This window comes from Nerophis lumbriciformis, linkage group LG35 (assembly GCF_033978685.3).
Source record: "Nerophis lumbriciformis linkage group LG35, RoL_Nlum_v2.1, whole genome shotgun sequence".
NCBI lineage: Eukaryota > Metazoa > Chordata > Actinopteri > Syngnathiformes > Syngnathidae > Nerophis > Nerophis lumbriciformis.
In genome coordinates this window covers 11533022-11677200 of record NC_084582.2, presented here as the reverse complement: position 1 = coordinate 11677200, position 144179 = coordinate 11533022, and the positions used below count along the sequence as shown (strand labels likewise).

General features: G+C 39.4%; 4 protein-coding genes and 1 long non-coding RNA gene across 10 annotated transcripts; all 5 read left to right on the top strand.

The window, feature by feature from the left end:
- Positions 1 to 33293: 33293 nt before the first annotated feature.
- Positions 33294 to 38422, top strand: LOC140677562 (uncharacterized). The gene is made up of 8 exons (XR_012049336.1): positions 33294 to 33843; positions 34329 to 34414; positions 34511 to 34729; positions 35196 to 35371; positions 35756 to 35830; positions 36225 to 36339; positions 37089 to 37279; positions 38163 to 38422. It is a non-coding gene; the product is annotated as an uncharacterized lncRNA (long non-coding RNA).
- Positions 38423 to 52698: 14276 nt separating this feature from the next.
- Positions 52699 to 57509, top strand: stc2a (stanniocalcin 2a). The gene is made up of 4 exons (XM_061927801.2): positions 52699 to 52999; positions 54229 to 54371; positions 54906 to 55117; positions 55244 to 57509. The coding sequence occupies exons 1-4, from the start codon at positions 52861 to 52863 to the stop codon at positions 55596 to 55598; spliced, it is 849 nt and encodes a 282-aa protein (XP_061783785.1). The 5' UTR covers positions 52699 to 52860; the 3' UTR covers positions 55599 to 57509.
- A 21356-nt stretch (positions 57510 to 78865) lies between these two features.
- LOC133575424 (cytoplasmic polyadenylation element-binding protein 4-like) lies at positions 78866 to 107416 on the top strand. 3 transcript variants are annotated; one of them, XM_072912261.1, is made up of 12 exons: positions 78866 to 78995; positions 79753 to 80866; positions 80937 to 81035; positions 81541 to 81631; positions 86120 to 86170; positions 86342 to 86365; positions 86551 to 86727; positions 87692 to 87781; positions 87873 to 87991; positions 90610 to 90724; positions 90810 to 90991; positions 104479 to 107416. In XM_072912261.1, exons 2-12 carry the CDS (start codon positions 79808 to 79810, stop codon positions 104704 to 104706), a joined length of 2235 nt encoding a protein of 744 aa, XP_072768362.1. In that variant the 5' UTR covers positions 78866 to 78995; positions 79753 to 79807; the 3' UTR covers positions 104707 to 107416. The 3 variants fall into 3 exon arrangements, with proteins under 3 accessions (XP_072768362.1, XP_061784134.2, XP_072768363.1); XM_072912262.1 differs by lacking the exon at positions 78866 to 78995 and adding an exon at positions 79051 to 79428; XM_061928150.2 differs by lacking the exon at positions 86342 to 86365.
- A 6377-nt stretch (positions 107417 to 113793) lies between these two features.
- On the top strand, positions 113794 to 134378 carry LOC133575230 (B-cell receptor CD22-like). 3 transcript variants are annotated; one of them, XM_061927812.2, is made up of 10 exons: positions 113795 to 114719; positions 114801 to 114849; positions 114932 to 115267; positions 117408 to 117629; positions 124794 to 125072; positions 125171 to 125422; positions 130167 to 130251; positions 130574 to 130604; positions 133822 to 134015; positions 134096 to 134378. In XM_061927812.2, exons 2-10 carry the CDS (start codon positions 114813 to 114815, stop codon positions 134154 to 134156), a joined length of 1497 nt encoding a protein of 498 aa, XP_061783796.2. In that variant the 5' UTR covers positions 113795 to 114719; positions 114801 to 114812; the 3' UTR covers positions 134157 to 134378. The 3 variants fall into 3 exon arrangements, with proteins under 3 accessions (XP_072768353.1, XP_061783796.2, XP_061783795.2); XM_061927811.2 differs by having other exon boundaries at positions 114791 to 114849; XM_072912252.1 differs by lacking the exon at positions 134096 to 134378 and having other exon boundaries at positions 113794 to 114719; positions 114791 to 114849; positions 130574 to 130603; positions 133820 to 134003.
- Positions 134379 to 135974: 1596 nt separating this feature from the next.
- Positions 135975 to 141979, top strand: LOC140677561 (uncharacterized). Of its 2 annotated transcripts, none has more exons than XM_072912322.1 (3): positions 135975 to 136401; positions 141348 to 141448; positions 141731 to 141979. In XM_072912322.1, the coding sequence occupies exons 1-3, from the start codon at positions 136158 to 136160 to the stop codon at positions 141821 to 141823; spliced, it is 438 nt and encodes a 145-aa protein (XP_072768423.1). In that variant the 5' UTR covers positions 135975 to 136157; the 3' UTR covers positions 141824 to 141979. The 2 variants fall into 2 exon arrangements, with proteins under 2 accessions (XP_072768423.1, XP_072768424.1); XM_072912323.1 differs by having other exon boundaries at positions 135988 to 136401; positions 141363 to 141448.
- Positions 141980 to 144179: the final 2200 nt, after the last annotated feature.

The window sequence follows — 144179 nt, the reverse complement described above, 5'->3', positions numbered from 1 at the left end:
CAGTGCATAAACTCACAACAAATTACACACCTGCAAATCAGTCTGACTTCTGCTGTTGCCGTATCCGGGAGAAGTTTTTATTTTCACAATGAGTCGGGTGTGTCTTGACCTCCGCCGAACCCCTGAGCCCGACTCACCGAACCCCTAGAGTTAGATCGAACCCAGGTTAAGAACCGCTGATCTATAGCCTGCATTATTTATCACACAATATACAATATTTCTGGCAGATTTGTACGCCTTCATATATTGTCTATTGATGTCTATTCACTTATTTCTTTCATTACACCTATTTATTTTTATTTTCATGTTCTTTTCATTTATCCACTTATTTACTGATTTGAGCATACGCTATCTATCTATCGCCATACATTCTCTACTCTAAATGGTAACATTTAAACACAAGAAGTGCACAAATTCTTGACCATGCAAACAACATATTGTAAGGTGAACATGTTGAACATGATGATATATGGCAGTGGTTCTTAACCTGGGTTCGATCGAACCCTAGGGGTTCGATGAGTCGGCCTCAGGGGTTCGGCGGAGCCTCCGCCACGGAGGTAAAGAGACATCCGACTTATCGTGTAAATAAAAACTTCTCCCTATCAGGGTATTATGGATACCCCCAAACAATGTTCCCTCTAATTTTCCATCTGATTTGCAGGTTTTTTGATTGATTGATTGAAATTTTTACTAGCAGATTGCAAAGGAAGAGAATACACAGTACAGTTTACACAGTACAGTACATATTCCGTACAATTGACCACTAAATGGTAACACCCGAATACGTTTTTCAACTTGTTTAAATTGGGGTCCACGTTAATCAATTCATGGTAATGTGTGTAAGGTGTGTAATTTGTTGTGAGTTCATGCACTGTGTTGGTTTTGTTCTTTGAACAAGGTGATGTTCATGCACGGTTCATTTTGTGCACCAGTAAAAAAACATACGACTTTTTCTTGAATTTGAAAAAAATATATATTTTTTTTTTTCACTAAAGAAGGGTTCGGTGAATGCGCATATGAAACTGGTGGGGTTTGGTACCTCCAACAAGGTTAAGAACCACTGATATATGGAGAAGGTGTGGTCTTGGATCAAACACACTCGGCTTCTGTCTACTCCTTTTAGGACATGTTGAATGCTTATGGTTATGGTGTTAGTTTATTTTGAACATGCATACAATTACAATATGATACATCACATAATTACAGTTTGTCCTTATAGTGGAACTATGGTGTTCCTGAATGCAGTTTTTTAAGTATGTTCCAAGCAAATAAACCATGGTAGTAGAAGCTATTGACCATATTGGTTTACATTAACCCAAATCATGTGATACTCACTAGATAAACTCAGGCTACAACCCACCGTGAGAGGCTCCACAATGGCGCTTGGAGCCCCGAGGGCCACGTCTTCTTCCCATAAGCGCTCCACTTCACTTCACCCAATGTCAGCTCCCATCCAACCCACAGGTATGACGATGAATGCTGGAAAAGGCCAAGACGGTGTAATCATCAGATTGGAAGCTGGAATCTGCAACCATGAAAATGAGTGGCGCCCACCGTCATGAAAACTAATCTGCATCTCCCTGTAATGATCTTCTTAAAAAATGTCTCTCTCAGCTATGTGGTTTTGCCATTCTAAAAATTGGGAGCCAAACTCGATGTCCATGCTAAGCCAAGGGGCCGATGTTTCTGATAGTGCGGGGGGAAAAGGTGTACACGTCTCAAACAGCCAAACCAATGCATTTGAAGAGCTACTCCTTGAACAAAGTAGCATGCAGCGGTCTTGCTGATGCTTAGTTTCCTACCTTCCACGTCTCCTGAGGGACTGGCCTGTCTCCTGCTTTTTCATCCACGCTCTAAACCAGGGATGTCAAACTCGTTTTCATTAAGGGCCACATGGCAGTTATGGTTATTCTCCCGGTTGTTCCATAAGAAAAGAACCGTTCGATAAAAAAAGAACCGATTCCATGGACTTTAATCCCTTTTTGAGAACCGGTTCCCGTTATCGAGGCCACTATAGTAAAGAAAAAGAGTTATAATAATGATAAATGGGTTATATTTGTATAGCGCTTTTCTACCTTCAAGGTACTCAAAGCGTTTTGACAGTATTTCCACATTCACCCATTCACACACTGATGGCGGGAGCTGCCATGCAAGGCGCTAACCAGCACCCATCAGGAGCAAGGGTGAAGTGTCTTGCCCAAGGACACAACGAACGTGACGAGGATGATAGAAGGTGGGGATTGAACCCCAGTAACCAGCAACCCTCCGATTGCTGGCACGACCACTCTACCAACTTCGCCACGCCGAGTTGGTTCTTTATTCGAATCCCTGGGAACGAATGCCGTCCCACAAAAAATGCCCCGTGGGACATCACAGGAAATGACGTAGCTCAGTCTAATGACTGAGCTACGTCATTTCCTGTGATGTCACACAAGCAGCAAAAATAATGGACCGGAAAAAACGCCTCAAGGCACCTATAGTGATCACAGAGACAGGTTGTTTTTGTGTTACTGTATATATTTGTTTTTCTGAAAAATCCCACTTAATATACTTTGGGTAACAGCAGTCAATATTTATTTATTTTACTTTTTTGGGGGGGTAACAGTCAATATTTGTTTATTTTATTTTTTTCTTATAAAATAAAAGTGAGCTTTTGTTAAACCAAATATTGTGTTTTTTTCCATATACAACAACCTATCTGGGTTCGATAAGAGAATCGATAAGGAATCGGTTGGATAAGAGGATTCGATAATGGGCTCGAACTCGATAATTTCTTATCAAACATCATCCCTAGCCGCTTGTAACAGCGAATAATGTATGAATTTGCCTCTGGATTTGATTATTTTTATAAATTGTTTTAAGTAGACTGTCGATTTTACAGTAAAAACTTTACATTTACAAAATTGTACTGTAAAATATAGTGTTGTTGTTTTTTTTTTTTCAACATTTTAAAGGTAAATGGAAAGACAGTACCACTGTTTTTTTTTTTTGTGGGGGGGGTTTACGGAAAAAGCTAGCACCTTAGTTGCCAGAATTTTCGTGTTAAATTTACATTGGTTTTTACAACATTATATTGTTAATGGAAAATTCAGTACAAGGTATTTTTTTTATTTTGGCAAGTTAGCTGCCAGTTTTTCTAACGTAAACACAATGTACCGTCTTTCCATTTACAGTAATACACCGTTAAAAACAACAACCGTAGATTTTACAGTCAAAAACTGGCACCTGAGTCAACAGAATTTTAACGCAGAAAACAGTAGGTTTCTTTTCAATTTACAGTACTATGCTGTAAAGAACAACGTAAAATGTATTGTCATTTTTATGAACTTGATGGGTAGTTTGATATAAAGTTAAGTATTTTTATTTATTTTCATATAGACAAAAACATGTTTGGAAAGTATGATAATATACTGTAATATTTGTTGCAATATTGGATACTATTAAAGTTTAAAAGGTATGCAATTTCAAGCAGTACATATATTTTTTCTGTCAAAATGAAAAAAATCAATTACATTTAGTGAGAAAATATTAAGTACTTTATTGACACATCATTTCCAGGTGTTTGCAGGCCAGATAAAATGATGTCGCTGGCCAGACCTGGCCCCCCGGCCTTGAGTTTGACACCTGTACTTTAAACACTGGTAACACTCCGGTAATGATGTGCCGTGGCGTTCATAACTGATGAGCAGATATGGGTAGCCAAAAATTTTACTCAATTAAAAATAACGTTATGTTCGAGTTAAAGTACCACTGTTTTTTGTTTTTTTTTGTGGGGGGGGGGGGGTTACGGAAAAAGCTAGCAGCTTAGTTGCCAGAATTTCCGTGTTAAATTGGTTTTTACAACATTGTACCGAGGATGTCGTTGTGGCTTGTGCAGCCCTTTGAGACACTTGTGATTTAGGGCTATATAAATAAACATTGATTGATTGATTGATTGAAAGTAACAAACAGTCATTCATATAATTAGTTGAGTAAGAATAAGTTTTTTATTAAAAAAATACTCAAGTATTGAGGAACTTGTAACTTCAGGTATGTTTAGTAGCTATTTTTCAAATATACTTGAACTACATTGTTGGTGTGAGCACAGCATGTACTGTGCCAAACAAAATGCACATTTTACAGACATTATAACAAGGTGAATGTTAATATATGCGCAGCTTAAACAGAAAAATCAATCAATCCACCAAAGTTTATTTATATAGCCCTTAATCACAAGTGTCTCAAAGGGCTGCACAAGCCACAACGACATCCTCGGCTCAGATCCCACATCAGGGTAAGAAAAAACTCAACCCAATAAGATACAATGAGAAACCTTGGAGGGGACCGGGCGACCGGTGCAATGGATGTCGAGTGGATCTAGTTAATAGTGTGAGAGTCCAGTCCATAGTGGGGCCAGCAGGGGACCTTCTTGAGTGGAGCGCAAAGACGTCCCCAACCAATGCACAGATGAGTGGTCCACCCCGGGTCCCCACTTTGAACAGCTAGCACAACATCTGTGGTCACCTAATAACCTAGCCACGCAGGAGAGGGGGGCAGAGCAAAAAAGAGACGGCAGATCAACTGGTCTAAAAGGGGGGTCTATTTAAAGGCTAGCGTATACAAATGAGTTTTAAAGGCCTACTGAAATGCGATTTTCTTATTTAAACGGGGATAGCAGGTCCATTCTATGTGTCATACTTGATCATTTCGCGATATTGTCATATTTTTGCTGAAAGGATTTAGTAGACGATAAAGTTCGCTACTTTTGGCCGCTGATAAAAAAAGCCTTGCTTGTACCGGAAGTAGCAGATAAGTAGCGTGACGTCAAAGGTTGTGGAGCTCCTTACATCTGCACATTGTTTACAATCATGGCCACCAGCAGCGAGAGCGATTCGGACCGAGAAAGCGACGATTCCCCCATTAATTTGAGCGAGGATGAAATATTTGTGGATGAGGAAAGTGAGAGTGAAGGACTAGAGGGCAGTGGGAGCGATTCAGATAGGGAAGATGCTGTGAGAGGCGGGTGGGACCTGATATTCAGCTGGGAATGACTAAAACAGTAAATAAACACAAGACATATATATACTCTATTAGCCACAACACAACCAGGCTTATATTTAATATGCCACAAATTAATCCCGCATAACAAACACCTTCTCCCTCCCGTCCATATAACCCGCCAATACAACTCAAACACCTGCACAACACACTCAATCCCACAGCCCAAAGTACCGTTCACCTCCCCAAAGTTCATACAGCACATATATTTCCCCAAAGTCCCCAAAGTTACGTATGTGACATGCACATAGCGGCACGCACGTACGGGCAAGCGATCAAATGTTTGGAAGCCGCAGCTGCATGCGTACTCACGGTACCGTGTCTGCGTATCCAACTCAAAGTCCTCCTTGTAAGAGTCTCTGTTGTCCCAGTTCTCCACAGGCCAATGGTAAAGCTTGACTGTCATCTTCCGGGAATGTAAACAATGAAACACCGGCTGTGTTTGTGTTGCTCCATGCCGCCCGCAATACACCGCTTCCCACCTACAGCTTTCTTCTTTGCTGTCTCCATTGTTCATTGAACAAATTGCAAAAGATTCACCAACACAGATGTCCAGAATACTGTGGAATTTTGCAATGAAAACAGACGACTTAATAGCTGGCCACAATGCTGTCCCAAAATGTCCTCCACAATCCGTGACATCACACGCTGACGTCATCATACCGAGACGTTTTCAGCAGGATATTTTGCGCGAAATTTAAAATTGCACTTTAGTAAGCTAACCCGGCCGTATTGGCATGTGTTGCAATGTTAAAATTTCATCATTGATATATAAACTATCAGACTGCGTGGTTGGTAGTAGTGGGTTTCAGTAGGCCTTTAAGATGGGACTTAAATGCTTCTGCTGAGGTAGCATCTCTAACTATTACCGGGAGGGCATTCCAGAGTACTGGAGCCAGAATAGAAAACGCTCTATAGCTCTATGACCAAAATACAATAAATATTGTACTTATTACACATTGTACTGAACGTGTTTGTCACCACATTATGTATAAAGACTTTCAGCATGTACATAAAACATTGATGGAGGGGTTTGAAGTTGTTTTAGATCGCTTTGAAGGCTACAATTAGGACTCCCATAGCTGCATCTTGCAAGTGTTTGATTTTTTTTGTCTTCAAAATCCGAAAGAAAAAAAAATACATATGTGTTCTTGTCTTACATAAGGATTGTGAATGACAGGCAACATACAAAAACAAGTGCAGCTGTGTACAAAGTATTTTCATGGCCTAGTACCAAAGTACTTCTCTGACATGTTAGAACCATAAGAATTATCTGGGGCTCTGAGAACCTCAGGCAGTGGTCTACTGCTGGTGCCCATAGAGTCAGGACTAAACATTGTGAGGCTGCGTTTTATTTGAATGTTGCTAAAATATGCAATAGTCTTACAGAAGACGTGAGACAATGTTCAAATGTGGGCTGAAAACAAACCATTTGAGAGTGTGACTCTCAGATGATTTGTTGAATGTTATGAACCTCTCATGCTGACATTTTAAAGAAGTATGTACAGTATTCTCAGGGCACTGATTTTATCGCAACCCGACGGCCTTGTTGTCCTCGTTGACCTGGATAAATGTGAATATTTAAAAGCATGAGACCTGTACTGTATTAAAGAGTCTTTTTCACCCCAAGGGCTCTTCAGAGTGGTCTGGTGACGCATTGGTACAAACAATACGATTTTGTATTTATATTTTAGGAGTCGTCATTCTTAGTATACCACGAGCATTTACTGATGCTACACCAAGACTGTTTAATTATGAATATAAAATAGTCAATATTAGGCAGCACAGGGAGACAGGGGTTAGTGCGTGTGCCTCACAATAAGAAGATCCTGGGTTCGATACCCGGGCTCGGGATCTTTCTGTGTGGAGTTTGCATGTTCTCCCCGTGAATGCGTGGGTTCCCTCCGGGTACTCCGGCTTCCTCCCACCTCCAAAAGACATGCACCTGGGGATAGGTTGATTGGCAACACTAAATTGGCCCTAGTGTGTGAATGTGAGTGTGAATGTTGTCTGTCTATCTGTGTTGGCCCTGCGTTGAGGTGGCGACTTGTCCAGGGTATACCTCGCATTCCGCCCGAATGCAGCTGAGATAGGCTTCAGCACCCCCCGCGACCCCGAAAGGGACAAGCGGTAGAAAATGGATTTACTGATGCTACGCCAAAAATATACAATAGTCCAGGGGTCGGCAACCCAAAATGTTGAAAGAGCCATATTGGACCAAAAATACAAAAACAAATCTGTCTGGAGCCGCACAAAAAATTAAAAGCCATATTACATACAGATCATGTGTCATGAGATATAAATTGAATTAAGAGGACTTAAAGGAAACTAAATGACCTCAAATATACCTACAAACGAGGCATTATGATGCAATATGTACTAGAGATGCGCGGTTTGCGGGCACAACCGCGGAGTCCGCAGATTATCCGTGGATCGGGCAGTTGAAATAAAAAAAAATTAGATTTTATCCGCGGGTCGGGTCGGGTGGTTGAAATAAAAAAAATGTTTAAATAGATTCAGGCGGGTGGCAGTTATACCAATTCGGAAATATATATACATAGTTAAATGTTGTTACCCACATACGAAAAACGAGCAGGCACCTGCAGCATATGCCACAACAGAAGAAAAAAAAAAGAAAGAGATGGACACTTTTACGGAGCGGAGAAGGGACGCCTCGCCGGGGTCCGGGACCGAGGCCCCTTCCCCCGAGAGGGCCCCACCGGGAGCCGTAGCTGAGGCGATCCGCGAGAAGGGCCCGACGCACGTCCAGGGTCACCACCGCGCCCACCGCACCGACACCCCGCCTCGTCCGCCTTCGCCGCGGCCGGCGTCACGCGCAGCAGGTAAGCAGCTTACCTGCCCGCCACCCCTGTTGCCGGGGGCTCGTAACAGGGGTCACTCCGCGCGCTCCGCCCGCGCAGCTTACCTGCCCGCCACCCCTGTTGCCGGGGGCGCGTAACAGGGGTCACTCCGCGCGCAGTGCGCTCACGAAAGGGGTGGGGCTCACCCTGGTTGATATAGACAGCAGCTAGGACGGTGGCCATGGAAGTTGGAACCCGCTAAGGAGTGTGTAACAACCCACCTGCCGAATCAACTAGCCCTGAAAATGGATGGCGCTGGAGCGTCGGGCCCATATACCCGGCCGTCGCCGGCAGCGAGACGCGCTTGGAGGTGCGCTCAGCGCGGCTCCCATATGATTGCGCACTGGTGTGCGTCTGGGTCGTGACAGCGTGGCACGCGAATGTCTGTCCTGCATTGGATCAGTCTCCTTTCTTTAACAGGCAAAAGCTTTCTAACCTCACTAATGCCTTGCATCGTCTATATTAGATATATAACAACGGGCGGGTGCGGGCGGATGCGGTTCTGATCAAATGTTAGATCGGGTGGATTGCGGATGGTTGACGACTTTCTGATGCGGTTGCGGATGAAATAATTGCCTATCCGCGCATCTCTAATATGTACATATAGCTAGCCTAAATAGCATGTTAGCATCGATTAGCTTGCAGTCATGCAGTGACCAAATATGTCTGATTAGCACTCCACACAAGTCAATAACATCAACAAAACTCACCTTTGTGCATTCATGCACAACGTTAAAAGTTTGGTGGCCAAAATGAGACAGAAAAAGAAGTGGCATAAAACCATACTTGCCAACCTTGAGACCTCCAATTTCGGGAGGTGGGGGGTGGGGGCGTGGTCGGGGGTGGGGCGGGGCGTGGTTGGGGGCGTGGTTAAGAGGGGAGGAGTATATTGACAGCTAGAATTCACCAAGTCAAGTATTTCATACATATATATATATATCTACATCCTGAAAATATGCAAACAAACTGTGTTTAGATAATTGATACTTCAAACTTGCATAAATAAATATTAAGGAATATAACATAACTTGGCTTTTGAGAGTTTCAAAATGCAATGAATAAAATGCTAAAGTTGTTGATAAACAAGCAATTATTTTAATAATTAAATATGGTCATTTTAAATGAATTATTATGATAACTTAAAATCCATTATTTCAAATATGTTTATTTTAATGTATAATTCTATGGCTGGATGTAATAAGGAGTCACGAAAAAATACAAATAAAAATACAATTAATTTTGATGTTTTTAGCAAAATATGGTAAAAATGTATTTAGTTGGGTTTTTTTTAAATTAATAAATATATTTATTTTTAGGTAAGATAAACATAATAATACAATTTATCTCTAGTCTGGATGATTTAGTTCTTGTCACCCTGCTGTCCTCCCATCATAAAAAAAGGCTGTCCTCACTCAGGTCCGCTTGGAGCTGGAGGGGGCGTGACTTCCAGCTCCGGCTGAAAATAGGGAGATTTTCGGGAGAATATTTGTCCCGGGGGGTTTTCGGGAGAGGCGCTGAATTTCGGGAGTCTCCCGGAAAATTCGGGAGGGTTGGCAAGTATGCATAAAACACGTCCTAGAAAGTCGGAGAAAGTTATACATGTAAACAAACTAGGGTGAGTTCAAGGACCGGCAAAATTAGTAGGACAAAACAGCGCTCGCCAAATACTCGAATCAGTGAAGCATGTTTAATATTAACAATGGGATTTCTAACAATTAGGGAGGTTTGTGTCATGTTTGTCCTCCTACAGAAACCATATTAAAACAAAAAATATATTTTTTTCCCCTCATCTTTTTCCATTTTTCATACATCTTTGAAAAAGGTCCAGGGAGCCACTAGGGCGGCGCTAAAGAGCCGCATGCGGCTCTAGAGCCGCGGGTTGCCGACCACTGCAATAGTCAATATTAGGCAGCAGGCAGCACAGGGGAACTGGGGTTAGTGTGTGTGCCTCACAATAAGAAGATCCTGGGTTCGATCCCTGGGTTCGGGGTCTTTCTGTGTGGAGTTGGCATGCGTGGGTTCCCTGCAGGTACTTCCTCCCACCTCCGAAGACATCCACCTGCGGATAGGTTGATTGGCAACACTAACTTGGCCCTAGTGTGTGAATGTGAGTGTGAATCTGTGTTGGTCCCTGCGATGAGGGACAAGCGGTAGAAAACGGATGGCTGGATGGAATATTGGGCAGCAGTTTCAAAATAATAAAGAAATGATTAAAACACACATTTTCCAGACAGCTGTGTGAGGATGTTAGGAACATGTTGGTCACCAGTCCTGTTGACAAAACGTTCGTACTCATAAATTATGTTTTACTGTGTCAGCTGATATATTGGCAAAATGGTACGTTTAATCAGCAAGTTTTCCCTCAGGGACAAAGTGTTCTTAGTTTGTATCCTCAGGTTTACAATGAATGGCTTGTGTCCCCACCTCCTCCTTCCGCGAGGAATCCGTCAAAACATTTAACCATCCTTGCATTTTTAAGGAAATGGATATATTTTCCTCTTTAACACAGCCATGATTAATTGCGGAGTTATAGCTTGTGGTCACATGATTACTTGTGAACGAAGATGATGGTATGGGTGATTCCACAGTTAAGTAACAGGTATTTAAAGTGTAATGCTATGAAAATCTTACCAGCACATGATGCCAGACACCAAAAACACAGAAAGATTAAATCAGCAAATTGTGTTGAATGATGGACTGAAACCTCAATTCATTAAACTGGTTTTAGTCAATCAGAAGGACAAAAACCACAAGTGAATCAAGTGTTCAAATTTCATAGTCTAGCCCAGTAAGGAGCAACTACATAGTCTGAGTGAGCCTTTACCAAAGTTTTGGCAGCAAGTGTCCTCGTGATCTCACGGCCCATTTTAACCGCGATGTGAAAGGAAAGAACTATGGGCATTTTTTAATATCACCCAAAAAGAGTATAAATTAACAAATGCAAAAGTTGCATCATTGTAATGGAGCATTATGAAAAAACAAATCAACAATAATTCAGTGACTTTGGTTTTGGGTTGGTTCCTTCAGTGACTGTTAGCAATCTGCACACATTTACAGGATGTCAAGCCCACGCCCGAGCAACAGGTGGCACTACAAGTCCCAATCAGAAGGTCTTCACAACCAGCATTCATGAAATTGAAAAAATTGAGAAAGGGGCGATAAAGTGGAGTCAGTCCCAGATATGGATAGCAATGTCCGAATGCTCCCAACACAGAAATGACCAGAAACCAAAAACTGCAAAAAAAAAAAAAAAAAAAAAGAAATGCTGCAATCAAATAAACATAGTTAAAATTAATTAATTAAAGTACCAATGATTGTCACACACACACTAGGTGTGGCGAAATTATTCTCTGCATTTGACCCATCACCCTTGATCACCCCCTGGGAGGTGAGGGGAGCAGTGGGCAGCAGCGGTGGCCGCGCCCTGGAATCATTTTTGGTGATTTAACCCCCAATTCCAACCCTTGATGCTGAGAAAGTTACAAGTTCAAATACAAAAGAAGTGAAGTGAAGTGAATTGTATTTTATATAGCGCTTTTCTCTAGTGACTCAAAGCGCTTTTACATAGTGAAACCCAATAACTAAGTTACATTTAAACCAGTGTGGGTAGCACTGGGAGCAGGTGGGTAAAGTGTCTTGCCCAAGGACACAACGGCGAACCTGGAACCCTCAAGTTGCTGGCACGGCCGCTCTACCAACCGAGCTATAAGAAAAATGTGGCAAATGCCTGGGACAGAAAGTAAGAAAGCTTGGCTGCAAATATAGACATAGACAAACTTAAATGATCCACAAGGAAAATTGTTCCACACAGTAGCTCAGTTACAATGATGGAAAGGGTAAGGATAGAAAGGACAATGCAGGTATAAATAGACTAAATATAGCGATATAAAATATAACATACATGCAATATTTGGGACGGCGTGGCGAAGTTGGTAGAGTGGCCGTGCCAGCAATCGGAGGGTTGCTGGTTACTGGGGTTCAATCCCCACCTTCTACTGTCCTAGTCACGTCCGTTGTGTCCTTGAGCAAGACACTTCACCCTTGCTCCTGATGGCTGCTGGTTAGCGCCTTGCATGGCAGCTCCCGCCATCAGGGTGTGAATGTGTGTGTGAATGGGTGAATGTGAAGATACTGTCAAAGCGCTTTGAGTACCTTGAAGGTAGAAAAGCGCTATACAAGTATAACCCATTTATCATTTATTATTTAAATGCTAAGAACACACACAAACTCTTGCAACATTTTTAATTCACAGCATTTCTCCATTGCATTTGAGTATATTTTGTTTTGGATATTTATTTTTTTTGGTTTGGTGCATTTGGACGTTGTGTCACGTTTGTTTGTTGTAACCCTTTAAAATATACTTTAATTTATATATTTTTTCAACTCTGATTTTGATTTGATTTGTATGGTTTATTTCAGTCAAGTTCGAAAAATACAATACATAATACATTTTTATAAACGTAATATCCCAACATATCTGAAAAAGAGTAGGAAGAAGCATAAACTAATTCAATCCTACCCCTTGTTCATCTCTCAGCAAAACTGATTTCTGAATATTTGCTCACTTTCTGTTTCTTACCTTATATATAACACTATATACTGTATATATACAGAACAAAAATATAAATGCAACACTTTTGTTTTTGCTCCCATTTTTCATGAGTTGAACTCAAAGATATACATTTTTTACACAAAAGACCTATTCTTCTTAAATAATGTTCACAAATCTGTCCAATATGTGTTAGTGAGCATTTCTTCTTTGCCATATCCATCATGGAGCTGCAGTATGCAGACGATAATGCCCTCGTAGCCCTCTCAGAAGAGGACCTACAGTGCACTCTGTCTGCTTTTGCGGAGGCATACAAACAGCTTGGTCTTGCCATCAATATAAAGAAAACCCAAATCCTTCACCAATCACCACCAAACAGTAGTGCGCCTGTCCTGCCCCCAAACCTCTCAATTGACAAAATCCGACTGGAAAATGTGGACCACTTCCCATATCTCGGGAGCCTCCTGTCATCTAAAGCTGTCATTGACGATGACATTCACCACCGCCTCAGCTGTGCCAGTGGGGCCTTCTCAAGGCTGAGGAAGCGAGTCTTCGAGAACCGTGACCTCCAAGCAAAGACCAAAATCCTGGTCTACAAAGCAGTCGTGCTCCCCACCCTTCTGTATGGATCAGAAGCCTGGACCACCTACAGCAGGCACTTAAAGGCACTCGAGACCTACCATCATAGATGTCTCAGAAAAATCCTCAGGATCAGCTAGGAGGACCGACGCACCAACACCAGCGTCCTGGAGGAGGCTGGCTTGCCCACCATCACTGCCACGATAGCCCAAAACCAACTCAGATGGACTGGCCATGTAGTCCGCATGCCTGACTCTCGCCTCCCAAAACAAGTCCTTTATTCGCAGCTTGTTGTAGGGAAACGGGCCCCGGGAGGTCAAAAGAAGAGATTTAAGGATAACATCAAGGCAAACCTGACAAAGTGTCGCATAGACCTTAAGTCTTGGGAAGTCAAGGCAACAAACAGGACGATGTGGAGAAACCTTGTCCGTGAGGGTGCCGCGCAATATAATGACGACCTTCGCCATGCTGCACAAGACAAGCGCAGACTAAGAAAGGAGAGAGCATCCACCAAACAGGCCCAACCCAAACCCACCATCACTACATTCCCTTGTCCACATTGCCCCAGAATAATCGGGTCCAGAATCGGCCTCCACGCCCACCTGAAGACCCACAAGGACCAGGAAGGAGGACAGTCATACTCGACCACGAGTGACCGCCGATGGATGATGATGAGTGAGCATTTCTTCTTTGCCAAGATAATCCATCCCACCTCACAGGTATGGTATATCAAGATGCTGATTTTTGCACAGTTGTGCCTTAGGCTGCGCACAATAAAAGGCCAGACGAAAATGTGCAGTTGTGCTTTGTTAGGGATTTGGGGGAGTCAGAAGAGCAGTCAGTATCTGGTGTGACCACCATTCGCCTCACATAGTGCAACACATCTCCTTTGCATAGAGTTGATCAGGTTGTTGATTGTGGCCTGTGGAATGTTGGTCCACTCCTCTTCAATGGCTGTGCCAAGTTGCTGGATATTGGCAGGAACTGAAACCCGCTGTTGTATACACCAATCTACAGCATCTCAAACATGCTCTATGGGTGACATGTCCGGTGAGTATCCTGGCCATGCAGGAACTGGGATGTTTTCAGCTTCCAGGAATTGTGTACAGATCCTTGCAACATTGGGCCGAGCATTGTCATGTTGCAACATGAAGTGATGGTCTCATGTGAATGGCACAACAATGGGCTTTAGGATCTCCTCACGGTATCTCTGTGCATTCGAAAATCCATCAATAAAATCCACATTCGTTCGTTGGCCATAACATACGCCTGCCCATACCACAACCCTACCCCCACCATGCTGATGTCAACTCGACTCACAACGTTGACATCAGCAGACCACTCTCCCACACGACGCCACACACGCTGTCTGCCCACTGCCCTGAACAGTGAAAACCGGGATTCATCCATGAAAAGAACACCTCTCCAACGTGCCAGACGTCATCGAATGTGAGAATTTGCCCACTCAAGTCGGTTACGACAACAAACTGCAGTCAGGTCGACACCCCGATGAGGACGACGAGCATGCAGAAGAGATTCCCTGAGACGGTTTCTCACAGTTTGTGCAGAAATTCTTTGGTTATGCAAACCCATTGTTGCAGCAGCTGTCCGGGTGGCTAGTCTCAGACATACAAGGAGGAGCACCTGCTGGGTGTGGAGGTCCTGGGCTGGTGTGGTTACAAATGGTCTGCGGTTATGAGGCCGGTTTCATGTACTGCCAAATTCTCTGAAACGCCTTTGGAGACGGCTTACGGTAGAGAAGTTAACATTCAATTTACGGACAACAGTTCTGGTGGACATTCCTGCAGTCAGCAGGCTAACTACGCGCTGCCTCTAAATTGCGATATCTGTGGCATTGTGATGTGTGATAAAACTGCACATTTCAGAGTGGCCTTTTATTGTGGGCAGCCTGAGGCACACCTGTGCAATAATCAGTTCAGTTCAGTTTATTTATTTATATAGCACATTTAAAAACAACCCCAGTTGGCCAAAGTGCTGTACAGACATAAGAAAAGGGGCACATAGTGTCCCATTTACATCGTAACATCATGCTGTTTAATCAGCATCTTGATATGCCACATCTGTGAGGTGGGATGGATTATTTAGGCAAATAAGAAATGCTCAATAACACAGATTTGGACAGATTTGTGAACAATATTTGAGAGGAATAGGTCTTTTGTGTATATAATAAAAGTTTTAGATCTTTGAGTTCAACTCATGAAACATGGGAGTAAAAACCAAACTGTTGCATTTATATTTTTGTTCAGTATTTGTTTATGTATTTACATGTTTAAACATAATCAGAAATACCAACATTATACATTATAATCTGAATCGGATGTTATCAAATTACTCAAAATGTGTATTTGCCAATCACAGGCAGTTTTACAAAAAAAAAATGTGGACAAGGTTCCGAAGCCGACAATGAATAATTTGAGTAACAGGACTGAAATAAACAAGAGCAAGTTCTTGCTTAGAATTGGAAAATACATGAAAATAACCACATTACATTGATACTAATAGCATGTTGATACAAAGCACATTATAGTATTTTAATGTAAAAAAAATAAATAAAAATAATATCAAAAAAGTAACATGTACATTTTTAACCACAAGAGACTGATCAGAGGTACTTCTACAATATACAACAATGACTAACTAGGAATAATATGGAAAAAGACAGGAGGGTCATGACACAGAACACCAATCAAACTGATACAACACTTCATTCAACACAGACGTCATAACATCATCAAAACTGACCTTTAAAAATTCACACATAGCACCAACATTTTGGAACAAGGAAGAAGAAAGGTTAAATAAAATATAATACATCTATTTTGCATTTTATAGCATTTAACTCTAATGCATTCAAGGACCCTCAATTAAAGTTGGAAACAAAGGTGTCAAAAGGTTTTAAAGACAGGGGGAGGCTTAACCGCCAAGAAATTCACTAATAATATTAATGATGATGGTGTATTACTATATGATTCATGTTATCCATTGATGATAGTCCTACTTGAATCAGTCAACCTCTACTTTACACATTCTGAAGTAAAGGGTAATTTGACTAATTCACCTTTTTTGTAAAAATAAATAAAAATAAATTGTGTATATATATATATATATATATATATATATATATATATATATATATATAATTATATATATATATATATATATTTTATTTTTTTTTGTGTGTGTGTTTTTTTGTTTGTTTGTTTGTTTGTTTGTTTGTTTTGTTTGTTTGTTTGTTTGTTTTTTGGGTAGTTTATCTAGATCTGTCCCATCCTTATAAAGCCGAAAACCTAATTAAGGTTTTAAAAAGCTGTTTTAAACAAAATTAATGCATAATATTTATTTTTTTGTGCGTGTAAATATACCAAGTATGTGTGTAAGGGGCAGACACGTTGGGTTTAGGGTGGGATGGGGAGCCCTTCAGGAGTCTTGTCTATGGGTGCCCAGAATTTGATTATACGCCTGTGGTCATGGTTGAAATATTATCGAATACATCATAGTGAACTTACTTTTGGCTTTTATATTGTCTGCAGAAGATCCGGAAGGATTTTAGGTAATATTTCATGACACGGGCGGTTTTAAGATTGAAGAAGATCCAGGGCTTAGCCTAGATGAGTGATGGATTTTTTTAGCATGTGCAAAAATCTGTTACTCAGTCATCCAGAGAGCTTCAATCTCTCCGTTATTTACCTAACTTTTTTTGTATTCTTCCCATGTAAGCACATACCTAATATTTACTTGCACACGTGTGCTGAACTGTGCTTTTATTTGGTCCGGTCTGCTGCCTTTACATCCTATTTGCACTACAGTATCACAATGTATTCTATTCTCTATTTTTCTATTTAGTCTATTGTATTCATAATATATTCACATTTTGTTCTTCTGGTTTTCCTGGGCTAAATTTGGTACCTTAGATGTTAAATTTTATACCATCTCATGTGTTCTGGAGTGACTAAAATCCTTGAAATATTTTGCTATCATTCACTTTCTGTGTACCATCAATTTGCTGATAGTAAGCTAACATTTACTGTAGCAAACCAGCAAACTTTTCAAATAAGATTCACAAACTTGAATCGTCACCTGTTTCATCACAGCTGGCATTGTCAATCTGTCGCCGTACTTCCTAAAAAACATCCTAATATTCTATGTGTACAGTTTTCCCATGCGTATTTAAAGAACAATTCTGATCAGGGGCTTTTCAGAAAACATTGAACCATAGCCGCCCCCTAATGCCGCTCCTTTTTCATGGTAATGCTAGTTTTAAGAAGCCGAGACGGAAAACAGATGCTTTTTTTCCAGTGTTCAAGGTAGGGTTGTACGATATACCGGTATTAGAATAGTACCGCGGTACTAATGAATCATATTCGGTGCAATACTGTCTCTGAAAAGTACCGGTTCGTTTTAAAAAAAATTATATAATGTTTATAAACTCAGGAAATATGTCCCTGGACACATGAGAACTTTGAATATGACCAATGCGTGATCCTGTAATGACTTGGTATCAGATTGATACCTAAATTTGTGGTATCATCCAAAACTAATGTAAAGTAGCCAAACAACAGAAGAATAAGATACTATTGAATTTTAACAGAAGTGTAGATAGAACATGTTGAAACAGAAAATAACCAGATATTAACAGTAAATGAACAAGTAGATTAATAATTCGGTTTCTACCACTTGTCCTTAATAAATTTGACAAAATAATAGAATGGAAAATTACAACAATATGTTACTGCATATGTCAGCAGACTAAATTAGGAGCCTTTGTTTGCTTACTTACTACTAAAAGACAAGTTGTCTTGTCTGCAGAGGTGGGTAGTAACGCGCTACATTTACTCCGTTACATCTACTTGAGTAACTTTTGGGATAAATTGTACTTCTAAGAGTAGTTTTAATGCAACATACTTTTACTTTTACTTAAGTATATTTATAGAGAAGGAACGCTACTTTTACTCCGCTACTTTTACTCCGCTACTTTTATCTACATTCAGCTCGCTACTCGCTACTAATTTTTATCGATCTGTTAATGCACGCTTTGTTTGTTTTGGTCTGTCAGACAGACCTTCAAAGTGCCTGCCTTACTGGTGACGTTTCACTTCGTTCCACCAATCAGATGCAGTCACTGGTGACGTTGGACCAATCAAACAGAGCCAGGTGGTCACATGACCTGACTTAAACAAATTGAAAAACTTATCGGGGTGTTACCATTTAGTGGTCAATTGTACGGAATGTGTACTGTACTGTGCAATCTAATAATAAAAGTTCCAATCAATCAATCAAAAGTGTGAAGGAAAAAAGATACTTTTTTATTTCAACCGTACATCCTGTCAAAAGCCTAAAGACAGACTGCACAGTTCCTGTCTTCACAATAAAAGTGCCGCTCCATCGCGCCTGTGCTTTCAAAACAAGAGTCTCCGAAAGCCAGCGCAAACAAGCTAGCAAGCTAAGGAGTTTGACGCCAATATATTTCTTGTAAAGTGAATAAAAACGAATATGGAAGCTGTACAAATAAGATGCCAAAAACCCACCACTTTTATGTGGTATTAGACAGAAAGGAGGAACTTTTCTTCTCCTCCATTTGAAAACGTGGATGTTATCATCACTACTGTCTGATTACAATCAACGCAAGTCATCAGAATCAGGTAATACACCAACTTACATTCAAGTCTTCATGAAAGAAAGGAATCTATATGTGTTAAACATGCATGTATATTCATTAAAACATCTTTAACATGTAAACAAAAATAGCAAAATAAATACATATAAATTATATACTGTATATATCAATGTATATGTATGTATATATATATATATATATATATATATATATATATATATATATATATATATATATATATATATATATATATATATATATATATCCATCCATCCATTTTCTACCGCTTATTCCCTTTTGGGGTCGCGGGGGGCGCTGGAGCCTATCTCAGCTACAATATATATATATATATATATATATATATATATATATATATATATATATATATATATATATATATGTGTGTGTGTGTGTGTGTGTGTATGTTACTCATCAGTTACTCAGTACTTGAGTAGTTTTTTCACAACATACTTTTTACTTTTACTCAAGTAAATATTTGGGTGACTACTCCTTACTTTTACTTGAGTAATAAATCTCTAAAGTAACAGTACTCTTACTTGAGTACAATTTCTGGCTACTCTACCCACCTCTGCTTGTCTGTTCACTATTAAAAGACAAACTTGCAATAAGAAACATATGTTTAATGTACCGTAAGATTTTTTGTTAAAATAAAGCAAAAAAATGCAATTTTTTGTGGTCCCCTTTATTTAAAAAAATACCTAAAAGTATCGAAATAATTTTGGTACCGGTACCGGTACCAAAATATTAGTATCGGGACAACACTAGTTCAAGGTAGGTACATTTTTTGAACTGTATTTATGTATTTATTTATTGCAATCAGATTAATGAGCAAGAAACTATGCTAGGTAAAATAACATTTTATTTCCTGGGAACGCAAACGGCACCGATTTGTTGGAATGACATGACATCATGCACTGTGACATTATATAAATGAGGTAAGTAAAACAAAAAATAAACATTGACATTTTTGAAACTTTGGAAGTTGAAGAAATCACAGCCTGACAAAAGACAGCAACTGTCATCAGCCCCGCCTTTTTCACGTGGTTCCAACCAATCATTGCCATCATCACGCCTGCAAGTCACTGGGATGATTGGTTCTGAGGGGTATTTACTGTCAGCTCAGTTCACCTTAAAATTAGTCATTGGCTGCTTGCCAGTTAGTTCAACGCGTTGGTTGGAAAGATGGACAAAACAATTATGAAGTATGCAACTATTTTGTATGTTGTGTGTTTATGTGTCAAGTAACTCAAGCTCTCCAAATGTATGATAGGCCAGTCAAAGCTGCCTTTTCCCACTCAGCAAACAGCCAATGAATGCACCATGAAAACCTGGACAGTGGTGAAACTCAAAAGCTAAATCGAAGCATTAAATGACAACGATTGAAACACCAAGTGAGTAAATCTGACTGTTAATATCAGTCTTTGACATCATGTTTTAGACACAAAGTGAAGTATATAATAGTTAAACTAATAGACTTCTTAGTTGAGGAAATGTTTCCAAAGAAGGCAAATTAGCTTGTTAGCTGTAGTTGCTAATCTATGGTCTCCAGGCTCACAGGCTGAGATCGCCACTGGAAGCAATTCCACTTGTGGCTGATTATCACAGTTGTGGCTTGTTGTCATTCGTCTGAACATTAAATTGTGGATCGTTCCCTGCTCCGGAGGAGATAGGAGCCAAGGAAACTCAGTAAGTACTCATTTTAATCACAGCTTTGATTCTGAGGGTTGGATTGTGTATGAGTGCAAAAAATTGGAAAAAGGAAACCCATTTAAAAGTGGACACTATAACAAAATATCATAGGCAAATAGATTCATGAATTGGTATTACACTAATTTAAGATGAGAGCTAATCTTAGGAGTACAGTATTACCTCGGTTTAGGAGTGTAATTGAATCTCAAATCAACCGTTCCCTTAGAAAATGACAAAAAATGTAAAGATCCCCTCAAAAACAAAACCTTTTTATTAGAGATGTCCGATAATGCCTTTTTTTGCCTATATTGTCCAACTCTTAATTACCGATACCCATATCAACCGATACCGATATATACAGTCGTGGAATTACCACATTATTATGCCTAATTTTGTTGTGATGCCCCGCTGAATGCATTAAACAATGTAACAAGGTTTTCCAAAATAAATCAACTCAAGTTATGGAAAAAAATGCCAACGTGGCACTGTCATATTTATTATTGAAGTCACAAAGTGCATCATTTTTTTTAGCATGCCTCAAAACAGCAGCTTGGAATTTGGGATATGCTCTCCCGAAGAGAGCATGTTGAGGTGGGGGTTTGGGGGTAGTGGGGGGTGTATATTGTAGCGTCCCGGAAGAGTTAGTGCTGCAAGGGGTTCTGGGTGTTTGTTTTGTTGTGTTACGGTGTGGATGTTCTCCCGAAATATGTTTGTCATTCTTGTTTGGTGTGGGTTCACAGTGTGGCGTGTATTTGTAACAGTGTTAAAGTTGTTTATACGGCCACCCTCAGTGTGACCTGTATGGTTGTTGATCAAGTATGCCTTGCATTCACTTGTGAGTGTGTCAAAAGCCGTAGATATTATGTGTCTGGGCCGGCATGTAAAGGCAGTGCCTTCAAGGTTTATTGGCGCTCTGTAATTCTTCCTACGTGTGTGTGTACACAGCGACGTTTTAAAAAGTCATAAATTTTACTTTTTGAAATCGATACCGATATTTGAAACCGATACCGATAATTTCCGATATTATATTATAAAGCATTTATTGGCCGATAATATCGGCAGTCCGATATCATCGGACATCCCTAACCCTTGCTGGCATTATTATAGCCTTTATCCACTCACTCGGCTTAAATATGGTGCCGATTATTGTGGCACCACACACACGCACGCACGCACGCACGCACGCACGCACACAATGATGTTCTCAGCATTGTCCTTCACACTTGCACTGCAAATAATTTCCCACTTGCCAAGATTTAAAATGTTATTTCTAGAAATTTCCTTATAGTTTTGAAAGGTATTTACTTATTTTCAACTATTGACTTTACATCATAATCTTAAATTTAGCATGAATATTTATATTTTGTCTATTCTCGTTAAGAAATCCTAGAATTGAGAGAGTAACTATTCAAATAAAATAGTTTTGTTTTCACCACCTAGAAAATCTTGCTTAAAGATTCTGCAACATCCCAAGGATGCTTTATTTAAGAATTGCAAGTTGAATAATGCTTGTTTTCAGAAAAAAATACCTATTTCTTTTTGGTATTTTTTTCCTAAAAATCGGAACATTTTATCTTATATTTTGTCAGCTCTTTTTGCAGTGCACTTTCTTCGTTCAAAAGCAAAGTTACATCTTTCTAGCTATTTCATCTACTAGAAAGTACTGTAATGTGATGCTAGTGAGTGAGACACTAAATAAGCATCATATAACACAGGGGTGGGCAAACTTTTTGGCGTAGGGGCCACATTGGCTTTTGAAATTTGGACAGTGGGGAGCACATGATGCATTTCAAAGCATATCATATCTGTTGGAACTAAGAGTGGCCTTCTTTGAACGTGGGCTATTTTAGTCGTAATACATCTATTTTCAACAATATCATATAATCAAAGACACATACCAAATTGTATTAAAGGGGTAACACTTCCATTCTCTTTTGGTGAGAGAAGTGTTGTTCATCGCCCATTTTTGCCAGTGAGTCGAAGTTTAGTATCAGTTTTGTTGTGGCAGTTTTCAAAACAGATTTTTGCTCAATTCTGTTTTAATGTTTGGCGGGCCGGATTAAAGAGAGCAACGGGCCGGATGTGGCCCACGGGCCGTAGTTTGCCCATCCCTGATACAACCCATGGAAAAAACTTAATCAGATCTTGCTTGGTTTTTGAAAAATCAGACTAACAGACCTGGATTATGCAATTGAAAACCAGATCTCTCGAGTGGTGTGTGCCACCGGAGGGGTCCCTTCGTATTGAGCATGCACCAGTCTGAACCCGCGAGATATTACCCAGAACAATAACCCATAGCAAGAATTGTAATGAAGAGGAGACTGTTTATTTGCTTCACAAATTAAAAGAACGGAACATTTTGAAGTGCATCGGTGAAAGAGAAAAAAAAGATTTATTTACTCTTTTTGTAGCGCAGTAACACATCAGCATGCTTCAGTATTGACTGTGAAAGCTAGCTCCGGGAAGAGATAAGCTAGCATGAAACGCGTTTGAGTTTGTAATGCACAACACAATGCGATAGGACACCATTCTATACTGACTGAAAAACATGAACAATCATATTACAGTATCTGTAAAGAAGTAGCCCACATTTCATGTTTTGTTTGTACACAGCTAGCCAGACAGCGTTGGTACAGTAGTTGTAATAACATGCATGACGTGCTAATTGTATCAGGATTAATATTAAAGTGTGACTCACCTGATGGACAGTTGTCTGATTTGTCCAGCTGGCCAGGGACGTTTTTTCCCGTTTATTTGGGTAAGCACTCCATTTATGTTGAAATAACTTGGCTCCAAGTTCCACATTCATAGCGTCGTCACTTTCACCTCCAACATCTCATCCTTCTGTAAGCAGTAGTTTATCCTCAGTATATTTAGTATATTACATATTGTTATGAACGTGTCTGTTACTACATTTTATATAGACTTGCAGTGTGTATATAAAACATTGATGGAGGGTTTTGAAGTTGTTGTAGAGGGCTTTGAAGGCTACAACGGTGACTTTCATTAGCCGGATCTTTTTCATCTTTAAAATCCTTAAAAAAAAAGAGAGAAACGTGTTCTTATCTATCATAATGATTGTGAACGATAGGCAAAATTCCCCCCAAAAAGTGTGATTCCCCTTTAAAAGTTATTTTAAGAACCCTTTATTGGTCAACCGGAAAAGCAATACATTAATGCACGCTAAAAGAAAATAAATGCCCCCCAGTGTACGGGAGGCGTAAGCCCAATAGTCGCATTAGAGAGTGTGGATGGACACTGGGACTTCACATGTAGGTGTGAAAATACAAAAAATTGAACTATTTGACAAATCAGACTAATTTAGTGCATGGAAACTTAGTGACTGTGATGTTTGCTATACGCCAACAAGCTGTGAGGAGTCTTGTAACTCACATTTGTGCTCGTAGCCTGAAGCATAAAAACACCTTATGAGCTGGGGCACTCATAAGCCTAAACAATAGACAATAAGTAACAGATAAGAGTTGTGCACTGTGTGATTTGGGGTACAATCATACCTTTTGTTTTGGTACAAGATAGCAAAAGATCAAATCTGGGGCGCACAATATTAAATATAAATGTATGGAATATGAAAAATAAATGAGGTACATATACACTGTAAAAGTTATATCCATCACACAGTCCTAGTTTGGCCTGTCAGTTGAATGATGGGGGTGATGGGGGTTACAGCCTGTGGATAGAATCTGTTTTTAGTCTGCTTGTTTTGCTAAATAATGAGCCTCCACGGGACCAAATAATGTTGCGAGTGTCAGCCCTTTGATTTAAAAAAGGTGAGAAGCATTATTGAATGCAATAAATAACTCCATGCCTCATCGTCTTTGCCAACAAGTTATTTATAGTACCAATGATTGTCACAGTCTTCAATTTAAAAAGTAAAGTGATCTTAGCTGTTCATTTATCCATTTTACTCATCATTTAGATGTATTTCGCATTGTTTTCTTCTTCTGAAACTATAATTAATCCATATAAAATGTGCTTTCTAGTAATGTTTTTGCGTGTCTGGAACAGATTAATTGGGGTTATTTTTTATAGGAAGACTGTTTTTTTAACCTTTTGGAACAGATTACCAACCAAAACAGAGGTATTACCAGAGGTGGGTAGAGTAGCCACAAATTGTACTCCAGTAAGAGCGTGGTTACTTTATAGCCTATGTGTCAAAGTCAAGGCCCGTGGGCTGGATCTGCCTTGAATTATTTTTCAATAGCCCCCGGGATGATATTTGATTAGTATTAGAACCGGCCCGCAGGCCACAGCCACCTGCTGCTGTTTTGCACGCACCAATACTACATCAGTGTTGGCGCTAGGAATTTTCCGATGGTGTCCCAGGGACCCCATCAAGTCGTAGTAATGGGGTCCCGCAGTAAATTTTTGGGGTCCCACTTTTTTGTAACCGTTTTGAAAATAAATGTTAAACGTATGCATTATCCTCTTATATCTCACATTATATATTGTGTTTTGGAAAAAGGTTGTCATAAACATTACTTAATTCATTTAAAACAATTATACAAAAGAAAACACATTTTTATGCATATGTAAATGTATTCAGTTATAAACATTTATTCACTTTCTTCTTTCCTTCATGGATCTAAACTTTACTGCTGCCGGTATTTTTTTCTATATTTTTATTGTAATAATTTCAAAATGTGTTTGTTCTATTTTTGGCCAAAGTAAGACACAGAAAACAATCTGAAGTTGTCTTTATTTTTTTGTTTTAATGCCATGTTTTAATAGTCCGCCCCGCGTGTGCACAGATATTTCTCCATGCAGCCCCTGAGCTAAAATGAGTTTGACACCCCTGCTTTATAGTAATATAACTCAAATACAAGTAAAATGTAGTCATCCAAATAGTTACTAGAGTAAGTAAGTATTTAGTGAAAAAAAATACTCAAGTACTCCGTTACTGGTGAGTATTTAGTAGCTATTTTTAAATAGTACCTTCACTACAACAGTAGTTAGTGTGTGTGTGTGTGTGTGTGTGTGTGTGTGTGTGTGTGTGTGTGTGTGTGTGTGTGTGTGTGTGTGTGTGTGTGTAAACTGTAAAAAAAAAAAAAAGATATATATATGTATATATATATATATATATATATATATGTGTGTAAACTTTGAAAATCTGCTGTACAGTATAGGTGCTTGGGTCCTATTTTTAGGAACACTAATACAAAACCTCACAATAATGTCTGATTGAAAGCTAAACACATTATGACAGACTGCCTTAAAAAACGGAATGGAATTTTTAATTTGTTTACTGAATGAGACACCCACAATGTACATGAAAATAAAAAATGTGGGATTTACAATATTAACTATGAACGATAAAACACTGAATATTGACAACATATAAATGTCACACCCCCTCTCGATCAACATAACATATTTTACAATCAAGCAAAATGCAACAAACAGCGTAATATGAACGCGAAGGGTAAAAAAAAAACCCACCTACAATCTGATACATCTGCTATATCACCAAGCTTTAGAACTTTGTTGTAAAAATCTCCTTCCGCGACTGTCCCTGACACCCGCATTTCAGGCTGGCCGCTCTGGAAACACTGTGGAAACGCTCCCCACCCAGGCGCACCGGATTATAGGGCGCATTAAAAGAGTCATATTATAATTTTTTTTTTCCAAATTGAAAACACTTCCTTGTGGTCTACATAACATGTAATGGTGGTTCTTTAGTCAAAATTTTGCATAGATTATGTTTTACAGATCATCTTCAAGCCGCTTTCTGACAGTCTCTTCAGGATGCCCCGTTTTGTGAGCGGTCTTATTTACGTGGCTCACCTTCGGCAGCGTCTTTTCTCCGTCATCTTTGTTGTAGCAGTGTAGCGTGCAAGGACGGGGGTGGAAGAAGTGTCAAAAGATGGAGCTAACTGTTTTAATGACATTCAGACTTTACTTAAATCAATAAAGGAGCAGCATCTCCTCATCCGCCGGAAATGTGTCCCGTGAAAAACTGTCCGACCAGAACTCTCTAATAACTAAAATTCCTTGGGTGAATAATGTAAACTCACTACACCGGTATGTTTTAGCGCTTTAATGGCAGATATATTTAAGAACTTTACACTACTTTATAATAGAAATGGCAACAACGGAGGATGAATGTCCCATAACAAGAAGATAGAGAAAAAGAAAGAAGCTTATCGACTATTGCGTCGGCACGGACTACAAAGGTGGATGGGTGCAATTTTTCAGGACTTATGCAGATCCCAACTACACATCAGCAGGTACCAGTAAGTAATTGGCATAATATTGCGAAACAAAACACCAGATAATATGTCTTACCTTATACACACACAACATAATAATACTCGTATTTTGAAGCACAGTACAATCCATCAAGCGGTGCGGCTTCATAACTTACCAAAGTCGTACTAAAACATATTGACAGATTTTTGAGCGCCGTGTGTAATGTTCTATATTTTTAATGGAACATAACATGTTGGTGTTGTTTACTTGAGTCATATTGCAGTCTACACGTATCTCATGTGTGACTGCTATCTACTGGTCACACTTACCATTACACCATGTACCAAACAAAATAGCTTCGAGGTTGGTAAGCAAATCCAGAATTATTCCGTACATTAGGTGCACCGGGTTATAAGGCGCACTGTCGAGTTTTGAGAAAAGAAAGGATTTTAAGTGCGCCTTACAGTCCAGAAAATACGGCAAGTGAATGTTGCCCATGTACACGTGGCTACTGACAAAACTGTCCACTTCAAGTAAGTGTTGCAAAAAGTCTCTTATTTTGGACTTCCTCCACCTCCTCAAAAGCTCTATCTAGCTCTATCTGGCCTCCATTTTTCTGTCACTTTCCATCTGTGCTGATGTTGCTAGATGAGTAATTGGAATGTGCACATGTGGTTGTACGTGCATGCACATGTTCACGCAATGAATGGGTGCTGGAGCTGAATGGTCCGAGGAGGCTTTTCATCTGCTGCAGCGTCTCAGCCCCCGCTCCTCTCTACTGGCCTTACGGAAAAATCCAACATGTTCCAACACGCACATCACAGCGATCAATTACCCCTAACTTTGTAAAACACATCGTAAACAACAAATATGCCAAAGCACCCCACAATTGAAACATCATGGCATTGTGGTCCACAAGCATCTGTGAGATGTTGGTTTGTTCGGGATCCAACCACTAATTCACGAGTTGACTAATTAACCACAGCTATTCTAAATACAGTATATAATGTACTTTATTTATATCATGACCAAAAGATGCTTGTCAAGCATATGCTCTTCTTAAAATAGCAATAGAAAGGGCAATTATTTGCAAACATAATTACAAGCCATTATTCTACTGCTATAAAAGAGGAACATGCACTTACTGTGCTACCTGTGCTATTATTTTTCGAGAAAATGCACAAGAAGGTGCCATTATTAAACTCAAAGTTGGATCCCACAAGTCAGAATGACTTGAAATCTTAAGAATCACCACTTTTTAGGTGACTGACAAGCAGTGTTGGGACTAACGCGTTACTGTAACGCGTTACTGTAACGCCGTTAGTTTCGGCGGTAACTAGTAATCTAACGCGTTATTTTTTATATTCAGGAACTCAGTTACCGTTACTACATAATGCGTTACTGCATTATTTTACGTTATTTTTTATATAGTATCGGCTAGAAACAGAAGATCTGAGTGTGTTTTATTGGAGCGCTGCGGTGGAAAAGAAAAGGCGTGCTTTCTGTGGGTGGGTGCGGGGACTCCCATACCGTAGTTGAGGAGCGCACGGAGACGTTCCTCCAGGGCCTATGTACTTCGGGGCTAACAACCTTCACTTTACCCGGAAGTGGGTCTTTACAGCTGAGGGCGAATGACGAGGCCGGCGGTTTGTTGCAACTTTGTGACTTTATTGGACGCAGCCATCCACCAAGCTAGAGCACCTGCACGCACTCATTGTCGCCGCTCGTTCATCTCTCTCGCCCACTCACTCACTGACGTCACTCACCTCACATGCTGTCATATCTTAAAGGGCCACACACACACATACGCTACTCTCATAACAACTAACAAGACATCATGGAGAAGCCAGTTTTTTAACATGGAGACATTCTCAATACTTTTCTTTTGTCGAGCACAAAGAAAATAACATTTTAGTTAAATGTAAGTTGTCTTGGATCAAAGATCCTATCTACTTAAAGTTAAAGTTAAAGTGCCATTATGTTGCAGCTATTTAAAATAGTTGTGTCAATTTATTCTGGCCTGAAATAAATTGGCCCTTTGAAACATATCTTTGTCTTTGCTTGTTGTATGTAGACCACATTGCTTTCTGAGTTCAGTGATGCAAATGCATGTCAAATTGATCAACAGATTGTATTATTCTCCAGTGCAATAACAGTACTGAAATGAAGGCTAAAAGGGCATTAATGGGAGCCTTAAAAAAAGGGAAAAAAAGAAGAAAAAAAAGAAGTAACTAAATAGTTACTTTTCACAGTAACGCATTACTTTTTGGTGTAAGTAACTGAGTTAGTAACTGAGTTACTTTTGAAATAAAGTAACTAGTAACTAACTAGTTACTGGTTTTCAGTAACTAACCCAACACTGCTGACAAGCCCGTGTGTGCAAAATTTGAGCAAGTAGTAGGAAGGCAACTCACTATTTTATTTTACTGTGCATTGTGTAGTTAGTTAAATTATCCACCACTTGTTTCTAATTGATATAGTAGCTACAATATACATTAGTTCAGGTTTGAATCTCTGAATTTAGTGTTATTTTATTGCCAATAAGTCAGTACATAAATAAAACTCCCATCAATTGGTGAGTACCGATGCACACAATTGGGTCTAACAGTGTACAGAGGTATTGTTTGGCTGCAAGATTACTGTGAGCCAGCTTGTCTTCCAACACAGTCTAATGATGCAGGAACAAATGTCTATCCACTAACACTCTTTCTCTATGTGCACATCACTAAATATTGTCATTATTATTCCCCTTGTATTGGCTGAGCTGACTCTGAATGTGGGTCACAGGCCGCACAATCACCTGGTAATTACCAAAGCCAAGCCAATGGAGAAGTTTTAATGATTGTCAGGCTGCCACAAAGGGCCCTTTAACTCTAATGAGGAGTACAGTAAGTGTGTTATATTGTATTGCACAATTGTTGGACCTGACCATCATGACAAATATAGTATCCCTGGCTGCAATGTTATGGGATCAGGGAAAATCTGAGGGCTCAAGTGTGATTAAAATGGAGTGTAAACCAGGCCCCTTTGCCTCAATGGTGTTATCTGAAATGACCTTACATAATAAACCCTTTGCCCATTTCTTGAATCACATGATTCATTGCGTTCAGTAGCTATGACACTATGTGCCACCCATGGAGTAAGTTTTGGCCTCGTGTCTCAATCTCATTAAATGGGGCCTTTGTCTACCAGCTACTCTCATTTATCCCAGCATGCCCACCTATCAGAGAGTTTGACCCCTGTGTCTCTAGTCACGATGACATCACATCCTCATCCGAGCAAAGGTGAGGTCCCTCTATGGTCCTTCTCTGTCACTCAATCACTCCTTTGTGCTAGCGGGGGCCTGTGGACTTATATGGACAGTAATGAGACTGAACACTTTGCAATTTGTCAGCGCAATATAACCCACACAAAGCAAAGGCTATAATAGCACATTGTTTTAGACGAGTTAAGTGAAGTTCTGGGATCTGGTGCTTTCACACTTCGCAGAGCTGGGTCAGTAAAAGCTATTCACTCGCTGGTTGGAGAAACAAAAATTGTGACAAAAAGCACGTGCATTGTAGATCGTTGCTGCACTGACGTTATTATTGGTGACATTGTCTAATTTGCATTGACATGTGCGTTACATTACACCTTTTTGCTCTATTTTTTATGTTGTCTTTATTGAGTCCATAAATAGCTCACTTAGACTTAGAATTAGATCAACTTTATTGATCCAAAAGGAGCTTTGGTAATATCTGGTTTACAATGCAACCGGAAAGTATTCACAGCGCTTCAATTTTGCCACATTGTGTTATGTTACAGCCTTATTCCAAAATGGAATAAATACATTTTGTCTCCTAAATTCTATACACAATACCCAATAATGACAATGTAGAAAAAAATTTAAAATGTAGAGCTTTTTGAAATGTATTAAAAAAAAGTAACTAAGAAATCACATGTACATAAGTATTCACAGCCTTTGCTCAATACTTTGTTTATGCACCTTTGGCAGAAATTACAGCCTTAAGTCTTTTTGAATAGGATGCCACAAGATATTGACACACCTATTTTTGGGCAGTTTCGCCCATTCCTGTGTACAGCAACTCTCAAGCTCCATCAAGTTGGCTGGGAGGCGTGCTTGGGCAGCCAATTTTCAGATCTCTCCAGAGATGTTCAGTGGGAGTCAAGTCTGTGCTCTAACTGGGCCACTCAAGGACTTTTACGGAGTTGTCCTGAAGCCATTCCTTTGATATTTTCCCTTTATGCTTAGAGTTGTTGTCCTGCTGAAAGATGAACCGTTGCCCCAATCTGAGTTCAAGAGCACTCTGGAGCAGGTTTTCATCCGGATGTCTCTGTACATTGCTGCATTAATCTTTCCCTCTATCCTGACAAGATTGCCATTGACCTGGTGATGAGCAGTGCCTGGTTTCCTCCAAACATGACGCTTGGCATTCACGTCAAGGAGTTCAATCTTTATCTCATCACACCAGAGAATATTGTTTCTCATGGTCTGAGAGTCTTTCAGGTGCATTTTAGCAAACATGTACGAATGAATGCTTTCCATCTGGCCACTATATCATATAGGCCTGATTGGTGGATTGCTGCAGAGATGGTTGTCTTTCTGCAAGTTTCTCCTTTCTCCACAGAGGAATGCTGTTGCTCTAACTGAGTGACCATCGGATTCTTGGTCACTTCCCTGAGAAGGGCCCTTCTTTCCCGATCGCTCAGTTTAGACGGTTGGCAAGCTCTAGGAAGAGTCCTGGTGGATCCAAACTTCTTTCATTTATAGTTGATGGAGGCCGATGTGCTCATTGGGACCATCATGCGAGGAGATATTTTCTGTACCCGGTACACTTCCCCAGATTTGTGTCTCGAGACAATCCTGTCTTGGAAGTCTACAAACAATTGCTTCGACTTCGTTCTCGGATTGTGCTCTGCCATGCACTGTCAAGTGTGGGACCTTGATACATAGACAGGTGCGTGCCTTTCCAAATCATGTCCAACCAACTGAATTTACAACAGGTGGACTCCAATTAAGCTGTAGGAACATCTCAAGGATGATGAGTTGAAAGAGGATGCACCTGTTTCTCCCTTTGGGCTTGATGGCAAAGGCTGTGAATACTTATGTACCGTATTTTTCGGAGTATAAGTCGCACCTGCTGGAAATGCATAATAAAGAAGGAAAAAAACATATGTAAACCGCACTGGAGTATAAGTCGCATTTTTTGGGGAAATGTGTTTGATAAAACCCAACACCAAGAATAGACATTTGAAAGGCAATTTAAAATAAATAAAGAATAGTGAACAACAGGATGAATAAGTGTACGTTATATGACTCCTAAATAACCAATTGAGAACGTGCCTGGTCTGTTAACGTAACATATTATGGTAAGAGTCATTCAAATAACTATAACATATAGAACATGCTATACGTTTACCAAACAATCTGTCACTCCTAATCGCTAAATCCCATGAACTCTTTTTACGTCTAGTCTCTTACGTGAATGAGCTAAATAGTATTATTTGATATTGTACGGTAATGTGTTAATAATTTCACACATAAGTCGCTCCTGAGTATAAGTCGCACCCCCGGCCAAACTATGAAAAAAAACTGCGACTTATAGTCCGAAAAATACAATGTGTTATTTCTTAGATTTTTTTATTTGTATTAAACTTGAAAACATTTCTAAAAAAATGTCAAATTGTTATTATAGGGTATTGTATGTATAATTTTGAAGACAAAAATGAATGTATTCCATTTTGGAACAAGGCTATAACATAACAAAATGTGGAAAAAGTGATATTTTCCGGATGTACTGTACGTATTTCACCGGAAAGGTGCAGTATTTTTACACGACAGAAGTATCTCCAGGCTCTTTCTTCTTAGCACTATCGCGAGTCATAACTGCCGCTAGTTAAACTGGGCTGCATGCTTGTTTGGTGCTCTGCACGCTTCCACATCTCACTCATCCGGGGTGGTTAAGGTGCCCTACATTTCTGGATCTGTGCTCCCCTGACAAATACTTTACCTTTGATTATTGACTAATTAATTGCAAGACACAAAAACATTTCCTGTGCTTCACTTGTAATGTGTTCTGTGACTGCTATGTACGGAAAAATCTGATACATTCACTCTTACATCCGTAGTATCTAGAGGGTTTTGATACCCACTTTGACTTTGTCGCTATATTTAATGAGTAACACTAATCAGTGCTGCTACCTATTCGTATTCTCTTTTAAACCAGGTGCAAATAACCTTATTATTATTGTGAATGTATCTTTGGAGATGAATAAAGTAAAGAGCCTTCGAATCTGTAAAGTTTACCTACTTGTGGGATGCTGTGATTGATTACTTAAGCGATACTGCTTGGCACTCAGCATCAACCCTGCAAAAAATGTTCTATAGAATCTCTATAGAAATATATAGAACGCTATAGAATTTCGTCGGAATTTCTTTAGAACTGAAGATTCTATAGAATATGTATTCAAAATTCTATAGAAATTCTATAGACATCAGCTTCATGTGCTGGAAGGTCTTTTCACTGTTCTATAGAGCTGGGAATTCTATAGAATATCCTATAGAAATTCTATAGACATTACATTATCTGATGAAAAGTCCATAGATTGTTCTATAGAACTGGGCATTCTATAGAATGTCTAACAGAAATTCTATAGACATTACTTTATCTGCTGAAAGGTCTATAGATTGTTCTATAGAACTGGGCATTCTATAGAATGTCTAACAGAAATTCTATAGACATTATCCTTTATCTGCTGAAAGTTCTATAGATTGTTCCATGGAATAAAATTCTATAAAATGGCAGCAGCGCTATCACCATAGCATTGATTAATCTCATTAAGTTGATTCACCAGACTTGAGCTTGTTTTTTGAACAATGCAGGATGTCTCCCTCAATTATGAAAATGTTAATTTTGTATCATTTAAAATTGTGAGGTGTCATTTCAAGGCGGACACCCAGAACTTCGGCAGACTTTATTTTTAAAAGTATATTTATTCCAATAAATCAATTTATTTTTATTTTTAGAGTTTTTGAGTTATCTATAAGTAAAAAGTGTGAATATTTTCGTAACTTACTTTTTTATGTGATAAAATTAATTTTATTGGACTTCCAACATAAATTGATTTAGCAAAACTCAGTTCAAAGGTTTAAATCAGACCTAAAACGTCAGGACCCGCCCACGTACCTGCATGCAGCTGTGGAAGAACAAGCCCAGACACGTTTCTTCACGGAGCCCAATAGGAAAACACTTTACCGAACTCATGTAAGTAACAATTTATATTGTTAAAAGTCAGTATTTGCCAGGATTTAAATGTATACATTTTCAAAAGCATGGTTCAATGTTATATTTAGTTTACTACTTTTCCCGCCGTAACATTACAAACCCCCCCCCCCCCCCCCCCCCCAAACACGATAGATAGAACTGCTCTCGTTTTGTTATAAAATAACAAAACTGTTTTAAGGCTGCAATCACAACCAAATTCATGTATAGTTGGTAATAATCGCGTTGTATCAATGTTTCTCATATCCGACACTAATAAGTGCGAATATGTTTCAAATCAACTTTTTTTTAAATTATTTATTTTTCCCCTTCGCGCTTGCCGTAGTTGCAAAGCAGATTTCGCGGGCAGTTTGAGTTGGTGATGGCGGCCACAACGTCCATGTTGACTTCACTCGCTCTTTCTAAGCTGCCCAAGTCACGTCGGAGTTCATTGACGGTAACTTTGTTGGCTTAAACATCACATTTAGGTTTAGGGTCTTCTAGGCGCGATGCGAGACGTCACAAGCGGGCTAACGTTGAGCCAAACAGCAGCTTCGAGGCACGGGCGGAAATGGTGAGCTAGCAAAACTAGCCTCATTTATTATTATTATTATTATTATTATTATCATCCCTCCATTGTTTGTAACGTCAGGCTTGTGTGATCACACAGAGAAGGAGTTTGGCCCCCAGTCAGGTCGCCAAACGGAAGCAAGGGGAGGATGATCATCGAGACGAAATATAGTATATTAACCACGCGGTTCTCGAGAGAAGATGAATGGAGAAAATTGGGACAGTGATGAAGAAGTCCAAGTTCCATGGCCACTCAACAAAGCAGGAGGAAGGAAGCAGTCACAAACCAAATACGTGGCAAGAATTCTGAGATTTGGTGGTAATTAATAAACAGTTGAAAACTTTTCAATTCAATTCAGTAAAAAGTATACGTTTTACCAGAAGTACATATAAATATAGATATATTTAATGTACTTCTGATTTTACACCTTGAACTTTCGACTTTGTTTATGTAAAGTTAAATTTAATTAATATAATTTTTTTTCTTCCATGATTGATAGTAATTTCTCATCAGTGCAGCCCTGGTATACTGAATGTTTCAATCTGCAATGCTGAGGTGATTGTCATGATAGTACAGACTTAACCTTGACAATTTTTTAATATGGCTGTAAGCCTGTAAATAAGGGAAAGTAAGGTGAAATTTGTTTCTCGCTGAGGTGAATTTCTGAATCATCAGAACTGTAGGTATACCAAAGTAATTTAGTGATAACAATCTGCTGCTGAAATGTATGACTAACTGTACAGTTTAATTTAGCTTAATGTGGCACATATTTGTTTTTACACAGAAGACACACGTGAACTGACGCCATATTTGAAAGCCGCTCAGGATGGCAAGGATGTACCCCTTACTGGTGATTTGGAATATGGCAGAGGCTAGAGAAACAAACAGCCAAAGTCTTGGTCATCAGACAGTGAGAGCAAGGATGAAAGTGTTGAGGAGACTCTATCTGACAGACAGCAGGTACTTTTATTTCAGTGGTGTTGTCGCGATATGACCGAAATAGTGTTGAAAGCGACGTTAAACGTTAATTCACTCACTCACTATTTCAGTGGTGTTTCAACTGTGTGAGGTTTTGTAGGATTCAATCCCATACTTTTGAAGTACCTTGTCAGTTTTTCTTTATCATAAAAGTTAATCAAATCATGTTTCATTGTAGGCTTTAAAGTTATTGAATATTTTGATTCAATTCGACCAACTCAGACAGAATAATATTCAAGACAAATTGAGGTGTTGACAGACTTTCTGCATGTACTCGAAAATCTATCATTTCTGCAAACATATTTCTTCACTTCAATGGCATATAAAAGAACTGAACACGTTTTCTTGTTAATCTTGATTTTTCAGAAGAAAAAGAGGAAAGTAAGCCGTACAGCTGTGGGATATGATGCTCGGGCACAATTGAAGGCCCAACTTGCTGCTGTGAGTACATGAATAGAATAGAATAGGATTTTATTGGTTAATCAAAGCACCCTCTCGAGGCAAACAATCACAAGTGCCTAGCATTCATTTGAAATCGAGGACGTAAAAATTGCATCCCTGGCAACTGGTTTAAAACACAAGTTTATACTTTTACTTATATGAAAATAACACTACAAATACCTGATGAACAGTGCCTACTGTGTGAATGGCTTACTGCTACATGTACATGTAGCATATTCAAATTAATGTGCCTACAAGGTTGCTTATACATGTAAAACTTATATGGTGCTGTCAGGGCCGTATCCAGGACAAATTGCTTCCGGAAAACATATGAGCGCCCAAATTAATCATAATACAAATTATTTCATTTGATTTACTATTTTGACATTTTCAGCTGGGAAGAACTTCACCGAAAGATACATGTACAGAAATGGAATCCCTGAAGAAGGAAGTCCTCCAGTTGAGAGAGGAAAACAAATCCCTTCGAGATGCATTGAGGGTTGTTGAAGGTAGGTTTTCTTATTCTAGAAGTATGTTATTGTAATTATCATAGGTTGATGGAAAATATGCTTACATGTCGATGTATGAAATAACTTTCTTATTACTGTATTTTCATCTAACTTTGGCCTACGGGTATTGTCGTCATGTACGGCTGTCCATCCGTCACCGCAATATTTACAGAATCGTTTCATGTACGGAAACCAAACTTGTTACATCTATTTATCTTAGTGTAACAAGAAGCCTATCGAAAATGAGTCGTCTCGGACAATATTTTCCAGAGTTATGCCCCTTTTTTCCAATAAAAATCCATTTATGATTTGGGATAATTTCAGAACTGTTGCATATACAACATCCTAAGTTGTGATGTCCTCCCCTCTAAATAAGGGGAGGACATATGGTACTTGTTTGTTTGTCTGTCTGTCCGTCCGTTTTTGTGTGTTTCTCTTATGTTAGCAAGAGTTACGTCCCTTCCTTCTTGATATTTTGTCTCAGCTGGATATCTGATTAATACTTGACCGACAAATATTAAATCTTCGCGTGGTCAGGATGAATTAATATATATGGTTATATATATTTTTCATCTTTGATTGCTTCCTTACCATGTTTCCCTTGACTTGAACAAGATTCCTATCAAAATACCCTTACATTATGATAGCTGGGGTTAGAGCCGAGCGGTTTGGATATCGCCAGCTTCATGTTATTAATGTATTTTTTTTTTTATTGTGTCTGCATCACAATGTACTTTTTTCTATTAAAGGACTTCCTGGCCTGCTAATGAAGATGGACGACTTATCACGTCAGGCAACAATACTATCAGCTCGACGTCCTGCTGTCGCTCTGCCAGAGAGGAGCTGGCCAACAGCAGCTTGACAGGAAAAAAATCCAATGCTTTTAAGGATAAGCATGAGAAACCAAAACTGGATGACAAGAAAGTGTCTGCTATTATTGGTGAGTATAAGTTAAATCAATCTGATTAAAACCATATCCACATCAGGGAAGTGGATCTGACCCTTTTCCTATCTCCAAGTCGTTCCGTGATCGTTTGGCATGAAGTATAGATATCCATAGCTTCCAGTCTGCTTGGTCCATGAATTGACTGCGAGATGTTCGTTTTGACAGATTTATAGGCATGGGTGGTCACATTAGCTTTGATCTCGTCGGAAACCAACATCAAGTGACAAAGCAAAAACCGCAGCGCACGGATATCTACACCTTTTTCTCGTTTGATATCTTATATCGGCATTCTCCGCCTTACTATTTAACAACTAGCGTCGGGAATTTCCGTGAGTTCTGCTGCAAGTTGAGAAGTGAACGACTTTTAGATAGGGAATGTGTCAGATCCCCTTCCCGATGTGGATATGGTTTCAATCAGATTGAAGTTAAATATTTTTATTAGAATTCTATTAATGCACTTTCGTGATTGTTCGAACGCCATTGGGGACACCCATCAAGTACACAACAAGATTCACAAGAAAGTGAAATCCTGAAAATAATTTGAAAAATATTTCACACACTGAATGGATTTTCTATATAGCTAATGAATAGTGTACATGCACTGTCAGAATTTGATACAGATTTGTTGCAGTTCGTAAAGCCTGGCATGATTGCACCACATATGATTTTGTGTGCGTCAAGCAGTGCAAGTGCCTTACAGCATAGAAACGCGTGATATGCAATGTATGCAGTGTGTTGACTATCCATTGCATTGATTAAATGATAGACATCACTCTCTTTATCGAGCTGAAAAATGCCATAGTGTAACTCATTGCATGACAGCTAGTGTCTTGGTGTCTGCAGACACTAATTCTGGTATATTTTATTGATCTTTCAGATTTTGTGAAGAAGCTCCATCCCTCAAGTGAAGCAAATGTGATAAAGAAAATCATTGGAGTGAAACTGAACATTGCGCAGAAAATGGGAAAAAAAGAAGGCCTCAGAAACAAATTCTGCTGGACGTCTAGCCGTCTCTAACAGTCGGGGAAGCGCGGTGATCATGTTGATTTATGCTGCTGACATTTATTTATTACGTCAAGATTTGAGTTACATGTATATAATAAATACAAGTCAACATTCATTCAACTGCAATATTTGTCTTTCTCCATTGCCAGTGTTAGACCACAGATTTTGTAGAATGCCTGCCCAATCATTTCTACATCATTCTGAACCGTATTCCACAGAAAGCCATTCCATAGGAGCCTGTTCTATAGAACTACTCTTTAGAACTTTCTTCTATAGCACTATTCTTTAGAGGAGATCTATAGAACCATTCTTTAGAACCCTGTTCTATAGAACCATTCTTTAGAACCATGTTCTATAGAATCATTCTTTAGAACCCTGTTCTATAGAACCATTCTTTAGAACCCTGTTCTTTAGAACCATTCTTTAGAACCATGTTCTATAGAACCATTCTTTAGAACCATGTTCTATAGAACCATTCTTTAGAATCCTGTTCTATAGAACTTCGGTCCTAAAGTTCATTAGAAATTCTATAGAGATATTCTTTAGAAATTCTATAGAACTTCGGTCCTAAAGTTCATTAGAAATTCTATAGAGATATTCTTTAGAAATTCTATAGAACATTTTTTGCAGGGAAGGGTTGGAATTGGGGGTTAAATCTCCAAAAATGATTCCCGGGCGTGGCCACTGCTGCTGCTCACTGCTCCCTTCACCTCCCAGGGGGTGATCAAGGGTGATGGGTCAAATGCAGAGAATAATTTCACCACACCTAGTGTGTGTGTGTGACAATCATTGGTATAGTGTATCTGAACTACAGATTATGTAAAATGTGTCATTAGATAAAAAATCATCAAGACAGAATGTGCAAAGAACCTTTCAAAGGGTACCTATGATGATTTCCGTCTTTTCTGATTTATAAATGTTGTTGCAATGTTGGATACTCATGTTCAACAGTACTAAAACGTAAAATCCTAAGTTTATGCATTTGGGCGTGAGTACCGAGGAGGTCTACATCAAGTTTAAGTTAAAGGATGGACTCTCCACTGCCTAGATGTTGCAAGATCCGAAACCGTGGATCCAAAGAATTGCTCTACTCCAATAACAGTTTACCCTCTCCTTAGAATCTGTCAAAAAGATCCTTCAGTATGGCTGCCTTCATCTGAGCAATGGCATTTGGGTAGTGGTTATCTGTGGCCATGCTGTCTTGAATCATTTGTTTTAGTGGTGAAATGAGACAATCTCAACCTTGTTTTCATCTTTACTAGTCTCCATGTGTGCCAAAATTGGTTATTCGCTCTCGGCCATGCATGCTGACTTATTGCGTGAGCTTATGTGGACAGCGTGCACATGTATGGCCGGTATTCCGGCATGTGATTTCTTTCCGGAAGCGAAAACCAGTGGCGGTCGATCAAGCTAAGATGGCAGTGAGCAAACTATCTGAGTACAAAAGAGGCTTAAATCTTCCTGCAAAAAGCAGATTCGAGCAAAAAAATTAAACTATGCAAAGGAATACATCCCTATACTTTATCAAAAAAAGATTTGTCGAGTGATATCCCAGACATATGGAACGATTGTCCTCCAGATGCCATTCTAAACAACAAAACAGATGGAAATTTGGAAAAGCATGGAGGTCTACAACTTCTTTGTGTGTGACTGAATGAACAATATTCGTATCAAGACTCTGCCGGATAAATATGCATAATTTTTGCTCGGGTAAGGATGCATTTCATGGTTTAACTTTGCATCTAAGATGCTATGTTCACTGCTGTTGCACGTGCCGTTTATGAGTAGCGTGCTTTTCCTCGTCTTTATCAAAATATAACTATAGATGTCAACATTGTGTATGCGCTGAAAGTTTGATGCATAATTTCTGCCTTTAGTAAAAGCTTAACTCTTTCAGGTTTTGCTGACATTTGCTTTCTTTTACTTGAACTCACCGAGTTGGTGCCCTTTGAAACACTGGTAGCAAACATGTGTTTAAGAAATACAAATAATATCAAGATAATACTTAAATGGGAAATGATAACCGTTATAAATCAAAGTATATCAAACAAACCTTTAACAAAGTGATCAATGCAAACGCATGGATTCTTGGATTCTACTCCCTTGGACTGGAGTGTGTGCTGCATGCTTTTCTTGTTGTTTCCAGAACCTTGCACTTTTCTGCCCTTTTTGATAACCTATCAAGGAACTCTGAAGAAACGTTTATCCTTTCCATGATTTGAACGGTTCGTACAGCCTAAAATAACACAAGCATAGGGCATTTCTTTTTCAAGAAAGGCTAAATGGCGCTTAGTACCCAATGAAGAGCTAACTTGACCACCACCAGTATTCATTGGGCGGGACGTGAGCCAGACGTGACGTCAGTAACATCCCAGCAATGCCTAATAGCGGTTGATGTCACAACGCAGCGCAAAAGTCATGGTCTGTATAGTTAACAATAATTTGTTCCGCGAGAGCGTCTGCTTATTCCCCTTGCTTTTTAGCCGACACCTGCCCTTTTAATATTGTAACCCAACCACAACAATATCCAGACACGTTTACCAACTGGATAGTGCGATATTGTCAATACTGTTACAGCCCTTCCATATATGGAGATATCCGCTGACATTACAAATGGGAAAAAGGTTACAATTAGGGCAACTTCCAAGCGGCTTGTTTGGAGTATGAAGGAAGACAAGATTGTTTTCAAAATATCTCCGCCATGCCTCCATAGTTAGACTTCATATTTTTGAGACAGATCCCAAATACACAAAAACCAGTACCAATAGTTAAAAATAGTTGGTTTTGCATTATAGGTCCCCTTTAAACAAAGACACCGGCTTCAAAATGTCATTGACACTGAATTTTGCGATTTACAGTATGTAAGTATTATAGTTGTTTTTAAACGATTTATGTATATTACTTGCACAATCTGATATTTTTTAAACAGATCAAACCATGCATATATAGTTACCTATAGTTGTGAATGTGAGTTGGAATGTATGTTTGTCTGAAAATGTCTTGTGATGAACTGATGAACGAGCCAACAAAAGAGAACCTTGTATGCAAAGTTAAAACAGGGTCAATTTGGAGCTGTTAATGAGCCAAATTATTAGAACTTTTCAATTTGATCTAATTACACAGGTAAATACCACAAAATCAAGTAGTTCAAAATCATCGTATGCAAGAAGCTAAACCATGGAGAGAATTAACTGCACTAAAAAGACTTCGAAAGGTAAAACTGAATAGTTCTAAATCTAAACTGAAAAGTTTTCATACTTCTAGTGCTTATCGCACGTGCTCATTCTGACATGGTGTCAAAACATCTGTTTCAAGTAGAAAGTGTCATTTGCTGAAGATGCACCTTCAATCATGGAACATTGCTGTAATTGAAACGCACAGCTGACCTTTCTGTTTCACCCTCACACATCAATTAGCACATTGGAGGTAACAGGACTCCTGCACTACTCTTGGGGCAATGAAGACTGGTGCTCATCTCTAACTTTGCAAGGCAGTAATGTTCTCATGAGCTGGGTTAGTGTATGGGGTGGAGAAGGTGGTGACTGGCAGCTCAGAGAGAACCATTATAAATGTGACAGCATACAAGTGATTGGCTGATAGGCTAACATGCCACTGAATTAGGTTCAAAGTGATTTGATGGAGCCCAGATTTTCTTCTGTCCTATTTCCACGTTTTTGGACTAAGCTTCAGAGAATTGACAAATGTGCTGTGACAGCAATAATGTTCATTCGGTAAGAGAAGGGTGTGGCATCTCGTTATCAACCGGTTCCAATGTCCACATTGAGGTCTGGTCGGTCTGTTCCACATTAAAACCTAAAACCCTAATAGTTAGCCAAGACCGTATTAACTGAGATAATATTGATCATATAAAGCAGTGTTTCTTAACACATTGTTGGGCCGTGAGCGCCCCCTAGATGGCTGCCAAAAATATTAGTCTCTCAGCTGTAGTCCGTTTGGGTTGCGGCGAGACTCAGTTACAATACACTTTTCCACCACTTGTGGCAGTAATGACAATTTCAAACACACAGAAAAATCCTGGAGCTAAAAGTTAAAGTTAAAGTTAAAGTACCAATGATTGTCACACACACACTAGGTGTGGCGAAATTATTCTCTGCATTTGACCAAGTCTTTGTGCATAATTTTACAAATTCACTATATTGTGAATTTTCAATATTTTCATTTCAATAAATAAAGGGTTTGTATGTTCTCTATATCCAACAATATTATTCTAATTGATCTTTTTTGTAATACCGTTAGTGAATGAAGCATACTTTTGTAGTTATTTCCCCATATTTCTGCACAATAACTCAGATATGGTAACACTCGCAAGCAGTAAAGAATATGAAGTGATTTTTGGTCCAATACATATTCAGCTTTATTCATTATTGATGTGTTTCTTGCCACCTTATGTTGTAATTTTTTGTATGACATTTCCAGTTAATTTCATCATCAATCATTACACCTAGAAATTTAGTTTCCTTTACTCTTTCAATTTATATTCCGTCTGTTTGTATTTGTGGTTGACTTTCGCTTACACTGTTACCGATTAGCATTATTTTAGTTTTCCTGAGGTTTAAGTATGGTCTGTTTTTGTCAAATGATCTCTTTAATGTATTAATTTATCCTGTTTTTATTTGTATTAACGTCTGTGTGTTCTTTTGTAACTTTAACAATGTAATTTATTTTAAAAAAAGAACAATTTTGGTCCCAGTATTGATCCCTGTGGTACGCCACAGGATAGTTTCAGACGTTTTAGACGTGTGTTCACCTAGTTTCACGTATTGCTTTCTATTGCTTTAGTAGCTTTTAATCCATTTATAAATGGTTGATTTATATAGGCTAGTAAGGTAAAGATTTGTACCTGACAAGTTTCGGCTACCTTGCCTCTGCAGCCTTCATCAGAGGGGGGCACGTGACACCTCTGATGAAGGCTGCAGAAGCAAGGTAGCCGAAACTTGTCAGGTACAAATCTTTACCTTACTAGCCTATATAAATCAACCATTTATAAATACACATCAGTAGGCTAAATGAACCTCTTCAACATATATTTTAATCCAGTTTAAGACCAACCCTCTGATGCCATCCCGTTTTAGTTTTCTGATTAAAATATTGTAATTATTTGTGTCAAATGCTTTAGTTAGATCCGTAACACTGCTGCTGCACGCTGTTTATCATCTATTGCATTAGAAATGTCCTCTGTTATTTCGATTAAAGCCATCAATGTTGAAATATTAGCTCTGTATCCATATTGGTTCACAGCGAGTATTTATGTTTGTTTATGAAACGGTCCAATCTGTTATTAAACAGTTTTTCAATGATTTTAGAAAAATGTGTTAGTAAAGAAACAGGTCTATAATTTGTAAATTAGTGTTTGTCTCCAGTCTTATAAATCAGTACAACTTTAGCTATTTTCATTTAGTTCGGGAATTTTCCTTTTTCAAATGATTGGTTACGGATATACATTATCGGTTCTGCCCATAGCAAAAATGTGTCCGCTCATCTGTCACTCAATCTCGTATCTTGAGATCAATTGGAGCTTCTCATATTTGTTTAATTTTGTAATCATTTGTTTCTTATATCTTGCTCCTATAAGGGACCTTTAGGAACAAGCGATAAGCTACAATGAGACGACATCACTGAGACCAAAGAGGTAAAGTTGAAATAACCATTTCAGCAATACTTGAGAAGTGGGATACACAGAGGAGCTCTCATATAAAGAGAACGAAATGAGATGTCTGGGACAAATATGATAATTAAAAGCAGGGCACACACCAGACAAGTCACTACCTCATCACAAGGCAACAGAGATAGACAGACAACCATTCACACACTCAAGACAATTTAGTGTTGCCAATCAGCCTACATCAGAGAGAGAACCCACACAGTCAGGGGGAGAACATGCAAACTCCACACAGAAAGACCCCGAGCCCGGTAAACAAACCCACAGCCTTCTCAGTGGAAGGCACAAGCACTAACTACTGCACCATCAGTTAACCTCTAGAAACTTAATGCATGTTAAAATGTCTCAAAACTGTCCTTTGAGCACATCATGGCTGTTTGGGTTAAGTTTTGAATCTCCGGATATACTGTACATGGTGTGTAAGAATTCAGCAAATAGGTATTTGGTGTAAATAAACCATATACTGCACCTGGGGATAAGTTGATTGGCAACACTAAATTGGCCCTAGTGTGTGGATGTGAGTGTGAATGTTGTCTGTCTATCTGTGTTGGCCCTGCGATGAGGTGGCGACTTGTCCAGGGTGTACCCCGCCTTCCGCCCGATTGTAGCTGAGATAGGCTCCAGCGCCCCCCGCGACCCCAAAGGGAATAAGCGGTAGAAAATGGATGGATGGATGGATGGAGATAGAAACTACACCCATATTAGAACTCAAATAATAAGCAGTGAGGGACAAAACCAAGTTTAACTCTCACAAAGACATAATTGAGACATATTGGAAACCAGCTCATTCATCTCTCATTGTTGTCTGAGTTGAGATCATGAAAAGAGAGAAATGTTAGATGTTGAATTCTCACACACCGCTCACTGTGAGAATTATTTCCTTAGGAGAACCATTTGAGAAGAATGAAAACCATGTTGGTCTCAATTCGTGTTTTTTTATGCCTAAGAGAATACAGTGAGACATAAATGAGATCTCATCTTCAATTTTGCTTTACCACGGGTGATATCTCTCCAATAACCTTTTTTATCATGTCCATATCAATTCCATTACAATCGATTGAAGTCTTGGATTTGCATTTTTCACGATTTTAACTATTTCCTCTTGTGTCACTTTTGTGGGGAATATTGAGTTGGGATTTGTATCTATAGTGTCATTGAAGTCCTCAGTTGAAACTGGGTCTGGAAATCTTTCCTCCAATTTTGGTCAAATATTTACAAAGTAATTATTGAAGCTTTCAACTACTTCCTTCCTGTTGTCATTATTTACGTTTCCGTCTAAGTATTGGGGGTAATCCCTCTTAGTGCCATTTTTAATAATGCTATTGAGGATGCCCATGTTGCTCTCATATTGTTTTTGTTCCTGTCTAATAATTGACTTTAATATTATTTTCTACATGTTCTTAGTATGCTAGTTAGCCTGTTTTTATACTTGCTGTACTTGTTTTCTGCCTCTGTAGTTATTTGTGTTATAAATGTTCTATATAATGTATTCTACTTATTAAAGTTAAAGTTAAAGTACCAATGATTGTCACACACACATTAGGTGTGGCGAGATTATTCTCTGCATTTGACCCATCACCCTTGATCACCCCCTGGGAGGTGAGGGGAGCAGTGGGCAGCAGCGGTGGCCGCGCCCGGGAATCATTTTGGTGATTTAACCCCCAATTCCAACCCTTGATGCTGAGTGCCAAGCAGGGAGGTAATGGGTCCCATTTTTATAGTCTTTGGTATGACTCGGCCGGGGTTTGAACTCACAACCTACCGATCTCAGGGCGGACACTCTAACCACTAGGCCACTGAGCCTTGTTTAATCCTTTTGTCATCTATGGTTGATTGTTCTTTCTCTGCTTTCTACTGAGTTGTTTCCATGGACAATGTTTGTCATAAAGTATTATGAACGTGTTTAAAAATGTATCGTATGCTTCAGCAACATCATTTTAATTTCACACATTGTCCCAATTTTGCTTTTCTAGGTCATTTTTGAAAGCAATCATAGTATTCTCTGTGCACAGTCTTGGAAATGTCTCTTTGTCATCCATAATCCTCTTTTTGTAGTTTCCATTATATATTGTGAAAACTGGCAGATGATTACTAATAAGTAGACCACTTGTAGTGTTAACAAAATCATTGGTAAAAATATTATCAATAAACATGGCGCGGTGTCATGTGATTCTGCTTGGCTTTGGGATTTTTGGATATAAACTGAAGCTATACATTGTATCAATGAAGTCATCGATGGACTTTTGCTTATTAGTATACCATAGCTACACTCCACATCCATTCTCAAACATTCTGATGAGATTTTTTTATAGAATGGATGATTTTTTGAATGTTCAATATAACTGAAAGTAAAAATCTAACTTTACTGGGGATTTTTAAAGGATGCCTTTAAATGACTAGAGTTCTTAAGTATATCCATCACATTAGCTCTGGTTGGACCACATTTTTTCCCATGGATTGTGAATGCATCATCCCACAGAGCTGACTCACATTATTAGTGGCCTGTGGTCCATTGCAGCGCCCTGATTGGGTCAAATTGAGGGTGTGTTCACAGTAAGGCTGGCTTTTAACTGACATCAGTTGAGCAGGAGATTCCAGTTTGTGGTCGAAGGTCTCGTGGAAACATACAAACCCTCCAGAGACATTGTATCGTGGTGCGTTACACCCTCCGATGCAAGTTACTTTAATCCCGCATTTAAAGAATTGCTGCATTGCAATTTCCACTCTGTTCCCATCAACCTTAAGTCAATTTTTGGCGCGCAAACTGGAACATTATTTCAACTGAAGAAGATTAAGTGGCGTTGTTAAAACACCCCGCAATGTGGCTATCGCATCAAAACAGACTAAATAAATGAAATACGAGAAAGAAAACGAATACCTGGATTGTTTTAAATTGACATACTTGTAAAGATGGATAAATATGTATATATGGTAGTCCTGGAATAATAATGATTTATATTTCAAGCTATAAGTGACACACATTCACCTTCCAACTATAAGATAGCTCCTGTTAATTTGTAAAAGTATTTTCTAGAACGCATGGCTCCCCTTTAGACTTAGATTTAGACAAACTTTAAGGGAAATTGTTCCACACAGTAGCTCAGTTACAAAGGATGGAAAGGGTAAGGATGGAAAGGATAATGCAGGTATAAAGTAGACTAAAAATATACCATAGTAGCAATATAAAATATAACATATATGTAATATTTACATATTATATATACAGTATATAACAAACATTTTGATTGTTTGTGTGAAAGCAATATACGCATTCTCTTTTCTGCATTTTATTTTATGTACGTATATTCCACATACGCACAAAATAACCCCAATTCCATCCTCTCTATTTTCCAATAAGCGTTTAAAAGTAGTGGATAGACAATAAACTATTGATACAGTAAGGTTGCATTTCTTCTCCCCTTGCCTTTGCTCAGAGTTTTCCAGTATCCCTTCTGCATTCACATGAAAATATGATAAATAAACTATTGTATATACATATATAGGGTTTAAATTGATTCAACTGAGAAACTATTTGTATCTGTGGGGCCCCCTGGAGGATTGGAAACCAAGTGCACTTGTCCAGAATTTACTTTTGTTGACATGTATTTTCCACTTGGTATATAGCATGTTGGACAGCACAGAGACATCATGCATCGCCTATAAGTGGAAATGCCGTTTCCATGGCCACTGGAAACATTTCAAAGACTTATGCAGTCTCAGTGCACTGACAGATTTTTCCGCCTGTCATCCTCAAAACAACCTCCATCTAACCACGTCTCCCCTTTTTAAAGCATCGTCTTTACATTAACATTTCATCTGCAAAACTCTAGTGGAAACGTTGCTGCCTCGTTTGAGTAAATCCTAACATAGAAATACTGTTTACATTTCTTATGTAGAAACATTGAAGGATATATTTTCTGCAAGATGCTCAAACCAATCCAGAGTGGGTCAATATATGCTAAACCAGGGGTTGGCAACCCAAAATGTTGAAAGAGCCATATTGGACCAAAAATAAAAAATCTTTCTGTAGCTGCAACAAATTAAAAGCCTTATATAAGTCTCATAAGGAAGGCAACACATGGTGTAAGTGTTTATATTAGCCATTAACTATCAAAATGACTATGTTTCGCAGGCTGACGCAAATCTTCGTTGACAGAAATGTTGAAATGTAATATTTATTCTACACATTTTTGTAACACTGGAAAACATTAGTAAAACGGATGCTTCTCAGAGGGTGCGATAACTCCTGGAAATTACTGGCTTTTAATGGCCAAAGTTATAGATCTGTGTGTCCATGTTAAAGGAAACGGCGGGCTGGCTTCTTCTAATGGATTTATTTCAATCTTTACAAGCTAGGTTTTGATTGATTGATTGATTGAAACTTTTATTAGTAGATTGCACAGTACAGTACATATTCCTTACAATTGACCACTAAATGGTAACACCCGAATAAGTTTTTCAACTTGTTTAAGTTGGGGTCCACGTTAATCAATTCATGGTAGCGTTTGCTGTAGTCTACTATAATGACATGTCACACAAACAACTATCAGAAATGCAGCCAATATTACATATAGATAATTCAATACACAGAGGACATAAGAAAATTAAATGAGCTCAAATATACCTACAAACGAAGCATAATGATGCAATACGTACATACAGCTAGCCTAAATAGCATGTTAGCATTGATTAGCTTGCAGTCGTGCAGTGACCAAATATGCCTGATTAGCACTCCTCACAAGTCATTAACATCAACAAAGCTCACCTTTGTGCATTCACGCACAGCATGAAACATTTGGTGGACAAAATGAGACAAAGACAGAGTGGCATAAAACACGTTGAGGACATAAAGAAATTACATGAGCTCAAATATACCTACAAACAAGGCATAATGATGCAATACGTACACACAGCTAGCGTAAATAGCATGTTAGCATTGATATGCCTGATTAGGACTCCACACAAGTCAATAACATCAACAAAGCTCACCTTTGTGCATTCACGCACAGCATAAAATATTTGGTGGACAAAATGTGACAAAGACAGAGTGGCATGAAACACGTCGTGGACATAAAAAAATTAAATGAGCTAAAATATACCTACAAACGAGGCATAATGATGCAATATGTACATACAGCTAGCCTAAATCAGAATCAGAATCAGAATACCTTTATTGTCATTGTATGGAACAACGAAATTGGACAGCAATCCAGCTCAGTGCTTTTAAAACAAACCTACATAAAATAGTCTTAAGACAACAACAATAATAAAACAATTTAAAATTTAAAAACATAATAAAATGTTAACATATTGCACAGCAGATCTCTATCAGAGGTAAGCAAGTAATAAAGTGGTGAGGGTTCAGGTAAGTGCAGAGTTTAGGGCAATAACAGCTCTAGGATAGAATTGTCCTTGCTTTGATGGTCTTATAGCGCCTCCCTGAGGGCAAGAGTTCAAGCCAGTGGTGACCTGGGTGGGATGAGTCCCTGAGGATGCTGTTTGCTCTCCTGTTGCAGTGTCTCTTATACAGGTCCTCTAGAGATGTAAGAGGACATAACAAATAGCATGTTAGCATCGATATGCCTGATTAGCACTCCACACAAGTCAATAACATCAACAAAGCTCATCTTTGTCCATTCACGCACAGCATGAAACGTTTGGTGGACAAAATGAGACAAACAAGGAGAGGCATAAAACACGTCTTACTCTAGCAGCGTCGGAGAAAGTTGTATATATAAACAAACTACGGTGTTTTTAAGGACCGCCGAAATTAGTAGGACAAAACGGCGCTCGCCAAATCCTCATCAGTGAAGCATGTTTATAAAACCAGTGGGATTTCTAACAATCAGGAAGGTTTGTGTCATGTTCGCTCTCTTACAGAAACAATATTAAAACAAAACATTTATTTTTTCCACCATATTTTCCATTTTCATACTTTTTTTTTTTTTAAACGCTCCAGGGAGCAACTAGGGCAGTGGTTCTTAACCTGGGTTCGATCGAACCCTAGGAGTTCTGTGAGTCGGGCTCAGGGGTTCGGCGGAGTTCAAGACACACCCAACTCATCGTGTAAATAAAAACTTCTCCCTATTGGCGTATTACGGACACACTGATTTGCAGGTGTGTAATGTGTTGTGAGTTTATGTACTGTGTTGGTTTTGTTGTTTGAACAAGGTGATGTTCATGCACGGTTCATTTTGTGCACCAGTAAAAAAACATGGTAACACTTTAGTATGGGGAACATATTCACCATTAATTAGTTGCTTATTAACATGCAAATTAGTAACATATTGGCTCTTAACTAGTCATTATTAAGTACTTATTAATGCCTTATTCGGCTTGGCCTTATTATAACCCTAACCCTCTAACCCTAACCAAATAACTCTAAATTAAGTTTTTGTTACTTAGAATATGTTCCCCATACTAAAGTGTTACCAAAAACATGTAACTTTGTCTTGAATTTGAAAAAAAAAAAAACATTTTATTTTTCCCTAAAGAAGGGTTCGGTGAATGCGCATATGAAACTGGTGGGGTTTGGTACCTCCAACAAGGTTAAGAACCAGTGTTGGGACTAACACGTTACAAAGTAACGCGTTACTGTAACGTTAGTTTCGGCGGTAACTAGTAATCTAACGCGTTATTTTTTTTATTCAGTAATTTAGTTACCGTTACTACATGATGCGTTACTGCGTTATTTTACGTTACTTTTGATGTAGTATCGGCTAGAAACAGAAGCGCTGCGGTGTCTTTCTTCTGAATCTTCCTCTGTCACAAGCCGGAGAGAAGAAAAGAGGCGCGGTCTATGTGTGTGTGTGTGTGTGTGTGTGTGTGTGGGGGGGGGGGGGGGGGTTTGATCCGCGGTTTGATATATGAAACAAAAAAAAAAGTTGGCACGTTCAGTCCACACACAGCGTGGTCATGGCGAGCGCAATAACGGAGGAGCTTGAACGCCCAGCGCCATTGAATCGGTGTGTTTATAAGTGCAGACTCGGTTGTGCAAAACGAGGGTTTTAAACACATGCTGAACGTGCTTGAACCACGTTACGACATCTCGTCGCGCACCCACTTCAGCAATAAGATTGTGCCAGATCTTTATGAGCAGGAGAAGAAAAAAGTTGTGGATGAACTATCCCGAGCATCATCTGTTGCGCTCATGACAGACGGCTGGACGTCCAGCGGAACTATAAGCGCTCACTTCATCACAGCAGACTGGGAGATGAGAAGACACGCCCCCTCTACGAGAGTCACCTTGCGCAGGTGCTGACACAAGCAGTGGAGGAATGGAAGATAAAGATATCCCAGTCACACGTAATAATGCCAAAAATCAAATAATTACAGAGAATGAGGCAGGACTGGGACCACAGATAGGTGCTTTGCACATGTAGTGAATTTGGCATCACAGAAGGGAATCTCAGTCAATAGGATGGAGCGCCTCTTTGGGAGGATCAGGAAGGTTTCTTACTTCCACCCAAGCACAACAGCTGCTCATGTGCTTAAGACAAAGCAAGAAATGCTAAAGCTGCCTGCTCATACATGATGTCCCAACGAGGTGGAACTCCACTTATGGTATGTTGGAGCAGCAGGCAGCTATATACTCTGCATTGACCCACAACACCCTGAAGACAAATGTCACCCTGTCTGATGATGATGTGAGAGTGGCAGATGAGGTCCTCCAGGTGCTTAAACCCCTCAAAAGTGTTACATCTCTACTGAGCACTGAAACTTCACCATCTGTGTCAATGATCCTGCCACTGAAAACAAGGATTCTACAATCCATGGCTCCAAGTGTGGAAGACAGCAGCATCACTCCAGATGTCAGGCTTTATTTCACTACCTATGTTTCAAGGAAGATGATGTTTCTTCTTATGTTGCACTTAAACTTGTTTTTTATTAATGGTCATTGGTCCAAGTTTAAAGAAAGGAGGAATGCCTTTTTATGTTGCACTGATTTTCATTAATTATGTTAAAAGGAAAATAAAAATGTATGTCAAGTTGATCAACAGATTGTATTATTCTCCAGTGCAATAACAGTACTGAAATGAAGGCAAAAAGGGCATTAATGGGAGCTTTAAAAAAAAAAGAAAAAAAGAAGTAACTAAATAGTTACTTTTCACAGTAACGCATTACTTTTTGGTGTAAGTAACTGAGTTAGTAACTGAGTTACTTTTGAAATAAAGTAACTAGTAACTGTAACTAGTTACTGGTTTTCAGTAACTAACCCAACACTGTTAAGAACCACTGCACTAGGGCGCCGCTAAAAGAGCCGCATGCGGCTCGAGAGCCGCGGGTTGCAGACCACCGTGCTAAACCATCTGAACAAAACATGTTAGCTGTGCTTTTTATGGGTGAAAAAGAACATTAGTGTAATATCGAATTATATATCTGAATTTAGTTTTTAATTATTAAAAAAAAACATTCAATCTTATACTGTTGAAGAATTATTAGGCAAAAAAAACACTGTATTTGACACAACAGCATTCTCACCAAGTCATATAAGGTTTTATTTATTTTTGCACTGACAGTGTTCCAAACCCCACTCGGTCGTCCAAAAGCCCCCACGTGCCCAGTTCCTCGTGAATATTTATTTTACACCACGCCACAGTTTTTATGGCAAAATGGGTAACTTTCCCTAGCCACGCCCCCCAAAGCCTTGGACATGGATGCCTCCGTCTCTGATTGGCGGAGAGACGCCGAGCGACAACACCTGCTTAACTCCTTCATCCAAATTGACACCCGGGACTCAGAGCAATATAGGCAGCATCCACGGCGCCGCATGCAGTTAGTTCTACACCGGGCCGCATCCGCGCGGTTCCCCGCTCCAAGGTGAACCTCCACGCTGCATCCGCACGTTACACGCACACCCACTGGCGGGTCTTTTGCCGGCGCAGACGCGATGTTGTTTAAAGTGGCCGTGGCGCTGCTGGTTCTATCCGTACTGGAGCAAGTCATGGGCTCGGATAATATCGACATTTACGACACTCCGCCGGAGAAGCCCGTCATCCATAAAGGACGTCTCTCCCTGCAGAACACAGGTAAGCAACATATGATCGTCGGTGCTCATGCATGGATCTGCGTGGGGATCTGCAAAGTGTGTACTGTGGGGAGGGGGGGATTACTAGTGCATGCGTGTAAAAGTCACGTCAGTCTGCTTGGCTCAACCTGTATAGAAAGGCAATATCGTGTAACTAATATTGGACAGAAATACAATATGTTAGTAAACTAATAATAGTATGACCTAAGGCAGGGGGTGACAAAAGTGTGGCCCGGGGGCCATTTGCGGCTGCAGTTTTTTTGTTTTAATTACTGCATCCCCCGGCACATTGTAGAAATCAAACAAACAAAAGGCACAAATTAGCCTTTTGCATATCCATTTGTCGGTCGCATCCTTAGGATTCTTCAGTTAATAAAGTTTGAACACCATTAATCTAAGGAATAAGTTACATCCAAAATAAGTTGGAATATGCAACATTGTCATGTAATGTTAGCGCTAGGGAGTTTTTTTTTCCAGTCAGTCAAATCTTTGCTTGGTTGCTGAAACGTGCTCGTCCGCTTCAAATCCGATTTTTAGAGGCTAAACGGTCTCGCGTACAATTGGCCAACTCCGAGGCAGGTTTAATATCAGCGGCGTGTAACTCGATGCACGCCGCGGCCAAGCTCGTACCATCCGAGCACATTCTTGCAATGCCAAAACAAGCAGTGCTGACGGCGCGCTTAAGTCCGGGGGGCCGACAAACCGGACGAGTGCTCGAGCTGCGCTTTGCACCTGAAGAGGTTTAAAAATACAGAAGTCGCGACATTCATTTATCAGCTTCGACTCCCCCCCCCCTCCCCAGTGTGACATTTTACTCGGGTCCAACAGGTGTGATTTGCTAACTGCGAATCCTATCACGCAAGCTGTCAAAATGTGAAATTGTCGACTCGTGGCAATTTCACATCCAACAGCAATGTCTGTGGTTTGCGCCTGCCATTCATTCATAACTGCAGTAGACAGTAATGTGGCAGCCAGTGCTAGATTTTCTTACTGCGTCGTACTTGTTTACAACCAGGCAATAGTAACAAGAGCACTCTAGATTCCTAACTTAATAGACAATGCTGTATCTGCAATGCACCATCCCAGTCTTCAATGATGTAGTAAAAGCTATCCCCGATTGTTTATTTGGTTGAAAGTCAGTGCAAAAGTACCAAGCAATGCGGTCTGCGTTGTATTTTGCAGTAATGCGTCGCCGCCTCCTCGCTTTAACCATGTTCTCCCTTTCCACAGCCGAGATCCAGCACTGCCTGGTGAGCGCAGGAGACGTCGGCTGCGGCGTGTTCGAGTGCTTTGAGAACAATTCCTGCGAGATACGAGGGCTACAGGAGATCTGCATGACGTTCCTGCATAATGCTGGCAAATTTGACTCGCAGGTATTACGAGACGGTTTGCAAAAATGTTATAACCAGGGGGCAACATTCCTTTTCACTGACTCTCTGCCGCAGACTCCTCCGTGAACAGATTTGTTTATTTCCGTTACTGCATATTAGCTTTTGTACATGTGCACTTGGGTTGATGCACTGTACAGCTGGAGCCTCCAACCGGCTTGCCAAAATCAAACATGCAAATGTAACTGCATTTTCCACATGCAAACTTGCCAAACGTAACAAAAAATGTAACAAAAGGGTCTTTTCTGGAAATGACTTTCATCTTCCTTTTGACAGGCTATACTGGCTCTATAATGTAGGGTTGTAGCGCCATCTGTTGCTATGGCAATCATTTGAAAGCCTGCACACACATTTGTATATACTTTTGAATGTCCCCAAAGTGCGAAGATAGGTTAAAAGTGTAACGTGGACATAAAGATGGTGCAATCAGCAGCCCGTGTCTTAAAAATCTGCAATATACTGACGCTAAAATACTGTTTGTCTGCTGTTATGTTCACCTAATTATACGTCTGTGCACAGGGGAAATCCTTCATCAAAGATGCTCTGAAATGTATGGCCCATGGGCTTCGGCATAAGTTCAGCTGCATCAGTAGGAAGTGTGTGTCCATTAAGGAGATGGTGTTCCAGCTGCAGAGAGAGTGTTATGTTAAACACAACCTTTGCTCAGCTGCAAAGGAGAATGTGGGTGTCATGGTGGAGATGATCCATTTCCAAGATCTTTTCCCTAAAGGGTAAGTGAAAAATAGCCTCCACTTTTATCTGTTTGCTTACCCTTTACCATTCTTCCTTGTTTAGTCAAAGTATTCCACCCTTATTTGTGCAAACATCATTTAATTTATTGGCTTCTGTCTGCCCAGTCCTTATGTGGAGCTAGTGAATATTCTGCTGGGCTGCGGAGAGGAAGTGAAGGAGGCATTAACCCGCAGTGTCCGGCTCCAGTGCGAGCAGAACTGGGGAGCTTTGTGCGACAGCCTTAGCCTCTGCTCCTCACTGACGCCGCCCCCGCCCAGTGCAGCCGCCGAACAGCGCCGCTCTTTGCTCCCGCACCCACCTCAGCCGGAGCACGCACGCCCCCCGCGGCACGGGGACAAGGGCGGCAAGGTGGCTTTCCACGCCCACCAGCGCGGTCGCAACCCCGGGTTGCGGCGCCAGGGTCCAGATGCAGTGGCGGCTGAGCAGGAAGACCGCCAGGTCACCGACATCCGGAGGTGAAAATGCAGGAGATTACAACACTGATAACCCCGACACCGGTTGAAAAGCACACTTGCAGACTAATGGACATTTTCACATGATCACACACACAGCAGAAGGCACCAAACCTCTTTCCTGGGCTCTTTTCACCCTTTCCAGTCATTCCAGCAGTCCTACATGGTGAACTTGCAGGGTAATTGTGGCATAGCATGTACAGTATTGTCACGCCTGACCGTAGGCCTCTTTTTACATGAATAGTGATTGTTATCATTATTAAGACTATTTTGACTCTAATATTTCTCTAATCATACTTACTGTAAGATTTGACTATATTTGTATTATTTATTACATTCTTTATATCTGAAATATCAAAATGTACATAGAAAAAAAACTATCTATATTTATATGAACATGTATAAATATAGTTTAAAAAAAACACAATAGCGATGGTGATATGTTTGTAATAGTATATGCCGTGCTGTTGTTGTCCTCACAGTATTGCACCGATCACTCGTTATGTAGATATGTAACATACACCATTTGTTGTGTCGAAGTGCGAGTGTGTATTGTAATGTGTAGATACTTGATAGTGAAATACAAATTGTACAGGTCCGAAGTCCAGTTCTGGCACATAATAATAACAATAGTGTATAATAGCCATGATGCCACAACAGATGTTAAAGTGGAAAAATGGCCCCCTAAAGGAATGAAAATGGCATACCATGAATTCACTCAAACTGCTAACTGATGGAGGATAATTTTGAAGAGTAAGCTAAACAGAAATAGTTACTGTATGTCTTTCTCTGAACCGAACATAGAAGTTTCTATGTGTACACACAATGGGGTCTAAACTTATTCTTTACAAAGAATCAATGAATGTTCTGTTTTTATGAGCCACAAACAATCTTTGCTAATGCACTTTGTCAGCTTTTTATTTGGGACTGCTGAAAGTAAAGAGATGAAATCATCCCCGACACATATGTTTTGTACATTTGAGCAACCCCTCTCCTCTTAATCAACTACCAAATTCTGTGTGTGTGTGTGTGTGTGTGTGTGTGTGTGTGTGCGTGTGCGTGTGCTCATTGCTCTAAGGGTTAGGTTGAGCCATGTGGCCCTTTTATGCCTTGACATAGATCCTCCATTGCACATTTTTAAACTAGCCCCTCACCAAGGTTAGGGGAAGGCCTGTTCTTGTGTGTTTGAACTGCAGGCAATGCAGCAAGGACCCAGGAACTAGGTTAAGCCCACACATGGGGTACTGTTATTCTAAATGTTATATTTACAGAGGCCACCAGAGAATTCCTCTGGGCTACAGCCAAGAGTCTGCAACACCAGGCCTGTGTAGGAAGAAGTAGAGAGACAGGCCTTTTTTATGGGATTCTTCCTTCAGGTCAACATTTTAAGGCCAGTTAAATGCTTGCGTGGTGGAAGTGAAGCACTAATAAGTGAGCAAAACACAATCGTCACACATTTCAATGTCATAGAATATCTAACTTGTCCCTGCAAGTGATTTAGAAGCTGTTTTTTGTTTGTTTGTTTTTGTTTTTGGTGGCGGTTGGGATTCCAGTGGCATCCCATCATAAGACATAAGCTATATTTTATTGAAAATGTACTGTATATGTGTAATGTGACTTTCTTTGTAATACTTTAGTGGCCTTTCTTTTTGGACAATAAACTGTGTTCCTTGTAATATCAGTGCTATACATAACCCATCAAATGTTCTCACATTCAAGCTTATGATCCAATGAGTGTTTGTGGACTTGCACCAGATGTATCTCTTAATCATTAAAATATTTGTATCTTTATTTTGTACAGTAAATCATGAGTCTTTGTGTAAATGTATGCAGTGGGGGGGATAAGTGGAAATATTGTGCCCCAAGCACAGGGCGACCCTGGGGCTTTTGAAAAGTTGGAAGATGTTTCTGTCATTTGAAAGATGTGATACATGTTATAATAAAGTAAATTTAGCTGGGAAAGTTAAATAATAAGGTTGCTTGAATCTAATGAAGAATGTATAAGACTAATTACACTCTTTCTTAATAATGCAAAATGATTTGTTCCACTTGGATAGGCAAACTTTGCTTGGAACACTTCCGTCAACAGACATAACGTCATCAACGTTCGCCTTTATGTATTCAAACAAAGCACCAACATTTTGGAACATAGTGTGAGGTGATAGAAGAAAGATGAAAAAAAAAATATCTATACATATATGTATATACAATATTATATTATATACTGTGTGTGTGTACAGGTAAAAGCCAGTAAATTAGAATATTTTGGAAAAACTTGATTTATTTCAGTAATTGCATTCAAAAGGTGTAACTTGTACATTATATTTATTCATTGCACACAGACTGATGCATTCAAATGTTTATTTCATTTCATTTTGATGATTTGAAGCGGCAACAAATGAAAATCCAAAATTCCGTGTGTCACAAAATTAGAATATTACTTAAGGCTAATACAAAAAAGGGATTTTTAGAAATGTTGGCCAACTGAAAAGTATGAAAATGAAAAATATGAGCATGTACAATACTCAATACTTGGTTGGAGCTCCTTTTGCCTCAATTACTGCGTTAATGCGGCGTGGCATGGAGTCGATGAGTTTCTGGCACTGCTCAGGTGTTATGAGAGCCCAGGTTGCTCTGATAGTGGCCTTCAACTCTTCTGCGTTTTTGGGTCTGGCATTCTGCATCTTCCTTTTCACAATACCCCACAGATTTTCTATGGGGCTAAGGTCAGGGGAGTTGGCGGGCCAATTTAGAACAGAAATACCATGGTCCGTAAACCAGGCACGGGTAGATTTTGCGCTTTGTGCAGGCGCCAAGTCCTGTTGGAACTTGAAATCTCCATCTCCATAGAGCAGGTCAGCAGCAGGAAGCATGAAGTGCTCTAAAACTTGCTGGTAGACGGCTGCGTTGACCCTGGATCTCAGGAAACAGAGTGGACCGACACCAGCAGATGACATGGCACCCCAAACCATCACTGATGGTTTGGGTTGGTTTGGTTTGCATTTCCTTTGGAAATCGAGGTCCCAGAGTCTGGAGGAAGACAGGAGAGGCACAGGATCCACGTTGCCTGAAGTCTAGTGTAAAGTTTCCACCATCAGTGATGGTTTGGGGTGCCATGTCATCTGCTGGTGTCGGTCCACTCTGTTTCCTGAGATCCTGAGAATTTTGTGACACACGGAATTTTGGATTTTCATTTGTTGCCACTTCAAATCATCAAAATTAAATGAAATAAACATTTGAATGCATCAGTCTGTGTGCAATGAATAAATATAATGTACAAGTTACACCTTTTGAATGCAATTACTGAAATAAATCAAGTTTTTCAAAATATTCTAATTTACTGGCTTTTACCTGTATATGTGTATATATATGTATATGTATATATATATATATATATATATATATATATATATATATATACGTGTATATATATATATATATATATATATATATATATATACGTGTATATATATGTATATATATGTATATATAAAGTTAGAAACAGAGACTTCGCTAAGTTTCAAAAGCAGGGGGAGGCTTAACTCTGAGAAGATTCATTAATAATAACATAATAATTATAATAATAATAATACTATTATTATTCGTATTACCACTGATGATAATCTTATATGTGTGTCAGCTAATCTCTACTTTACACTGTGAAGTATAGTAAAACTTGACAGATTTGTAATTATCTTTAGGTGAATAGTGACGGGGTACATGCTTATTTAAATTCACATACTAGCCACTTTATATCTAATTTGTTGACACTGGTTTGTAAGAAAGAAAGAAAGAAAGAAAACAACTAATTATTAAGGGGAGTTTATCTAGATACATTTATCCCATCATAAAAAAAGTCAAAAACCTAATCAAGGTGTTTACATGTATTTAAAAAAGCTGGTCTCAACCAAATCTATGAAATAGTATTTAGTGCATATAAACAAACCAAGTGTGTGTGTATGAGGCAGCTACGTTGGCTTTTCCTTCAGGGGTCTTATGTATATGGTTCCCAGAATTTGGTGCTACACCCCTGAATGTATATGTATATGTGTGATTTGTTGGCACATTTAAGTGGAACATAATGCTGCAAATGTGTCAGTGCTGAGTCTGAAGCAGGTCAGTAGAAAGAGTCTCAGGTGTGCACACAGGTTAAAAGACACCCCCTTCTCATCTGACCAGTGTGTTTAAAGTTTCAGGCACTGGAAATATCCTGCCTATTTATAGGTCCAAACATTGACATCATCAGCTCCGGGTTGAGCTCGCAGTGTCACTTTTTAGAAGTTTTAGAAGTTTTTAGAATTATGTCACATTGTATAGTGAGACGTGTGACAAAGTTTGAGTTCATTCTAGAACAAATGTAGGTCAGCTAAGCCCACGTTCACAATGGCTCTAAATGGGAATCTGGCCTACAAAACCTGTTTGTTTTTGTCTCTAAACGGTGTGACAGAGAAGAGACAAGGCACCACATTACTAGTCATAATATACTATACATATTCTGCTGTACCACTTAGACTCTTCCATGTCAATGCTTCATGTAATGGCTGAGGGTGTAGTGATACAAAACGACCACTAAGTGGTGACATTTCTCTGATATTTCTGTCAAAAAAGTATTTGAACAGTGACAGTTTAGTGACGTCCCCAACTCCCAACACAATGGATATGGATTGAAAATAAAACAACCATCTTGTTTTATTTCAAATATGTTGGCTACCTATAAATGTGTGTCTCATTTATATTACAGAACACAAAGTGTAAGAATAAAAGATAGTGTGATTAGGGAATCTTTTAAAGTTAAAGTTAAAAGTTAAAGTACCAATGATTGTCACACACACACTAGGTGTGGCGAGATTATTCTCTGCATTTGACCCATCACCCTTGATCACCCCCTGGGAGGTGAGGGGAGCAGTGGGCAGCAGCGGTGGCCGCGCCCGGGAATCATTTTGGTGATTTAACCCCCAATTCCAACCCTTGATGCTGAGTGCCAAGCAGGGAGGTAATGGGTCCCATTTTTATAGTCTTTGGTATGACTCGGCCGGGTTTTGAACTCACAACCTACCGATCTCAGGGCGGACACTCTAACCACTAGGCCACTGAGTAGGTATATAGAACATTTACAACACAAAGATCTACAAAGGCAGAAAACAAGTACAAAACATATAAGAACAAGCTAACTGGCATCCTACGGACACGTTGGAAAGAATATTACAGTTAATTATTAGACCTGAACAAAAACAATATGAGAGCAACATAGGGCATCCTAAATAACATTTTAAAAAATGGTGCTAAAAGGAGTATCCTGAACACTTCTCAGACGCAAATGTAAAAAATGACAAAAATGAACAAAGTAGTGAAAAGCTTCAATTAGTTTTTTGTGAACATTGGACCAAATCTGGATGAAAAGATACCAGATCCCGAGTCAGTTGAGGACTTGAATGACACTACAGATAGAAACCTTAACTTGATGTTCCTCGAAGGTGTGACAAAAGAGAAAATTATCAATATTGTGAAAAAATGTCAATCCAATACCTCAACTGAGGTGGCGACTTGTCCAGGGTGTACCCCGCCTTCCGCCCGATTGTAGCTTAGATAGGCTCCAGCACCCCCCGCGACCCCAAAGGGAATAAGCGGTAGGAAATGGATGGATGGATGGATATGGAAACGATAAGAAAAAGGTTATAAGGTTATAATAATAGAGCTGACGATGCCATGGAAGGACCGCTTAGGGGAGGCCCATGAACGTAAAAAGAGCAAATATGAACAACTGGTCATCAGCTGTCGTGAACAAGGCTAAAAGGCAAGATGTATGCCCATCGAGGATGGCAGCAGAGGATTTATGGGGCACTCACTTCACAAAGCCCTAAGTGCCCTGGGCATCACAGGATCAGCAAGGAGCAGAGACATCAAGAACATCACAGAAGCAGCTGAGAAAGCCTCGAGGTGGCTCTGGATCCGAAGAGAAGAACCATGGAGAGGACAAGCAAGTGCCACCTGAACACAGTTGGGTCACCTGGGAGAGGGTGTATGATGTTTGAAAGACCCGAAACACCTTATGGAACATCACTGAGGATGTGTTCAGGCGCATCTGAAGATGTATCAAATAACTTGAAGAGACTTCAGAACCTTTAACATATAATATTAACCTATAATTTCAAACAGGCAAATTCCCAGACAAAATTAAAACTGGAGACAAACAACAGTTTACAAACTACAGAACTGTTGCTCTGCTTCCACAATTTTCTAAAATTCTTGAAAAACTGTTTAACAACAGATTGGACAAATGCATAAATACAAATGAAACACTCACAGACAACCAATACGGATACAGAGCCAACATTTCAACATCAATGCCATTAATCGAAATAACGGAAGAGATTTACAATACAACAGATAGCAAAAAATGTGCTGCTGCAGTGTTTATGGACTTAACAAAAGCATTTGACACAATCAATCATAATATCTTAATAAACAAATTAGAACAGTGTGGCATCAAAGGTTTGGTCTTGAACTGGGTAAGGAGCTACTTAACCAGTAGTGTAGATAGGAGAACAAATGTCTACAGAACTGAAAGTATATTGTGGCGTACCTCAGGGATCAATACTGGGACCAATATTGTTCAATCTTTATATAAACATTTGTCAAGTTACAAAGGACTATTTGCAGATGACACGACTGTGTTTTGTTCAGGAGAGAACACACAGAAGCTAATATAAACATTAACAGAATAAATAAACAAATCAAAAAGATGGTTTGACAAAAACAGACTACGGTATCTTTGAATCTCAACAAAACTAAAATAATGCTATTTGGTACCAGTAGAAGGGAAAGTCAGACACAAATACAAATAGACGAAGTAGATAATGAAAGGGTAAAAGAAAACACATTTTTGGGTGTAATAATAAATGGTGAAATGAACTGGAAACCTCATTTAAAAAATATACAAGATAAAGTAGCAAGAAACACGTCAATAATGAATAAAGCAAAATATGTTCTAGACCAAAAATCATTTCATATTCTCTACTGCTCGCTAGTGTTACCATATCTGAGTTATTGTACAGAAATATGGGGAAACAACTACAAATGTGCGCTTCATTCACTAACGGTGTTACAAAAAAGATAATTTTGAATACTACATAATGTTGGATCTAGAGCAGTGGTCCCCAACCACCGGTCCGGCGACCGGTACCAGTCCGTGACGCATCTGCAATTGGGCCGCAAAGAAACAATAATTAATTTATAAACTACAGTCTTAGAATGGCCAAAGGTATAGATGTGTGTGTCCAAGTTTAAGGAAACGGCAGGCTGTCTTCTTCTAATGGATTTATTACAATCTTTGCAAGCTGGGTAAGATTTGCTGTGGTCTGGAACAACATGGTACACAAACAACTATCAGAAATGCAGCCAATATTACATACAGATAATGTGTCATGAGACTTGCAAATATAAATTAAACACACAGAGGACATAAGTGAAGAAAATTAAATGAGCTCAAATATACCTACAAATGGGGCATAATGATGCAATATGTACATGCAGTTAGCCTAAATAGCATGTTAGCATCGATTGGCTTGTAGCCATGGATTGACCAAATATGCCTGATAAGCACTCCAGCAAATCAATAAAATCAACAAAGCTCACTTTTGTGCATTCACGCACAGCATAAAATGTTTGGTGGACAAAATGAGACAAAGAAGGAGTGGCATAAAACACGTCTTTCTGTGGCAGCATCGGAGAAAGTTGTACATGTAAACAAACCAAGATGAGTTCAAGGACCGCTGAAATTAGTAGGACAAAACAGTGCTTTCCAAATACTGCATGTTTAATATAAACAGTGGGATTTCTAACAATTAGGAAGGTTTGTGTCATGTTTGTTCTCCTACAGAAAAATGTATTAAAACAAAAATATATTTTTTTCTTTATCTTTTTCCATTTTTACACATCTCTGAAAGAGGTCCAGGAAGCCACTAGGGCAGCGCTATTATATACCTACTTGTAAATAATTGGGTTATGTAGAAAAAAAAGGAAGAAGAAGCCAAGGGATGGTTTGCCGAGGGCGTAAATTTAGCCTCTGGTTTACGTCAAGGAAGTTGAATGTAACATCATTGAAGTTGGGGTCCTACGTAGGCATTTCAAAGCCACCCGTCAGGGCACTTGATGGTACTTTGACTTGCCCCTCCCACTCTTCCTCTGCTACCAAACAGCCGCCAATGCTTTGATTAATTGACAATGTGCCTTATTTTTCCCGCAATAGGAACATGGCGTCATATTTCAAAGCCTGCTTACTTTTGCTTTCTTCCTGCGCTTGGAGCACATGCAACTGAGAAATAACGTGAAATCATTGGCACATACTATGGATCATCATCAGTCTGGTTATGACTAATTTACTTGGCTGTGCCGGCTTTTTCCGCCTATAAAACGTTGTGGATCCCTGAGAACGCCTATAAAACGTTGTGGATCCCTGAGAACGCCTATAAAACGTTGTGGATCCCTGAGAATCAAAAATACTTTTTAGTGAAATGTACACAAATAGAATGACTGACAGTCGTACCTAAATTTACAAGCTGAATTGGTTCTTTGGCTTAGCTCATGATTTAAAACACTGTATTTGAGTGATACTAGTTTACATGGTAGTTTGTCTTGATGCTAGCAAGAATTTAAATTGAGCGATGCGTCGTCACATTCTCTTTAGGTTTGGTTGTCACCAGTGTTGGGACTAACGCGTTACAAAGTAAGTTACTGTAACGCCGTTAGTTTCGGCGGTAACTAGCAATCTAACCCGTTATTTTTTATATTCAGTAACTCAGTTACCGTTACATGATGCGTTACTGCGTTATTTTACGTAATTTTTTATGTAGTATCGGCTAGAAACAGAAGATCTGAGTGTGTTTTATTGGAGCGTCCGTCTGAATCTTCTTGTGTCACAAGCCGGAGGCGCGCTCTGTGTGGGTCTGGGTGTGGGTGTGGGTGTGGGTGTGGAGAGGGGGGGGCGTGTCGGTGTTTACTAACAACGGAGCCGCAGCTCTCGACACTCGACTCGAGTGTCTTAACATGGAGATATTCTCACTTCTTTTTTTTTGTCGAGCACAAAGAAAAGAACATTATAGTTAAATGTAAGTTGTGTCTTGGATCAAAGATCCCGTCTACTGCCCAAAACAACAATTCAAATCTGCCTGGTTAGGCTTTGTGTATGTCACGTGTGCCTTCCTTAGGTGAAGCCAGGTTTACAGCTATGTTGTCATTATGCTGTTTGTTACTTATGTATGTTATGTTCAGCTATTTAAAATAGTTTTGTCAATTTGTTCTGGCCTGAAATAAATTGGCCCTTTGAAACATATCTTTGTCTTTGTGTGTTGTATGTAGACCACATTGCTTAGCAGAGTTCAGTGATGCAAATGCATGCCACGTTGATCAACACATTGTATTATTCTCCAGTGCAATAACAGTACTGAAATGAAGGCTAAAAGGGCATTAATGGGAGCTTTAAAAAAAAAAAAAAAAGTAACTAAATAGTTACTTTTCACAGTAACGCATTACTTTTTGGTGTAAGTAACTGAGTTAGTAAGTGAGTTAATTTTGAAATAAAGTAACTAGTAACTGTAACTAGTTACTGGTTTTCAGTAATTAACCCAACACTGGTTGTCACACATACTCATACTGTTGTGCCTAAACTTACAAGCTTAATAAACTTAAAGGGGAACATTATCACCAGACCTATGTAAGCGTCAATATATACCTTGATGTTGCAGAAAAAACGTCACATCGGGAAGCAATCCGCCATTTTCTCAAACACCGAGTCAAATCAGCTCTGTTATTTTCCGTTTTTTCGACTGTTTTCCGTACCTTGGAGACATCATGCCTCGTCGGTGTGTTGTCGGAGGGTGTAACAACACGAACAGGGACGGATTCAAGTTGCACCAGTGGCCCAAAGATGAGAAAGTGGCAAGAAATTGGACGTTTGTTCCGCACACTTTACCGACGAAAGCTATGCTACGACAGAGATGGCAAGAATGTGTGGATATCCTGCGACACTCAAAGCAGATGCATTTCCAACGATAAAGTCAAAGAAATCTGCCGCCAGACCCCCCATTGAATCTGCCGGAGTGTGTGAGCAATTCAGGGACAAAGGACCTCGGTAGCACGGCAAGCAATGGCGGCAGTTTGTTCCTGCAGACGAGCGAGCTAAACCCCCTGGATGTCTTGGCTCACACCGTCCCTTAAACTGGACAGATCAGCTTTCAGGAAAAGAGCGCGGATGAGGGTATGTCTACAGAATATATTAATTGATGAAAATTGGGCTGTCTGCACTCTCAAAGTGCATGTTGTTGCCAAATGTATTTCATATGCTGTAAACCTAGTTCATAGTTGTTAGTTTCCTTTAATGCCAAACAAACACATACCAATCGTTGGTTAGAAGGCGATCGCCGAATTCGTCCTCGCTTTCTCCCTTGTCGCTGGCTGTCGTGTCATTTTCGTCGGTTTCGCTAGCATACGGTTCAAACCGATATGGCTCAATAGCTTCAGTTTCTTATTCAATTTCGTTTTCGCTACCTGCCTCCACACTACAACCATCCATTTCAATACATGCGTAATCTGTTGAATCGCTTAAGCCGCTGAAATCCGAGTCTGAATCCGTCTGAGTCTGAATATAGCTTGCTGTTCTTTCCGCCATGTTTGTTTGTGTTGGCTTCACTATGTGACGTCACAGGAAAATGGACGGGTGTATATAACAATGGTTAAAATCAGGCACTTTGAAGCTTTTTTTAGGGATATTGCGTGATAGGTAAAATTTTGAAAAAAACTTCGAAAAATATAATAAGCAGCATAATTTTAACATGTACTACTAACAATTACAGTAGTTGCATGAAGTATTGTCACAATAATGTACAGCATTTACCTTAAAAAGTGGACTTTGTCAAACACACCATAATCAGCTTACCCACATTTTCATGGATACATGTTCACCTTTTAGATATTATTTTAACATTCTTGGCTGCTGTTAGACTCATTCTGTTTCAGTATGATGCAGACTAGCAGTGATATGCTTGCCAAGTTGGTGAAGCGCTCAATCATATTTTTTATTTTTTTATTTAATAAATATCCTCCACTTCTTCTCAGCACTACATCCTTCCCACTCAAGTTCTTCCTTCCCATGGTTGGAAAACAATGTTATGTCCATCTCTAGCGCTAAGCTAATGCCAGCGAGTAAGACCAGATGTTTTGGGCAGATCTTACGGGGTTCACTATGGCATTTGCTACGCCAACTAATGGGGGGATACTTGTAACTCAAATTATAGCTTGCAACTTAACCCTTGTATGGTGTTCGGGTCTGTGGGACCCGTTTTCATTTTTTATTAAAAGAAAAATGATACAATTAATTAAATTTTCAAACTGAGACTCACTGCCTTTGGCTCATTTTCTGTGAAGAACATATATCAGAATTAATATTTAATGACCACACACCATACACCCCCCCTACACATTTCTATTACATATAAGATGTCCGGGTCCACTGGACCCGGGGCTAATAGAAGTGTGGAAACACACACTCATACACACACTGCAGGCCTACACAGGAGGAGGACAGAGTGTAGGTACACAGAACATCAGAGGGTCAAATGTGCGAGAAAATGAGAGCAGACAGTGTTGACAAACAATGTTGCAACCTTGTGTGGGAACCGTAGGTGCAGAAACACAAAACAAGAATCCCTGTGGGATGCAGTAACTGGCAGAGAAATGTTCCGTGGAACGTTCATATTGTTGTTACTCAGCCAGCGTTTGTGGGTCTGATGGACCCGTTGCATTTTGTGGCTTTTAATGCCTCACAATCAAACACTTTTATGTTAAAATACTGAACAGATGCTTACCTTTTCCCAATAAACATATGTTCAGTATTTTAACATAAAAGTGTTTGATTGTGAGGCATTAAAAGCCACAAAATGCAACGGGTCCATCAGACCCACAAACGCTGGCTGAGTAACAACAATATGAACATTACACAAGGGTTAAAGCATAACAATGAGCTGAGAGACAGCTCTTATCTCAAAACACTCTTAAGTTGAGGCGCCACTGTATTTGAAATTACATTTAGGCAGTGGCGGGCCGTGCGTTTCCCACCTAGGCCTTCAGTGATGTCCGACTTCATAGATTAGCTCTCAAAATACCATAATTGATGTCACCACATGACCATTGCTGGAGAAATACTATACAGAAACACATTTACGCCCTACTGGGCCTTAATCAACAGTATACAAAATGGGTTATTTTCTGGCGCATTTAAAAATCAAAACGCATCAGCAATTAAAACTTAGTGTTAAAATTAAAATTGCAAAAAACATATTAGAAGTGAAAAAATTAAATATTTGAACTCACTATTGGTAAGACCTATTCAATGAAATGGCGAGCATTTCCCCATTTCATCGGCAGAACAGCTGAGCGAGCTTCCGGGGTTGGCCGACATGGTCTCACAATCAAGGGTGATGGGTCAAATGCAGAGAATAATTTTGCCACACCTTGTGTGTGTGTGACAATCATTGGTACTTTAACTTTTTAACTTTAACAAGATGTAGTTTCTCTTTAAATAACCTTCTTGAAAATGACTTTGAAAATATACATCTGCCACCTAATCAACGTTTTGTTCTACTTCTCTGCAATCCCAGTCTGGCTACAGCGCACATACTTGCCAATCCTCCCGAATTTTCCGGGAGACTCCCGAAATTCAGCGCCTCTCCCGAAAACCTCCCGGGACAAATATTCTCCCGAAAATCTCCCAATTTTCAGCCGTAGCTGGAGGCCACGCCACCTCCAGCTCCATGCGGACCTGAGTGAGGACAGCCTTTTTTCACGTCCGCTTTCCCACGACATAAAGAGTGTGCCTGCAGAATCACGTTATTCCATATGAGGCGTCCGGCATACCGCCAATGAGCATGGTGCAGATGGAGAAGATCTTCTCCAAAGCCGACGCTGGTCAGGCTGCTGAGGGTGAAGTAGAGGGCGGCGATGTACGAGCTGCGCACCGACGGGCCGTCGACCGTGTTGTTGACGTAGGGAATCTCCAGGCGTTTGCCCAGCTCATGGAGCCATCCTTGGGGAAGAGACGGGAGAACAGGGTGACAAGAACTAAATCATCCAGACTAGAGATAAAGTGTATTATTATGTTTATCTTACCTAAAAATAAATATATTTTTTAATTAAAAAAACAACAACTAAATACATTGTTACTATATTTTGCTAAAAACATCAAAATGTATTGTATTTTTATTTGTATTTTTTCTGACTCATTACATCCAGCCATAGAATTATACATTAAAATAAACATATTTGAAATAATTAATTTTAAATGATCATAATAATTCATTTAAAATGACCATATTTAATTATTAAAATAATTGCTTGTTTATCAACAACTTTAGCATTTTATTCATTACATTTTGAAGCTCTCAGAAGCCAAGTTATGTTATATTCCTTAAGATTTATTTATGCAAGTTTGAAGTATCAATTATCTAAACACAGTTTTGTTTGCATATTTTCAGGATATATATATATATATATATATATATATATATATATATATATATATATATATATATATATATATATATATATATATATATATATATATATATATTAGAGATGCGCGGATAGGCAATTATTTCATCCGCAACCGCATCAGAAAGTCGTCAACCATCCGCCATCCACCCGATGTAACATTTGATCAGAACCGCATCCGCCCGCACCCGCCCGTTGTTATATATCTAATATAGACGATGCAAGGCATTAGTGAGGTTATAAAGCTTTTGCCTGTTAAAGAAAGGAGACTGATCCAATGCAGCACAGACATTCGCGTGCCACGCTGTCACGACCCAGACGCACACCAGTGCGTAATCATATGGGAGCCGCGCTGAGCGCACCTCCAAGCGCGTCTCGCTGCCGGCGATGGCCACGTATGAGCCCGACGCTCCAGCGCCATCCATTTTCAGGGCTAGTTGATTCGGCAGGTGGGTTGTTACACACTCCTTAGCGGGTTCCGACTTCCATGACCACCGTCTAGCTGCTGTCTACATCAACCAGGGTGAGCCCCACCCCTTTCGTGAGCGCACTGCGCGCGGAGTGACCCCTGTTACGCGCCCCCGGCAATGGGGGTGGCGGGCAGGTAAGCTGCGCGGGCGGAGCGCGCGGAGTGACCCCTGTTACGAGCCCCCGGCCACGGGGGTGGCGGGCAGGTAAGCTGCTTACCTGCTGCGCGTGACGCCGGCCGCGGCGAAGGCGGACGAGGCGGGGTGTTGGTGCGGTGGGCGCGGTGGTGACCCTGGACGTGCGCCGGGCCCTTCTCGCGGATCGCCTCAGCTACGGCTCCCGGTGGGGCCCTCTCGGGGGAAGGGGCCTCGGTCCCGGACCCCGGCGAGGCGTCCCTTCTCCGCTACGTAAAAGTGTCCATCTCTTTTTCTTTTTTTTCTTCTGTTGTGGCATATGCAGCAGGTGCCTGCTCGTTTTTCGTATGTGGGTAACAACATTTAACTATGTATATATATTTCCGAATTGGTTTAACTGCCACCCGCCTGAATCTATTTAAAATCTTTTTTTTTTTTATTTCAACCACCCGACCCGACCCGACCCGCGGATAAAATCAAATTTTTTTAAATTTCATCCGCCCGATCCGCGGATAATCCGCGGACTCCGCGGTTGTGCCCGCAAACCGCGCATCTCTAATATATATATATATATGAAATACTTGACTTGGTGAATTATAGCTGTAAATATACTCCTCCCCTCTTAACCACGCCCCCAACCACGCCCCCCCCACCACCTCCCGAAATCGGAGGTCTCAAGGTTGGAAAGTATGACAGCGCAACACTTCCCGCTTCCTGCTAAATTGAAACTTGTGAATGGATACTCACTTTGGAATGACAAGTGAGTATCCAATCACAGTCTTCTTAACATCAGGCTACTTAGAGAGGCTACTGTCAACAACTTGTGATCTGATTGGCTATCGCAGCTGTCTCTCAACTCTATGTGTTCTCAAATTCATCCGCTAACGGTCCCGATGAGTATCCAATCACAGGACGCGTAAACGTCCCGTTCAACCTTAGGCTAGCTAGAAGGCCTTACTGACAACAACTCGTAATCTGATTGGCTATCGCAATTATCCATCATTGTATGTCCCCGTTCACTTACAGTGCACAGACGCCCACATTGTTGATTCTGAAGGCCTTCGGCAGATTTCGTGCAGCATGGCAACATAAGCTAGCTGAATTCTGATTGGATACAAACTCAAACTAAAAACAACAGCACTGGAAGGAGCATAATATGACATGAAGAGAATATGAATACTTTTAGATATTTAGGGAAAGTAAATAAAAAAATAATTTATATTTTGCTTTAAGCGTCTAGAATCGTTGTATTGGTAAAGATGACACAACATGTTTTGGGACTTGAATATGCCACAATCTCACGGTTGGTATGGCAACTGAGCTCTAGCCATATTAAGATGGCTAAAGTGGAGGCAGTGCAGCAGAAAAAAAAACTCTCCTGTTGACCGAGAAACCTGAGTTAATTCCGCTGCTCAGTGACCATCTCTGTGGAAACTACAGTAATAAATAGATTAATGACTTGATACCCAGGTTACATTGATGAATCTTTAAAGAACAATCTGTGATGAATGATTGTACTCGGTCTTGAATTTACCATCTCTGTCGGTGCAAAGTTTATTTATCTATTGAATTGTATTCATCATTCTGGTTATACAATACTGTATTGTATTTGAATGTTTTAATGGCACTCTTCAGTTTCACCAAAGCAACAGGAAAGTCAAAGCTCTGTCCTTACACTGACATGACATCCACAAGCACATCTTGTTTATTGAGTTACACGACAGATTCAAATGGAAACAACAAGTCTTTGTTTGCACAGAGAAAATCAAACCAGGAACACCAGGACCATCAGCCTGTTAGCTGTTAAAGGAAACCAGAAGCTCAAGGCCGACTGTTGTTAAACCAACCCAACAGGCCATGCAGCACGCGGGTATGGGTTGGGTGCTGAGTGTTTCTATACTACAGGACACAGATGAGGGGTGGGTGTGGGAATGCGACACAGACAAGCGATTTTCCTATTTGGATCATAACATATAATACCACAAATCATTGTTTCTATGTTTTATGCCAGAACAACATTCAAAGCACTGGTCCTGAATTGCAAAATTATTTGGTAGTGTTGCAGATTTGTTTAGAATACACTACAATTAGTCGAAGAAGCTTGTTTTAGTTGACTGTGACTCCGGTAATCCTACTCCACTTGAATAATGTATAGAGCAGGACCTCTGCTGACGATGTTCCTCTTCCCTCTGCTACAAAAGAGAGACTCAAGGGTCGAAAGTACCAGTATAATAGAAATAAATGCTATTTATATGCTGAATTGTGTTTCATTGTATCTGTTAAACCATACCCAATTATAGTTCCAACCCGCAAAATATGTGAAAATATTGTCTAAACATCCACACAACTTCAAACAGCCATTTTTAGAATGTTCCGTTTCAAAAGACTTCCGTAGATTGTGGATCTGATGACGTCACGGGGGGGGAACTCCTCTGCACTCTGACCATAGTCAACAGATTAGCAATACTGTAAATTCTCCAAAAATGGGAAAGAGATTTGCTTTTTATATTTAACAATCTTTATGTAAGAGAAGAATACATATGTGTTTCCTTTTTTTTATGCATTCTAAATCGTAAAGACAATTTTAAAAAGTCAGTTAACAATGGAGTTAACGTAGGCTCCTTTATTCTGTCCATACACCCCTCATCAACGTAACACCCATCAGACATCTGACTGTTCCCACCCCCATGTCCCTCTTATCGCGATCTTCCTGACAATGCTAAAATGTAAACTATTGTCAACCTGCACATCAATGCAGTTTCTATGCCGCTGGACAAAGCTCAAACAAAATCTCGTTGACATGTATGACTTAAGTGTTATTATGACAATGACAATAAAGGAATTGATTGATTGATTGATTGAAATAACCATCCAAAAACTTCCAACAATACTCCATTTATATTTCTTGAATTGAATATAGGCTAAGGGTTAGCGATATTGTTATTGTATCGCAGACAAACTATTTTCAGCGGTGCATTGATCACAGAGAGCAAACTAGCTTATGCTGTTATTGTCAGAGTTTGTAGGACACGAACCCCAAGATGCAGAGAAGGCGGAAGGCATTGTACGAGAAAACATGATTTGATTAAACACTAAGGCAAAACAACAAACGAAAGGGTAACAACAAAAGGCGCGCACAAGGCGGAGAACAAACTTGGTTATGAACTAAAATAGCACAGAGGCTAACTTTGGACAAGAAACAAAAACACTTACTGTGACACGAAGGAACTAGGACATGAGCAGAGTGAAACAAAAGTAGACAGAGCTACAACGACAAGTGTTAAGACAGGTAGTAATGACAATGATCCAGCACTGACTGGAGGGGAAGGCAGGTTTAAATAGCAGCTGGCTGATTGACACCAGGTGTGGCGAGGTGCCAATCAGCCACAGCTGAGGGGAAGGAGCACTCAGGGAGACAATCAGGAATAGAAGACAAAATAAAAAGCGCTGACAGAAAACTAAGACAAACGCAGAGGAAAAACTAAAACACAGTCAAACTGTCAGGGACAAGCCTGACAGTTATATTGACAAACTCACTACATTTCCATGCACTAAATTAGTCTGATTTCTCAAATATTATGTTTTTTTTTGTATTTTCACACCTTCATGTGAAGTCCGAGTGTCCATGTACTCCCTAAAATGCAACAATTGTTCATACGCTGTGTGCCTCCCGTACACTGGGGGGCGCTTATTTCATTGTAGCGTGGATAAATGTATTTATTTTCCAGTGGACCTATGACGTTACATTATGTGGCTCTTAACAACTTAACAGCCTAGCTCTGTTGTGATGTCTGCTGTAATATTGACACATATTTTAAATATTACGTTTCTATCGCTATGCTGATGTTAAATAGCAGACAGCATCAAAAATGTATCTTTGATTGCGCTACGAACATGAATGTATCGGAGCGGATGCAGGTTCGGAGCAAAGAAGGATCAGATTTTTCGAAGGAATTTTCGGACAGAGAATAATGGAAATAAAACATTTTAATGTCTCCGAGTTCATGATATAGCTCTGTGGATCGATGGAAGGAGTTTTAAATCCGAAGGAAAAAAAAGTTTTTGTCGCGGCCGATACTGTTCCAGATGAAGGTTGCTATTGGTCTGGAGTATCTAGCCAGTTGTATAGAATACAGAGTTATGGTTAATCCGTTTGAGGCGCACTAATGCAGTGTGAAGAGGTCCTTGTACGCTTTAAGATTTGCCTTTAATATACCTGCGTCGTTCTCTTTCATCTCATTCGTATTTCTTTCGGTAGTCCGAATTAAGCCGACATTCTAGATTTCCTTCGCTACCTTCTTAAATAAATCTCTTTCTCTTTTCTCTAATCGATGCATTTTAAATTGTTGTGTTCTTGTACTTTGTAAAGCAAATCAGTGGCCTAGTGGTTAGAGTGTCCGCCCTGAGATCGGGAGGTCGTGAGTTCAAACCGAGTCATACCAATGACTATAAAAATGGGACCCATTACCTCCCTGCTTGGCACTCAGCATCAAGGGTTGGAATTGGGGGTTAAATCACCAAAATGATTCCCGGGCGCGGCCACCGCTGCTGCTCACTGCTCACCTCCCAGGGGGTGGTACAAGGGGATGGGTCAAACGCAGAGCGTAATTTCACCACACCTAGTGTGTGTGACTGACTATCGAACCTGCTCAATGGCCTAGTGGTTAAAGTGTCCGCCCTGAGACTGGAAGGTTGTGAGTTCAAACCCCGGCCGAGTCATACCAAAGACTACAAAAATGGGACCCATTGCATCCACTCAGCATCAAGGGTTGGAATTGGGGGTTAAATCACCAAATGATTCCCGAGCATGGCCAGCGCTGCTGCTCACTGCTCCCCTCACCTCCCAGGGGGTGAACATGGGTCAAATGCAGAGGATAATTTCACCACACCTAGTGTGTGTGTCACAATCATTGGTACTTTAACTTTAACTTTAATAATCGCTTCAATGTAGAGGCAACTGGTACGTTGAACTGCAAAATGCACACTTGAGTGTGTGTTAAAAACTATTCTGGCGTTAATTCCCAACAATTGTGAAATTGTCACATGAGATGCTGGCTTTATTTAATCCAATAATTTAATCTGCTTTGGACTAAATGCTGTTGTTTCCAAAGCAGCGCTTCATTAAATACTGATTTAATAGATTATTATTGTAGTTCACCACCAACTCCTCCCATTAATTTCAATGCATCCTTATTTGGGAGGAAAACATGTGCCATTTAGAGCCGAACTATTTGAGAAATCGGATTAATTCAGTGCATGGACACAGACTTCTTTAAATTAAAAATCATGTTTCTCACTGCATAGTAGAAGGTTGTGGCCATGAACCGACAATTAGGTCAACTTTGACATGCAACTTAGACCCAGATATGGCGAAAAAGACACAAAAGGGTCGATCGTTGCGACACTTTTTTTTTTTAACCCTTTGTGAAGATTATGATATATTCTTAATCTAAACGGAAAGATTATAACATCCCATCAGTCGGCATCCCAGTGAGAGCAGATATTGTACAGTAAGTGTTTGTTTTATTATGTTCGTAGTCTGTATTTCTTTTTCAGCACTTAGCAACACTGATGCATGGTGCGTAATCTGTTTAGCAAACAGCTTCTAAAAAATGTAGCTCATCCTCTTTATTCTTTTTTTTATATTTGTTCTGCGTCATAAATAGTCCCAAAGTAATTGTTGTTGTCTCTCACAAAGTATGCCGTGACTGTGAGTAGTAGGTTTGTTGTTGTTGAAAGGAACTGATCATGTGACTGATCTTGCTCATTATCCCATAAAATGACTCAGCAGATTTATATTATTTTGATCATATTTATTTACTTGCAAACTTTGTAAGTATTTTGGTGTTATAAATCAGAAATACATGATAACCGTTTCAATGTAGCGGCAACATGATTTCCCATCGTACTGGTACATCGAACTGCAAAATGCACACTTGAGTGTGTGTTAAAAACTATCCATCCATCCATCCCATCCATTTTTGTATTTTTTTTATTTAGCCTTTATTTAACCAGGTAAAATACCATTGAGATCAAAGATCTCTTTTCCAAGGGAGACCTGGCCAAGAGAGCAGCCACAAGGTTACACTAAAAACAGTAAACAACACATAAAACATCAAATTTACAACATTAAAACTTGCTCACATGACACACAGTAGACTGCAATCCTTTCACAGAAGCTTTAAACTCATTTAATGTAACAAGGGTTTGAAGTTGAAGATTCGATGGTTATTCCAAGCCTATTTTCTACCTCTTATCCCTTTCGGGGAGGCGGGGGGTGCTGGAGCCTATCTCAGCTGCACACGGGCGGAAGGCGGGGTACACCCTGGACAAGTCGCCACTTCATCACAGGGCCAACACAGACAGACAACATTCACACTCACATTAACACACTAGGGCCAATTTAGTGTTGCCAATCAACCTATCCCCAGGTGCATGTTTTTGGAGATGGGAGGAAGCCGGAGTACCCGAAGGCAACCCACGCAGTCACGGGGAGAACATGCAAACTCCACACAGAAAGATCCCGAGCCCGGGATTGAACTCAGGACCTGCACTAACCCCTGTTCCACCGTGCTGCCCGTGTTAAAAACTATTTTGGCGTTAATTCCCAACAATTGTGAAATTGTCACATGAGATGCAGGCTTTGTTTAATCCAATAATTTAATCTGCTTTGGACTAAATGCTGATGCTTCCAAAGCAGCGCTTTATTAAATACAATCCCTTGTATTGTCACATCTTGACTACCGCCCAGCAATCTGGTCTAATGCATCTAAACAAGAACTAAATAAAATCCAGTTTACCCAAAACCGAGCTGCCAGACTAGCTCTCCATTGCCCATTTAGGACCGGCGTTGAGATCATGCATATTGAATTGTCATGGATGAGAGTTGGTGAAAGACTAGCGTGTAGTTTGATTTTATTTTTAAGAAAAATCTATACTTACCATAAACCTTCATATCTGTATTCTCAGCTGTTGCTTGCTAATGACAGTGACAACTATGGTACCAGGCTAGCCCTAAGAGGTGCTCTCACCCGTCTTAAACCCAAAACTAATGTTTTGAAAAAGACTGTAATGTATAGGGCAATCACTTACTGGAATCGACTTCTACAATATCTGGTATCAATCACCAGCATAGTGGGTTTTAAGAATAGACTAAGAGGAGAAGTATTGCGGAAAGAGATTATTCTAGATTGTACCTAATGTCATGACCCATATTATTGACTATTGACTATCTTAATGATTGTGGGACAAGCAGTAGAAAATGGATGGATGGTACTTTTTCATCACTTATTGTTTGTCTTTGGTACACTAATGTGTATATTTTAGGCCTATGGTTCTTTGTTTTATTTTTGCAAAAATATATATATCTATTTTTATATTGCTCTTTTTATCTTTGGTATGAACATTATTATGTATACTCGAAGTTATTATTACTTTTTTTGGTTCTTTGTTGTTGCTATTTTTGTATCTGCAGCCCGGATAATCACCAGAACCCCTTCAATCCAGCACATCACCCCTGTTCTGCAGCAACTCCACTGGCTACCCATCAAACATCGTATCCACTTTAAAATAATTCTCCTCACTTTCAAAGCCATCCATAACCTCTCTCCGTCATATCTCTCTGACCTGATCCATGTCGCCACGCCCTCACGTACGCCCTAAGATCCTCTTCATTCATCCATCTCACTGTCCCTATTTTAAACTGGCCACCATGGGTGCCCGAGCTTTCAGCCGCTCTGCCCCACATCTTTGGAACTCTTTACCACCAGACCTTCGTAACTTAGATTCAATATCCCTCTTCAAATCAAGACTCAAAACACACCTATTCCTGACTGCTTATTCATTGTAATCATATTTTCTTCTCTATCTTTGTTGTTGTTGTTGTTGTTGTTGTTGTTTTATCCAATTTGATTTTATTGTTTTGATTTTGTACGGTGTCCTTGAGTGCCCAGAAAGGCGCCTTATAAATAAAACGTATTATTATTATTATTATTATTATTATTACAACATTTTATTATTTGATCATGTTGTACTGCATTGTAATCTTTTGTTTTGTGATTGTGTGATGTTTTTTGCCTGGACCCCAGGAAGAATAGTCTCCACTGCGGTGTAGACTAATGGGGATCCTTAATAAACTAAACTAAACTAAACTAAACTAAATACTAGAGATAAATGCTTTAAAATGTAATATCGGAAATTATCGGTATCGGGTTTTTTTATTATCGGTATCGTTGGGTTTTTTGTTGTTGTTGTTTTTTTTTATTAAATCAACATAAAAAACACAAGATACACTCACAATTAGTGCACCAACCCAAAAAACCTCCCTCCCCACTCATTCACACAAAAGGGTTGTCTCTTTCTGTTATTCATATTCTGGTTCCTACATTATATATCAATACAGTCTGCAAGAGATACAGTCCGTAAGCACACATGATTGTGTGTGCTGCTGGTCCACTAATAGTACTAACCTTTAACAGTTAATTTTACAAATTTTCATTCATTACTAGTTTCTATGTAACTGTTTTTATATTGTTTTACTTTCTTTTTTATTCAAGAAAATGTTTTTAATTAATTTATCTTATTTTATTTTATTTTATTTAAAAAAAATGACCTTATCTTCACCATACCTGGTTGTCCAAATTAGGCATAATAATGTGTTAATTACACGACTGTATATATCGGTAGCGGTTGATATTGGTATCGGTAATTAAGAGTTGGACAATATCGGATATCGGCAAAAAAAAGCCATTATCGGACATCCCTAATTGTAATCTTTTGTTTTGTGATTGTGTGATGTTTTTTGCCTGGACCCCAGGAAGAATAGTCTCCACTGCGGTATAGACTAATGGGGATCCTTAATAAACTAAACTAAACTAAACTAAATACTGATTTAATAGATTGTTATCGTAGTTCACCACCAACTCCTCCCATTCATTTCAATGCATCCTTATTTGGGAGGAGAACATGTGCCATTCATTGAATAAAGGCGTATTATGGGCGCGGCTACACATTTATTATCCAATCAAACGGAAGATGGAAGCACGGCTGGGCGGGACTTAAGTGGAAATCCTACCACACATTGGCAGGTTGCTGCTACTGGGGGCGGGGCTTATAGTCGGAAGTGTCCGCCGACTGGCTCAGCTGTCATCTAGATGAAAGAGGAGAAACCATTTACACCGGCCGTCTGGGAAATGCAGAAAAGGGAAAAACGCTGAAATATGGCGACATCAAAACGATAAGGTCATGACGCTGAACTGAAGGTAGCTGGGCCAAACATGCTCGCCGACGAACTGTGGTTGTCAGCGCGTCGGGGTTGGGTTGCGTTTCGAGGGGAACATTTGATGGCTCGGCGGTGTGACATTGAACATACGAGGTCGTTTAAAGAGCCAAGCTCCATTTCCAACTTGTCATCCCCCCCCCCACCCTCCCACCCACTGTAAATTTCCAGCAGGCTGCCGTTCATAATGTTGTGCTGAATATTGCTTTCCTCTCGTCGGACGCTGTTCTCCGCCGAAGACCGTTTAATATATGTGCGAAAATATGCTAACGTTCCCAACGTATGCTAGCTTAGCGGCTCCGGGGAAGGGAAGTACTCTTTAACGTTCGGAACAGACCAGAGACGTCATCAGCATGTTTGCTGTGTTTAAACGGTTACGCCCGGGGAGGTGATTGCTTAGGAAGGAAGAATACTCGGTAGGAGTCCATAGGCCGTCTCCCCCCACCTCGGGCAAGTGCGGCTTTTTTTCTAAAATAGACTGGGCTTGTCTCCATGATGAAAGGGACACACGAATGGTGGTTAGCTTGCTGCTAGCTGCGCCACGACCTTTGCAGACGTCAAAGCAGGCTGTTAGCTTCTGCTGCTTCACAAGGGTGTTTTCCCCTGCTTGCGTACTGCGCCTCCATTAAGCTTGGCGAGAGAATTATTTTGCATTTTGTTCCTGACATGGTGCAACGCTGGCACGGTTTGAACTAACTCCATTTAGACGTGTCAACCTATTTCTCTTCTCTTTATTTCAGCATAAAGAAGTCGGTGCAGGCCAAAAGTCAAGCAAAGATATACTGGGTGTCCTAAATGGGGGACTACGGGTTTGGAGTTCTGGTGAAGAGCAGCAGTGGTAACAAGTCTGCGTTCCCTGTAAGGATCCCTCCTCACCTCCAACCCCAGCACCCCCACCACCCCGCCAACCCCCCCAGCCCCCCCTCCTTCGTCAACAACACCTGCTCCACCAATGGGGGCAGTGCTTGGCTGTTCCCCGCCGTAGCCCAACACGGTAACATGCAAGATGAGATCCTGGAGTCGGACAAGTCCAAGGTTCTAGACCTCCAGGAGATGCAGGAGAAGTCTCAGGTCCAGGTCCAGCCTCAGGCCCTCTCTCCGGGCCAGCAGGAGGCCGGCGCAACCTTGGGGGAGCTTGAGGGAGCTCTGCCTGATGACGGCTTGATGGAGAAAGGTTCTTTGGAAAGCAGTGGCGGGAAGGAGAAGCTAAGGATGGAGTCTCCAGTGCTTAGTGGCTTCGACTACCAGGACACCCTGGGGATGGGTACAGGCTGCACACAATCCACCTCCTCCTCGCTGACCAGCTTCAACAACTGGTCACCTGCTGTTCCATCCACCCATTCCCCAGTAGTCGGTGATGACGTTGGGGGATTCTTTGGCCCTGCCGGCACCAACGGCAACGCACCGCCTTTGCTGTTCCAGAGCTTCTCCCACCACACCGGGCCTGGCTTCAGCGCGGGAGGGAATTTCTCCCCACAGATCGGACCGGTCGCCCAGCACCACCCTCCCACGCCCCACCCCCAGCCCTATCACCCCCACGGCCAGGGAGTGCCACCGCAGCACCGGCGCTCCCCAGCTAGCCCTCACCCGCCTCAGCCCTCCTTCCCTCCGCACGCTCATCGCACAGGAGCCTTCCCCCAGCTGCCCCACCTCACACCTGCCCAGAGCAAGCACCCTTCACCGTGGGGAAGCTACCAGAGCCCCTCCACACCCACATCCACCACCTGGAGCCCTGGGGGATATGGAGGCTGGGGAGGCACACATGGAGTTAGGGAGTACCGACGTGGGGTGGGGGGAGGAATGACTGGCCTTAACTCCATCTCCCCGCTGAAAAAGTCATTCCCCAACAATCAGGTACAAGTGTGATAATTTACTTGAACACACATTTTCATGTATGTTAAATTTCTTCTCAACTGGTCCCAAGGTTCCTTCCCAGAAGTTTCCCCGAAATAGCTCTGGCTTCAATCACAAGGGCTGGGTGGAGGATGCAGTGAGCCGCAGTGATAGTGTCTACCCTTTCCAGGTGAGGGCAATAGTGGAGTTTCATTCATTTGCAGTATGTTCAACGTTTTGTGCACTGTGGTCCCTGCAGATAATGTATGATCTGTATGTCCTATAAGGCTAATCTTTTTGGTGTGTCAAATGCAACAAATGAGCCATTGATCAAAACAGGATACGTGCCGCGGTCATATGTAATTCCTTAGGTTGCAGGATCTTGTCTCTTCCCAGCCTTGCTACTGCCCTCATTTTAGAGGTCTTGTGCTCTAGTATACTGATGGTCTGTGTGCTTTTAAGCTTTCTGGATGGGGCTCCATTTCAAAATCCTACATTTTGTTTTCTGTGTTGGGGTATTTATTCATGATGATGGTGTCCGGACATCTTGTTTCTTATCATTATGTATGTATGAGGTCAAAGACACTGTTTTCTATCTGCATGGTGCTTAACTGTCAGAGCTGCTGTCGGTGCCTCAGATGGCGATGTAAAGCTGCAAGGAGGCTAATTGTTTTTTTCCCCATTTTTTCGAGCAGGAGAGAACCCGCTCCTTTGATGGTTTCAACATGCACTCTCTGGAGAACTCCCTGATTGACATTATGAGGGCTGAACAGGATTCATTGAAAGGTTAGTTTCCACACAAACATAATTGTGGAGGAGATCTCGTCGTTTGCTGTAAATATATAGCCTTATTTGACCATCAGGAGGAAAGTTTAACATTTTCCTTACATCACACTGTAGTTTTGATGTAACATTAGCACTTTGTCGCATTTTAACACGTGTCTCTGTACTGTTCTTCATGTCGTGTCTTAAAGTTATACAAAAGATTAGATTTTACATCGCTGGCAGCGAATCGTTGGCATGTTATGTAAATTACAAATGTTTGGTAGGTTTAATTTTTTATTCCAAAAAAATGAGTTCTTTGTCCCTCTTTTTGGCACTAATTATTCGAGTTTTGTTGGTTTTCCTTCCATTGTGCTTTCAGTAGTAGCAGACTGCCACATTGTTGACATCTATACTATGCTGGCTCTTGCCGTAAAGTTATTTCAAGCGACGTAAAAATCCACCCACATTAGCTGCAGCCCAGACGTTAAAATTACAATATAAATAATAGAGAATTGCATTGTACGATAGATGTTTTTATGTCTTAATTTATTACTATATATTGCACAGCACTACCTGGGTGGTTAATGCAGATGCATAAAAATTGCTATTGTGCACATTTAGTAAGTCATATTTTCTCATATGGTAACTGTTTTTTTAAAGAGGCAACTTTTACAGGGTTGCGTAGAGCGCTACTTTTACAAAGTGTTAAGCATTATATCCCGCCCATTTACGGCTTTTAGGACGTAGTGACGTACAATACGTATGTATGTAACACGTGCATGCGCTCTAGCTTTGTTTGTTGTTGGCTAATGGTAACGATTTGAATAGCTAACGTTAGGCTATACTTTCAATGATAGGTATAACAACATCATGATTGCAAATTGTTAGTTGCTTCTCTTGGACTGCTTTTGTTTGTGTACAAGTGCTCCTTGCGTGTACGTGTTGAAGAGACAGGATGAGTGACAAGCCTGCAAGCCAAACAAATTCCTTGGGCCGACAAGCAATTTGTGAAAAATATAAACATTTAAAAACGATATGTTCTGCTAAACCACTAATCGTAACATAAGCTAGTGTTTTGTTATATTTTTGGTTTGAAAAATGTACCTGTGAGCAAGTTGCAAAGAGCCCCTTTTAAAAGGGAACTGCAGTTTTTGGAGGGGAATTTTGCCTATCGTTCACAATCACAGTATTTTTTTTTAATGCATTCGAAATAGTAAATAAATGCGATCAAATGTTTGTTTAAAGTGGAGCCTCAGGGAGCTGCTCTTTTTTGGCTTATAAAGCACGTAAAAAACATTTAAACACCCCCATTAAGGTTTATATACATGATGTAAGTATATATCTAATGTAGTAACAGGCACATTTATAATAACATTTAATATTTACATATTTTGCTCATTTTAAGCCTGCGCGGCGCATTAATTTCAAAATGATCACAACGTCATCTTCTTTTCACCATCACTAATTACTGACTGTTGGGATGTTCATATATTCCCATTTAAATGAAGAATGAGTCATAGTCCTCATGAAGAAAAGAGGGGTGAACGCAAGCATCTTTTTGTGTCGTTCTCGCCCTATCCGGGTCTAAATTGGCTGTCGAAGTGTACCAGCTTTTCGAAATACGTCCTCGTCCTTCTAATTATCTAGGTGAGAGGAATTATTTATGATCTACAATAACGCTTGACGATTAAGGAAACAAAAAAGCAGCTGATCAGTCGATGATGTCAACATTGGCACAAAAGTTGGTGATCAAGGTGCCGCTATAAATAGTTTGTCTGCGGTAGCCCTTATAATAACAATATCACTAATACTTGGTTAATATTCAAGTCACAAAATGTAAATGGAGTATTGTTTGCACTTTTTGGATGGTTTTTACTGGGTTTATGGACGGAATACAGGACCTCCCATTGGCTCCACTGTAAGCAGACTTTTATTTACGTTTATTTACAAGTTAGACTGCATTAAAAAAAATTACATCCGTCATCATGTCTTTTCGTAATGATTGTGCATAAGGTTGAGCTTCACAGGAAATTTCTTCACAACGTTCAAATAGCAGCTGTTACCACACTTATGTTAATCTGTGATCCAGCAGGTGGAGTTTTGGTTAACAACTATAATTTTCAATTAATGGGGTCACAGTTCTTCCAGGGAAAGGTGCTTTTATGTTTCAAAATGAAGACACTGCTAGGGATACCTAACTGGGCCGATAACTATTTGAACAAGTAATTGTAGATGCTTCCTTTAACACCACTGAATGCCATATTTGGGATCATGTGATGAAGTTTATTAGCATCGGCAAACTAATCTTAACCCATCTCAGCAGCTTGTGAGACATTTTGTGCTTTTGGCAGACGGTAAAGTCCACATCCATAACCTCCAATGAGGAGATAGCTTTTAAAAAAAATGTTTGTTCAGACTTAAGACGAAACTTTGCCATAGCACATGTAATAGTTATTTTTGAAGATGACTTAAAACCCTACTAAACATGTTACCTTGTTTGTTTGTTTTTCCAATTGTCACCCTTTCTAACACAGTCATTCACAATTGCATCATTTATGCAAAAGCTACATAACCATTTTCCTTGAAGACTTAGTTGCTTATGTGAATGACAAGAACACCATTTTTTATATATATTTAAAGGGGACCTATGATGATTTTAATCTACATTTAAAAACACTTTCTTGTGGTCTAGAGATAATACCTATCAGATATGCTTTGGTGTGATGTATATTTTGCTCCACGGTTACTTTTATAACCCACTCTCTGTATATGTCTGCAAAATGTTGGTTTTTGGAGGTGTTCCCAGATTGCAAATGAAACCACACCCCACCATATCCAAAAGTATCATAATTTGTCCTTTGAAAATGTACACTTTATTCAATATATATCTTGAAGTCGTCATTGCTATTTTTCTCCTGACACGGTTGAAAATAAACCTCATAAACATTAGAGTCACCCAGTCACAACATTAGGTACACCTGCGCAGTCTCCAATCGATAGACCTGCATAAAAGAGCTGCTTTTAATAGCATTTATGTCAGTGCGTGGTGCACGTCGGTGTTATTATGCGCATGCCAAGATTAGATGAAAATTAAACTTTATCTTACCTTCTCTTGTTTCCTCAGACCAAGTTGTAATGCCACCGCATTTTTCTGTCGATGTTCAGCGGACAATCCAATGCCGTAGTGGCCCAAATGTTGTGAACAAATAAAGACAGAAGTATTTAGTAGTATTTATTTTATAGACATAAAGCAGGCGGGAGTGCATGAAACGAAATGGAATATATGGACGTTCCGGCGGCAGCAGTCTGCAGTGATGTTGGCTAAGCAGAGGGGGAAGAGGAGGAGGCTTTTCGACCCAATATGTCCAAGCATGACCACATAAGTACGTCTGTCAATAACTGACGGCACTAATTCCCCACTAAAAAAAAAAAAACACAGTCAAAGGCATCCAAAACTGTGTGCAAGCTCACGCCCAAATGCATAGACATTATGATTTGACGTTTTGGCATTGTCTAACACAAGTATCCAACACTGTAACAACATTTATAAGTCAGAAAAGACGAAATTCATCATAGGTCCCCTTTGTCATAATGGACCTCTTGCTCTGCTGAGAATGCAAATGATAGAATCCTCAACATTTTATTCAAAAGTTATTCAGAAACCAGTTAGTTTCCTGCGAACAGACAAAACTAAAATATGATGTTCTGCAATTTATTCACTTTTTTATATTTTATTAAAACATGGAATGGAAACCTTCATATCCTGTGTGTACAGGTGTAACTCAAACAATTAGAATGTTGTGCAAAACTCCCTTCATATCAGCAATTCAACTTCAAATGTGAAACTAATATGTGATTATAAACTCATTACATGCAATATTGATGATCATGTTTTTTTTTTTTGAAACTCCAAGTTTTCTGAGATTTTTAATTTTAGTTTTTTTTTAATCAACACGATTCTGTCAAAAGAAGGCTTGAAATATCTGAGTTGCATGTTATGAGCCTAGGTCAAATATTAGTTTTGCAAGAATAGACAAACCTTTGCATAATATTTAAATTTTTAGAGTTTCACCTGTATCTCATATTGCACCAGGGCTGCACAAGAACTTTTGTCCATGTGTATTTTCACAATAATGTAAGCCTTGTTCTTATCAGAGCAGACACTGCTGATTGCAGAAGCTAATGTTCATCCCAATACAGTTCGAAGAACTAATTTAAATGTAGCATTTTTTAATTTTTGTCAAACAAGAACCGTTTAACCTTGTTTACGAATGACTAAGTTGACTGCTTAGTTCTTTATACTTTGGCATAATGGTTAGATCATTAAAATGACTAATACATATGTGCATATTTTGCACATATGTATGTGTCCTGATGTGAAAAAAAATTTTTAAGTGCTATTTTAATTATTACCAAATTAAAAGTTTATTCATCTTTGACAGAAATGAGGTAATTTTAGTTCATGAATTTGTGGTCTGAAGTCTTTTCCTGTTTTTTCATTTACTGTAGGACGCTTCAATTTCTCTCACCAGGGTGGAGACGGGCCTCTGCCGATGAATGGTATGTCAATTACATGTGCTGAAACCCAATTGAAATTGAGTCCTGACACAGGGGTGGAAGAAGTTCCTTGTTGGATGTTAGTTGCAGCCTCCATTTATGCATTTCTGTGTAAAAGTGACCGTTTGCCTTGGAGGCAATTTTAAGGTTTTTATTGTGTTGTTTTACATGCAGCGAGAAGTTATGGCAGAAGACGAGGTAAAGCTTGTCGTTACATTTTTTAAATAGTTCAGTCTTATTTAATTTTGTACAAGAAAAAAGACCAATGTAACAATCACTTATTAGATGATTTAATGTCTTTCTTCAATGTTTTTCAAGGATTTAGGTCTGTGAGAATATACAGTATCTGATACATCTGAGTGTTTTTTTTTTTTCCTGGTCAGGTCATTCCTCTCTGTTCCCAATGGAGGATGAGCGCTCTTTTGGAGAGGATGAGACTGTAGACCAGACCCTTGGTGGCCTTGGCTCAGCGCACTGTTTCCCTCACCTCAACGGAGAACGCATAGAGCGTTATTCTCGCAAAGTGTTTGTCGGAGGACTGCCCCCAGACATAGACGAAGGTACACACAATGACGTGGAATTTGCGGAATTGGCCATGAGGCATTCGCAATAAGTGAGTAAAACATTAAAAGTAAAGCAAATATGTTTTAGAATTGCAAACGAGCTTTGCTTGCTGTTTTCTGTCATTTTCATAAGTCACAAGACGAGTTTGAGAGGGAGAGAGGCACACAGCAGCTGGTTGTGAAGCGCGATACATGCTTTTATTTTAGTCTCCAAAATTCTCCACTCGATTTGTCGCTACTCACTTTTTCAATAGATATCCGGAAGTCTTTGAATGCTCGCTAAAGGTTGCATCAAAGTCGGCAGCACAAATGAGCTCTCCTGCTGCATTGTTTTATTCCCCGGCAGATCAAGTGTATTATAATGTGTTTATGAACGAGGACAAGCATGGCATACCAAATGTATTTGTGGCGGCCGTGAATGTTGCTAAACACTCTTTGCAGTGAACGTGAAAACTAAACGCAACAAATGACCTAAAATACAAGCTGTTGAGGAGTACTCCACAGTCATGACAAAGCAATCGAGCAGAAAGAGTTTTGGGGGATTAGTGTGCTATTGTTGCCAGTAAACTGCTGCTGTATGGTCTCTTTGAAAGCAAGCAATAAGATAGTATTCCTTAAAAAGTTAAACTTGTTGCAATGCGATTGTCTCACTTCCTGACGAATAATCCCATATCACTGTTGCATCAATGGATGGCATCTTGTAACAGGCTTAATTGCGGACTTTGAGATTAAATTAACAGTGCTGATAGCAGCCAGACAGTATACTTTGTTTTACCTGCCAACAGAGCTTTGTTAATAAATGACAAAACTCTAATGAATTACAGTTAACAAACTCATTTATTTTTATTGCCATCCCTAGTTGAGAGCAATTCAATGGATTTGCTTGTGTCCCTTAATGAACACCAAGTGAGAAATTGAACACCATTTAGGAATTGACGATATCCTTACTTTTCTGTTACAGATGAAATCACTGCCAGTTTCCGTCGTTTTGGCCACTTGTTTGTCGACTGGCCTCATAAGGCTGAGAGCAAATCTTACTTCCCTCCAAAAGGTGAGGACTAACAGAAACTTAAGTGTTTAGATTTTGGACCCAACAGAACAGAACTGTGATGCTCATTGCTCTTTTAATCCTAACTTTCAAGGATACGCCTTCCTGCTCTTTCAAGATGAGAGCTCTGTTCAGGCTCTGATCGATGCCTGCATTCAAGAAGATGGCAAGCTGTACCTCTGTGTATCCAGCCCTACCATCAAAGACAAGCCAGTAAGTGTGTTTAACCTCTTTTCCACCTCACAATAGCCCGCTACTGATGTATTTCCATTGTGAAAACCAGTACTCAAATTTATGATTTGTATACGGAATATACTGTAACAAGGCTATTCAACTACATAATGAAAAGGGCTGTAGTTTCAAGAACCCAAGGGCTTAGGGACTGGACATCAGAATTTGGATGTTTCGTCAGAAAGTGCCTATTCAGGTTATATTCCTTTGAGACTGTGTTTACTTAATTACAAAGTAAACACACAGGCTTTCTCATTGCACTGTCAACAAATTCATTATTCTGCCCTCACTACTCATTACCAGCGTGTGCAGCTAGACAGATAGTTAACATGAAGGAACAGAAGCTCCATAACTTATGGATCCTTTGATGTTCCGTTATTTGAATTATTTTACTTCATCAGTTTTGTTTCTTTACACTTCTTCCCTCATTTAGCTTTGTAAGACTATAGATATAAAGATAAAATAAACATTACAAATGTATAATGTTGATGGTGTATTTTATATATATATACAATAGGTTTACTGTTAATACATTCACACAATAAACTACAGATGTTAACGCATATAGAAATTAAACATTCACATCAAACATGAATGTGGCTCAACACAAATAAACCTAAGGTCTAGCGTCTAGTGGTCAAATTTAGTACCGGTATGTATTAAACGAGCTTAGCTCGCCAAAAAGTTACTCAGACAAAAAACAACACGACCAAAATTTCTAAAGACATCACAAAGTCAGCAATTTCAATATAAAACAAACTCAATATCTTTATGCACAATATCTACTTACAAAGATCTGACCAAGTCTTGTGATGAATTTTACACGTGTGGATTTCTACCGTTGCTGCTGGTCTGGAACAGTGTGTCCGCCGCTTTAAATGTCCGACAGAAAACAATGACTCAAGCAGCTGCTTGGGGAAGAGCATTCATACTTTGCTGTCCAGTTGCTGTTAAAAGTCAGATTTTCGCAATTTATTTTGATTTTTTTTTAGGGTCAATAATGTCATTTATTGAGTAGTCTTCTACTCACCACACTGGCCCCGCTGCTTCATTGTGACAAATTTGCCTTACTGTTTCCCCCTACATGGTGGTGATAGTACTACACACATGAGCCACCCTAGTTTGGATGGTTGCATCATAAGCAATTTGGTGACTTTCGGTGGGTCAAATGAAAAGCTTTGGCCCGCCGCCAGTTGAATAGGCCTGTACTGTATTATGTATATTATAATATATACTAAATGACTTTTGTTAAATAAGGTCATCGTGTATTGCATGTAACAAAATCAATAATAAACTAAGATTATTATCATTTAGTGATGGGGCAGGACATTATAAGCTTGTGCTTCTTCTTGCTTCTTTTTCGGACACACGTTTATTTTCTGTTTTTTATTTACCGTATTTTTCGGAGTATAAGTCGCTCCGGAGTATAAGTCGCACCGGCCGAAAATGCATAATAAAGAAGGAAAAAAACATATATAAGTCGCACTGGAGTATAAGTCGCATTTTTGGGGGAAATGTATTTGATAAAACCCAACACCAAGAATAGACATTTGAATCCAATCCAATCCAATCCACTTTATTTATATAGCACATTTAAACAACAAAATGTTTCCAAAGTGCTGCACAACAATATTAAACACAATTAAAAACAATATAAAATAAATATGACTAAAAACGATTTTAAAGGGTTAAAGTACAATTAAAGGCAATTTAAAATAAATAAAGAATAGTGAACAACAGGCTGAATAAGTGTACATTATATGAGGCATAAATAACCAACTGAGAACGTGCCTGGTAGTTAACGTAACATATTATGGTAAGAGTCATTCAAATAACTATAACATATAGAACATACTATACGTTTACCAAACAATCTGTCACTCCTAATCGCTAAATCCGATTTAAATCTTATATGTCTAGTCTCTTACGTGAATGAGCTAAATAATATTATTTGATATTTTACGGTAATGTGTTAATAATTTCACACATAAGTCGCTCCTGAGTATAAGTCGCACCCCAAGCCAAACTATGAAAAAAGCTGCGACTTATAGTCCGAAAAATACGGTACCTTGTTTAAATTGTATAAATGGAGAGTATTTTTGGTTGTTGCGATCGAAATAAAGGATAAAGTGTAGTAGCCGGTAACATGTGGTACCAAGCATTAGACATAAGTTAAACAGAGGTCTATGTACCTACAATTATTTGAGAAAAAGAGTTGTACTTAAGCATCCCATCTTGCTCAATCAGCTGAGCACATAACTAGCAGCAGGTTGATTTGTAAATAAAACTACTGTTGCTTTCTCACACGCAGATAGTCCTGTAATTGTTGTATTTTAATGTTAGTCACAGTTAAGTAAAATGTGGTGTCCATGAGAGTTATGGGCTGCTGGCTGTAATGACTCACTGGTCTGTTTATAAACTAGTAGTCAAATACCTGCGTCACACAGCAGACATCATGTGACTGCTAAACTGCTGTGGTTGCATGCTTGTAGTGTAAATACTGATTAACAAACCATTTTGAAAAAAGTTGCTTTATTTTTGCTTTTAAGTTGCTCTGTCATGTTCGTAAGTCTATAATATGTCATGTTTTTCTGTACCAGGTTCAAATTCGACCCTGGAACCTAAATGACAGTGATTTTGTCATGGACGGCTCCCAGCCTTTGGATCCGAGAAAGACCATCTTTGTAGGAGGTGTCCCTCGTCCCCTACGTGCAGGTACATTTTTGAAATGACCACCAAGTACATTCTATAATCATCATCATCGCACCAACTTAACCTCTATGTACATTGTCGTTTCCAGCGGAACTGGCCATGATAATGGACCGTCTCTATGGCGGAGTGTGCTACGCTGGTATCGACACAGACCCTGAACTGAAATATCCAAAGGGGGCGGGGCGAGTGGCTTTCTCTAATCAGCAAAGCTATATTGCAGCCATTAGTGCCCGATTTGTTCAACTGCAGCATGGGGAGATTGATAAACGGGTGAGTTACTCTGTTTGCATTATCTTTAACAGTCACACGTAGCAGTCCAATTTCTCAATGGATCATTTATTCATTTTAACACTAGCGGTGTAATGGTACATGTTTGGATTTTTTCCCACAATGTTCGTATTTCAAGTGAGGGACAGGAAGTGTACATTTGGCGACGCAATGCACTTCCGCAAGCTTGAGCCCTGTCCCCAAAAGCGAATTGAAAAGGCAAGGCATTTGGCGTGGAAGCGGAGAGCTAGGCGGACAAAACCTAACAGCCCAGCTTTAGGTCTTGCGGGAGTCATGCTGAGTGTCATTGCCGAGAAAGAAGTTTGAGTTTAGAAACCCTCTTCAATTGTCAATCCTCCTGCTTATAAACGTAAACGTAAATGGACAACATACAAGTGGATCATTTACAGTTAATTTTTATTGGTCTGGTGTTAATTTAAAAAAAATATATGTATAGTCGTGGTCAAAAGTTTACATGCACTTGTGAAGGACAAATGTTTTGAGTTTCCAATCATTTCTACAACTCTTATTTTTTTGTGATAGAGTGATTGGAGCACATACTTATTACATTCATAAAGTTTGGTTCTTTTATGAATTTATTATGGGTCTACTGAAAATGTGACCAAATCTGCTGGGTCAAAAGTATACATACAGAAACATACATTCTCAATTTTGATGACGTAGAAAAGTTACAATCAAATCAAATTAGCTTCATGACATGGCCTCTTAACTTCATGTGAGTGATTATGATTGACGACACCTGTTGACTTCTCTGAGCCCATTTAAATAGGGCTCATGTGATGCAGTCATTAGACTCGGTTACAAACACGACAATGAGACAGTCAAAGGAACTCAGCACAGATCTGAAAAAACTAATCATTCACTTGAACAAGTCAGGAAAGTCACTTGGAGCCATTTCAAAGCAGCTTAAGGTACCAAGAGCAACTGTGCAGACAATTGTTCGTAAGTATAAAGTGCATGGCACAGTTTTTTTTACAGCCACGATCAGGAAGAAAACGCAAGCTATCACCTGCTGCTGAGAGAAAATTGGTCAGGATGATCAAGAGTCAACCGAGAACCACCAAAAAGCAGGTCTGCGATGAATTGGAAGCTGCTTAAACACAGGTGTCAGTGTCCACAGTCAACTGTTTTTTGCATCGCCATGGACTGAGAGGCTAGCATGCAAGAAGAAAGCCCTTGCTCCAGAAGCAACACCTTAAGGCTTGTCTAAAGTTTGCGGCCAATGGAACTGGTGCTTTACAGAGAGTAAATGAGACAATGATAAAGGAGTATTACCTCCAAATTCTTCAGGACAACCTTAAATCTTCAGCCCGGAGGTTGGGTCTTGGGCGTAGTTGGGTGTTCCAAAAGGACAATGACCCCAAACACACGTTAAAATGGTAAAGGAATGGCTAAATCAGGCTAGAATGAAGGTTTTAGAATAGCCTTCCCAAAGTCCTGACTTAAACGTGTGGGCAATGCTGAAGAAACAAGTCTATGTCAAAAAACCAACAAATTTAGCTGAACTGCACCAATTTTGTCAAGAGGAGTTGGTCAAAAATTCAACCAGAAGCTTGCCAGAAGCTTGTGGATGGCTACCACAAGTGCCTTATTGCAGTAAAACTTGCCAAGGGACATGTAACCAAATATTAACATTGCTGTATGTATACTTTTGAGCCAGCATATTTGGTCACATTTTCAGTAAACCCATAATAAATTCATAAAATAACCAAACTTCATGAATGTTTTTTGTGACAAACATGTGCTCCAATCACTCTATCACAAAAAAATAAGAGTTGTAGAAATGATTGGAAACTCAAGACAGCCATGACATTATGTTCTTTACAAGTGTATGTAAACTTTTGACCACGATTGTATATGTTGATGACAAGATGTTAGATGTTACTAACGGTGGGAATCTTTGGGCACCTCACGATCCAGTTACGATTTGTTTATACATATTTTAATAATTGTATTGGATATTATTATTATTATTATTATGTTGTATTTTGTTAATAGGTTGTATATTTATTATATTGACTGTGTGGGTTCTGTCTAGGCACTCTGACTTGCTCCCATCTCCAAAGATATGCATCTGGGCAGAGGCTGTTTGGCAACATTAAATTTGTCCTAGTGTGTGAATGTGAGTGTGAATGGTTTTTTGTCCGTCTGTGTTGGCCCTGCGATGAGGTGGCGACTTGTCTAGGGTGTACCCTGTGTTCCGCGCGAGTGCAGCTGGAATAGGCTCCATTCATCCATTTTCTACTGCTTGTCCCTCTCCGGGTCACAGGGGGCTGTGACCCGGAGAGGGACAAGCAGTAGAAAATGGATGAATGAATGGTTTCTAAATGTAGGTCTCGGCCAATAACAAATTTTGCTTGACAATATATTGCCCTACCAATTATTGCAGATAAACAATATTATTGCAATTTATATTTTGGAGCCCAAATTAACCATTGATGTAATAATACATAATTATAATGCATGTATATCCTTTCAAATGCAATACTTTTATTTCTTGTATATTGTAAAATTATAATTGGAATGAAAAGTTTAAATCCCCAAGTAAATAAAACAAACTTACAATAAAAAATATTTTTGTCTGTTTTGTAATAGAATAAATATTACAACCAAAAGCAATAAAATATCTTAAAGGGGAACTGCACTTTTTTTGAAATGTTGCCTATTCTTCACAATCATTATGAAATACATGACTATAATGTTGTTGGGTTTTTTTGCATTATAAATATTAAATTATTGCTTACAATGCAGCCTATGGGAGCCATGTGTGTTCGTCTATAAAGCCCTTAAAAAACATCCAAACACCTCCATTGAGGTTTTATATACATGATGTAAGTATAAGTAATGTAGTAATGGGCACTTTTATAATATTTACGAATTTGATCATTTTAAGCATACGCGGCGCATTAATTTAAAAAACACATCACAACTAGGGATGATGTTTGATAAGAAATTATCGAGTTCGAGCCTATTATCAAATCCTCTTAGCGAACCGATTTCTTATCAATTCTTAGGTTGTTGTATATGGAAAAAAACCACACAATATTTGGTTTAACAAATCACTTCACATTCTCTACTGCTCGCTACTATAGTATTACCATTTCTGAGTTATTGTGCAGAAATGTGGGGAAATAACTACAAATGTGCGCTACATTCGTTAACCGTGTTACAAAAAAAATTAGATTGATACATAATGTTGGATATAGAGAACATACAAACACTTTATTTATTGAGTCAAAAATATTAAAGTTCGATGATTTGGTAAAATTGCAAACAGCTAAAATGATGTGGAATTAAATTATGGAATGGATTAAGTAAAGAAGTTAAACATTGTTCTGATATGATCCAGTTTAAGAGGTTGTTCAAATGAATAGTGCTTACAAAGAAGAAGAATTATGAGAAATACTTTCAACCTTATTGAAAATAAGATATTCTTCATCTCAGTATATTAATAATGACTGAATTAATTAATTACATATTACAAAACTGTTGTATATACTAATTCACAGATATTTTATTATAAAAAGGTCAGTAAATGATGTATATATTTGTAAACGCTATGAAGTGGGAAAGGGGTAGGATTAAATAAGCTTTACTTCTTCCTACTCCTGTAAAGTGAAATGATATGAAACTGTGATGTATTATACTGTAAGTGTGTTCATGTTCCAAATAAACTAAAGAAATAAAGAAAGCATTAGTTTATTAGACAGATTACAAGATAACGTTAACGTTATCAGACACATACAAAAAGGCTCGCGTTAACTTTATCGTTAGCCACTGACTATGCTTAGGTAACGTTAGTCTAGCTAACATTACTGCAGTCCTGGTTGACATAAGAGGTAACGTTACTACAAGTGAACAGATATGGCAACAGTTAACGTTAGTTACTCACCGGCGTCACCGCCAATGTAACTGGGACTTGGACAGCTGGCAGAAGAAGAGGGGCGTTCTTCGTCGTCTCTGCCGCTGCTTCTCCATGTGTCGAAGACACGACACGGTTCTCGAACTTTCAGGTTATGCGCAGCCTGCACATGTTTCAACATGCTTGTTGTGCTCCCCCCCTTACACGAGAGCAAAGCCTGGCAATAATTGCATATTGCTGCTTCCTCGTTTTTTGGTGAAATTAAGCCATGCCTTAGAGCGCTTTTTCCGGTCCATTTTGTTCCTGCTTTTCCTATCTCCGCCTAATGACTGAGCTACGTGACGTCATTTCTTGTGATGTCACACAGGGCATTTCTTGTCGGGACGGGATTCGTTCCCAGGCATTCGAATAAAGAATCAACTCTTTTTCTTTAATATAGTGGTCTCGATAACGGGTGCCGGTTCTCAAAAAGGGATTTGAGTCCGAGGACTTTTCTTATCGAACAACCGGGAAAACCGGGTTCGAGTATCATCCCTAATCACAACTTTTTCTTTTTTTTTCTTTTTTTTTTTTGTCACTGATTATTGCTCACTGCAGACCTCATGAGAGCCAACAATCATGAAAAAACATCACTTACTATGCAAGGTCTGCTGTCATTAGGATGCCGACTGTTGGGATGTTCATACATTCCCATTTAGGTGAAGAATGTCTCATAATCCTCTTGAAAAAAATGGGGTGGGAGGCCGAGTGGAACATGTCCTTTAGTCTCGTCCTCCCTAGTTCCGGCTTCTAAATGGTTGTCAAAATGTAACAACTTGTCGTAATACCTACTCAGACAATATTACGGTATATGTAACTGCTAACCTGACTCTCGCCAGATCCTTGTCGTTCGCTGAGCTCCACACATTGATCTGGGAGTTCTCAATAGGAGATGTATTTCAGAAGGCGGGCCCTTGTAAAAAAAATAATTGTATGTGATTGGATAAACCACTTGTCCGTTATCTTGAATGACGTGCTACTTCAACCACTCACGTCTAAATCAACCCGTGACGCTGATTAGAGCGACGCTGGGAAATCCAAACCCGGTCGGAAGAAGAGCCAAAACATCCTTACCACCAATAAATGCCTTCAAAACCGTTCTCTGTTCATCTTTTAAATAATTCATATTCGATCGATGTCGCAAAACAGTTGCAATAGCAGAATCAATGTCAGCACACGACATACTTGCCAACCCTCCCGGATTTTCCGGGAGACTCCCGAAATTCAGCGCCTCTCCCGAAAACCTCCCGGGACAAATTTTCTCCCGAAATTCAGGCACACAATATAAACAGCGTATCTGCCCAATGACGTTATAACTGTAGAATGATCGAGGGCGAGTTCTTGGTTTCTTATGTAGGTTTATTGTTAGGCAGTTTCATTAACGTCCTCCCAGCGCGGTAACAACACACAACAACAGAAGTCACGTTTTTGTCTACTGTAAAGCAGTTCGTCTGCCCGTAAACAGCAATGTTGTGACACTCTTAAACAGGACAATACTGCCATCTAGTGCATTTGATGAAAGCACTTTTTGCGTGCCACACAGCAATGCATCATCAGAGAGGGCGTTCAGCATGGTTAGAAAAATAGTGACAAATAGAACAAGGATGGACAATTCAACCCTTAACTCAACAATGAGTAGATGAGTGTTATGTGTGTGTATATGTGTAAATAAATGAACACTGAAATTCAAGTATTTCTTTTATTTATATATATATATATATATATATATATGAAATACTTGACTTGGTGAATCCTAGCTGTAAATATACTCCTCCCCTCTTAACCACGCCCCCAACCACGCCCCTCCCCCAACCACGCCCCCTCCCCACCCCCCACCTCCCGAAATTGAAGGTCTCAAGGTTGGCAATTATGGCACAAGACTCCTCGCTCCGTGCCGCCATTGTTGTTTGAATCAAACAAGTCCCTTCGGCGCTACGTCACATCTATGAAATCCCGCCCGGCGATCCTGTTTGGTTCAATATTTTTTGCTATTTGGAAGGAGTTTGCAATGGTTCAAGCCCAGACCCTTGTGTTGAGCTCAGCGAACTACAACGGTCTGGCGAGAGTCCGGTTATGTAACAGCTGCAGCAAAAAAAAGGGCAGCATAAAATAGAGAGTAGATCCAGCAGAAAATATACATTATAAACAAAGAGAGGTAGCTAACGAAGAAGCGGTCAGGTAATAGACAGATATCATCTATTGCTGTATGGCGAGTGATTATACAGCTAGATGGAGTGGAGAATGAAGGAGTTCTTGAATCGCACAGTGTGGGAACGAAGCTGAAGGAGCCTGTTTGAGTATGAGCTCCGCTGTCCCTCAATTGTCTGGTGGAGTAGGTGGGCAGGATTGTCCATGATGGCGAGCAGTTCGATATACATTACATTACATTTCATTATTGATAATATTAAAGTGTACAAGGCTTCTCCTTTGGCTACTGGCGTATGCAGTATGGCATCATGTTTTTTGGATGTTCGTGATTCGTTTTTTGAATCTGTTTAATCATGTTCTTAAACTGGAATTAATGATTAATCACAGGTTTTTATTTGCTTGCATATATCAAATTTGCTTCAGAAAATACTCCAATATTTGGATAAAAATGCTATTTGGTAGTCAGAATGTCGTTTTTAAATGTTTTACTGAACTGCAAGTCGTTTATTTGCTCAAAACTAGGTGACAGTAAGTATAGTAAGAATTAAATGCACATTTTGTAATTTGTTGCAATAATATTGCAAACAAGTTATGGATAATGTAAAACACACTCATGAACAGCTTAACATAATGCACCATTTAAATCAGCATTTACTATTTTTTTTTATTTTTTTATTTTTTTAGTTAACCAGTTGTTAAAACAAACAAGAGTGTTTACCTCTTCAGATGTCAAAGCTATTTTTTTTTCTGTTGGTACAATGCTACCCCAGCTCATTGTGATTACTCAATGTTTTCCAGTAGGCAAAATAAATTCACATTCAGCCGGTTTTACAACTTGATGCTCTTGTTTGTGTATTACAGTTGGTGTAGTTTAGTTGGTGTGTCCATGCTGTAATTTTGTCTATTCAAGGTATTTTATGACAGATCAGCTGTGGTGATATTATTGACATCTTCTTGCAGGACTTGGTCTTCACAGATGTTAAATGTCCTACATGCTGTGGCTGTCCGTTTAGCAAAGGCATATGTTTAACTTAAAGGTGCTGTTTGCAACTTTCTCACTTCACCACAAAGCAAAACATATAACAATAATACTACCGGCGAGCAAATCTTGCCATTGGTGGTTTAACAGAACACATTTGTTTGACAATTGTCTATATTTTTCACAATTACAAAATGTATGTAATACATTTCTTTACCGGCCCAAATAAAATGATTGGTGTTTACGGTGGTCACTCAACCGGTCTCGTCGACTCGTACGCGCAGGTAGCGCGTACACACATATAAAAGCAGAGAGAAACAACAAACAATTTGCAGTCATGTTGTTATGGTGAAATATACATTGAAAGACAGCTAACGCTAGCTATCCAAATTTCTAATATTAGCTAACAATACCTAACGCTAATGTGCGTGCATGTGTTACGTACAAACGTATTTACGTCATAATGTACAAGAAGCCGTGGGAGGGCAGGATATATTGGATATATTGGAAAGTTGGCACTCTCTTGGCATCTGTGTAAATGTTGCAAACAATGTCTTTAACTGTGGTACTTTTGTTGACAACATTGTCGCAGGTAAACTGCCAGCATAGCGTTCTCCTCTGCTTTGTTACCAATGTAGCATTTTTGCTAGCGCCATCCTCGAGTACCGGTTTTGCTTTAAAGTGGTATTTTAAACTTGATGTGCGTCAATGATAGGAATGTTTGTTGATGCAATACCAACAAGTTGCCTCAGTTTTATCTAAAGTTCTGTTGTAAAGAAAAATTGGCCGCCTCTCATCGTGATCCCGGACCGTGTAACAATGCACGCATCTTCCAGGTTAAGCCTTAAGCCAGATGTGAGTAATCTTCAATCATATATGATAACACAATATTTTTTATTTATTTATCACATGCCTTAACACGTCAATGTTGACAGCCCTTATATAAATGTATGTATATAGAAAACAATATACGTGAGAACTGTAGTAGCCTGCTAAGTGATAAAAAATATAAATGTCCCAACTTGGGCTGGGCGATATGGCCTTTTATTTATATTTCAATATTTTTAGGCCATGTTACGATACACGATATATATCTCGCTATTTTGCCTTAGCCTTGAATGAACACTTGATGCATATAATCACACCAGTATGATGATTCTGTGTCTACATTAAAACATTGTTCATACTGCATTAATATATGCTCATTTTAAACTTTCATACAGAGAGGGAAATCACAACTAAGTCAATTTACCAAAACTGTATGTATTAAACAGTTATTAAGCAGTGGCACAAACATTCATGTCATTTCCAAAACAGAAAATGTAAGATTGTCAGAGACATTTTAAAGCAAGCTATGAGTGCACTTTTGTGCATGATGTCACTAAGATGACATATCAAAACAACACTAAATTAAAGTGTACTTTTTGTACAGAACGCCGCTACAATAGTTAAAAACAAATAAAGTGCACTTTTGTGCATGATGTTACACACGATATTTCAATAACTGAAATAAAAATGAGCTGCATAAAAGGAAATCAAATAGTGTATGTCCTTCGCTATGTGGTAGGTTACTGCGGACGTTATGTCCTTCTGTTGACTATTTTTGTCAAACAGTGTTGATCTGGAAGAAGTTGCTTCGGCATTTTGTTGGTGTGGCACCAGCCGGAGATGTTGACATGCAGAGTTTCAAGCACTCTTCATACTCTAGCGGATTACTTTTCAAATAATGCTACATTAGCAGTGGTGCTACTTTTTGTAGCATAAATGTTCAACATATTCCCGCTTGAAGCCAAACCACCGCCAGACGATGGATCCCGTGCTGTTTTTCTTGGGAATGAATTATTCCTTCATTTGTTACCAGATTCGCACCTTCTCTCTTTCGTATTACCACCCGCACCGCACCGTTAGCATCACAGCTAACGTTACCATGTCGCTACCTCTCTGTTCCCCAGGAGCGTGTGACGTTGCACACGTGACGTATGTAAGAAGGTGTGCTTGTTTTACGTCTCTGTGAGAAGAGACAAGAAAGAGTGGGAAACGCATGCAGTGTAATGCCCGCAGCTAAAAGCAACTGCGTGAGAATGTATACTCGAATATCACAATATAGTCATTTTCTATATCGCACAGAGACAAACCCGCGATATATCGAGTATATCGATATATCGCCCTAGTCCCGACTCTGCGAGCTATCCTTTTCTCAGCTCTGTCCTTCACACTTACTTTCTTCCTATTGTTGGAAAACAAAGTTATTTAAATGTCTAGCCGTAAGCTAATGCTAGCGAGTACAACCAGATGTTTAGGGCTGATCTTAAAGGGTTCCTTCTGACAATTGTTAAGTCAACTAGAGGTGTAGAGCCTTGTAAGGTGGTGCTTTCGTAAGTCAAGGTACCACTGCACGAGAGCTTGTAGTTTATGACAAAAATCTAAATCACAATTAATTGAACCTTTTACCTTGATTTTTCTTAATGCACGATTATTCCACTTATTGTCTCGAAACAACTAACCTTTGGGTACCAGCTGCTCACATTGTTTGTAGTGTTGGCTCAGTGTTTCAGTTTTTCTCCATGAGGCCATGTAGCCAACTGGATTGGACAGTGTTACTTTGCTGTTACTTCTTCTTCTGCTGGGTTTCTGGTAGCCTTCATGCCTTGCAACACCTGGCTTCCTGTCGGGTAACTACACAATCAGTCCTGTAATTTAAGGGGATTACATGTAATAGCAGTGAGAAAATTACAATAATCGACATGGCAGTTTTCTATCTGTTAAAAGGTCTCAATGTCGGTTTGTAATATTTTTAGATTAACCGCCAAGCTGTGCACTGAACCTTGTTCCTCCATCATTGTTGTTTCAGAAGATTCATTTTGCCGTTTGCTATTTTGACTCGAAAAGCAAATTTCTGAAAAAGTCAACCTTTTCATAAACACAAACTTTGAAGAGCTGTATTCCGCCTCTTACCCAAAGTTAACAAGGATAAGCTGCAGCACACTCTAGTTTTTGCTTTTGTTTAGTTATTGTGCATCAGCAACTGTATTTTGTTAAAAAAAATTGTATGTAGCATTCAATACCACAAATTTAATACATCATCTGATTTATATCAATTAGGGCTGGGCAATATATCAAGTTTGTAAGATATATCTATATATTTTTGAACAAGATATGAATTAAATATAAAAATAAATATCGTAATATCGATATAATTTATTTCAAATTAAAATGACCAAATGCCGCTTATTTGTTGTTTTCCTTGTTCTCCCCCGCTCCTCACTCCCTTTCATTGGCTAATAAACCCCTCCCCTTCCTCCTTCCAAGACGTGCTTGCACGTATAAGAACATCCATGATTGGTTGAGATTAGGCCAATCAGAGGCAAGATAGGACGGGTCATCGAACCAGGAAGGGAAATCACAACAGACATCCCAAATGACGACGAGAGAGTCGTAGAAGCAGGCGATTTATATATTAAAAAACTAGTGGAAGATGGCAGAGGGATTCTCTTCTTTATATTTTTCCTTTAGCAATGTCGACGATGTCCAGGTAACCCACAATGCGTCTACTTGGCCACATTTGGACAAAATTATCCGCCGGAATAAAACACTCATTTGAGTTGTTTCTCATGTAAGCCCAAATCCAAACTGTTCTCGAGTTGCCAAACCGGGCATATTTGGCACGAGAAATGCTGCCAAAAATTTATTATTTGCACAGATATGTTAATTATTTTACGTAGAAAGAATATTTTTCTATTTTATTTATGTTATGTAATTCTGTGCTACTTAAACAGTTTATTTTATGTGCTGTTAATACCCGTCTTGACTAACTGGGTTAATAAAAGTGTTTACAGTACAGTTGTCATTCACTTCAATTTCACTGAATTTCGCTCGAAAATGAATATCTTTATATCAGGGATGTAACGGTACGTGTATTTGTATTGAACCGTTTCGGTACGGGGGTTCGGTTCGGAGGTATACCAAACAAGTTTCCTTCCACACTAACATATTAAGTAGCCGCCTCCGCTTCCTTCTGCCTCTGTTTCTGTCAGTACTCTACACAGCACCAAGCATTGTCCCACCCACACAACCATCTGATTGGTTACAAACAGAGCGGTAACAGCCAATCAGCAGTGCGTATTCAGAGCGGTAACAGCCAATCAGCAGTGCATATTCAGAGCGCATGTAGTCAGTGCTTAGCGTTTAGCAGGTAAGCATCAGGCAGCGGACTCCCCCCAAATTATAATAAACACCTCCCAGTCAACTACTAATAACATCACTATGAGCCCGTTGACCTTCTAGAAATATAAAAGGCAGCTCAGCTCACTCACAGTCATGGCTTAAGGTGAAGACCAATTTGCTTTTAGCGTAACGTTAGCTCATTTTGCGGTGTGAGTGTGTTACGGACAGCAAAGCCGTGTCTGTCTGTTATTTCACTTTACCTTTTTCTGTGTTGATTGAGCTGTGTTGAAGCAGCAAAAAAGGACATTATGTTAAATGAAGAGTTTCTGTCTCTGATAGTTGATATAATAATGTAACTGCATCATTAAGCCTACATGAACTCCATGGTGTTCAGGGATGAATAGTCTCTCCTATTGCTATTGTACCATTTTTTTCAGCTATAGTTACATTAATCATTAGTAATGCAGCAGCCTAGTTTTGAATGGCAGGGTCCCTGCTATCACATGCTGATAAAAATATAACATTTACATAATAAATCAACTACAAGCTTCCCAAATGCTATAAATAATGATAAATGGGTTGTACTTGTATAGCGCTTTTCTACCTTCAAGGTACTCAAAGCGCTTTGACACTACTTCCACATTTACCCATTCACACACACATTCACACACTGATGGAGGGAGCTGCCATGCAAGGCGCTAACCAGCACCCATCAGGAGCAAGGGTGAAGTGTCTTGCTCAGGACACAACGGACATGACGAGGTTGGTACTCGGTGGGGATTGAACCAGGGACCCTCGGGTCGCGCACGGCCATTCTTCCACTGCGCCACGCCGTCCCTATAATAAATTATGCATGATGAGTTGACTTGAAGCTGTTTAATGTTGCCCTTTTTATATGTAGAAGAAAAGTTTTGTCATTTTATTTAATCTGCGCAACAACTTGAGGCAGTTTAATGTTGATTAACGTGGGCAGAATTATTATAGTGTTCCCAATGTTAAAAGGATAAAGCCATTGTTTGCAAACTTGGTAAATAAATAACCAAAAAATGTATATTTTGTTGTTTTCTTACTGTACCGAAAATGAACCAAACCGTGACCTCTAAACCGAGGTATGTACCGAACCGAAATTTTTGTGTACCGTTACCTCTACTTTATATGTATACTTTCACCGGAAAATATATCGAGATATATATCGAATATCGTGTTTAAAGAAAAATATATCGAGATATACTTTTCCGTCCATATCGCCCAGCCCTCATATCAATACTAGCACATTCTAAAGATATTAAGAAAAACTTTATCAAAATGTGTTATGTTTACTTTAGTAACTTGCTGTAAAACATTTTCACTTTATAATCTATTGTCAACGTATCGGATCGGAGGCCAATAAATTTGAATCGGAGGGCTGAAGATGTTGGTCGGGACATCCCTAATGATTATAAAAGTATCATGTAAAAAATACATTGTCCCATGGGTTCATGTTACAATTTAGGCTAACTAGCCAGCAATTAGCACGCTAGCTTGCTTCTCCAGTAAATGAGCAGTATCACCGCTAGTTTATGGAAGAGCCGTTATTAATCACTGTTTTACGATAATTAGGGACCGAGTCCCTTTGGGACAGAGGACCTTATTGTATTTCTAGCGTTTTATTATTATACCGCCGCCTCTTTGAGCTGTAATTAGACCCTCTTAACATGCTTCAAAACTCACCAAATTAGACCCACACATCAGGACTGGCGAAAATTGCGATCTAATCAAAAAACCAAACCCCAAAACTCAAAATTCCGCTCTAGCGCCCCCTAGGAAGAAAACACAAACAAAACTGCCTGTAACTCCCAGTAGGAATGTCGTAGAGACATGAAACGAAAACCTCTACGTAGGTCTCACTTAGACCTACATTTCATACACTGACAACCCCCAGCAAAAATCAACAGGAAGTTTGCAATTCCCCCTTCAAAACAAAAGTTGTGTAAAAACAGTCACCTTTTTTCAAACATTATCTCCTCTGAGCGCGTTTGTCGTGTCGGCTTCAAATTACCACAGGAGAGAGATTGAACCCTTCTGATTAAAAGTTGATGAAAGAGTTTTAATTACTGCTCCGGTTTGGATTTTATGAGCCCTCAAAGTCGGTCCCGTCAATCGCTGCTTGCAGCTTTAAATAAAATTTGCATTTGTATTACTAACCGTCAGTTTATCATGAATACAGTTTGTCCTTACAGATTGCAGTTGTACATCCTCCTTTCTTTGACCACATTTTCTACTGTTTGTGTCTCCCAGGTGGAAGTGAAGCCATACGTACTGGACGACCAGCTGTGTGACGAGTGCCAGGGCACCCGCTGCGGGGGCAAGTTTGCTCCTTTCTTCTGCGCCAACGTGACCTGTCTGCAGTACTACTGCGAATACTGCTGGGCGGCCATCCATTCCCGGGCTGGCCGTGAGTTCCACAAGCCCCTTGTGAAGGAAGGTGGCGACCGACCGCGGCACATCTCCTTCCGCTGGAACTAAAGGCAAGGGAGAAAATGTAGGAACGGGGCGGGATGGAGGGAAAGGGGAATGGGGGCGACATATGATATGAATATTAATGCACTTTTCTTTTAAGTTAAAAAAAACAAAAAAAAAACTTAATTTATATTATTATTTTTTTAAATTGGGCCCTCTAAACGTAGTAACTGCTAAGAAGAGTATGAAATCCCATTTCTGTTTTGACTTAAAGTGTGCATGAACATATGAATGCATTATATTTGGATTTTGATGTTTTCTTACTTGACTGTAATTTAGTTTGGTGTTAGCTGGCAAAGCTGCTTACATTTGTTTTCAAGAGTAACAAATTAGAACTGAGGTTCATCATACCTAAATCAGTATACTGACTACAGAAGCTGCATTGAAGTGGGTGCGTTTTCTTTTTGCTTGCACGATTCGAGAACAACTACCATTTACCAAAGTTTGAGTGCTAATGGGTTGGGTTTGAACGGAAGAGGAATGTCGATTTAGATGGCAAGTTGATTTTGTTTCTAGCAGCTCAGTGTTTGGAAAATGTCACACATCAGTCTCCCCTCCTGTCTGACAAGGCTGTGTTTTGAACTGCTCGCAATGGTTTTAGGTCTTGGTTTAAAAGTAGACGCTTTGTAACCAGAAAGGGCAAACCAAAGATTGGCCTAAAACGCATCATCAAGAGCAGCTGTGGATGTTGGGTGTTGTCGTCAGGATAAGGTGGCATCCTCCGGTGGCACAAGGACTAGTCTGGCTTTTCAGCTCATAAAGGCCCAGCCCCTCAGGGCTCAGGTATTGGCAGTAGTATTTGCTCGCTTTATATTGTCAGGGATATTAGCACTGGAAGCTAACATGCTAATGTAGTACAAACTAATGGGAATGCACAGTCCATTCTCCCTGAGCTGTCCTCATGGTGTACCACTGCACGCTCTACCTGGTTTGGAGCTTCTATCACAAGTGTTGTGGTTGGATATGGTCGTAGCTAGAATTTGCTGTCACAGAGATAAAGATATTATTTTATACATGGCCTGCTGATTTTTGTACAGTGTTTTATAGCTGATTATTTTGTCATGGACATATATACATTTATTATGCACTACTTTTCTAAATATTTTTTTCAATAGTCATTTTAGGCACATTTTTCACAGATGGGAGAACTCCTTTTGCAATACCTCATTTTTTTCACTTGGTGAAAAATGATTTTGTACCTTTGTTACTAAGATATCTGCATTTATGGTAAACTTAATTTAAAAAAAAGAAAAAGAAAATGAATGATATTAATATAATTTTCAATTAGCTTTTATATATTTAAGTGCTGGTAAATCTGAAAACCGTCTGGTCTATTGGTGTGATTCTGGAGCTTCAAAAAAAAAAAGGCTAGCATTAGCCGACCGTACATGCGATTCTCCTCTGCCCATTTAATGAACATGATTACAGGATCCTAAGGCATGGCGCAAGACCCTTTCTAAAAGATTTTGATAGTCTTGGGAAAAAAAATAATATATATATATATTCTGGTATTTCACTCCTAGGTGTAGTTGAGTAGAATAAATGTTTTGGCTTTGGTCAACATGTAACCACCCTTCCTATCACCTGAGTGGATATCAGCTCTTTGACTATTTAGTCCCTTTTTCTGGAACTGCCTGTAAGTTCTACTTCTTCTAAGTCTTCTTGGCATGCATAATTATGTACTACAGAAATAACATGGCTAGTGTTAATGCAGGACCTAACGATGTACCGCACTAGATCTCCTTTCTTTTCATCGTCTCCTTCGAGATCACCTCTCTCGTAGCCTCTCTTTACATGACACGGACATCATGTTTATGCAATCTACACGACGACAACCCTTTTTGTAACGTAGAGGACACTCGCTAGGACGTAGGTGAGAAGACTTGATCACTTGACCCCCTTTGTGATGTGGCATGCTTTGGGACATAACCTGAATGTGATTTAATGTTGCAAGTTAACTGTGAGCCATTATGTGCAATACTTATTCTTTCCAGAGACGAGTCTTCGCAGTAAAAGTCATTGAATCCATAAATCATGCAGTCACGTTTGTGTTCTCCTTGTATTTTCTTTCATGCTGATGTCTGCAAGTAAAAAAAAAAAGAATAATAATTTATACATAAATTTATTTTTAAACATTTAGTTTTGTGCTTACTTATTTTGCTACTACCATGTAACTGTGATTGAAAACATTGTATATACAAGGTTGATAATGTACTTAGCATTTGCTATATTTTCAATTGAAATGTATAACTATGATTTGGATCAGATTTTTGTTCTATTTTTGGGGTGATGTGTTTAACTTGTTGATGTGTCTAGTTTTTCTAATTGCTGTTTTGTGCTCTGCATTTTCAGATGAAAAAGAATATTGAATATGTCTCTTAGTATTGATTGCGAAATTTCAATAGTTTTTAATTGTATGCTGGGAAGGTTATATTTATTAACTTTTTTTTTTTTTTTTTTTACCTGATATCATTTGGATTTTTATTAAGTAATTTCACCTTTATACGTAAGTTCTCATTTTTATATTTTTTTTCTTCCTGATTATTTTATGCTACGATACAGACATCAGTTTTTATAGCTGGTTTGTAGAAGTGAAGAAGTATAAACAAAAGATCTGTCATATTCATTTGCTGCCAACCTTGTTTGTAACTGTATGCATACATTGAAGTATTTGTAACGTGAGATGTTGAAAGAATAAAACAGCTGTGAGGAAGAACGCGCTGCTTGGTGATTTCCGATACCACTGTGGCGTAATATTGTGTTTTCTCCACTTTCACAACTGTAAAGTGTTTGAAGTGTATACCAGCTCAACAGTTTGGGCTTTTTACTAAAAGACGGAAACAAGTAACTATCTTAAAAGGCCCACTTTGCATTGAACGTTTGCAGATAAAAATACATTGTGAGGTAGTCAATGCTGCGGAGTATAATTGGGGCTAAGTGACATTTGTCTAAATGTCAAACATTTATATTCAGGCATCATGCTAAAAACTAGTGATGGGTAAATGCCTTAGTGAGTGCATGGCACACTCACTAGCTCTATTGACAATTAACTGATACTGTATCAGTGTTTCCTAATGGTCGTCCTTAGAGATGTCCGATATATTATGGGATGATAAATGCTTTAAAATGTAATATCGGAAATGATCTGTATCGTTTTTTTATTATCGTATCGGTTTTATTTATTTTATTTTTTGATTTTTTGTATTAATTCAACATAAAAAACACAAGATACACTTACAATTAGTGCACCAACACAAAAAACCTCCCTCCCCCATTTACACTCATTCACACAAAAGGGTTGTTTCTTTCTGTTATTAATATTCTGGTTCCTACATTATACATACTTGCCAACCTTGAGACCTCCGATTTCGGGGGGGGTGGGCGTGGTCGGTGTGGGACGGGGGTGTGGTTGGAGGCGTGGCTAAAAGGGGAGGAGTATATTTACAGCTTGAATTCACCAAGTCAAGTATTTCATATATATATATATATATATATATATATATATAAGAAATACTTGACGTTCAGTGAATTCTAGCTGTATATATGTATATATAAAATAAATACTTGAATTTCAGTGTTCATTTATTTACACATATACACACACATAACACTCATCTACTCATTGTTGAGTTAAGGGTTGAATTGTTCATCCTTGTCCTATTCTCTGTCACTATTTTTCGAACCATGCTGAACACCCTCTCTGATGATGCATTGATGTGTGGCACGCACAAAAGTGCTTTCATCAAATGCACTAGATGGCAGTATTGTCCTGTTTAAGAGTGTCACAACATTGCTGTTTACGGCAGACGAACTGCTTTACGGTATACAAAAAAGTGACTGCTGCTGTTGTGTGTTGTTGCCACGCTGGGAGGACGTTAATGAAACTGCCTAACAATAAACCCAAATAAGAAACCAAGAACTCGCCCTCCATCATTCTACAGTTATAACGTGATTGGGCAGGTACGTTTTTTTATATTGTGGAGGACCTGAGTCCGCCTGAATGTCGGGAGATTTTCGGGAGAAAATTTGTCCCGGGAGGTTTTCGGGAGAGGCGCTGAATTTCGGGAGTCTCCCGGAAAATCCGGGAGGGTTGGCAAGTATGACATTATATATCAATATATATCAATACAGTCTGCAAGGGATACAGTCCGTAAGAACACATGATTGTGCGTGCTGCTGGTCCACTAATAGTACTAACCTTTAACAGTTAATTTTACTCATTTGCATTAATTACTAGTTTCTATGTAGCTGTTTTTATATTGTTTTACTTTCTTTTTTATTCAAGAAAATGTTTTTAATTTATTTATCTTATTTTATTTTATTTTTATTTTTTTTAAAGTACCTTATCTTCACCATACCTGGTTGTCCAAATTAGGCATACTAATGTGTTAATTCCACAACTGTATATATCAGTATCGGTTGATATCGGTATCGGTAATTAAGAGTTGGACAATATCGGATATCGGCAAAAAAGCCATTATCGGACATCCCTAGTCGTCCACCATCTGCTGGATTAAAAGTCTCTACATTTGACCTACGCTCAAATCTATCTGGTGATCAACTGGACTTAGGCCCCTTCTAAACTAAGGTTATCCAGGGTAAATCCCACCGAGCCTTATCCTTGTCCATACACACACAATGGTCATTTAAGACCCCCTCCCCCCTCCGTCCGCCCCCGGCGCAACGCGACCTAGTACGCATGCACGGAATATGCGCACGTCATAGTCACCTCCAGTGTTGCTTTGTGTGCAAGTTCTTAAATTTAACTTATCTGAACAATATTCAGTGTTGTGGTATTTCAATCAACTGGAATCCAGTGTGCTGTGGGGCCCTATTGTAGGGAATCACACCTGAGACATCATAAATTAATCAAATCTTTAATGGACACGTGAAAGTAAACAATGTGATAAAGAACATTTTACATCAATCAATCTAGGGATCTAGATATCTGGTCAGGACACTCCTCACTCTTTTGCCTTCACCTTCATTGTCCATTCGTTTTTGGTGACTTTGTATCATACTTGCCAACCCTCCCGGATTTTCCGGGAGACTCCCGAAATTCAGCGCCTCTCCCGAAAGCCTCCCGGGACAAATTTTCTCCCGAAATTCAGGCGGAGCTGGAGGCCACGCCCCCTCCAGCTCCATGCGGACCTGAGTGACGTGTCGACAGCCTGTTTTCACGTCCACTTTCCCACGATATAAACAGCGTGCCTGCCCAATCACGTTATAACTGTAGAATGATCGAGGGCGAGTTCTTGGTTTCTTATGTGGGTTTATTGTTAGGCAGTTTCATTAACGTCCTCCCAGCGCGGCAACAACACACAACAACAGCAGTCCCATTTTCGTCTGCCGTAAAGCAGTTTGTCTGCCGTGCACAGCAATGTTGTGACACTGTTAAACAGGACAATACTGCCATCTACTGTACATGCATATGTGACAATAACATCTAGGGCTTTTAGAGAGTGCAGTGCACAACTGCGCACACAACAAGGAGACGAAGCAGAAGAACGAGGAAGATACAGCCGTGGCGACGACAAGTAAAATGAAGAAATACGCTTGTAAGTTCCAAGCCACAGCTGCGATTGGACCTGGATAGCCTCCGGGAAGAAGTAGTGGACTACCAAGTGCTTGGCAGTGAAGATCTTCCTCAGGAAGCAAAGATTGACCGGTTTTGGGCCATGCTCGGGAGAGATGGAAGACTCCAGACTCTAGTGCATTTGATGAAAGCACTTTTATGCGTGCCACACAGCAATGCATCATCAGAGAGGGTGTTCAGCATGGTTAGAAAGATAGTGACAGAGAATAGAACAAGGATGGACAATTCAACCCTTAACTCAACAATGAGTAGATGAGTGTTATGTGTGTGTATATGTGTAAATAAATTAACACTGAAATTCAAGTATTTATTTCATATATATTTATATATCTATGAAATACTTGACTTGGTGAATTCTAGCTGTAAATATACTCCTCCCCACTTAACCACGCTCCCCGCCACACCCCCGACCACGTCCACGACCACGACCGTCCACATGCACTGTGCGCTGTCTCTGTCCCTCTTGATAGATATATATATATATATGTATATATATATATATATATCTAAGTATTTCTTATATATATATATATATAATATATATATATATATACATATATATATAAGAAAATACTTCACTTTTAGTGAATTCTAGCTATATATATATATATAAATATGTATTTTATTATATATATATATATATATATACACAGTATATATATGTATGTATATATACATATATATATATATATATATATATATATATATAAGAAAATACTTCACTTTCAGTGAATTCTAGCTATATATATATATATATATATATATATTTATTTTTTATATTTTTATATATATATATATATATATATACACAGTATATGTATATATATATATATATATATATATATATATATATATATATATATATACTTGACTTGGTGAATTGTAGCTGTAAAGATACTCCTCCCCTCTTAGCCACGCCCCCGCCCCACGCCAACCACGCCCCCCACCCCCCACCTCCCGAAATCGGAGGTCTCAAGGTTGGCAAGTATGTAAGATGCACTATATTATATTGCAGTCTACACGTATCTCTTATGTTTGACTGCCATCTACTGGTCACACTTGTCTTTACACCATGTACCAAAAAAAATAGCTTCGAGGTAGGTAAGCTCAACCCAATGTATTCCTTACATTAAGCGCACCCTGTTGTAAGGCGCTCTATATTATATTGCAGTCTACATGTATCTCTTATGTGTGACTACCATCTACTGGTCACACTTATCATTACATCACGTACCAAATAAAATAGCTTCAAGGTGGGTAAGCTCAACCCAATGTATTCCTTACATTAAGCGCACCGGGTTATAGGGCGCACTATATTATATTGCAGTCTACACGTATCTCTTATGTTTGACTGCCATCTACTGGTCACACTTATCATTACACCATGTACCAAAAAAAAAAAAAGCTTCGAGGTGGGTAAGCTCAACCCAACGTATTCCTTACATTAAGCGCACCGGGTTATAAGGCGCACTATGTTATATTGCAGTCTACACGTATCTCTTATGTGGGACTACCATCTACTGGTCACACTTATCATTACACCATGTACCAAATAAAATAGCTTTGAGGTCGGTAAGCAAAACAAGAATTTTTCCGTACATTAGGCGCACCGGGTTATAAGGCGCACTATATTGTATTGCAGTCTACACGTATCTCTTATGTTTGACTGCCATCTACTGGTCACACTTATCATTACACCATGTTCCAAAAAAAATAACTTCGAGGTGGGTAAGCTCAACCCAACGTATTCCTTACATTAAGCGTACCGGGTTGTAAGGCGCTCTATATTATATTGCAGTCTACATGTATCTCTTATGTGGGACTGCCATCTACTGGTCACACTTATCATTACACCACATACCAAATAAAATAGCTTTGAGGTGGGTAAGCTCAACCAAACATATTCCTTACATTAAGCGCACCGGGTTATAAGGCGCACTATATTATATTGCAGTCTACACGTATCTCTTATGTTTGACTGCCATCTACTGGTCACACTTATCATTACACCACGTACCAAATAAAATAGCTTCGAGGTGGGTAAGCTCAACCCAACGTATTCCTATCATTAAGCGCACCGGGTTATAAGGCGCACTATATTATATTGCAGTCTACATGTATCTCTTATGTGGGACTGCCATCTACTGGTCACACTTATTACACCATGTCCCAAAAAAAAATAGCTTTGAGGTGGGTAAGCTCAACCCAATGTATTCCTTACATTAAGCGCACCGATATATGTGGGACTACCATCTACTGGTCACACTTATCATTACACCACGTACCAAATAAAATAGCTTCGAGGTCGGTAAGCAAAACCAGAATTATTCCGTACATTAGGCGCACCGAGTTATAAGGTGCACTGTCGAGTTTTGAGAACAAAAAAAGGATTTTAAGTGCACCTTATAGTCCGGAAATCACATTATGTAAATTATGTAAATCACAATTTTGGACCTCAGTGTTGGGTGTTTGCTGGCAAGGTTAAAATGTCAATGAGAGGATCTGCCAAAATGTTTACAGTGGTCCAAGTTCCTCTAGACCAATGTTTTTCAACCTTTTTTGAGCCGAGGCACATTTTTTTCATTGAAAAAAATCCAAAGGCACACCCCCAGCAGAAATCATTCAAATATGAAACTCGATATTGACAATAAAAAGTCGTCGGATATGACTTTAAACCATAACCAAGCATGCAACACTATAGCTCTTGTCTCAAAGTAGGTGTACTGTCACCACCTGTTACATCACCCCCTGACTTATTTTGACTTGTTTTCCTGCGTGTAGTCTTTTAGTTCTTGTCTTGCGCTCCTATTTTGGTGGCTTTTCCTGTTTTGTTGGTATTTTTCTGTAGCAGTTTCATGTCTTCCTTTAAAGCGCTTTGTTTTAGCAAACAAGAATATTTCAGTTGTTTTTATCCTTCTTTGTGGGCACATTGTTGATCGCCATGTCATGTACGGCTGCACTTTGTGGACGCCGTCTGCTGCTCCACACGCTGTAAGTCTTTGCTGTCGTCCAGCATTCTGTTTTTCTTCACTTTGTCGCCAGTTCAGTTGTAGTTTCGTTCTGCATAGCCTTCCCTAAGCTTCAATGCCTTTTTTTTTTAGGGGCACTCACCTTTTGGTTATTTTTAAGTTCAAGCAGTAGACACCTTTTCACCTGCACGCTGCCTCCCGCTGTCGTCTGCATATTGTGATCACGACAAAGCAATTATCTACCTGCTGCCACCTACTGATATGGAGGAGTATTACACGGTTACTCTGCCGAGCTCTAGACAGCACCGACACTCAACAACAACACATCATTTGCAGACTATAATTATTGGTCTGCAAAAAATATTTTTTTACCCCAAATAGGTGAAATTAGATAATCTCCCACGACACACCAGACGGTATCTCACGGCACACTAGTGTGCCGCGGCACAGTGGTTGATAAACACTGCTCTAGACAACAGGGTCACTCCTATGTGTTTGTCCATGTTTGTCTCCCAAGTTTTGAACTGAATTTGGGGGCCGGTATGGAATCATTCCAATCAATCCAATCCAATCCACTTTATTTATATAGCACATTTAAACAACAAAAATGTTTCCAAAGTGCTGCACAACTTTATTAAAAATAATATTAAAAACAATATTAAAAACAAGATTCAAATATTATCCTTAGCTCCACCATTGACTGAATAAAAACAAAAAATAAATAAATATAAAAAAAATATATAAAAAGAAATATGATTAAAAATGATTTTAAAGGGTAAAACCAATTAAAACCGTAAATAGAAATCAAAATGTATAAAAAACACAGAGGACAACAGAGGACCACACGACTCACGTAGTGTTAAAAGCCAAAGAATAAAAGTGGGTCTTAAGACGAGACTTAAAACACTCCACTGTGGGAGCAGTTTGAACATGGAGGGGCAGAGTGTTCCAGAGCTTAGGGCAGACCACAGAGAAGGCCCTGTCTCCCCTGGATTTAAGTCTGGTCTTGGGCACCACGAACTGGAGCTGGCTCTCGGACCTCAGAGCGCGCGCAGGAGTGTAAATTTGGATGAGGTCCGAGATATACTGAGGTGCCAATCCATGTAAAGCTTTAAAAACAAACAGCAAGGTTTTAAAATCAATTCTAAAATGAACAGGGAGCCAGTGCAAACTCTGAAGAATTGGGGTTATATGCTGGCGTTTCCTGGCTCCTGTTAAAAGTCGTCCTGCCGCGTTCTGGACTAACTGCAACCGGGAGTTGCAGGCAGGATTTGGCCCGCGGACCGCCGGTTTAATAGCCCTGATATAAGCTATTCTAAAAACAGCAAGTTGCTGATTAGGCAATTATACTGGAAGGAAGCAAGAAGAAGACACACCTTCCCACTTCTGCTTTTTTTTCTGCACTCCGAAACATCTCCCATTTTGAATGCACCTCAGAAAAATGCAGGACGTGGGTGAGTGCGGCGTTCTTTTTACATTCATTTATGAACCGTGATGAATCCTGTGGTAGGAAAATGTCTGTCAGTATGTTTCAGGTTGCTCCAACAATGAAGGAGAGTTGGATTATCCTGCTATTTATTTCACGTAAGGAAATGGCGCCTAAATTAGACTGGTAATAAATATTGCTGTGAATGATATTTACTATTGCATTTTTCTTTGATGAAAGATGCATGGAGCAGAGACTGGCGGGTGACCTTCAAGGACCAGTGTGCCTTGGAAGGGGCCTCAGTGCTCATCGGGTGCGAGTATGAATACCCTCTTGGTCATTTAGTCACTTCGGTTGCCTGGTTTAGAGGTCAGCGGCTTTCTGACCGGTGGATCCTGTATTCCCTGCCGACATCGTCGACACAAGTTCACTTCCAATATGTGGGCAACTCACGGGGAAACTGCAGTCTGAGGATCAATAACTTAAAACGGGCTGATGAAGGACATTACTTCTTTAGGTTCAAGACCGTGTTTAACAGCTGGACCAGCAGGCGTCCAGTCCATGTGTCAGTGAAAGGTACAGACACATTTATCAATGGTATTTGTGGTGGAATACAGCAGGAAGGGGATTCATATGGCCCCGTTTGTCACGGTTTACCTGACACATGAAACGTGACAAATTGGGGGGCGTGGTTTTGTGGCAAATTGTGGCTTTGACTACAGCAGGGGTGTCCAAAGTGCGGCCCGCGGCTCATTCTTTTGCGGCCCGCGGTACATTTAAAAAAATGCTACTACCAAAAAAAAAAAAAAACATAAAAAAGAAATAAAAGAGCAAACAGGTGATGGTGACGAGTGGGGCTCTTTTTTAAAATGCTACTAAAAAAGACATAAAAATGAAATACAAGAGCAAACAAGTGTAATGAGAAAATGTTGCTGATTTCACTATAATAAAATAAACTGTAAAAAAAAAAAAATATCTAAATTAAATTAATGTTGGTATGAATTATTGGCCTCCAACTACTTCACATGAAATATTCCACTTGGAAATATTTTATCTTTTTTTTTTTTTTTTACACTTTTATGAGTGGGGCCCTTTTGGATACCCAATACCTTTTTTTTCCCAAACTGTTATTACGCTTAAAGGTTGTTTTTTTTAAACCCTTTAAACGAAGCTAATTTCATTTACAACCAGGTCTGGTGAAGATAAGGTCTTTTTTTTATTTTTTTATTTTTTATTTTTTTTTTTATTCTTTTTTTTTAGATAAGATAAATAAATATTTTCTTGGATAAAAAAGAAAGTAAAACAATATAAAAATAATTACATTAAAAAAAAGAAAAAATAGTCCATCCATCCCATCCATTTTCTACCGCTTATTCCCTTTGGGGTCGCGGGGGGCGCTGGAGCCTATCTCAGCTACAATCGGGCGGAAGGCGGGGTACACCCTGGACAAGTCGCCACCTCATCGCAGGGCCAACACAGATAGACAGACAACATTAGAAAAAATAGTAATTAAATGAAAATGTTAGTGGACCAGCAGCACAAACAATCAAGTGTGCTTCAGGGACTGTGTCCCTTGCAGAAGTGTTGTCCATGTTGTGGGAACCAGAATATTGGTAGCAGAAAGAAACAACCCCTTTTGTGTGAGTGGGTGTGTATGAGTGTGAATTGGGGAAGGAGGGTTTTTTTTTTGGTTTGATGCACTAGTTGAAAGTGTATCGTGTGTTTTTTTCTATGTTGATTTAATTTAAAAAAAAAAAAAAAAAAAAAAAAAAAAAAACTGTTGTTACGCAGAAAACAACAATGAACTAATAGCAATGTTGTCATGAATTGTTGACCTATTTAAGGCTACAATTACTTCACATCTAATATTCTAAACATTTGGGGGTGGGGGGAAGGGGGAATTTTTCATTAAAAAAACATGTTTTGTTTTTTTTCTTTACAAAAAACGGCATAAAAGATCATTGTGGAGGGGGGCGTGGCCTGCGGACCTGCAGCGAAGCAAGGTGTGCCAGGACGGGACGACAGGCTGTCCTCACTCAGGTCCTGCACGGACCTGGAGGGAGTGTGCCTTAAGTACGGCTGGAAATCGGGAGAAATTCGGGAGAATGGTTGTCCCGGGACATTTTCGGGAGAGGCACTGAAATTCGTAAGTCTCCTGGAAAATTTGGGAGGGTTGGCAAGTATGCCTGGCACACCCCGCTTCGCTGCAGGTCCGCAGGCCACGCCCCCCTCCACAATAATGTTTTTACTTTATATTATGATATTATAAAGTAAAAACATTATTATCTTTTATGCCCTTTTTTTATTAATATGTCAACAGATAGACCTGAAATTGAAGTATAGATATTTAGGTGTGGAAAGTAAAATAAAAATGAATATAAAACTTTTTTTTTTAACACTAATGACTGGGACCTTTAACACTCACCAAAATTGAGGGGAGTCCTCATGGGTACAATATACATTTTATTGGTTTTTAAAATTAAAAATATCAAAATGGCCCCCGAATGCTTTCATTTTTCATTATGCCGCCCTCAATGGAAAAAGTTTGGACACCCCTAGACTACAGCATAAATTGCTATGTAGATATGACACTTTCCATCATTTTTAGCAGACTGCATTGCAAAGTGATTATCCTCTTCATCTCTCGCGAGATCCGTGTGAATTCCTTCCCTACTGTAACTCTTAACTTGCATGTCTGAAATAAAAAAAAAAACAGAACTGACAGCTGTTTTGGAGCCAAGCACGGTGACGGAGGGGCAAGAAGTCAGCCTGTCCTGTTGGAGCGGCTGTGCCACGCGGCTGCAGGTAGTCTGGTACCGCGATGGAACGCCGGTACCACGTCAGGTCTTCTCGGCAAGCATAAAGGATTCTGGGAGCTACTATTGTGCTGTTCTCGGCCAAAAGATCCAGTCGGCCTCTGTGGCTTTGAATGTGCAATGTAAGTAACACTGAGATATCCTTAAGCACCTTTTTTGACCTCGGGGCCCACTCAAATATTAACACTGAATTAGTTCCGGTGATCTTTCTCTGAAATTTAATCGTGTTCAATAATTATATCTAACCTGCTCACAAATGATATGACGCCATGTGTTATTCACAAAGATTAATGTTCATTCAACACATAAACTTCAGGCTTTGGTCAGGCTCGTTAGAAGAATAAGTACTTACCAATTCTACTGCAATTGAAAGCACTCAAAAATAACCGGCAAAAAAGTAGTTTACATGCAATTATGTTGGGCTGAAATAAGTAAACTAAATTAATACTGAATATGTATCTTAAATAAGCAGTCAATAAAATTAAAGTGCTAATGAAAATACAGCTTGACCACTTTAGTCATAATTTTTGCGCATGAGAAACTTTTCTGTTTGTTTGATATTGTCATTACTGCCACAGGTGGTGGAAAAGTGTATTACAGCTGTGGCTCATACGGACCACAACTGAGAAACAGATATTTTTCAGTGGCCCTTTCAGAGGCACTCACGGCCAAACAATGGGCCCTGGCCCTATGGTTAAGAAACACTGCTTTAGCACATACAGTACAGGCCAAAAGTTTGGACACACCTTCTCCTCATTTAATGGGTTTTCTTTATTTTCATGACTACCGTATTTTTCGGACTATAAGTCGCAGTTTTTTTCATAGTTTGGCCGGGGGTGCGACTTATACTCGGGAGCGACTTATGTGTGGAATTATTAACACATTACCGTAAAATATCAAATAATATTATTTTGCTCATTCACGTAAGAGACTAGACCAGGGGTCGGCAACCCAAAATGTTGAAAGAGCCATATTGGACTAAAAATACAAAAACAAATCTGTCTGGAGCCGCAAAAAATTAAAAGCCATATTACATACAGATAGTGTGTCATGAGATATAAATTGAATTAAGATGACTTAAAGGAAACTAAATGACCTCGAATATAGCTACAAATGAGGCATAATGATGCAATATGTACATATAGCTAGCCTAAATAGCATGTTAGCATCGATTAGCTTGCAGTCATGCAGTGACCAAATATGTCTGATTAGCACTCCACACAAGTCAATAACATCAACAAAACTCACCTTTCACGCACAACGTTAAAAGTTTTGTGGACAAAATGAGACAGAAAAAGAAGTGGCATAAAACACGTCCTAGAAAGTCGGAGAAAGTTATACATGTAAACAAACTAAGGTGAGTTCAAAGACCGCCAAAATTAGTAGGACAAAACGGCGCTCGCCAAATACTCGAATCAGTGAAGCATGTTTAATATAAACAGTGTGCTTTGTAACAATTAAGGAGGCTTGTGTCATGTTTGTCCTCCTACAGAAACCATATTAAAACAAAAAATAGATTTTTTTCCCCTCATCTTTTTCCATTTTTCATACATTTTTTAAAAAGCTCCAGAGAGCCACTAGGGCGGCGCTAAAGAGCCGCATGCGGCTCTAGAGCCGCGGGTTGCCGACCCCTGGACTAGACGTTCATGGGATTTAGCGATTAGGAGTGACAGATTGTTTGGTAAACGTATAGCATGTTCTATATGTTATAGTTATTTGAATGACTCTTACCATCAAATGTTACGTTAACATACCAGGCACGTTCTCAGTAGGTTATTTATGCGTCATATAACGTACACTTATTCAGCCTGTTGTTCACTATTCTTTATTTATTTTAAATTGCCTTTCAAATGTATATTCTTGGTGTTGGGTTTTATCAAATACATTTCCCCAAAAAATGCGACTTATGTATGTTTTTTTCCTTCTTTATCATGCATTTTCGGCCGGAGCGACTTATACTCCGGAGCGACTTATACTCCAAAAAATACGGTATTTACATTGTAGATTGTCACTGAAGACATCAAAACTATGAATGAACACATGTGGAGTTAAGTACTTAACAAACAAAAGGTGAAATAACTGAAAACATGTTTTATATTCAAGTTTTTTTCAAAATAGCCACCCTTTGCTCTGATTACTGCTTTGCACACTCTTGGCATTCTCTCGATGAGCTTCAAGCACACCTGTGAAGTGAAAACCGTTTCAGGCGACTACCTCTTGAAGCTCATCTAGAGAATGCCAAGAGTGTGCAAAACAGTAATCAGAGCAAAGGGTGGCTGTTTTGAAGAAACTAGAATATAAAACATGTTTTCAGTTATTTTACTTTGTTGTTGTTTTTTTTGTCCATTCATAGTTTTGATGCCTTCAGTGACAATCTACAATGTAAATAGTCATGAAACTACATTAAATGCATTGAATAGGAAGGTGTGTACAAAACGTTTGGCCTGTACTGTATATCCCATTTAAATCTGAACCACTGGGCAGCAATTTGACTCAACAAACAAACTGACAAAACTCAAGTTGCAATGTTAGTGAAATGTCAAATCTGAATCACTGACTAAACTTTTGGACAAGACACCCATTTTATTTCAATTTACTTAAATCTTGCTATCTTGACCTTGTTACTTATTTGCTGTTTTTGCACCAACACACCAAGACATTTTCCTTCTATGTGTGGATATACTTGGCTATAAAAGCGATTCTGAATCTGACAGGAGCATAGAAATTGGCTAATGATACGTTTTCCATGAAAATAAGACACATTAAAAAGAGTCCCCCGTGTTGACAAAATGCCAAAATGATGGTAAAAAAAAGGGCATATTACTCTTTGTTGTTGTTTAGTGCAGTGGTTCCCAAACTTTTTTCACCAAGTACCACCTTTAGAAAATAGCTGGCTCGCCAAATAGCACCGCAATGACCAAGATTAAAATACAGTTGCGTAGTAGGCCCAATAATTCACTAAAAACAAGGCATAGGTTTTATTTAACAAGTATATACTTAATATTTTTGGCCACTGTAACATTACATACAATGCACAAACACCATCAACAATGACACTCCATATAAAATACATATTCACAGGCTTCTTTTGCGTACCACTAGATGGAGAATCACTCATTTCAGTGTGTATGAGACTGAGCTGTCAAGTTTGTTTCTTGCCAGAGACATTTCGGGGATTTAAAGCCACTTTTTGCTGCAGATGAATTAATTGTGCAAAAATATTTTATTCATTTTAATAATGATGATGGATTCATCGTTCATTTTTGGTATTTATAAATGGTTGATTTATATATGCTAGTAAGGTAAAGTTTTGTATCTGACAAGTTTCGGCTACCTTGCTTCTGCAGCTTAGTAGTTTGGTAGCCCGGTAGCCGAAACTTGTCAGGTACCAAACTTTACCTTACTAGCCTATATAAATCAACCATTTATAAATACACATCAGTAGGCTAAATTAACCTCTTCAACACATTTTTGGTATTGTTACTGTTAATGCACAGTCACATTCAAAGTGATTCCAGCCCCATTGTAAAGTATTATTGATTAATTACAATTCATTCTAAAAACAAAAGTCAAAATGTTCAATTGTGTATTGTAAACAAATGGAAGTGAATTAAATTAAATTGCACATATTCACATTGCTCAGCACTCATCCGCGTTTCAGTTTATGCTTGGCATCACTTTATAACACTGCATATCTACAACTTTCTGGGATTTTTGGATGATGAAACGTCAGACTGGGGGGTTTAATGGGACTATTTAGAACAGTGGTTCTTAACCTTGTTGGAGGTACCGAACCCCACCAGTTTCATATGCGCATTCACCGAACCCGAACCGTAATCATAAAATGATGTTATTATATTAAAGAAATACTAATAAAGGTATATTTTACAAACAGAAAGTTACAGGAATGTACACATGATCCCATGTTTACATCTCATTGTGCAACATGTGAATGTTTCAGTGGGAACTAAATGCGATATCTGAAAGGGGTACACATTATTTCCAAAGTAGGACCCCCCCCCCCCCCCCCCCCCACCCAGACATATAATACTAGTACACAGCTCATGAAAAACAATATTTTATAGTCATTGTAAGTGGGCCAAAACACTTATATTAGACAATAATCTCATAGAAATGACTGCTTTCATTTGATTACAATAATAAAACATTGAACTTATTATTTAGTCAGGTTTGGGACAGGTGTGCTGCAGGTTTGACGTCGCTCACATGTGCTCCACTGAATGCTCAAGGAGTTTTTGCGTTTGCTCACACATATGGAAAATTAGAGGGAACATTGTTTGGGGGTATCCATAATACGCCGACAGGGAGAAGCTTTTATTTACACGATGAGTCGGGCGTGTCTTGACCTCCGCGGCGGAGGCTCTGCCGAACCCCTGAGGCCGACTCACCGAACCCCTAGGGTTTGATCGAACCCAGGTTAAGAACCACTGATTTAGAACAACGGACAATGAGAAAAAACTGTATCTCCGCTTACCAATATGTAATACCGTCTTGCTTAGCACATTGCCACCTCTCCATGCGTATTTGTTTACTAAGAACTAACAAAAACCCATCCATCCATCCATTTTCTACGATATTATGGATCTCTAATGTTGGTTGTTGTCGGTAATGTTGTATCATGACGGACAATTTTTTATTCTTTATTATTTAACCTTTATTTAACCAGGAAAAAATCCCATTGAGATTAAGAACCTCTTTTTCAAGGAGGTCCTGGCCAAGACATAGCAGAGTTACACATAAAATTACATTCACATTACACTTTAAAATGACAGGATGGACATCAAGTAAAACAGTTACAGGTAACTGAGGCTGCTTTAAATTCTCTCAGTTTGGATTTAAAAGCATTTAAGGATAAAAATTCAGTCAGCTTCCAGTTTCTTTGTAGCATGTTCCAAGCACAAGGACCCGCATAGACAAAAGCTTTTTTTCCCCAGCTTAGTGCGAGCAAAATGGACAGAGAGCAACAGCTGATCGTTGGATCTCAGTGCATGAGAGTCCGTACTTCTCTGTGAAATCAATGCACAAATATATTCGGGCAATAGTCCCAGAAGAGCCTTGTAAATAAAAGTGTACCAGTGACACTACACTGTCTTCTAATGGACAGAGAAGGCCATCCCAACCGAGAGTACAAGTCACAGTGGTGTGTCATGGCTCTACAGCAGTGGTTCTTAACCTTGTTGGAGGTACCGAACACCACCAGTTTCATATGCGCATTCACCGAACCCTTTTTTTTTTTTCAAATTCAAGACAAAGTTATTGTGTTTTTGGTAACACTTTAGTATGGGAAACATATTCTAAGTAACAAAGACTTAATTTAGAGTTATTTGGTTCGGGTTCGGGTTAGAGGGTTAGGGCCAGGGTTAGAGGGTTAGGGTTATAATAAAGTCATGCCGAATAAGGCATTAATAAGTACTTTATAATGACTAGTTAAGAGCCAATATGTTACGAAATTGCATGTTAATAAGCAACTAATTAATGGTGAATATGTTCCCCATACTAAAGTGTTACCATGTTTTATTACTGGTGCACAAAATGAACCGTGCACGAACATCACTTTGTTCAAACAACAAAACCAACACAGTGCATAAACTCACAACAAATTACACACCTGCAATTCAGTGTGACTTCTGCTGTTGCCGTATCCGTAATACGCCGATAGGGAGAAGTTTGTATTTACACGATGAGTCGGGTGTGTCTTGACCTCCGCCGAACCCCTGACCCCTGAGGGTTCGATCGAACCCAGGTTAAGAACCATTGCGCTACAGTTTGTGATAAACCTCAAAGAAGCATGGTAGACACAGTCGACTATCTGAAGACAGGATTCATATAAAACAGATCACCATAATCTAGCACAGATAAAAATGTGCCAGAGACAATCATGTTGATTGAATAATATGGATAGAAACTACTGCAAATGTTGATATCGATCATATACCAAGTACATACAGTACAGGGTATTGTACTGCCAATACCAATACTAATAGTGACCATTTTTACCTGAAGTCCTTCAAGATCATTTAACAACTTTTTGATGTTGCCTTTATTTTGTTGCCCATGATTATAATCAGAATAAAACACATTGATGCAGTTCTGGTATGGATACCATTGATGTTGGATCAATGGTATTTTCCCTTGGACTCGGTCTGGACCCCCTCCCGAGGGTCCAGCCTTTGACTGATATTTTTTACTCTTCCCCATACTTGCCAACCTTGAGACCTCCGATTTCAGGAGGTGGGGGAGGGGCGTGGTTGGGGGCGTGGCTAAGAGGGGAGGAGTATATTTACAGCTAGAATTCACCAAGTCAAGTATTTCATATATATATATATATATATATATAAGAAATACCTGACTTTCAGTGAATTCTAGCTATAAATATATATTTCTTTTATTGTATATATATATATATATATATATATATATATATATATATATATATATATATATATATATATATATATATATAAAATAAATACTTGAATTTCAGTGTTAATTTATTTACACATATACTTGTTGAGTTAAGGGTTGAATTGTCCATCCTTGTTCTATTCTCTGTCACTATTTTTCTAACCATGCTGAACACCCTCTCTGATGATGCATTGCTGTGTGGCACGCACAAAAGTGCTTTCATCAAATGCACCAGATGGCAGTATTGTCCTGTTTAAGAGTGTCACAACATTACTGTTTACGGCAGACCAAAACGTGACTGCTGTTGTTGTGTGGTGTTACCGCGCTGGGAGGACGTTAATGAAACTGCCTAACAATAAACCCACATAAGGAACCAAGAACTCGCCCTCGATCATTCTACAGTTATAACGTCATTGGGCAGGCACACCGTTTATATTGTGGGAAATGTGGACCCGAGTCCGCCTGAATTTCGGGAGATTTTCGGGAGATAATTTGTCCCGGGAGGTTTTCGGGAGAGGCGCTGAATTTCGGGAGTCTCCCGGAAAATCCCGGAGGGTTGGCAAGTATGCTCTTCCCCCATTTCCCAATATCACCTTTTCCCCACCTTTTTGAAGGAGCGCCGTAAGTGGCTGATCCGTTGGCGGTCCCGTCTTGTCTCCCTGTAACGTATGTCTGCTCTTAGTGGGACTGTGCCGAAATTGTAATTTCAGTTCTTATGTGTCTTGTACATTTTAAAGAATGGACAATAATAAAGCATCCTGAATCCTGAATCTAATATGTGCTAACAAAACAAAAACATATTTCCATATGACCGAATGTTAAAAGGCATTGTCTGAAAATATGTTTTTGTTTTCAATTAGATGCGCCATACGACGTTCTGTTGTCAATGAAGCCCGCAGGAGACGTCATCAACGCGAGCTCAGTGACTCTCGGCTGCAGCAGTCACGCCAACCCACCCGTCCCACAGAGTGGATACAGCTTGCACAAGGACGATCAGTTGATAAGTTCTGGACGCGACCACATCATCTCTCCCCTTCAACCCCGCCACAGTGGACTGTACCACTGTCAGGCCTCCAATAACATCAGCAGGAGAGGGGTCACGTATGTCAACTCTTCTGGGATGAACCTGGATGTGCAGTGTACGAATACACAAAGTCTTGTGTTCTCATGTTAGGCCTTACATTTTTTTTTTGTTGCTTTTTCACATACAAATAAACAAACGCCTTGTTTCCATCAGATATGCCAAGTGTTGCTGAGGGCAGCAGTGTCAACGTGACATGCAGCAGCACAGCCAACCCTGCAAACCACAGCCACATCTGGTATAAGTGGACCAACTCCAGCTCCCTGCTCCAAATGGGCTCAGGACAGGTGCTGTCTCTTCCCTCCATGGAAACTTCCCACACTGGAATGTACCTCTGCCAGGCCAGGAACCGTCTTGGCGTCGTCAGCTCCACCAAAGTGCTGCTGGCAATGGACGACGATACTTCTGGTTTGTCCCTGTTGAATATAACAATTGTTAGTGTCATGCTATGCCGTGCTAAGGCCAGGAATAAACCTTGCTTGCTGATTCTTAGTCTCCCAGCATGATGCTAAGAGCGGTCCCAATTCACGCCGAATCACGCAAATTATGCAAGGCCTCGCAACGTTGTCAAAATGCCCACAACTTCCCTGCACATTTTGACCAATCAGCGTCATTTTTTAAAATCTAGTTTGTCTTTAAGCCATACTTGCCAACCTTGAGACCTCCGAATCCGAGAGATGAGGTGGGCGGGTTTTTTTGGTAGCGGGGGGTGTATATTGTAGCGTCCCGGAAGAGTTAGTGCTGCAAGGGGTTCTGGGTATTTGTTCTGTTGTGTTTATGTTGTGTCACGGTGCGGATGTTTTCCCGAAATGTGTTTGTCATTCTTGTTTGGTGTGGGTTCGCAGTGTGGCGCATATATGTAACAGTGTTAAACTTGTTTATACAGCCACCCTCAGTGTGACCTGTATGGCTGTTGATCAAGTATGCATTGCATTCACTTATGCGTGTGTAAAAGCCACATATATTATGTGACTGCGCCGGCACGCTGTTTGTATGGAGGAAAAGCGGACGTGACGACAGGTTGTAGAGGATGCTAAAGGCAGTGCCTTTATTGTTGTCCGGGCGGAAATCGGGAGAATGGTTGCCCCGGGAGATTTTCGGGAGGGGCACTGAAATTCGTGAGTCTCCCAGGAAAATCGGGAGGGTTGGCAAGTATGATCTAAGCAGCGCTCAAATGTGTGCGTCAACCATCTTATATATATATATATATATATATATATATATATATATATATATATATATATATATATATATATATATATATACATATATATATATATATATATATATATATATATATGTATGTATATATATATATATATATATATATATATATATATATATATATATATATATATATATATATATATATGGACACCGAGAGATACAAGCGATAGAAAATGGATTAGAAAGGACAGATTTTTTTTTTTTAAATAAAATAAAAAAAATACTAATAATTTTTATATATATATATATATATATATATATATATATATATATATATATATATATATGTATATATATGTATATATATATATATATATATATATATATATACTTTTCGGAGTATAAGTCGCTCCGGAGTATAAGTCGCACCGGCCGAAAATGCATAATAAAGAAGGAAAAAAACATATGTAAGTCGCACTGGAGTATAAGTCGCATTTTTTGGGGAAATGTATTTGATAAAACCCAACACCAAGAATAGACATTTGAAAGGCAATTTAAAATAAATAAAGAATAGTGAACAACAGGCTGAATAAGTGTACGTTATATGAGGCATAAATAACCAACTGAGAACGTGCCTGGTATGTTAACGTAACATATTATGGTAAGAGTCATTCAAATAACTATAACATATAGAACATGCTATACGTTTACCAAACAATCTGTCACTCCTAATCGCTAAATCCCATGAAATCTTATACGTCTAGTCTCTTACGTGAATGAGCTAAATAATATTATTTGATATTTTACGGTAATGTGTTAATAATTTCACACATAAGTCGCTCCTGAGTATAAGTCGCACCCCCGGCCAAACTATGAAAAAAACTGCGACTTATAGTCCCAAAAATACGGTATATTATTATTTTATTTTTTTTTATTTTTACCTCCCGTGGGCCAGATTTTGGACGCTGGAGGGCCGTATCAGGCCTTAGTTTGGGGACCCCCGGTCTAAAGTATTTTTAAATCACGATGCCAATAGCTTGGCGCACCTACCTTTGGGTAGTGTCGCCCATTCCTCTTTGCAGCATCTCTCAAGCCCCATTAGGTTAGATGGGAAGCGTTGGTTTTCATTCAAGGTGTCAAAAAAAAAAAATCGATTTTCAAATGAATCGAAATTCTTATTCATAAAGACTCTTAATCGATTCAAAAAAGTTGTTTTTAAATGTTTTTTAGTCTGTCCTGTGCAGCCACTCATACAAATCATATTGTTGATATACATGTCTATACAGATTGACTCTAGAAAAGAGATGTGTGAGATACTTCTCTTGTTACCTTATTTGTATTTGACTTTATTAAATGTTTGAGTAAAATTTTTGTTTTCTTTTAAGTAGTAAATACATTTATCACAGCTGTTACCTATTATATGGAGGAATGTAGTTCTAATCATATAATCGGCACAAAATGTTATTTAAAAGTATTGTTTTAAATCGAGAATTGATTCTGAATTGAACCCTTACCCCAAAAAATGTAATCAAATATAATCGTGTGGTGCCCTAAGAGTCGCAGCCCTACTGTACATTGCAGCATTTTTGCAAAAATATTTAAAAAAAAAAACTTGTCACATTGTCATTATGGGGTATTGTGTGTACATTAAGTAAGTGTCTCAAAGGGTTAGATAACTTCTGGAAATTACTGGCTTAAAACTGCCAAAGGTATAGATGTGTGTGCCCAAGTTAAAGGAAAGGAGAGGCTGTCTTCTTCTAATGGATTTATTACAATCTTTGCAAGCTGGGTAACATTTGCTGTGATCTGGAACAACATAGCACACAATCAGAAATGCACCCAATATTACAAAAAAATAATGTGTCATAAAACATGCAAATATAAATTAAATACACAGAGGACACAAGTAAAATAAATAAATTTAACTCGAATATACCTACAAACGAGGCATAATGATGCAATATGTACATACAGCTAGTCTAAATAGCATCTTATCATGGATTATTAGCACTCCACGCAAGTCAATAACATCAACAAAGCTCACCTTTGTGCATTCACGCACAGCATAAAACATTTGGTGGACAAAATGAGACAAAGAAGGAGAAAGTTGTACACGTAAACCAACTACGGTGACTTCAAGGACCGCCAAAATTAGTAGGACAAAATAGCGCTGGCCAAATACTGTCATCAGTCAAGCCTAAACACAAACATGTTAAAGGGGAACATTATCACAATTTCAGAAGGGTTAAAACCATTAAAAATCAGTTCCCAGTGGCTTATTTTATTTTTCGAAGTTTTTTTCAAAATTTTACCCATCACACAATATCCCTAAAAAAAAGCTTCAAAGTGCCTGATTTTAACCATCGTTATATACACCCGTCCATTTTCCTGTGACGTCATATAGTGATGCCGATACAAACAAACATGGCGGATAGAACAGCAAGTTTATAGCGACATTAGCTCGGATTCAGACTCGGATTTCAGCGGCTTAAGCGATTCAACAGATTACGAATGTATTGAAACGGATGGTTGTAGTGTGGAGGCAGGTAGCGAACACGAAATTGAAGAAGAAACTGAAGCTATTGAGCCATATCGGTTCGAACCGTATGCAAGCAAAACCGACGAAAACGACACGACAGCCAGCGACACGGGAGAAAGCGAGGACGAATTCGGCGATCGCCTTCTAACCAACGATTGGTATGTGTTTGTTTGGCATTAAAGGAAACTAACAACTATGAACTAGGTTTACAGCATATGAAATACATTTGGCAACAACATGCACTTTGAGAGTGCAGACAGCCCAGTTTTCATCAATTAATATATTCTGTAGACATACCCTCATCCGCACTCTTTTCCTGGGGGTCTGGCGGCAGATTTCTTTGACTTTATCGTTGGAAATGCATCTGCTTTGAGTGTCGCAGGATATCCACACATTCTTGCCATCTCTGTCGTAGCATAGCTTTCGTCGGTAAAGTGTGCGGAACAAACGTCCAATTTCTTGCCACTTTTGCATCTTTGGGCCACTGGTGCAACTTGAATCCGTCCCTGTTCGTGTTGTTACACCCTCCGACAACACACCGACGAGGCATGATGTGTCCAAGGTACGGAAAACAGTCGAAAAAACGGAAAATAACAGAGCTGATTTGACTCGGTGTTTGTAATGTGTTTGAGAAAATGGCGGATTGCTTCCCGATGTGACGTCACGTTGTCACGTCATCGCTCCGAGAGCGAATAATAGAAAGGCGTTTAATTCGCCAAAATTCACCCATTTAGAGTTCGGAAATCGGTTAAAAAAATATATGGTCTTTTTTCTGCAACATCAAGGTATATATTGACGCTTACATAGGTCTGGTGATAATGTTCCCCTTTAAACAGTAGGCTTTCTAACAATTAGGAAAGTTTGTGTTATGTTTGTCCTCCTACAGAAACATTATTAAAACAACAAATATATTTCCCCCCCATCTTTTTACATTTTTGAAAAAGCTCCGAGGAGCCACTAAGGCGGTGCTAAGGGGCCGCATGCGGCCAGAGAGCTGCGAGTTGCTGACCCCCGATCTAATCGATAGAAAAGCGCTATATAAATCTAATCCATTATTATCATTACAGTAGTGTGACCATAAGCTCTGAGTATGTGCTTCTACTGCCCTCTGGTTTATACTTTTAGCTCTGTGTGGTATAAAAGGAGTAAAACATCAATACAGAATTTGTTTTTCGATGTGATGTGTGTTGAAGCCCAGTGCTCTTTGAGCTTAAAATTACAAGGAACACATTAGTAACAAATTCATAAACTCACAAGTTGAAAAAAATAATCTTCAAAACATCGCAACGTTTGCCACAACTTTCTGAAAAAGCTCAGGCAACAACAAACGTAAGAGTGTGGAGGAGATACCAGGAGACAGTCTTCACGTAGTACTCAGATTTTACATTGGACAACATTCTGACAAACTCCACTCTTACCAATGTGTCTTGTTACATATCTCCACAGGTGGTCAGAGCCTCCCAGTCCGGGTGCTTGCTGGACTCGGGGTGTGTCTTTTTGGGACACTTGTGATAGCTCTTCTGTTGCTATGGTAGGTGAGAGTATGGCTCAGCGGTTTTTATCCGTATTACTCACAACCCTTAACAAATGCGGCTATTTTTGGATATCCTCAGCGAGGAATTTTTGAAGTGTTGCATAATGTTGTGGGCCCCTCTTGCCTAAAATGACAGGGCTTCACATAAGCACATAATATATAAGAAAATATATACCACAACAAGCTGCAAACAGAAATCCATTTGTCACTGGTAGTCGCAAGAACAACTTAATTTCCAACTGTTATAAAATTAAAATAGTAGAAGTATTAATATGATAATGATAATAATATTGTTTTATTCATTTTATCCCTGTGATAGGAATAAACAGAGGAGCAAGGCCAAAAAAAAGGTAAGTGTCCTTCATGCCAGCCATCAAAGCGAAGCTTTAAAACCAGGGGTCGGCAACCCAAAATGTTGAAAGAGCCAAATTTGACCAAAAATACAAAAAAAAAAAATCTTGTCTGGAGCTGTATTAAAGGCCTACTGAAACCCACTACTACCAACCACGCAGTCTGATAGTTTATACATCAATGATGAAATCTTAACATTGCAACACATGCCAATACGGCCGGGTTAGCTGACTAAAGTGCAATTTTAAATTTCGCGCGAAACATCCTGCTGAAAACGTCTCGGTATGATGACGTCAGCGCGTGACATCACGATTGTAGAGGACATTTTGGGACAGTATGGTGGCCAGCTATTAAGTCGTCTGTTTTCATCGCAAAATTCCACAGTATTCTGGACATCTGTGTTGGTGAATCTTTTGCAATTTGTTCAATGAACAATGGAGACAGCAAAGAAGAAAGCTGTAGGTGGGAAGCGGTGTATTGCGGCTGACTGTAGCAACACAAACACAGCCGGTGTTTCATTGTTTACATTCCCGGAAGATGACAGTCAAGGTTTACCATTGGCCTGTAGAGAACTGGGACAACAGAGACTCTTACCAGGAGGACTTTGAGTTGGATGCGCAGACGCGGTACCGTGAGTACGCATGCAGCTGCGGCTTCCAAACATTTGATCGCTTGCCCGTACGTGCGTGCTGCTATGTGCATGTCACGTACGTAACTTTGGGTACTTTGGGGAAATATATGCGCTGTATGCACTTTGGGGAGGTGAACGGGACTTTGGGCTGTGGGATTGAGTGTGTTGTGCAGGTGTTTGAGTTGTATTGGTGGGTTATATGGACGGGAGGGGGGAGGTGTTTGTTATGCGGGATTAATTTGTGGCATATTAAATATAAGCCTGGTTGTGTTGTGGCTAATAGAGTATATATATGTCTTGTGTTTATTTACTGTTTTAGTCATTCCCAGCTGAATATCAGGTCCCACCCGCCTCTCACAGCATCTTCCCTATCTGAATCGCTCCCACTGCCCTCTAGTCCTTCACTCTCACTTTCCTCATCCGCAAATCTTTCATCCTCGCTCAAATTAATGGGGAAATTGTTGCTTTCTCGGTCCGAATCGCTCTCGATGCTGGTGGCCATGATTGTAAACAATGTGCGGATGTGAGGAGCTCCACAACCTGTGACGTCACGCGCATATCGTCTGCTACTTCCGGTACAGGCAAGGCTTTTTTATCAACGACCAAAAGTTGCAAACTTTATCGTCGATGTTCTCTACTAAATCTTTTCAGCAAAAATATGGCAATATCGCGAAATGATCAAGTATGACACATAGAATGGACCTGCTATCCCGTTTAAATAAGAAAATCGCAATTCAGTAGTCCTTTAAGTGTTATAATGAAGGCAACACATGATGTAAGTGTCTATATCAGCCTACTATCAAAGGCTGACGCAAATCTTTGTTGACAGAAATGTTGTATTTTTAATTTTATTCTACATATTTTTGTAACATTGGAAAACATTAGTAAAATGGAGGCTTCTCACAGGAGGAGATAACTTCTGGAAATGACTGGCTTAGAATGTCAAAAGGTATAAGTGTGTGTCTCCAAGTTTAAGGAAACGGCAGGCTGTCTTCTTCTAATGGATTTATTACAATCTTTGCATGCTGGGTAAGGTTTGCTGTGGTCTGGAACAACATGGCACACAAACAACTATCAGAAAGGCAGCCAATATTACATACAGATAATGTGTCATGAGACATGCAAATATAAATTAAATACGGGGAGGACATTCATCCATTTTCTACCGCTTGCCCCTTTCGGGGTCGCAGGGGGTGCTGGAGCCTATCTCAGCTGCGTTCGGGCGTAAGACGGGATACACCCTGGACAAGTCAATACCTCATCGCAGGGCTAACACAGATAGACAGACAACATTTACACTCACATTCACACACTAGGGCCAATTTAGTGTTGTCAATCAACCTATCCCCAGGTGCATGTCTTTGGAGGTGGGAGGAAGCCGGAGTACCCGGAGGGAACCCACGCAGCCACGGGGAGAACATGCAAACTCCACACAGAAAGATCCCGAGGCCGGGATTGAACTCACGACTACTCAGGACCTTCGTATTGTGAGGCAGACGCACTAACCCCTCTTCCACCGTGCTGCCTATGTTTTTAATTTATTTATCTTATTTTATTTTATACATTTTTTTTAAAAGTAACTTATCTTCACCATACCTGGTTGTCCAAATTAGGCATAATAATGTGTTTATTCCACGACTGTATATATCGGTTGATATCGGTATTGGTAATTAAAGAGTTGGACAATGTCGGAATATCGGATATCGGCAAAAAGCCATTATCGGACATCCCTACTGATTTGCTTTAACACTGAATATAGAACAAGCAACGCTTATATAACTTAATAGTGTAAAATCAACTTTCAAAAAACAAACGAAAAAACATCAATGGTATGTTAAATACAATTTAAATAAAAAACAAATGTAATGCCTCTTTTCTATTTGCAGCCTTCTGAGGTAAATATCAACATTAACTTGGTGGGCGGGGGCAGGGTTGGGGGGGGCGGGGTTTGGTGGTAGCGGGGGTGAATATTGTAGCGTCCCGGAAGAGTTTGTGCTGCAAGGGGTTCTGGGTATTTGTTCTGTTGTGTTTATGTTGTGTTACTGTGCGGATGTTCTCCCGAAATGTGTTTGTCATTGTTGTTTGGTGTGGGTTCACAGTGTGGCGCATATTTGTAACAGTGTTAAAGTTGTTTATACGGCCACCCTCAGTGTGACCTGTATGGCTGTTGACCAAGTATGGATTGCATTCACTTGTGTGTGTGTAAAAGCTGCATATATTATGTGACTGGGCCGGCACGCTGTTTGTATGGAGGAAAAGCGGACGTGACGACAGGTTGTAGAGTACGTTGAAGGCAGTGCCTCTAAGGCACGCCCCCAAATATGTTTTCCGGGTGGAAATCGGGAGAAATTCGGGAGAATGGTTGCCCCGGGAGATTTTCGGGAAGGGCACTGAAATTCGGGAGTATCCCGGGAAAATTGGGAAGGTTGGCAAGTATGAGTATTAGCGGTGAATGCGAATACCGGCGGGCCAGCTCTAATGTTAATTTGATATTGCCTCAAGGGCCAAATGAAATTACACGGCGGGCCAGAGTTTGACACCCATGAACTAACCACTCGCTACTGTTGAACCCTCCATCAACACAGGTTCCGGCCCAACATGTCAGCCCTGCATCGGCTGAAGATCCACGCGACAATATTTATGCCAACGTCAGCTTGTCAACGCCGCCTACTCATCCTCCACCACACATATACTCCAAGCAGCAGCACGCTATTGATGAACATGACGAGGTTACTTACTCAACAGTCACCATCAAAGCCAAACACCCACAAGAATCAAGGTGTTTGTTGTAAAAATATTAGTTAGTTACAATATGGATGCTTTTGGAATAATACTTCCTTATTCTTGTTCTATCCACAGGTTCAAGATGGAGGAGCATGACGAAACAGTGATATATTCCAATGTGGCTAACTCCAGCTAAATGACAAGCTGCAGCATCATAATATTATTAGGGTATCTTTGTAAAGTTGCAAGCTGTAGAAAATGGACGTGTATATATATCCATCCATCCATTTTCTACTGCTTGTATGTATATATATCAGGCCAAAAGTTTGGACACACCTCATTCAATGCGTTTTCTTTATTTTCATGACTATTTACATTGTAGATTGTCACTGAAGCCATCACAACTATGAAAGAACACATGTGGAGTTATGTACTTAACAAAAAAAAGGTGAAATAACTGAAAACATGTTTTATATTCTAGTTTCTTCAAAATAGCCACCCTTTGCTCTGATTACGTTTTCGCACACTCTTGGCATTCTCTTAATGAGCTTAAAGAGGTAGTCACCTGAAATGGTTTTCACTTCACAGGTGTGCTTGAAGCTCATTAAGAGAATGCCAAGAGTGTGCAAAGCAGTAATCAGACTAAAGGGTGGCTATTTTGAAGGAACCAGAATATAAAACATGTTTTCAGTTATTTCACCTTTTTTTTTTGTTAAGTACATAACTCCACATGTGTTCATTCATAGTTTTGATGCCTTCAGTGACAATCTACAATGTAAATAGTCATGAAAATAAAGAAATAATATATATATATATATATATATATATATATATATATATATGTACATGTACATGTACATGTACATGTATATGTATATGTATACCGTATTTTTCGGAGTATAAGTCGCTCCGGAGTATAAGTCGCACCGGCCGAAAATGCATAATGAAGAAGGAAAAAAACATATATAAGTTGCACTGGAGTATAAGTCGCATTTTTTAGGGAAATTTATTTGATAAAACCCAACACCAAGAATAGACATTTGAAAGGCAATTTAAAATAAATAAAGAATAGTGAACAACAGGCTGAATAAGTGTACGTTATATGAGGCATAAATAACCAACTGAGAACGTGCCTGGTATGTTAACGTAACATATGGTAAGAGTCATTCAAATAACTATAACATATAGAACATGCTATACGTTTACCCAGGGGCGCCGAAAAGGGGGGGTAAAGGAGACGGATTCTCGGGGCCCATGATGGAGGGGGGCCCAGAGAGGCCCCTAATGATGATGAAATTATAATACAGAAAAAATAATGACATTGTGTTGGGGGCCCTGTAAAGATTATTTTCATGGGACCCAAAATCCCTAGCGGCGCCCCTGCGTTTACCAAACAATCTGTCACTCCTAATCGCTAAATCCCATGAAATCTTATACGTCTAGTCTCTTACGTGAATGAGCTAAATAATAATATTTGATATTTTACGGTAATGTGTTAATAATTTCACACATAAGTCGCTCCTGAGTATAAGTCGCACCCCCGGCCAAACTATGAAAAAAACTGTGATTTATAGTCCGAAAAATACGGTATATATATATATATATATATATATATATATATATATATATATATATATATATATATATATATATATATATATATATAGTGGCCCCGAGAGAGACAATCAGCAAAAGGAACTTCCTGAGCCTTTTTTAACATCACTTAGTCTGAATTGATAATTGTGCACAATAATGTATACAGCGGCCAATAAAATAATACAATATTTTTGTTGTATTTCTTGAGTAAATATATGTGAGGAGTGGGGACCCTTAAAAGGAGACCAACAAATTAAATAAAAATATACCAACAAATATATATTTGTTGGTTATATATATATTTTTTAAGAAAACAAATATCTTGAAGGCTTATATCTTGACATTTCCAACGTCTTGTTTGATTCAAGCGTTTAGATTAAAACGTTTTAAATGCATATATTTAAGATGATGAGGGACAAGCGGTAGGAAAAATAGATGGATGGACGTTGATGATCGCCGTGCGGCGCCAAGTCTGCTTTTCCGGGTTTGGTGACGTCAGCGAGGAGCTTGTTGCCGCCACCTGCTGGCCTGGCTGTAGATAAAACAATTCAAAGAAAGAAACCCTTCTATTTCTCAGCAGCGTCTGTTTGAAAATTACACCATGTCGAATAAGAAAGTAGATTTAGCAAGTTTGGACCCAAAACGTGTCTTTAATCAAAGAAATGGCACACATGAGTACCAGAGTAATGACACGCGGAGGCGCATTGGCGTGAAAAAGACGACAAGAAGTGACCAAAAGTCTCGTCTGCTAAAAGTCAAATTCCCAAAGTTAGTCAAACCGTCTTTATCCAAGGATATGAAGAACAAGGAGACGACCAAGGAATACATGTTCACGCCGCCCAAAGGTATTGGAAAGTAAAGCTTTTATTTCTGGCGAGCCAAGTAAATATTGTACCCATATTATTATTATTATTAGCGATTTTGCTAGCTTGGAGTAGCCTAGCTTAAGCTTTGCCTAAAAAACATAGAACATGTTTTTCTTTGTCTTATAAACATGTTAAAGCATAGGCAGCATCACACTAATAACATACATTAAATATACCTCCCCAGACTGTCTTGGCTCAATTTAAAACCCGACTTTAGTTTCACTAATTAATTCAGTTCAGTTTCAATTAGGGCTGGGCGATATGGCCTTTTTTTAATATCTCGATATTTTTAGGCCATGTCACGATACACGATATATATCGCAATGTTTTGCCTTAGCCTTGAATGAACACTTGATGCATATAATCACAGCAGTATGATAATTCTATGTGTCTACATTAAAACATTCTTGTTCATACTGCATTAATATATGCTCATTTTAAACTTTCATGCAGAGAGGGAAATCACAACTACTGTATTTTCGGAGTATAAGTCGCTCCGGAGTATAAGTCGCACCGGCCGAAAATGCATAATAAAGAAGGGAAAAAACATATACAGGTAAAAGCCAGTAAATTAGAATATTTTGAAAAACTTGATTTATTTCAGTAATTGCATTCAAAAGGTGTAACTTGTACATTATATTTATTCATTGCACACAGACTGATGCATTCAAATGTTTATTTCATTTAATTTTGATGATTTGAAGTGGCAACAAATGAAAATCCAAAATTCCGTGTGTCACAAAATTAGAATATTACTTAAGGCTAATACAAAAAAGGGATTTTTAGAAATGTTGGCCAACTGAAAAGTATGAAAATGAAAAATATGAGCATGTACAATACTCAATACTTGGTTGGAGCTCCTTTTGCCTCAATTACTGCGTTAATGCGGCGTGGCATGGAGTCGATGAGTTTCTGGCACTGCTCAGGTGTTATGAGAGCCCAGGTTGCTCTGATAGTGGCCTTCAACTCTTCTGCGTTTTTGGGTCTGGCATTCTGCATCTTCCTTTTCACAATACCCCACAGATTTTCTATGGGGCTAAGGTCAGGGGAGTTGGGGGGCCAATTTAGAACAGAAATACCATGGTCCGTAAACCAGGCACGGGTAGATTTTGCGCTGTGTGCAGGCGCCAAGTCCTGTTGGAACTTGAAATCTCCATCTCCATAGAGCAGGTCAGCAGCAGGAAGCATGAAGTGCTCTAAAACTTGCTGGTAGACGGCTGCGTTGACCCTGGATCTCAGGAAACAGAGTGGACCGACACCAGCAGATGACATGGCACCCCAAACCATCACTGATGGTGGACACTTTACACTAGACTTCAGGCAACGTGGATCCTGTGCCTCTCCTGTCTTCCTCCAGACTCTGGGACCTCGATTTCCAAAGGAAATGCAAACCAAACCAACCATGTCATGTCATCTGCTGGTGTCGTTATCTCCTTGTGTCGTGGACTATTTTTTTAATACGGTGTTGATGTGGAAATGGTTGTCTCGGCATTTTGTTGGTGTGGCACCGAAAGGCGATGTTGACATGCAGAGTTTCAAGCACTCTTCATTCTCTAGCAGGTGACTTTTCAAATGATGCTACACATTAGCAGTAATGCTACTTTTTGTAGCAACACTTTTGCCCCACACTTGACCAATTACGGTTGTCTGTTCGACATATTCCCACTTGAAGCCAAACCACCGCCAGACGATGCTGTTTTTCTTGGGAATTAATTCTTCATTTGTTACCAGATTCGCACCTTCTTTCTCTCGTATTACCACTCGCACCACAGCTAACGTTACCCATGCTGCTACTTCTCTGCTCCGCGAGGGCGTATACGTATGTGACGTATGTAAGAAGGTGCGCTTGTTTAAGTCTCTGTGAGAAGGAGAGACTTGAAAGAGTGAGAAGAGCCTGTAGTGTAATGCCCGCAGCTAAAAGCAACTGCGTGAGAACGTATACTCGAATATCACGATATAGTCATTTTCTATATCGCACAGAGACAAACCCGCGATATATCGAGTATATCGCGATCCAGTTTCAATCCAATTCACTTTATTTGTATAGCACATTTAAACAACAAAAATGTTTCCAAAGTGCTGCACAACAATATTAACAACAATATTCAAATATTATCCTTTGCTCCACCAATGACTGAATAAAAAAAAAAAAAAAAAAAAAAAAAAATATATATATATATATATATATATATATATATAAAACCAATATAAAAATAAATATGATTAAAAACGATTTTAAAGGGTAAAACCAATTAAAACAATAAATAGAAATCTAAATTTAAAAACAGAAAGGACCACACAACTCACGTGGTTTATTTCGAACATGCATACAATACAATGTAAATAATCACACATTTCCAGTTGTTTCATTACAGCACGTCCGAAAAGGAGTAGGAAGAAGCAGAGCTTATTTTTATATATATATATATATACTAGATCCACTCAACGTCAATTGCACCGGTCACACAGTGGGGGGATCCCCACATATGCGGTCCTCTCCAAGGTTTCTTATTGGCCGAGGATGTTGTTGTGGCTTGTGCAGCCCTTTGAGACACTCATGATTTAGGGCTACATAAGTATCAATCAATCAATCAATGTTTATTTATATAGCCCTAAATCACCAGTGTCTCAAAGGGCTGCACAAGCCACAACGACATCCTCTGTTCGGATCCCACATCAGGGCAAGGAAAACCTCAACCCAGTGGGATGACAATGAGAAACCTTGGAGAGGACCGCAGATGTGGGTGACCCCCCCCTCTACGGCGACCGGTGCAATGGACATCGAGTGGATCTAGCATAATATTGTGAAAGTCCAGTCCATAGTGGATCTAATATAATAGTGAGAGTCCAGAACTACACGTGATGTAAACTGGCAAAGTGTTGGAGATCCAACTTATATCGATACAATAGGTGTCCCCAGAGGTGTACCTGACAAGTACAAAATTGGTAAATCAAGTTGCAGCTGGATTCGAATCATCCGTCTACTGGTGGTGTACGATTAACAAGAATGTTGACAGAATAAACTACGTCCACTACAACGTACAGAGATTAGGAAATTGGACAAAGGCCGGACTTGAAGTCGTCACTGATCAACTCGCCGCAACCTCCCTTAAGGCCTTTCAAAACCGTATGGCGCCAGACATGTTGTTAGCGGAAAAAGGAGATGTGTGCGCAATATTGGGTGAACAGTGTTGTACTTCATACCAAAATACACTGATGCAGAAGATAGCCTGACCAGAGCACTGGAAGGCCTTCGCACCCTCAACGGTAAAATGGAAGAGCACTCACCTATGTGGGATGGATGGTTGAATGTGTTCGGCAAATACAAGTCCTTGGTATCATCAATTCTAGTATCTATGGCTGTGTTTGCAGAAAAACTGACGTTGTGTGGATGTAGTTGTATTCCCTGTCTGGGTTCTCTGCTTAACCGTCTGATTACCACAGCGATTAGCCCAGCAGATGATAGATATAAACATTGATTGATTGATTGATTTGATTTAATTCTACCCCTTTTCATACCATAGCAATTTTATCCCATTTCCTTGTTCTCTGTAACAGAACAGTGAACAAATAAATAATATACCATAGTAAGCAAACAAATATTAAATACTTAAATAATCTTCGTCTCAATTAAAAAAAAAAAAAAAGGGTTCAAGATGTTAATAATTCTTATTCTGTGTACTTTGTGAACACTTGTAGTTTGAACAGTCTCTTAAACTTAATCATTTTGGTACTTTGTTTGATTTAATTGGTTAATCCATTCCATAATTTAATTCCACATACAGATATGCTAAAGGTTTTAAGTGTTGTACGAGCATACAAATGTTTTAAATGAGATTTTCTTGTAAGGTTATATTTCTCCTCTTTTGTTGAGAAGAATTGTTGTACATTCTTGGGTAGCAGGTTATAGTTTGCTTTATACATAATTTTAGCTGTTTGCAAATGCACCAAATCTTTGAATTGCAATATTTGTGATTTAATAAATAAAGGGTTTGTTTTTCTCTATATCCAACATTATGTATTATTCTTTTTTGTAACACAGTTAGTGAATGAAGCGCACATTTGTAGTTGTATCCCCATATTTCTACACAATAACTCAGATATGGTAACACTAGCAAACAGTAAAGAATATGAATGATTATATCAGGATTTTAACTGAAACAATAATAATATAAAGTAGCGTGTAGTTCTAACTTATATCTGTCAGTAGAATTGATATGGAGGCACTAAAAACTACAAAATGGCTGACGGGGAGATGACACCGTCAAAATGGAGGCACGGAAATATGACCGCCCACAAAATGGCACATCCTGAAGAGACGGTCAGCAAGCAGCTGGAAGATGGTCAGTAAAACGTAGTCATGCAAAATTTTCACCATTCTCCATTACATGTTATGTAAGCTACAAGGAAGTGTTATAATGTAGAAAAAAAATCCCAATATTACCAATGTTACCCTTTAACAGAAATGTGTAGTTCTACATTAATGCATTCTGATGTAGTGGTGGTGTGCATTAAAATACATTTTGAATCTGAAGACATGTGTAATCATACCCTCAAAAGGTGTTGTTTTAATATGGATACAGATGTTCCTTTAAAAACGGGCCCAAATGGTAACAACATATATTAGGGTGCCCACATAAGTATGTCCGTGAATCTGTGACGTCACAAATAATAGCCCACTGTTAAATAAAAAAAGACTACAAAACTCAGTGTTGTGTCATCCAAAACTGTGTGCAAACTCATATCCAAATGCATGAACCTTATGATTTGACACACTCGTATTATTTAACAGGAGTATCCAACATTGTAGCAACATTTGTTGTTCAGAAAAGAGGAAAATCATCATAGGTCCTCTTTAAGTGTTTTGCCCGATTACCTGACCATGGGCTCCTCATCCTGAGAGCATGTTCCACAATAACATTTAGCTTTTCTTTTGTCAGTTGCTGAGATGGTTTGTGAACCTGTTGAAGACCCTTTCTTTTTTTCCCAAAGACCCCAAAGCAAAGCCTCCAGTGAGAAAGATAGGGTAAGGCTTATTTTTAAAGAGCATAATATTGTGTGTGTTGTTGACCTTCATTTTTCAAAGATTTGCCACATTATATGACATTTACATGAAGCTCATTGGTTAATCAGTAACAGGCTAATGATCTGAATACCAACTATGTTATTATTTGCTGTGATTAAATGTTTTGGTTCAACCTAATGATTTATTAGTGTTAACAGTCACATTTGCATTCTGGTATCAGTCTCCAGGATCATTATTTTTATGATTATGCAGCACTTCTTAGTGTTTGTTCTTCCTGGACAGGTGAGACTTGCTGTTGTCAGGACCATCTATAAGATGGTGGAGGAAAACAAGCTCATCAGGGAGCGTCTGGCCTCCCTCAAAGAGACGGTTTGATGCTACATTGGCAGTCAGTTTGCTGACATGTTCCTCTCTCACTCCACGCCAGGGTTCTAGGGGGTGCATTTTCTCATTCACTGTTAATAGTTGCATTGGATTAGAAATGTGTTGTAAAATAGTTCTTATTAAAATTATTGTGGTGAAAGTACAGATTTACAGACAATTTAATTTTTACTTTTAGAAAATAACCTGTTCAAGATTATTTTTCAGTGTATTAAAAAATTAAATTTGGCAGACATTGTAACTTCAAATTTGATTGCTCTGCCGGTCATACAGAGTCGAAACAGACCAACATTTCCAGGAAAACTCGGCTTTCAAAGTCACCCAAAAATCTGTCGCTTGAGCATCTTTACCAGTGTGCTTTTGCTTTGCCTTTTCTATGGAATTATATGTGTGTTTTAGTACATGAAGGGTATAAGAAATATGATGACAACCTGTACAAAGCTGAAATTTGAACTTACTGCGACACAAATAAGCAATAAGTAACTGCCTGTTCTTGCTGTTATGTCAACAATAAGAATGAGGCATTTATTTCAAACTTAGTGGTAAAACAGTTTTTCTAGTAATTTCACTCACTCACCATTCACTCACTCTTTCCCATGACTGTCAAGTCGTCGGGGGGATAACTGCGATGAAGAAGCAGCCAGTCTGCGCAGTTCTCATGGTCCTTAGTGGCCGTCAATAGCTCTGGGGTCGACAGGTCCGTCCATGTCTTGATGTTGTCTGTTAAAATTTCCGTGGTCTTCCTCGCTTCCTTCCACCCTCTAGTGTGCCCTGCATGATGGTCTTGCACAGGGTATCGTGGCGGCATGTGTGGCCGAACGAAGCTAATTTCCTTCTTTTGACTGTTGCGAGCAGAGGTTCTTGCTGACCAACGAGTCTTTCGACTTCACCTCACACATACTTATTGGTTTTGTGTTCGTGGAATGTTATCTTGAGTATTCTTCTGAGGCATTTGTTTTCAAAGGCTTGTATTTTTCGTTCTGATTCTACCAGGAGTGTCAAGGTCTCGCATCCATACAGTAATATTGATGTTATTAGGGATGATGTTGCTTTTCCATATGTTGCTTAGTTTGGTCATTGCTGCTGTTGCTGTGGCGATCCGATTGTGGATTTCTGCATGGCATGTGGCATCTTTAGCCAGTGTTGCTACTAGGTATTTAAATCTGGACACTTCCTCCAGTTGTTCGCCATCCATCATTATGTTGGCCCTTGAGTTCTTTGAGGTGTTCACCAGTACCTTTTGATTTGGCTATGCTGACCTCAACTCCATAGGCACTAGCTGCTGTGCATAATTTGTAAGGTCCTGCAGTTCGGAGTTTAAGCCTGCCATGAGGTCGATATCATCTGCAAAATGTAGATTGCAGATGGGCCTGCCGTTTATTAATATTGTAGTCTAGTGCTCGTGTAGGGCTTCCTGCATGATTTCAGGCATGTGAAATATCCGCAAAACACGGAAATCTGCGTTTTTTAACATTAATTTTCGTGTCAAAATATCACTTCTGCTTTTTAAAAAAAATTAAATATCAATAAAAATATGTTCGAAACTAAGTTTGTTGAACACTCGCCTCAGCAGCAGGTACTCGCTGTTCCTTTTGCCTAAACGTTGCACTGTGTTGCAGGACAGCGAGACAATCAGGAGCGCGGAAAATGCTTGCTAGTTAGCCAACCATCTAGCTAGCTTACTTGACGTCGCCTCCGTTTCTCTCTGAGCCAAAACGTTGACGGCTGTCCACTTTGCTGCTAATTATATTCGTATGATTACAGTCCGAACACTGTTCCGAACCAGTTGTAGTTTTTGAGTATCGTATTTTTCGGAGTATAAGTCGCACCGGAGTACAAGTCGCACCTGCCGAAAATGCATAATAAAGAAGGAAAAAACATATATAAGTCGCACTGGAGCCCGGCCAAACTATGAAAAAAAACTGCGACTTATAGTCCGAAAAATACGGTATTTATTATTTGGGGGCGAGAAAGTATATTTTTGATGTGACAGATTGTAAACCGAGGTCACAACACCGGAAGTATATAACCCGAGGAGGCGTGGCTACAGGAACTCATAATCTTAAAAATAACATTTGGCTTATTTCTAGTCAGCCGGTCTAAGTCCGAAGCTGTTTCAAAATGAAAACCAATTAGTTGTTTATTCTTCAGTGAAATGTCTTTTTTCTCCTGTATATTTATAATTGCTTTTTAGCTAAGCAAAAACATGTTGTTTTATTTACTTAAAGAATCGAAAACATTTTTAGTGGAACACTGGATTGCTAAAATATTCGACAGCTGCAGCCCCCATCAAACTACAAATCCAACCATGCACGTTGCCACATTTAAGGAAGATAGAGTTGACTTGTTC

Bases quoted from the DNA above. Each gene is read 5' to 3' on its own strand.
- LOC133575230 (XM_061927811.2), top strand. From the start codon at position 114,792: ATGTTTCAGGTTGCTCCAACAATGAAGGAGAGTTGGATTATCCTGCTA. The intron at 114,850-114,931 runs GTAAGGAAATGG...CTTTGATGAAAG, and splicing joins TATCCTGCTATTTATTTCAC to ATGCATGGAGCAGAGACTGG. The intron at 134,016-134,095 runs GTGTTTGTTGTA...TTCTATCCACAG, and splicing joins AAACACCCACAAGAATCAAG to GTTCAAGATGGAGGAGCATG.
- stc2a (XM_061927801.2), top strand. From the start codon at position 52,861: ATGTTGTTTAAAGTGGCCGTGGCGCTGCTGGTTCTATCCGTACTGGAG. The intron at 53,000-54,228 runs GTAAGCAACATA...CCCTTTCCACAG, and splicing joins TCTCTCCCTGCAGAACACAG to CCGAGATCCAGCACTGCCTG. The intron at 54,372-54,905 runs GTATTACGAGAC...GTCTGTGCACAG, and splicing joins CTGGCAAATTTGACTCGCAG to GGGAAATCCTTCATCAAAGA.
- LOC140677561 (XM_072912322.1), top strand. From the start codon at position 136,158: ATGTCGAATAAGAAAGTAGATTTAGCAAGTTTGGACCCAAAACGTGTC. The intron at 136,402-141,347 runs GTATTGGAAAGT...AATAACATTTAG, and splicing joins CATGTTCACGCCGCCCAAAG to CTTTTCTTTTGTCAGTTGCT. The intron at 141,449-141,730 runs GTAAGGCTTATT...CTTCCTGGACAG, and splicing joins CCTCCAGTGAGAAAGATAGG to GTGAGACTTGCTGTTGTCAG.
- LOC133575424 (XM_072912261.1), top strand. From the start codon at position 79,808: ATGGGGGACTACGGGTTTGGAGTTCTGGTGAAGAGCAGCAGTGGTAAC. The intron at 86,171-86,341 runs GTATGTCAATTA...TTTTACATGCAG, and splicing joins CGGGCCTCTGCCGATGAATG to CGAGAAGTTATGGCAGAAGA. The intron at 86,366-86,550 runs GTAAAGCTTGTC...TTTCCTGGTCAG, and splicing joins AAGTTATGGCAGAAGACGAG to GTCATTCCTCTCTGTTCCCA.